Here is a 119,282-nt window from a genome sequence, read left to right as displayed (position 1 = left end):
TGTCTGTGCTATTATGTGGGCAAAATGAATTGCCATTGGAAATAACAGAGAAGGGTCTTTGAATGAAAGATTTGTTTGTTTGTTTGTTTATTAGATTTATTGTCCACTCTTTACCATAACATCCCAGGGGTGGGTTACAACAGCAAAATACACAACTGTAAAATAAATAAAACAGTTACAACCACAAAGCACGGAAAGTGTAAAAACAATTAGAAACAGTTTCATATACAGATTCCAAATACAGAAACAATACAAGCATTTAAATTTAGATCCAATGTTGACAGGAATCCACAGGGACCTTTAACAAGATCTAAAACAGGAAAGAAGATAAAGTCCCGATCAGAGAAGAATGTTGATGGATTATAGTGAAATGGCTAAAATGACCGGAAGGATCAGAAATCAGGAAGACCTAAATTTTAATAAGGAATGGGGAAAAATTATAACATCTTAAAGACCATTGTAAACAGTTGAAACTGTTAGTAGGATTGGAACATCACTTGTAGTTTAATGGTGAATTTTGGATACAATGGAGAGATAAAAGATTTGGATTATTATGAAAGATGCAGGAGAAAATGATTAATAATAGGACCCACAAAGGGGAGGAGGGAAGAAATTCCATGGAATCTTGTTTTTATGTTGTGTGTTGGATATGTGACTGTAAAATTTCAATCTGAATACACACACACACACAGTGGTACCTCGGGTTAAGTACTTAATTCATTCCGGAGGTCCGTACTTAACTTGAAACTGTTCTTAACCTGAAGCACCACTTTAGCTAATGGGGCCTCCTGCTGCTGCCGCACCGCAGGAGCACAATTTCTGTTCTCACCCTGAAGCAAAGTTCTTAACCTGAAGCACTATTTCTGGGTTAGCAGAGTCTGTAACCTGAAGCGTATGTAATCTGAAGCGTATGTAACCTGAGGTACCACTGTATATACCGTATTTTTCGCTCTATAACACGCACCCGACCATAACACGCACATAGTTTTTAGAGGAGGAAAATCCGTAGGCACGCCACCCGTAGGCATTTCCTCCATAACACGCACAGACATTTCCCCTTACTTTCTAGGAGGAAAAAAGTGAATGTTATGGTGCAAAAAATACGGTATATACCAGGGACTTTCAGGTTCCGATAATGGCCCCACTGAGAAAGCCACCAAGCGACACAGTCCAAATAATGACCTTTTAACAGAGAACTACACTAAAACACCCCACCATGAGGGGAGCAAAAGGGGAACCTGAGACGCAATATGAAACAAACCAACAACATGCAGCCCACGAACGACATAGCACACAGTCAAGAAAGCCAAAATGGCGATGAGCAAGGAGAAGGTGGAAATAAATAAAACCACTACGACCTCACAAAGCGAGTGAGCAGACAATACCATCCCAGACAGACCTGAAGGAACGCAAACAGAGAGTAACAGAAGCAGTGGCGTAGCGTGGGTTGTCAGCACCTGGGGCAAGGCGAGTAATTTGCGCCCCCTAACCCGTGGATTGCGCCCCCTAACCCGTGAAGCTGCCACCTTCTTCTTGCTGCTGCCTGGGCTGGGCTGGTTTGGTTCTCTCCTGCACTCAGCGCTGTGCTGGGCGGCCGCTGCACTGTCCCTCCCCCAGATAGTCCCTCGCTCTCTCTCCGCACCACACCGCATGCCTGGCACCCCCCCCTCCACAGTGGGCGGCGACCCGGAGGCTCGGATTGGATTCACACAGCCAGCAATGCAGTGAGAGAGAGTGAGTGAGCCAGGTAGGGGCAGAGAGCTGCGAGTGCGAGCGCGCCCCCCAGATGTTGCGCCCGGTGCGGCCCGCCCCCCTAAACCCCCCATGCTATGCCACTGAACAGAAGCTATCTGTTGCTCCCCTGCTGGACTTGCTGCACCAAGCTGGGAAGGACTTAAAGACCTTGTTGGAGGAACAGGTCAAGGCTGAGACTCTTACTGGCCCCCTGGAGAAGAGGAAGCAGATACAGTGGTACCTCGGGTTAAGAACTTAATTTGTTCTGAGGGTCCGTTCTTAACCTGAAACTGTTCTTAAGCCAAAGCACCACTTTAGCTAATGGGGCCTCCAGCTGCTGCTGCTGCACCGCCAGAGCACGATTTCTGTTCTCATCCTGAAGCAAAGTTCTTAACCTAAGGTACTATTTCTGGGTTAGTGGAGTCTGTAACCTGAAGCATATGTAACCTGAAGCGTATGTAACCTGAGGTACCATTGTACTGACGCTGAAAATCTATGTTGTGAAATTATAGCAATAGTTTGAACACTTCCGAAATCTATTCCACGACAAGGAGTACTTATTTTCATACCACCACAACAAAAAAACTCATGGATAATAATAATAATAATAAGCCGAAGCCGGGCTCAGGGCGGCTAACAACAATAAAACAGTACAACAGTACAACACAACACAACACAACACTCTAAAATCATTGGGATAATGTGTCCAATGTTTCTGTTGCGCTAAGGATCCTTCTTACATCCTGCAGCAAAGATCTTAACCCGAGGCACTATTTCCGGGCTAGCGGAGTCTGTAACCTGAAGCGTCTGTAACCCAAGGTACCACTGCACAAGAGAAACAAATTAACCCCTGCCAGAAGGAAAACAAAACACACAGAAGAAACAAACTAGCAGGCCTTGAAAATTGCAACAGACATTGCAACATCTGTTGCATCTTTGTATACTCTTTTAAAAAATTATTTTTATTTGATTTTACAAATATACATTTATAGCAATCCAAATGCATAACCATTCTCAATTCCAACCTGATAATTTCCACCTGTCTATTGGGATTGGTAGGGAAGGAAATTAAAAAGAAAGATTAAAGCCTCTTTCTGCATGCCACGAGGGCTGCAAGAAGTATGTTGGCTCAGAACTGGAAAACAGATGTAATACCAACTATTATGGATTTGCAGGCTAAAATGATGAATTATGCAGAAGTGGCTAGAAACTCGGCAGAGCCAGATTTTAAGTTGTCTGAATTAATTTTACGATGCATTTTAATTAATTGATGTCTGTTTTTATGCGTATTGTGTTGTTTTTACGATGTTAGCCACTCTGAGCTCGGTCTTGGCCAGGGAGGACGGGATATATCATTTATCATCATCATCATCGTCGTCATATATAGAGATTACTTTGAATCTCGAGACTTCTCCCCATCTCCTCCATGGGTCCTATTGTCAACATTTACAGCTGCATGTTATTCCATAATCTATATTTTGTATCCATGCATATTATCCGTAGTATTTGTTACATTACAAGTGAGATTAGAATCCTGCTAATGCTTGCAGTGGTCTCTTAAATAAATTATAATTTCCCCCCATTTTTTTCTTGAAGTTTTCGTCTTCTTGGTTCCTGAGCTTTCCAGTCAGCTTTGCCATTTCGGCATAGTCCAACAGCTTGGTTTGCCATTCCTCTCTGGTAGCGACTCTTTCTTCTTTCCATCTCTGGGCTAGTAGCATCTGAGCGGCTGTTCTCACGTACATAAAAAGCCTTTTCTGCTCCTTTGGAATGTCGGTACCTATTATTCCTAATAGAGAAGCTTCTGGGGGTTTTTTTAATCAAAAGTTATTTTAAACATTTTTTTCTCATTTCATTATATAGCATCTCCCAGAAAGCTTTTATTACCTTACATGACCACCACATATGATAAAAGGTATCTTCTTTTTAAAAAAAAACATTTCCAGCAGGTATTTGCACTTGTTCTATACATTTTTGCTAACTTACTAGGAGTCAAAAACTAGGAGTCACTGGTACATCATTTTCCTTTAATTTTCCTTCACTGTACAAGCGTCTTTGTATACTCAGCTGGAAGCTGCACAGAATGGCTGGAGCAGCCCAGTCAGAAGGGTGGGGTACAATAAACAAATAGATAAAATTATTATCTTTCACAACTTTTCTGGAAGGGACGCGGGTGGCACTGTGATCTAAACCACTGAGCCTAGGACTTGCCGATTGGAAGGTTGGCAGTTCGAATCCCCACAACGGGGCGAGCTCCCATTGCTCGGTCCCAGCTCCTGCCAACCTAGCAGTTTGAAAGGATGTCAAAGTGCAAGTAGATTAATAGGTACCACTCCGGTGGGAAGGTAATCGGCATTTCCATGCGCTGCTCTGGTTTCGCCAGAAGTGGCTTAGTCATGCTGGCCACATGACCCAGAAAACTGTCTGCGGACAAACGTCAGCTCCCTCAGCCAGTAAAGCGAGATGAGTGCCACAACCCCAGAGTCGTTCGTGACTGGACTTAACTGTCAGGGGTCCATTACCTTTACCTTAAGTGGTGATAGGGGTTTCAGCAAGCTACCTTGTGTAATGGCCGAAAACTCTGTTCCCAGACCGGACACTCAACGTGGAAGACCTGGAAAGGGGGCACACAAGATTCTGAGACCCATGCCAAAAGCTGGAATCCCTCCTTCCCTGTGGGACATCATTGCCTGCTTTCCCCGCAACAGGAAAAAAGAAAAGAAATCTGAAACAGACTCAAAAATTTAACATCTCTGCATCATGTGGGCAACCCGATTATGGTCTTATAGGATCTTTCACAGGAGTCCTTGAACCAGGGGAAAAATAATCTGTGTCCTTGCACCTCAAGTCTGCAACAAGCAGGAATAAAATACAGTGGTACCTCGGGTTAAGTACTTAATTCGTTCCGGAGGTCCGTACTTAACCTGGAACTGTTCTTAACCTGAAGCACCACTTTAGCTAATGGGGTCTCCCGCTGCTGCCACGTCGCCGGAGCACAATTTCTGTTCTCATCCTGAAGCAAAGTTCTTAACCTGAAGCACTATTTCTGGGTTAGCAGAGTCTGTAACCTGAAGCGTATGTAACCCGAGGTACCACTGTACTGAAGGGGCCTCCCCCTCAGCCTCATTGTAAAGAAGCAAAACAATGGGTGCACATGGAGACATATGTCATTGGGAGCATCTCTATCACAACTTGTAGCAGGTGCTACAAAACTGAAACTCAGCCAAAAACAGCTTAGTTATTCAGGACTGCACCCCTGATGTTTGTCATTTGTTCAGCATGACTATGATTGTATATTATGTTGATTTAGCTTCCTGTATGATTTATACAGTATCAACAAGAACAAAAATCTATTGAAGATGTACATAAGGCCTTCAAGAATTTGGGGAAATCGTTGATGCACAGTGGAAAGAAAGATATACTGACGCTGAAAATCTGTGTTGTGAAATTATAGCAATAGCTTGAACACTTCCGAAATCTATTCCAGGACAAGGAGTACTTCTTTTCATAACACCACAACAACAAAAAACTCCTGGATAATGTGCCCAATGTTTCTGTTGCTCTAAGGATTCTTCTCACACTTACGGGGAAACCACACACAGTGGGGAATGAACACAGTTTATCAAAGCTCAGACTTGTAAAAATATAGGCTCAACGGCGTTGCAAAAGAGCCCAGTTGGCTTGGCAACAATATCAATGGAAGATGCCAACTTGGCCTCCAGGAATCTGAGACAGAATTTGCAAAGGAAAAGGCATGCAAAGTGAGGTTCTGGTGTACTTGAAATCAAAATCTTCTGTATTTGAAAAAAAGTACTGTCCTCAAAGACTGTTAGCAACGCGGGTGTGTGGTGTGCAAGCAATTAGTCGAGGGCGCAAATAGCCAGGCACCAGCAGTGCGCAAACCTTAGAAAACATCTGTTTCTACGGGATCTTTTCCAATTCTGGCCAACAGGTTGAGAAGAAACCGAAGATGTGAGTGATGGCGACCGTTGTCTGGCCTCCAGGGGGCTTTGTGCTCACTTATTCCGGGAGAGCCTCGCCCTGATTTTGCCCCCGGGGCATAGAAGCGCTTTATAAACAACAAGCCCTGCCAGCGCATGTGAGGAGAAGGCGGTGTCTCGCCCCAAATATGCCCGCGCCCGCCCTTCCTCCTCTCTCTGCCCCGACCTGACCCTCCCTGCGAAAAATGGAAAGGAATCGGGAGGAGCCGAGAGGAGAGTAGCGCGCCAGACCGGGGAGTGCGCGCTCCTCGGCTAAACAAGACCATCCCTCTCCTCTCCCAAACTGAGGGAGGGGGGCGGCCTGTGCGCTCCACCATCTTCCCGTTTGGAGATCTCCAAGCAGAGCCATGGAGGAGTTCTGGTAAGTCCGAGCAGCCGAGCTGTGGGGCATGGGATTTGTGCAGGCAGGATGGCGGAAACTGGGGTGTTTGTGTGTGTGGATGCCAGCTGCCTCGGTGCCGCTTCTTTGCCTGGCGCTGCGTTGCCAGGATCCTGCAAGAAAGCGTAAAAATCTGACGCGCGCCAGGCGAAACACTGGGAAGAAGGCAAGACACGTGTTGCTGCTAAACTACGCGAAGACGGCAAGGCACGTGTTGCCATAGGAGCCAGCTCCGAGGGGCCGAGGTCACTTCAGCCTCTTCAATCAAATATATGAGCCCCCCCCGCGCCCCGGCCAAGTTGCTGGGCACTGCCTTTCAAATGGTGTGTGTGGCATAGGAGCCAACTCCGAGGGGCGGAGGGGGGGTTCTTCGCCGCCCCATAAAAGTTGATGGGCATTGCCATTCAAAGGCTGAGTGTCCACCACATCCTGTAATCGATTATGCAGGGCGGGGTTTACCTGCCCCCCTCCCAATTTTGATTCAATTCGACACCCCTACGTGTCGTCTTCCAAACCCCACCGCGAACCGGCTGCTGTTTAGGCGCGACCCTGCACGTGTCAAATTAAGCCCCACTAAGGCCAGTAGAATTTACTCCCAGGAAAAATGGGTAGTGCATCACTGCAAAGCTGTTCTTGGTGGTGCTGAGAAGGCTCCGGTTACTTGTCTGGAATTTGTTTTTATTCTTGGCTTTTTTTGAATCTCTTTGAAACTTAATCTTTGATGGAAACAGCAAAGGATGGGGCGCCACGGAGAGCGTCCACCCTTTTCTCAGAGCCGGGGTGGGTTGGGGGCTAGCCAGGTTTTTATGCCCTGGTGAAGCCTCGGAAGGGCACCATTGAGGCTCCCAGCCTTTGTGTGTACCCAAATGCCTATGGGTTTTTTGTTTTTTTTGCCAAACTGGGTTTTTGACCCCGGGTGGAAATGAGCCTCCGTTCTCCCCTGCTAGCTCTGTTTGCCCTTCCCCAATTGCTTTTCTCTCCCGAACGAAATCTATTTATAGAAACGTGTGCACATATATGGGGATTTATGGAAAATATATTTCTCTCTCACTCTCCTTCTGTTTAACATGGGGATATATAGGGAAGAGGTAAGGGAAAGGGAGATCTTTAGGTAAGGAACTTTTGTCATTTGGCCAGAAAGGAAACATCTTAGCAGCCTAATTCTGTGTAGTTACTTCTGTAATTCCACCAGTCAACAGTGCTTTCCAAAGGAAACCACAAGGGCCCCCTGTTCTATCCCGCCAAGAATTTTCAGTCTGAACACAGAAGAATCAAGAGGAAGGAGAGGCAGAAATAAGCAGGAGAGAAGCATGGAAACTCATGGGGCTAAGATTTGTAGCTCTTTTCCTCACAAACTTAAGGCAGGAGAAATCTGATGTCAATCTGTTTTCAATTCTGTCAAGTGAATGAAAATTACCGTATTTTTCGCTCTATAAGATGCACCAGACCACAAGACGCACCCAGTTTTTGGAGGAGGAAAACAAGAAAAGAAATATTCTGAATCTCAGAAGCCAGAACAGCAAGAGGGATCGCTGCGCAGTGAAAGCAGCAATCCCTCTTGCTGTTCTGGCTTCTGGGATAGCTGCGCAGCCTGCATTCGCTCCATAAGACGCACACACATTTCCCCTTGCTTTTTAGGAGGGAAAAAGTGAGTCTTATAGAGCAAAAAATACGGTATGTTTTAAAGGTCACGCTGGTAGTGGGTTGAGTCCATTATGTTTTGTCCTAAGCTGCTGCTGCTGCTGCTGCTGCTTCTTCTTCTTCTTCTTCTTTCTTCTTTCTTCTTTCTTCTTTCTTCTTCTTCTTCGGCAATGTACATTGGGTACATAGGTTTCTGGGTGGGAGTTGATCATGGTGAGGGTTTGCTAAGCGTGCCTTCCTCTTAGCATGTTACTCCTTTCCATCCTGAGTTTGAGCGTCTTCAAAGCCCATGACACTTTTGGTAAAGGTTGTTATCCAATTGGAGTGCTTGCAGGCCAGGGTTCCCCAGTCGTCAGTGTTTATACTATATTTTAAAATATTTACCTTGAGAAAGATTTTTAACCTCTTTTGTTGACCACCAGCATGACGCTTTCCATTTTTAAAGTTCGTAATAGAGTAGTTGGGACGCGGGTGGCGCTGTGGGTTAAACCACAGAACCTAGGACTTGCCTATCAGAAGGTCAGCAGTTCAAATCCCTGCGACGGGGTGAGCTCCCGTTGCTCGGTCCCTTCTCCTGCCAACCTAGCAGTTTGAAAGTACGTCAAAGTGCAAATAGATAAATAGGTACTGCTCCGGTGGGAAGGTAAATGGCGTTTCTGTGTGTTGCTCTGGTTTGGCCAGAAACTAATTGGCAGTCAGTGGATTTGGCCAGGATCGGTGTAATATGCTCAAACCATCTTGCCCTGGTGAGCAACCTGGCCATCAAATTCTGCACCAGCTGAAGTTTCCGAACCATCTTCAGAGGCAAGCCTATGTATAACATGTAATGTAAGCTAGAGATTACCAGAACATAGACAACAGAAGTTAGGCTATCCCTGACCAGATAGGGACACAACTGGGCCACCAGGCAAAGCTGATGGAAGGAACACTGTGTCATTGAGGGCACCTGAGCCTCAAGTGATAGCAAAGGATCTAGAACAGCCTTTCTCAACCTGTGGGTCCCCAGATGTTGTTGAACCACAACTCCCATCACCCATAGCTAGCAAGGCCAGAGCTCAGGCATGATGGGAGTTGTAGTCCAACAACATCTGGGACCCACAGGTTGAGAACTGCTGATCTAGAAGTACCGCCAAGCTACAGACCTGCTCCTTCAGAGTGAGTGTAACTCCATCAAGAACAGGCAAACTCCCATCCATCTAATCTAGGGAATCACTCACTAATCGTGCCTTAGCCCTATCTGGATTGTATTAAGTACAGTCATACCTCGGGTTACATACGTTTCAGGTTACATATGCTTCAGGATAAAGACTGTGCTAACCCACAGGTTAAGAACCTAGGGTTAAGAACTCAGGTACATCGGGTGGCGCGGGTGGCGCTGTGGGTAAAACCTCAGCGCCTAGGATTTGCCGATCGCATGGTCAGCGGTTCGAATCCCCGCGGCAGGGTGCACTCCCGTCATTCGGTCCCAGCGCCTGCCAACCTAGCAGTTCGAAAGCACCTCCGGGTGCAAGTAGATAAATAGGGACCGCTTACCAGCGGGAAGGTAAACGGCATTTCCGTGTGCTGCTCTGGTGCCAGTTCACCGGAGCAGCTTTGTCACGCTGGCCATATGACCCGGAAGTGTCTGCGGACAGCGCTGGCTCCCGGCCTCTAGAGTGAGATGAGCGCACAACCCTAGAGTCTGTCAAGACTGGCCCGTACGGGCAGGGGTACCTTTACCTTACCTCGGGTTAAGAACTTTGCTGTAGGATGAGAACAGAAATCGTGCTGCGGCAGCAGGAGGCCCCATTAGCTAAAGTGGCGCTTCAGGTTAAGAACAGTTTCAGGTTAAGAACGGACCTCCGGAACAAATTAAGTATTTAACCCGAGGTATCACTGTACAGTCATACCTCGGGATAAACACGCTTCAGGTTGAACGCTTTCGGGTTTTGCTCTGCAGCGACCGGGAAGTAATGGAGTGTGTTACTTCCGGGTTTAGCCACTCGCGCATGCGCAGATGGTCAAAATGACATAATGCGCAGAAGCGACGAAACAAGACCCACACACGTGCAGACGTGCTGTCGCGTCTTACGTTCTGTTCGGGATGTGAACGGGGCTCTGGAATGGATCCTGTTCACATCCCGAGGTACCACTGTAGTGGGTGGACATAGCAGAGAACTTCAATACCTAACAGACTGAGCTTCAGTTTGTTGACTCTCATCTAGTCAAAGTTATTGAGGGAAGACAACGGTCTACCACTGCCATCACCTGCAGAAGAAGAACTGTGTGTCATCAGCATATTGCTGATTGCTGTTTAGTCGTTTAGTCGTGTCTGACTCTTCGTGACTCCATGGACCAGAGCATGCCAGAGCACTCCTGTCTTCCGTTGCCTCCCACAGTTTGGTCAAACTCATGCTGGTAGATTCGAGAACACTGTCCATGCTGATAATGTATTCCAAAACCCCACTCAGCAGTTTCATGTAGATGTTATGGGGGTTTTCAACCAGTGTGCCATGGCACCCTGGGATGTCTTGAGTGATGGTCAGGGGTGCCGCAGGCAACACTGATCTCTGTCCCTCAACCTTCTCTCCATCCTTTGATGCCCTCTCGCGTCTCTGCCTCTCAAAGGTTTGCGTGGCTGTTTGTTGCAGCAGCCCTGGCCATAAACTCCCCAGGCAAGTGGTACCTCTAGGGCTGGCCATGGGGTGCTGGTTTCCAGGAGTTGAGGTGGCTTCAGAATAAGCAAGCAAGTGGGTGAGGAAGCCCAGCCAGCCAGCCAGCCAGCTAGCCAGCCAGTGTGGTGTAGTGGTTAAGAGTGGTAGACTCGTAATCTGGTGAACCGGGTTCACATCTCCGCTCCTTCACATGCAGCTGCTGGGTGACCTTGGGCCAGTCACACTTCTCTGAAGTCTCTCAGCTTCACTCACCTCACAGAGTGTTTGTTGTGGGGGAGAGGAGATTGTAAGCCGCTTTGAGACTCCTTCGGGTAGTGTTAAAGCGGGATATCAAATCCAAACTCTTCTTCCGCCTCCAGCCCTTGCTTTTGGGAAAGGACAGACAAGAGGCCAGACAGCCAGTAAGGCAGGTGTTGTGCTGGCCTTTCTTGCGCTTGCTATGTGTAAGGCCTGCCTGGGAGTTGAGTGCTCAGTGCTGAAGGGGAGACTTTCTGCTATGCAAGCCCGGCGGTGCCTGCTGCCACACCTGCTGCCTCCCAAGGTAAGGTGCTGGCCTCATGTTCACCTTTGGCCAGTCTCTGTTGGGCCACTAAGGCTGGTGGGGACATCCTCTCCGCAGGCCCCTGTGGGGCAGTGTGAGGAGGCGCCTCTCTTTGGGGCAGGGGGGGCAGCACAGAGACCAGGGATGGCAGCAGCAGCTGCCCAGAGGACTCCCAAGGAGAGGGGAGAGGAGGCTGAGGGAACACTCCACAAGGGAGGGTGTTTGAAAAAGGGCGAGAGGCTGCCAGCTCTGCTGGCAAGGGGTGACATAATTGGGCTCCTGAGCCCCACAGGGGTGCCACAGAAGGAATGTACTTGGTTAAGGGAACCGTGGACTCAAAAACATTGAAAGCCTCAATTAAGCCTTGAGGAACTCCACACTGAAGGCTCCATGGGGCCAAAAAGTACTCCCCAAGCATCACTTGCTGGATACAGCCATCCAAGTTGTACAGTGGTACCTCAGGTTAAGTACTTAATTCGTTCCGGAGGTCCGTACTTAACCTGAAACTGTTCTTAACCTGAAGCACCACTTTAGCTAATGGGGCCTCCTGCTGCCGCCGCGCCTTCGGAGCACAATTTCTGTTCTCATCCTGAAGCAAAGTTCTTAACCTGAAGCACTATTTATGGGTTAGCGGAGTCTGTAACCTGAAGCGCATGTAACCTGAAGCGTATGTAACCTGAGGTACCACTGTACTTGAATCGCCACAAATGTCTAGCTGCCATTTTGGGGCAAGACAGCTCTAAAGTCTTATTTTCCAAAGGATGGACTGATTGTGACTGATTCTCAGTTAAACATCTGGCTAGTTCAGATGACAACCTTGAGCCAGGTTAAGAACCTTGAGAACTTAAAGAAGAAAAGTCATTTTATCGACTAAAAGTGCTGCAGACCTATAGGTGTTTTTTTTAAAGCAAATAGCTTATACGATGGGCTACCCTAGACCATCAACAACCTTAGAAAATGAGTGCCTGCAGGAAGGGGCTGGTCTCACAACTGCATTAGATACTGTTGAATGTGAAATGTGGTTTCCAGGTTTTCAGAGAGTTTTTTCCCCTGAGACAGGTCTAGGAGAAAGCTTTTCTGATTCAGCCTGGGGCTCCCATTGGACCGCTGCACCACACAAGACAATCTCAGCCTCAGTGAGCAAAGCCTGTCTTAAACTAATTTACCACTAGCACTCACTCCAGTAAAATTAACCCATCCCAATCACCTGAGTGCAGGAAGGGATGCTCAGAATGAGAATGAACCACATGTGATGGTTTTGCCCTGTTTCTCTAGCTTTGATCTTATTTCTAAAATACAGTTCCCGCCGTACTCTGAAGGCTTGCGGATAGCCGCCTGAAGCCTGGAGAGTGAGAGGGGTCGGTGCACACCGATCCCTCTTGCTCTCCAGGCTTCACTTCGCTGGAGAGGCGCTGCACAGTTTTCCCTCTCTGCGCAGAGCCCCTTCAGCGAAGCGGGAGGAGAAATGGAAGGGGCTCCGTTTCTCCTGCCACTTCGCTAAAGGGGTGCTGAGCAGAGAGTGGGAGAATTTTTTTTCCTGTTCTCCCCCTCTAAAACAAGGTGCGTCCTATGGTCCGGTGCGTCCTATAGAGCGAAAAATACAGTATGTAACCAGATCATCCTGTAAGCAGCTCCTTTTGGTCTTCCTTGCCCCCAAACTCCTTCTTGGAAATCTCATTAGTTTCCTCTTGGCTGCAGGCAGCAAAAGGTCCTCTGTTTTTCTTTTATTGAAAATTGGCACAAGCAAGTTTGACATCTCAGTTTCATGGAAAAATTAACGCACGATATGTGGAAAATACATCTAATAGATTTAGACATGATATGGTTTTCATTCCTAACTTTCATAACTTTTGAGAATTCACAACCTCCCACCACCCACCCTGGATTTTGGAAGGAGCTGTATTAGATAGTTGTTTTTACATTTGGCTTGATTTTAATGCTCGTCAATTGTTTCCAGTCATGTATTTTAACAATTACACATTAGAGCTCTGAAACTGTGTGTTTTGTTACGGTTCTCCATTGTGCTGCAATTTGCAAAACAGAACAAAAAGTGAGCAATGGTGGGATAAGCTCCCCTGCATGTTCTTTTAAGTAAATTAGTTGAGAAAACCAGTCTGGTTCCCGCCTCTTATAAACAGTATTTCTAGCTACATCAGGATCTCATACTAATTCAAAATAAAGTTCCTTTGTGCTAAATACGTGCATTGGGTTGCTGCCCAAAGTTGCGAGTTTTTCATTTTATATTGCGTACAATGACAGTAGTGAATGCCTGATTCCAGTTCTGGATTGATAACAGTTCTTGGTGGGTTTTCTTACCTCAACACAGCGTAGTGCCAGTGAGAGATTTCCTCCCATTAACAATAGCAGGAAGTCAGTTCTGACTGGGGTCATGCCAGTCGTGTAGACTTCCTCATTTGGCAGACTTCCTCCATCTGCCTCCAGTCGCCTCCTGCTACAGCAGCTACCTACAGGAAAAGTCACCACGCAGGACCAAATATCAGTTCTGGTTTCCCCCTCCATGTTCCTGAAGTAAGCGCCAAAATAGCCCACTCAGTATGCCTGAGAATCTAGAACAGAGGTTGCGTGTCGAGGTCCGCAAGCCACCCCAAATAAACTCACACTTCACACATCAATTTTTGTTTAAGGTTTTTAGCATGATTTTGGCCACAACTTTATTTAAATACACACATGTGAGTGGTTGCTTAGGCATTGGTTATGACTATCTGTCCTTGCCCCAGGGACAGAACTGACTTCTGGATTCCAGCGGAAGCCAGTTAGGTAAAACAATATTGGGGAGAAATGAAGCTGGGCATCAGACCCTCACTTCTCACCCACATGCTCCCGGGGGCTTGCACGGCCCAAGCCTGATGTCAGGGACTTGGACGAAAGAATGGCAAGCCCCTGGATTCCTTTAACGGAATTCCCTTGCAGCACCACCATTGGAGGGGTAGGCACTTACCCCTCCACCAACGAATTTTAACCAATGCCTAACTGCATACTTTCTTGGGCTCCATGATCACTGCAGATGGTGACAGCAGTCACAAAATTAAAAGACGCCTGCTCCTTGGGAGAAAGGCGATGGCAAACCTAGACAGCGTCTTAAAAAGCAGAGACATCACCTTGCCAACAAAGGTCCGTATAGTTAAAGCCATGGTTTTCCCAGTAGTGATATATGGAAGTGAGAGCTGGACCATCAAGAAGGCTGTGCGCCGAAGAATTGATGCTTTTGAATTATGGTGCTGGAGGAGACTCTTGAGAGTCCCATGGACTGCAAGAAGATCAAACGTATCCATTCTTAAGGAAATCAGCCCTGGGTGCACACTGGAAGGACAGATCCTGAAGCTGAGGCTCCAAGACTTTGGCCACCTCATGAGAAGAGAAGACTCCCTGGAAAAGACCCTGATGTTGGGAAAGATGGAGTGCACAAGGAGAAGGGAACGACAGAGGACAAGATGGTTGGACAGCATTCTTGAAGCTACAAACATGAGTCTGACCAGACTGCGGGAGGCAGTGGAAGATAGGAGTGCCTGGCGTGCTCTGGTCCATGGGGTCACAAAGAGTCGGACACGACTAAACAACTAAACGACAACAACAACTGCCAAGCTTACAAGTTGTGACGATTTGCTACGCAGTAGGCAAAAACCAAATGGCACCAGCCAATCAGCCAAATGGACAAAGTTCCTACCAGGCCCCTGCCCCAACGGCAGACGACCCCATGACAGGCATAGCAAGGTCAAAGCAAAGAATGCCCCCAATTCAGGGAGGGTGGGCGGGTGATCCGCTGCATGAAGCCCAAGAGGATGCCCAAGGCTACGTGTCCAGTATTTAAAACCTTTGACCCCTCCTTCAAATTGGCAACATCAAAATCTCCCCAGAGACTCGAATTATCCAATCACTGCCTGTGGCCATCCAAATGTATCCGCCTAGCAACAGTGGGGGGGTCTCCTGGCCCCCACCGCAACATGGCATGGTCGGCCAATTGGTGCCAAAGAAGGATAGAACTTTCTTTATGTACGCTACAGCAGCAGCAAGAATACTCATCGCAAAGCATTGGAAGACACAAGACCTACCCACCTTGGAAGAATGGCAGGTGCAAGTAATGGACTATATGGAATTGGCGGAAATGACTGGCAGAATCCGAGACCAGGGAGAAGAGTTGGTGGAAGAAGATTGGAAGAAATTTAAAATCTATCTACAGAAACACTGTAAAATTTTTGAATGTTAATGACGTTGAAATGAAATGAAGTGGTTCTAGTAATAAGGTAAAATAAGAATATGCAAGAATGGATTGATATTAGACGAAAATTTGAAGCTATAATATGTGAGGATAAATAATTAAGGGTAAATTAAGAGGGTATGAATTCGCTGAACCAATTTTTAAATGGAATACAAAAAAGGGAGGTGTGAGGAAGTCAGGAAAATAAGTAAATGAACGGTAATAAATTAAAAAGAGGGATTTTCTTTTTTCTTTTTCTTTCTATGTTAAATTTTGGTTTTTGTATTTTTCTTGTGTTTTTTGTTTATCGTCCTGTAACTTTTTTCTTGTTAAAAATTTAATAAAATATCATTTTTAAAAAATAAAAATAAAATAAAACTTTGACCCCTCCTTCAAATTGGCAACATCAAAATCTCCCCAGAGACTCGAATTATCCAATCACTGCCTGTGGCCATCCAAACGTATCCGCTGAGCAACAGTGGGGGGGCCTGCTGGCCCCCCCGCAACAAGTGCTCTCTGTTAGGGAGAACATGTTTTCCCAAACTTTTTCAGGTCCCCATCTCCTTGGTTCCAAAATCTCATCTCCACTGCCCTGTATCCCATAATAAGCATTGTTCAGAACATGACCCACTAAGAAAGAGAGATAAAATTCAAAACAGCAACAATTAGATGCATGTTAATTCAAAATCCCATTAAAACTATCTATCAGTCATGGCGGAAATGACTGGCAGAATCCGAGACCAGGGAGAAGAGTTGGTGGAAGAAGATTGGAAGAAATTTAAAATCTATTTACAGAAACATTGTAAAATTTTTGAAAGTTGATAACGTTGAAATGAAATGAAGTGGTTCTAGTAATAAGGTAAAATAAGAATATGCAAGAATGGATTGATATTAGACGAAAATTTGAAGCTATAATATGTGAGGAAAAATAATTAAGGATAAATTAAGAGGGTATGAATTCGCTGAACCAATTTTTAAATGGAATACAAAAAAGGGAGGTGTGAGGAAGTCAGGAAAATAAGTTAATGAACGGTGAGAAATTAAAAAGAGGGATTTTTATTTTTTATTTTTCTTTCTATGTTAAATTTAAATTTTTGTATTTTTGTGTTTTTGTATTTTTCTTGTGTTTTTTGTTTATTGTCTTGTAACTTTTTTCTTGTTAAAAACTTAATAAAATATCATTAAAAAACAACAACTATCTATCAGTCAACAATGAGACTTCCGGGTTTCAGCACACACACACACACAAGAGACTTCCAATCTCAGGGTTGTGGGTTCGAGTTCCAGCACCAGACAAAATATTCCAGCATTGTAGGGGGTTGGACTGGATGACCCCTGTGGTCCCTTTAAACTCTACAGTTCTATGTTTCTATGAAAACCGATGAACTTGATCTGGTGGTGCCAGCTTTTCAGTCACTTATTGTGCTGGTCCCGAGGGTTAACCATGCAGCGAGGTCCGAGTCCAGTCCGAGTTCAAGGGTGCGGTATGGAGGCTGTCTGTCAAAGCTGAAGCAGGGTCCAAGGCGGGGAGTCGGGTGAGGTCAGGAACACTGGCAGAGAAGTAGGACAGGGTGCCGGCAGGAACAGGCTACCAACAACGTTGCTCCCGAACCTGGGACTGGGGCTGGCCGGCTTTTATCTGCCCCAAGGCATAGGGCAGCCCCAGTCCACAGGTGACTCGCCTCTCCTGGCCTGGAGGCGAGCCCTCCTCCTGCAGGAACTTAGTTCCCTCCGCCTCTCTGCCCTGAGCCTCTGCAGCTCAGGAGAGGCTGGAGGGTTACCGGACCCAGAGGCAACCTCAGCTTCCCCTGACGGGGCTGAGAGTGGAGCACCTGCAGGCAATGGGCCCTCCATCACCTCAGGAGCCAGAGCAGACTCAGCTGATGCCTGCACCTGAGGATCCAGCACAGGTGAGGACCCTTCAGGCTCAGGCTCCAGCCCTGGCTCAGCTGGTTCTGGAGGTGGGGACTCCTGTGCAGGCTGGGATTCTTCAGGTTCAGCCTCTGAGTCCGAATCCCAGGCCATCACACTTATGCCTCCAGTACCTCACTGCCCTCCTGCCTCTAAGCACTCCCCACTAGGCAATCCCACTGCCCCCCCCCCCAGGGCTCAGTACTTCCCACCTTGGGAACCACTGGCCTAGAAGCATATGTGGCACTGCCAGATCTCTTTGAGGACATCCGTGTTGGTCCCCATAGAGACACTCCGACATGGAATAACAACATTGCAACAATGGAGTTTGTTTTTTAATATTTATATTTAATGTAGATATATATAATCCCCAGCCCTGGATTTCAAAGAGTTCTTATTTGATTTCAAACAGGCAGGACGCCAGGAGGATGAACAGCTGAGTCCACTTGTTTTTGCCTGTCTGATACAGTATTGACTGAGACACTAAGAGCCAAGAGAGTTCAAATCTGAAAATAAAGGAAGCTAAGCCAGCAGGAAGGTGCAAAAAGACACACAGGGCCACAGAGACAACCTTTTCAAAGCTAGTGTTTGCTTGTACACAGTGGGTTGGCCTGTGTGGTGATTATTAGTCATCACCACCCAGGGTTAGCAAATAAGGCTAACAAATAAGGGTAAGCAAATAAGGCATAGCATCTAATTTCAGCAAAGCACGTGATGAGATTTCCCACAATATCCATGGTAAAAATGTGGGCTGGTCAATGTTACTGTTAGGTGGCTCAGAAATAAAAAAGCTTTTGTGTGTGGTGCTGTGGTCTAAACCACGGGGCCTCTTGGGCTTGCCGATCAGAAGGTCGGTGGTTTGAACCCCCACGATGGGGTGAGCTTCCATTGCTCTGTCCCAGCTCCTGCCAACCTAGCAGTCCGAAAGCACACCAGTGCAAGTAGATAAATAGGTACCACTGCGGTGGGAAGGTAAAACGGCGTTTCCATGCGCTCTGGTTTCTGTCACGGTGTTCCGTTGTGCCAGAAGTGGTTTAGTCATGCTGGCCACATGACCCAGAAAGCTGTCTGTGGACAAATGCTGACTCCCTTGGCCTGAAAGAGAGATGAGTGCCACAACCTCATAGTTGCCTTTGACTGGATTTAACCATTCAGGGATCCTTTACCTTTTTACCTTTATTACCTTAGGTGGACCCACAACCCCAATGAGGGAGGCCTTGCCAGTGGCGTAGCGTGGGGGGTGCAGGGGGGGCCGGCCGCACCGGGCGCAACATCTGGGGGTTAGGGTTAGGGGGCGCAAATCCATGGGTTAGGGGGTGCAAATTACTTGCCTTGCCCCGGGTGCTGACAACTTATCAGATTTGAAGATAACACAGTGGTGCGAGGGACAAGATACAATCAATCAAACACATACACACACACACACACATTTCCGAATTTTTACAAATTAACTTCAAATTAAATAGTTACATTATTTCATATATTGACTTTCCACTCCCACCTCCACAGTTATTTAATTCAAACTCTTTTCTACTGCACTATATATATAAAATTCTCGTCTATTATCAAAACCCCTCTAATACAATTACTTTATCATTTTTCTTCTGTTGCTGCTATCTCGAATCCTGTCTGCGATTTCATTTGTAGTTCTTTCCCAAATGGTCCAACAAAAGGTCTCCGTTCTTCTGTAAAAAGTTCGTCATTTTGATCTCTTAACATTGCTGTCAACTTTGCGTAGTCCATAACTTTTTAAAGCCATTCCTCCTTCGTTGGAATCGTCTCTTCTTTCATAGAGTTCTGGAATCAGTATTGGCTTGAAAGGCTGGAGCACTAGGCCAAAAGAGAACAAGGTGGGACTCAACAGAGAGAAAAGCAAAGTCCTGGATTTTGACACACACACACATACACACAAGCACAAGCATAAGTCTAAGATGGGGAAAATAGGGCTTGGCAGCAGCAGATATGAAATGGTGAATTAGTGGATCACAAGCTGAACATAAGCCAACAGTGTGCTAATAATGCTAATGCAGTTTTTGGCTGCTTGTCAAGCTGCATATGTACTATGGCACCTGGGAGGCACATTTTAAGGATGACATTGATCAATGTCTAGGAGATGTCAGGCTTTTGGGAAGGGAATCCCCCCCTCGGTGGCAGTAATTAAGCAGATCAAATGAAAGGAGCATTCTTACCAGTTAGTTTCTTTAATAATCACAGCGAGAGACAAAAGAAGAAGAGAAGAGGAGTTTGGATTTGATATCCCGCTTTATCACTACCCGAAGGAGTCTCAAAGCGGCTAACATTCTCCTTTCCCTCCCCCCCCCCACAACAAACACTCTGTGAGGTGAGGGAGGCTGAGAGACTTCAGAGAAGTGTGACTAGCCCAAGGTCACCCAGCAGCTGCATGTGGAGGAGCGGGGAAGTGAACCCAGTTCCCCAGATTATGAGTCCACCGCTCTTAACCACTACACCACACTGGCTCCTAACAAATGCATATCTCTCTAGAAACGGCGTTGCTCCCAGTAAAGGCTCACCCCCTCCCTCCCCATTTATCTATGTCACTCCCACGTCGGGTAATCCGAATTTGTTACTGCTGAGCTCTCTGTTCTATCACTCTCAAAGCCTGTCTAGTCTTAGGCGAAGGGGGGTCAGGAATGCTGTCTAAGGACACTGAATCTGCCAGCTGTCTCTCTCCTGGTGTTTCCACTTCTAGCTGTTCCTCTCCCAGTATTTCCCAGCTTTTCCCCTCTGGACTATGCCCCTCTGCAAACCACTGTTCTAAGTCAATACTGGCCTCCTGCCCTTGGGGAGAAGGGGCGGCAGCGGCTCCCATCATTCCTCCTCAGTCCAGCCCCTGACAGGAGAGGAACTAGAATGGTGAGGTGTATGAAAACATTGGGAGAACGTTCCTTACTGTGAAGCAGACTGCCTGGGGAAGGTGATGAGCTCTTCGCTAGAGTTTTAAAGGCAGAGGCTGGGTCACTGTCTGTCATAGATATCGTCATCACAGATCCTGTGTTGTAGATCCTACATTAACAAAGGGGTTGCAATAGGTGATCTCCAAGATCCCTTCCAATACTATGATTCTATGAGATGAGGAGATGCAGCTCATCTTGGTAGAATTCATCAGGTGGGGAAGGAAGAAGCATAAGTTGCATCAGCTTCACCCGGTTCACACATTACAGCATTTTAAGGCAGCATTTGCAAGTGGCCAAATGAAAAGGAGTATAAGGCTATTGTATGCACAGGTGGATGGAGAGGTAGGAAAGTAATAATTTATTTGTGTAGCTATATATACCTGTGTCAAACAAAGCAAAAAGGACCATTCAGAACTTTTTTTAATTACTTTTTTATTCAAAATTATTTCCCCCTTTTTCCTCCCTCCCCCTCCCTCCCTCCACAGAACCCACCCACCCCCACCCTCAGTTCCAGTCTCTGATTTCTCTAAAAATGCTGTTTTCTGCATGTTACACAGTTGTATAGATCCTCAAACTATTTAAGTAATAATTATCAACAAAAGGTTTGTGAATGTTTATTCAAAACCAGCCAAGGAGTCCAGTTCGCTTTGTTGCATCTTCAAATACTTTGTAAAGGGTTCCCATTCATCTTTAAAGTCACAGTTATCCTTGCCCCGTAGCTTGTATGTCAGTTTTGCCAGTTCTGCATAGACCATTCAGAACTGAGCCACAAATTTAGCTCTTGACTTCTTGGCAGTGCAGATAAATATGCAAAGGAGCATCTTTTTCATTATCAAACAGCAAGAAACATACAAACTCACCAGGTATAACAGATTTCTTCTTGCAGCTAAAGTTGGGACAAATGTTTTACACAGGGATCTTTATAAAATGGACATTGAGTAATATAATGGTCAATATCAGCTGTGACAGCTTTGCAAAATACGTAAAGACAAGACACTGTTCCACGGGTAATTTCTTATAACGGCCATCTGAAAAGGCAGAGAGCATGACATTAAGTCTTAATTCTGCAAAAGGGTTTCTACGTGGAGCTGAGGTTGTTAGATCCAGATATGAGACACAGGGAATTTTAGCAGCTGTCGTTTCATGTCACTGTGACATGACAAGTCTGCACATACTGGCATGTCGTCTACGTGTCTATGAAAAGTACACAAGCCCTGTCCTCGTTTGCATATAACTTCATTTATGTCCTGGCTGAATTGTCAACATTCATCATGGTCTGGAAGATGTCAGGAGCAGACATTTCCTGGGTCATGGGCATGGGAGTCCAGGTTGGGTGCTTATGAGTCCATCTTGTAGGATGCTGGCTCTCAACCCCATAGGGAGCAGCAGCAGAGATACCATCTACCACCGGGCCTGAAGATCTTGACTATGAGAAGCAGGAACCAGGCATTTCTTTCCCCTAATGGCCCCCCGCTGCCAGAGCACCTTTAACAGGCCATGTGACTTTGCCTTTTCAAGAAAACTGCATACCCTCCAACATTCTGCTGAAGAAAATTGGGATGTGAGTCTTTTGGTGCTGTGTTCGCGTGGGAGTCAGCCGACACTTGCAAGAGTGCTGCAAAACACACACTTCTTCTTTGGCAATCACTTGTAGCCAAGTAAGATTGTCTTCCATGAACATAGTTTTAACAGTGAGTCTGTAAGTGACTGTGGAGGCCAATTCTGGATCCACACGTCCTTCCACATTGGGGACGTAGGTTTCTGGGCGGGAGCTGATCACGGTGTGGATTTGCCAAACGTGCCTTCCTCTTAGCATGTTTCTCCCTTTCTTCCTGAGTTTGAGCATCTTCAAAGCCCATGACACCTTTGGTAAAGGCTGTTCTCCAATTGGAGCGCTCGCAGGCCAAGATTCCACAATTGTTGGTGTTTATACTATGTTTTTTTAGATTTGCCTTGAGAGAGACTTTAAACCTCCTTTGTTGACCACCAGCATGGCGCTTTCCATTTTTAAGTTTGGAATAGAATAGTTGCTTTGGAAGATGATAATCAGGCATCCGAGCAACATGGCCAGTCCAACCAAGTAGATGTTGAAGAATCCTTGCTTCGACACTGGAGGAACACACACCTGAGCAGGGGCCTGGAGGAACAGTTCCCTCTTTGCCACTGCTCAATGATCCTGCTCCTGATCAATGAGTCAGTTGGGAAAATCACCCCCTTGCAGCCAATTGAGAAACAGCTGAGCTATGGCAAAGAGAGCTCAGCAGTGCTTTTGGGAATCGCGTTTCAGGGTGCTCCCGGGTCATTGAGGTGGTGGCTCCTGATTAAACCAGCTTCCCTGACCCTCCTTTTTCCTAATGGGAAAGGCAAGGGAAGTCTTTTAAGTTGCTCCAGGGATTTTTGGAAGGAGGCGTAGGTGGAAAGTCTCACGACCCGCTTCTGATGATTCCCGAGTGCTGCAATGTACGCTGAGCACTCTGGAAGGCAAGCGGCAATCTCTGTCAATCGCTTCCTCCCTTGTGGTGGAGGGTGTGTGTTGCAGTTGTGTATCTGAAGGGCTGATTTGACACAACTGGGTGGGCCTGAGCCAGCCTTCGGGCTGCCAGTTCCCCACCTCTGCTCCAGAGAAGTAATTCCCAACACTTGTGCCAATGCTAGCATGCTTGTTGTTGTTTAGTCATTTAGTTGTGTCCGACTCTTCGTGACCCCCTGGACCAGAGCATGCCAGGCACTTCTGTCTTCCACTGCCTTCTGCAGTTTGGTCAAACTCATGCTGGTAGCTTCGAGAACACTACCCAACCATCTCATCCTCTGTCGTCCCCTTCTCCTTTTGCCCTCCATCTTTCCCAACATCAGGGTCTTTTCCAGGGAGTCTTCTCTTCTCATGAGGTGGCCAAAGTATTGGAGCCTCAGCTTCACGATCTGTCCTTCCAGTGAGCACTCAGGGCTGATTTCCTTCAGAATGGAGAGACTTGATCTTCTTGCAGTCCATGGGACTCTCAAGAGTCTCCTCCAGCACCATAATTCAAAAGCATCAATTCTTCGGCGATCAGCCTTCTTTATGGTCCAGCTCTCACTTCCATACAAGGGAACTAAGTGTCTGCTGTGGGAAAGAAATGCAGAAGAGACTGCCCACTGCTTTGCTTTCACCTGTGCTGTGGTCAAAATATTCTGACTCATCTTTGTGTGGTTTAAACATGTCGCTTCTTTCCTCATGCAGAGAAGCACTAGAATTCCCTATCCCTCAGAGGATGGTGCCCTCCATATTTCTGTTTGAGCTGATATGGGCATATTTAGAAGAGTGACACATGTAGGAGCATAGTGGGGCGAGGGGTGGTACTCTGAAGGTGAGAAATTTTTATTCATATACATCCCCAAATTAAATGCTTTTGATTGTAAGCATTGGCATGCTTCCAGTTTTATTTTATTTTTTATTATATTTTAAAAAAATGTATATTGGCTATCAAACTTTGGGGGATATGGCTGTAGACATTGCCAGCATATAGAAGACCAGAGTTTTGCAAGCAGGCTTAAGATGCTGAACTCTGTGTATCATCTAACATATCTGCTATTTACCATTGTGTTTCTTGTACAGGAGAACAGGTTTCCTAAATGATTCTTCTGAAGATATGGACAACTCAAATTCCTCTTGTGAGGATTCAGTAGAAACGGAGGCATTTATACATTTGTCTCTTCCTCCAGCAGTAAGTAGGCCAGTTATCGTACCTTCTTCTGACTGATGAAATACAGAGCTACTCTCCTTCCTCAGATACTGAGGCTGCCATTAGATAGGAAGGAGTGTGGCTGTGTATAATACTGAAAAATGCACAAAATGGAATACTGATCTCATATATTACTCTTGGGTTCTGCACTGGGCACTAACGTGCACACGCAGACATAATTACTTTGGCATTGGTACCCTTGCTTAATTTGGGGAATTTGGCAGAGGCTGATCTTAAGTGCGCTTGCTGCAGAGAGCCAGAACTAAAAACATAGGGAGAGCTTTGCAGTATAAAGTGCTTACAACCCACCTACTCTCAGCTCCTGGAAGCATCATAGTGCAGGGGCCTGTCAGGAGTGAACATGAACCACTGGGACCAAATTGGATGGGAAACAGCCTTACTAGAAAAGCTAACTGTCAGGGAACTGCCATCGGCTCAGGAGGGAAAGGGGAAAAGCCGGATGGATTACAGAGAGCCCCCAAAGATCACGGGAAGCAGCTCCTCCTCAGCGGAGGAGAGTAACCACGCCTCCAGTGGAGAGGAGCTTCAGGGCTTGGAGGAGGCGAGGCGGTGCCAGGACACCTTGCCTGGGCAAAGCGGGGAGGAGAGAGGTCCTCCGTTACCCACGTCCTCCTTGCGCAGTAAGCTTTCGCGCCGAGAGGGGAGGCGCAGACTGGGCGTCAAGAAACTACTTTGCTGGGGAAGGTTTAAGGACCGCCCACTCACAGATTCTGCCAGTGAGTGAGCCAGCCACGGGAGAGTGGTGCTCTGCACAGATAAAGTTTATTTTGGCATCAAAAGCAAGGCTTCGCAGCCGAGCACGGGGGCATTTGCCTGCTTGCTCTCGAGCAACCCCTTGGAACCGTAACACTAACTAACAAACTGAAAGCAACACGGGGACAAATACTGTATTGGCCTGAATATAAGCCGCACCTTTAAAATTTGGGGGGAGGGGGAGAAAAAAGTCAATACCCGAATATAAGCTGCTCCCTTAAATTTCTGCAGCCACTCACATCCATTCCATTTTATTGTATGTCTGTTTCAGCAGCGATATCATAAAAGCCAATTTTTGTAAGGTTGCGAATTTAAGCCGCACTTTAATTTTTTTTTGGGGGGGGGGAATGAGGCTTATATTCAGGCCAATACTGTAAAAGAGGACGCCTTCACCCCAGTGTGGCTCCCTTTTATTACACACACAGCCCAACAAGACAACAACAAGAACCCACCGGCAGCGTACGAATCAATATGGCTAACTTGACCCAACAGTCACACAATTCCAAGACATGGATGGGAAAATTCACCAGGAACATCCTGACTTGTTTTAATTAACTGACAGGTTAACTGAGCTGATAGGTTGAGCATCCATCTTTAGGGATAATAACTCAATTGTAATTCTTTATTAGTTTCTCAAAGATCAAAGGATGCCTTCACTCCCTCAAAACTGTTCTTCTGTATCGGCAGGTCTTCATCATTATAGTGCTGTCCTGTCTTGAAAAAAGAATAAAAAGATGTTGTATAGATGAAAAAATTCCTCTACATGGACACTGTGGGATTATGGCGTAAGTTGAAGAATAACTTTCCTCCTGTGGCTACAAGTGTTTTCTGAAAAAGACAAACACAGTGGTGCCTCACAAGACAAAATTAATCCGTTCTGCGAGTCTCTTCGTCTAGCGGTTTTTTCGTCTTGCGAAGCAAGCCCATTGACGGCTTAGCGGATTAGCGCTATTAGCGCTATTAGCGGCTTTTAGCGGCTTTTAGCGGCTTTTAGCGGCTTTTAGCGGCTTTTAGCGGCTTAGCGGATAAGCGGACAAGCGGCTTAGCGGCTTAGAAAAAGGGGGGGAAAGGAAAAATAGCAGCAGGAACTCGCAAGACATTTTCGTCTTGCGAAGCAAGCCCATAGGAAATTCGTTTTGCGAAGCACCTCCAAAACGGAAAACCCTTTCGTCTAGCCGGTTTTCCGTCTTGCGGGGCACCACTGTACACCAGTGCAACAAATGCCATTCCTTCATGAAAGCAGGTCGCCTTTCTGAATCTGTCTTGCAGGAGGCATAAATTCAAGTATTTACCGTATTTTTCGCTCCATAAGACGCACTTTTTTCTTCCTAAAAAGTAAGGGGAAATGTCTGTGTGTCTTATGGAGCGAATGTGTGGTCCCTGGAGCCGAATTGCCCAGGGGCAAAAAGCAGATCATGCTTTTTTTTTTTTTTTGAAAGAGGGAAGTGGGTGTTGAAACAAAGCCGCTGATCGTTTGCCGATCGGGGAGAGAGATAAGAGACGCTAGAGATAAAGGAGGCTGCCTGGGAGTGGGGAGGTAAAGACAGCGAACTTGCAAAGGGGGGAAACAGGAAGACTAAAGCAATAAGGAGAGAAATTAGAAGAAAAGGAGGAGCAAAAAACTGCTCCAGCTAAGGAAAAGACACTAAGGCAAACAAGAGGGAAGGGAGTGTTGAAAGGAAACAGCTGATCAGTGGGATCGGAAGAGAGATGAGGGATGCTAGTGGAGGCTGCCTGGGAGGGGGGAAGTAAAAGCTCATGGATCCTCAGGATTTTTACATTGGGTCACCCCAAATTCACCCCAAATTCACCATCAGATCACATAGCATGTCCATGGCTATAGCCTGCACCAAAAAAATCATGCACCCACTGTTGCCTGGGGCCGCAATGGTGCAAAAACGTGGTTACAAAGCACGGATCCACATGGATCCTCAGGATTTTTGCATTGGGCTACCCCAAACTCACCATCAGATCACATGTCTGTGGACACAGCATACATCCACTGTTTCGTTCAGAATATTTTTTTCTTGTTTTCCTGCTCTAAAAACTAGGTGCATCTTATGGACCGAAAAATACGGTACACCTGGGATAAAAAAGAGGATAAATTACTCCTCTTGTATTGGGCAAGGAAGATCTTCCATGTTGGCACTAGATGGAGCTTTTCATAGGTCACAACCACAACATACATTTAAAGCTCTCTCCAAATCAGGCAATACTTTTATGTATTAGGCCCAACCAAACTGTCACAAGATGGTGAACTGAACAGTCCCTGTTTGTTATTTTTCTCTAAGCTGAAATTGATGGGTGGTTGATTTCACACCTACGTTTTTTGACTCTTCGAAAGCGGGAGCTGCAGCACATAAGGTTTCAGCTCTGTAATGGCTTCCCAGTTGCTTCCCAGAATCCTAAGATTTATTTCTTTTCTTCTTCTTTCCACACCTCACAGACCCTTTGATATCCTTGCTTTCAGCAACCGATGGTCACTTGGATTTGCATTTGGAATTATTGCTGATAAAGTGATGTACCTGTTTACCTCAGACCACTTCATTTCGTTATTTCCGAGGTGGGCTAAAGGTAAAACACGTGGGAAAGAAGCAACAGGGAGGCCTGGGGATGGAACAATACCACGAGCCTCTGACGTTTTTCAGTTTATCCATACTAATCTGCTCATTGCCCTGATACTAGCCAGAACCTGAGCTTTTGGGCTCATCTGTGAGTTCAGTTTTGTATTCAGGATTCTGATCTCTGTCTTGCATTTGTTAACATAAGTGGAATAAAGAGGGAAGATCGGAAGGTGAGGTGAGGTGAGGTGTTTTTAACTTCCCTTGCATATGCCAAATTCTTCTTGCTGATGTCTTCCTTCCACCAAGATCATTTTTCTTTCCTGCTGATCTCTCTTCCAGGTTTAGAGCTCTGTTTATTGGGACTAGGGATCTTAAAAAATAATTGGGGGGGGGGGAATTGGCTGTGTGGAAGAGTTAAGCACTCTCTTTCCTACCTGCTGATTTCCTTCTGCAAATGCTGCCTCAGCTCAGCTCCACTGACAATTCAAGTGGAATGTAGGGACTGGGAATGCCATATTTCCCTTGTAAGCTCTAGTCTTCTCCCAAACTCGGGTCCCCAGATAATGTTGGACACAATTTCAGGGACCTTGCGCCCTTTGCCAGCACCTAGTGTCAGGAACGTGGCTCAACCGAGTGGAGGGGAAGAGTCAGACTCAGAAATTGAGCCAAGTGAGAGAGAAGCCGGCTCTGCAGATGAAAGCTAGCTGACAGAGCCAGGAAGGGGGAGCTCCACCCCCTTTCACAAAGAAGTCACAGACATTAGCTCTCAGGTGGGGGGAGAGCTAGTCAGAGGGTTGCTAGGCAACCAGCAGAGAGGCAGAGGACGGAGAGTGTGTCTAGTGGAAGTGGGGAGGGGGAAGTCCAACCTCTCAGTCCCCGTTCTCAGAGACCGGACAACAGAAGGGCAAGAGGGGAAGGGCGGGAATCTGGCGTCCTTCCTGCTGTGAGAGGGGTGGGGATTCAGACTGACCAACTTCTTCAATGAGAGCAGGCTAGAAGCCGTGCTCTGGATGTGTTTTTTGTAAATAAAAGTACCATAAAACTGCCAGGGAGTCATTAATTCTTATTAAGGCTTGCTTGCCTGTCTGCAATCATTACACTGCCGAGCGGGCACTTATGGGTGCAGAGTGGGAAGTGCAGAGGGTGATGATCACCCCCCAATGCTTACCTGCCCCCGTGGCCGATGGGCTTGTGTGTCAGGCGGGGGCAGGGTGTAATGGGTGATCTTCACCCTTGGTTCTTTCGAACCCCTGCCACTGTCAGGGCATGATGTGGATCTCGGTGTGTGTGTGTGTGCCTGGTTCGCCCCCCTGATTGTGCACCCTGGGCAACGCCCCCCCGGTACCACCTACGCTACACCACAGGTCAGTTCCCATTATCCCTACCCACTGCTCTATGCTAGTTGGAGCTGATGGAAGTTGGAGACGGCTGGATAAAAAAACGCAGAAAAAGCCCTGCTGAATAAGGTCAATCACCTGTTTAATGATCACAGCAGGGCTGGCCCACCTATGAGGAAGTCCAAGAGGTGCTGCCCCTGCAGGTGCCCTGCTCACCTCACTAGCAGCAAAGAAGCAGTGGTGGTGTCAGCAGTGGTAGCTCCTGATGAAATCTCATGAGAACTGGCTGAAATTTCACCAAACTTTCTATTAAGGTTTATTAAGGGTGGTGCTGTGGTCTAAACCACTGAGCCTAGGGCTTGCTGATCGAAAGGTTGGCGTTTTGAATCCCCGCGATGGGGTGAGCTCCCCTTGTTCGGTCCCAGTTCCTGCCAACCTAGCAGTTCGAAAGCACATCAAAGTGCAAGTAGATAAATAGGTACCGCTCTGTTGGGAAGGTAAACGGCGTTTCCGTGCGCTGCTCTGGTTCGTCAGAAGCTTTGTCATGCTGGCCACATGACCTGGAAGCTGTATGGCGGCTCCCTCGGCCAGTAAAGCAAGATGAGCGCCGCAACCCTGGAGTCGTTCGCGACTGGACTTAACGGTCGGGGGTCCCTTTACCTTTTATAGAGAAAAGTACAAAACCTAATATATTGTCCCTTTTATGTCCAAACTGAGACTTGGATTGAGATGCAATAAAAACATAAAAAGGGGTGGGGAGAGAAAGGAATACAGAAAAAGAAAGAAAGAAAGAAAGAAAGAAAGAAAGAGGTTAAAAGAGAAAGATAGACCAATAAGCTGTGTTAAAGATTGGAAACCTCTCATAGACTTTTTGCTTGAAAAATAAAAACAAATAATGTTATTTGGATTTGAGGATTCAAGGTCATGTTGGTTTATAGAAAGTGGCTTTGTTGTGTGTTATTGGACTGGACAAAGTGAATTTTTATATAACAGATAGATGAAGAATCGGAAGTTCTTTACTTTCTGGATCTTATTGTTCTAAATGTCATAGAAATCCCTTGAAACCTCGCCAGATATCGTTTGCTCCGTGAGAGCTCTCAAGAGCTCACCGGAACTCACTGTCTTCATATTTCAGGCATCTCAAGGCCAAGTCTGACTCCTAAGACACAGTAAATGCATCAGACTCCCATTCACAGCCATCCTAAATATACCTCCAACCTAGCAACTGTGAGAATACATCCTTGAAAGTGGGCCAACTTTTACCAGTGATTAGGGTACCCCCCCAAGTGACCGAGAGCAGCTGTGAGAAATGCTAGACCTCCATTTGGAGTAACTATGGTTTCTAAAACGACCCTATCTTTCTGCAGTTTTTGTGGTTCTACTCCATGCCGTCGAAGTGGGCATCTCTATGTACCCCTTCTTTGCCTGCCTTTCAACAAGTTACACGATTACCGGAGCTACACTGGGATTCCTTTACACTGCAGCTTGGTGAGCAGAGCCTTTAATAATAATAATAATAATAATAATAATAATAATAATAATAATAATATTTTATTTATACCCCACCCTCCCCAGCCAAGGCCGGGCTCAGAGCGGCTTACAAGCAATAATAAAAACAAGATGAATGATTACAACTTAAAAACAAAAATAAAATACAACATTAAAATAATGGAACATTAAAATATTAAAATGTAGCCTCATCGCAGGAGGAGAAGGAAAAGAAAAAAGAAACAGAGGGAGGGAATCAAATTGGCTCCAAGCCAAAGGCCAGGCGGAACAACTCTGTCTTACAGGCCCTGCAGAAAGAAATCCGATCCTGCAGGGCCCTGGTCTCATGAGGCAAAGCGTTCCACCAGGCCAGAGCCAATGTTGAAAAGGCCCTGGCTCTGGTCGAAGCCAATCTAACTTCCTTAGGGCCTGGGATCACTAGGGTGTTGTTATTTATGGACCTTGAGGCTCTCCGTGGGGGATACCAGGAGAGGCGGTCCCGTAGGTACGATATACTTGTCTGAGCGCTATTGCTGGGGGTGTTGGGGCAAGAGACAACATGCCATTAGAGAACCTGATGAAGGGCATTTGTGGAAGCTTGCGACGACCATTGCTAGAGAGCAAATAGATTTAAATGATCCAGGGTTCCTAATATTGTCTAGATCAGGGATAGCCATCATGCTGCACTCTAGACATTGTTGGATTCAACTCCCATCAACTGCATCCACCATGGGTCAATGGTCGGGAATGGTAGGGTAAACAAAGCTCATTTTGCAACCAACTTGTTCAGCTGGTTATAGAATCATAGGATTATGGAACTGCAGAGTTGGAAGGGACCATGCGGTCATCTAGTCCAACCCCCTTCCAATGCAGGAATCTTTTGCCCAACGTGGGGCTCGCACCCACAACCCTGAGATTAAGAGTCTCATGCTCTGCCATCTGCTTACGACTTTACTTTTTGTATATTAATTTTGTCAGTAACGCTGCCTCCCATTTCCCCCCCTCAACCAGTCTGTTCTGGCTGGGGAGTTTTATTCAGTCCCTAATTTTGTGACTTTCGCGTTGCTGGTGAAGACCTTCCTTGTAAAACATAGACAGTATATTGTATTTTTCGCTCTATAAGACACACTTTCCCCCCCTTCAAAAATTAAGGGGAAATGTGTGTGCGTCTTATGGAGCGAATGCAGGCTCCTTGGCTTCAGCGATAGCAACGCGAAGCCTCCGAAGCGCAGAGGGAGAGCTCCCCCCGTGCTCCTTGGCTTCGCGTTGCTTTCGCTGAAGCCGCCTGAAGCCCCCGGAGCGCAGTGGGAACTTCCGCTGTGCTCTGGGGGCTTCAGGCAGCTATCCGCACGCCTTCAGAGCATAGCAGGAGTTCCCGCTGCACTATAAAGGCTTGCGGATAGCCGCCTGGAGAGTGAGAGGGGTCGGTGCACACCGATCCCACTTGCTCCCCAGGCTTCGCTTCGCTGGAGAGGCGCTGCACAGTTTTCCCTCTCTGCACAGCGCCCCTTCAGTGAAGCGGGAGGAGAAATGGAATGGGCTCCATTTCTCCTGCCTCTTCGCTAAAGGGGCGCTGAGCAGAGAGGGGGAGGAACAGCCATTTTAGATCTGGTCCTAACCAATGTTGATGACCTGGTTAGTGGGGTAGAAGTGGAAGGATCATTAGGCGTGAGTGATCATGCTCTTCTGAAGTTTACTATACAGCGGAAAGGAGCAGCCAAGCATACTAGGACTCAATTTCTTGACTTTATGAAAGCCGACTTCATAAAACTTAGGGAAGTGCTGGGTGAGATCCCATGGACAGTAATACTAAAAGGAAAGGGAGTTCATGATGGCTTGGAGTTTGTTAAGAGGGAGATAGTAAAAGCACAACTTCAGGCAATACCAATGAGACGGAAACATGGAAGGTGCCTAAAGAAGCCAGGATGGCTACCTAAAGAACTTTTAACTGAGTTAAGATTAAAAAAGGATGTGTACAAAAAATGGAAAAGGGGGGAAACCACCAAAGAGGAATTCAAACAAATAGCCAGCACGTGTAGACACAAAGTCAGAAAAGCTAAAGCACAGAATGAACTCAGGCTTGCTAGAGAGGTTAAAAGCAACAAAAAAGGCTTTTGTGGGTATGTTTGTAGCAAAAGGAAGAACAAAGAAACAGTGGAGTCACTCAGAGGAGAAGATGGTGAAATGCAAACAGGGCACAGAGAAAGGGCTGAACTCCTCAATGCCTTCTTTGCCTCAGTCTTCTCCGATAAAGAAAACAATGCCCGACCTGAAGAATTTGGAGCAAATGATTCAGCAGAGGAAACACAGCCCAGAATAACTTAGTACAAGAATACTTGGCTAGTTTAGATGTATTCAAGTCTCCAGGGCCAGATGAGCTGCATCCAAGAGTATTAAAAGAACTGGCAGATGCGATCTCAGAACCACTGGCAGTCATCTTTGAGAATTCCTGGAGAACAGGCGAAGTCCCGGCAGACTGGAGGAGGGCAAATGTTGTCCCTATTTTCAAAAAGGGGAAAAGAGAGGACCCAAATAATTACAGCCCAGTCAGTCTGACATCAATACCAGGGAAGATTCTGGAGCAGATCATTAAGCAAACAGTCTGTGAGCACCTAGAAAGGAATGCTGTGATCACCAATAGTCAGCATGGATATCTGAAAAATAAGTCATGTCAGACTAACCTGATCTCATTTTTTGACAGAATTACAAGCCTGGTAGATGAAGGGAACGCAGTGGATGTAGCCTACCTTGATTTCAGCAAGGCATTTGACAAGGTGCCCCATGATATTCTTGTAAAGAAGCTGGTAAAATGCGGACTTGACTATGCTACCACTCAGTGGATTTGTAACTGGCTGACTGACCGAACCCAAAGGGTGCTCATCAATGGTTCCTCTTCATCCTGGAGAAGAGTGACTAGTGGGGTGCCACAGGGTTCTGTCTTGGGCCCGGTCTTATTTAACATCTTTATCAACGACTTGGATGATGGACTCAAGGGCATCCTGATCAAATTTGCAGATGACACCAAACTGGGAGGGGTGGCTAACACCCCAGAGGACAGGACCACACTTCAAAATGACCTTGACAGATTAGAGAACTGGGCCAAAACAAACAAGATGAATTTTAACAGGGAGAAATGTAAAGTATTGCACTTGGGCAAAAAAAATGAGAGGCACAAATACAAGATGGGTGACACCTGGCTTGAAAGCAGTACATGTGAAAAGGATCTAGGAGTCTTGGTTGACCACAAACTTGACATGAGCCAACAGTGTGATGCGGCAGCTAAAAAAGCCAATGCAATTCTGGGCTGCATCAATAGGAGTATAGCATCTAGATCAAGGGAAGTAATAGTGCCACTGTATTCTGCTCTGGTCAGACCTCACCTGGAGTACTGTGTCCAGTTCTGGGCACCACAGTTCAAGAAGGACACTGACAAACTGGAACGTGTCCAGAGGAGGGCAACCAAAATGGTCAAAGGCCTGGAAACGATGCCTTATGAGGAACGGCTAAGGGAGCTGGGCATGTTTAGCCTGGAGAAGAGGAGGTTAAGGGGTGATATGATAGCCATGTTCAAATATATAAAAGGATGTCACATAGAGGAGGGAGAAAGGTTGTTTTCTGCTGCTCCAGAGAAGCGGACACGGAGCAATGGATCCAAACAAAAAGAAAGAAGATCCCACCTAAACATTAGGAAGAAATTCCTGACAGTAAGAGCTGTTCGACAGTGGAATTTGCTGCCAAGGAGTGTGGTGGAGTTTCCTTCTTTGGAGGTCTTTAAGCAAAGGCTTGACAACCATATGTCAGGAGTGCTCTGATGGTGTTTCCTGCTTGGCAGGGGGTTGGACTCGATGGCCCTTGTGGTCTCTTCCAACTCTATGATTCTATGAGAATTCCCCCCCCCCCGTTCTCCCCCTCCTATGTGTGTCCTATAGAGCAAAAAATATGGTACTTTCTGTATGGATGGAGGGCCCATGCAAATCCAATATGAGGAATGTGGTAGATGGGAGTTTGCCTCAGAAGTTTTGCTGAACAAACAGTACATATATTTTGACTACAGACAGCATCTTAGGATCCCTGTAACTCCAGTGTTATTTTTTTAAAAGGATGTTCATCTCGGTGGTAGACTATTTCTTGTGCCCTGACGACAACGTAAGTGCTCATCTCTCTTATCTGTCTACCTGCTGGGGCTAGAGCCTAAATGGGGGAGCCTCCTCTGCAATGGCCAGCATGATGCTGTGGAACTTCTATCCCAAAATCAGCATAGCTGAAGTGTTGGTGCTGACCTTTAAAGCCCAGTATACCTGAAGGAGCATCTCCACCCCCATTGTTCAGACTGAGGTCCAGCTCCAAGGGCCTTCTGGTGGTTCCCTCACTGTGAGAAGTGATGCTCCAGAGAACCAGGCAGAGGGCCTTCTCGGTAGTGGCACCCACTCTGTGGAACACCCTCCCACCAGATGTCAAGGAAATAAACAACTATCTGACTTTTAGAAGACATCTGAAGGCAGCTCTGTTTAGGGAAGTTTTTAATGTTTGAGCTTTTATTATATTTTTATATTTTGCTGTTATTACCTGGATGGGAATTGGTCAGGACAAGACATCAGTGAGGCTGGGGCTGCACAGGTGTATCAGTAGAGTCCTGCTGGGGCAGCTGTAGAGCCCTCACCTTGCCACTCCCCCACCCAGATCAGCTTAGTGACACTGCTGTATTGGGAGGCCATCTCTGCCTTAGCATCTGTGTACATGGCCTTACGGCCTACAGAGGAAAGCTGTGGTAGAAATCTAAGGCCTGTGAAAGAACCACCACTGTGTGTGAGAGAACAAGCGCCATGGATGATTCCTTCAGTCCAGAAATTAGATGCCTCCAAAACTTTTGGGAAGGAAGAAGAATGGAGACACGAGTCAGGTCCTCAGAACCATGGACAGGGCACAAGAAAGCAGGGCCAAAACTAGAGGGCTTTCAACAGAGGACACCCTGCCCTGAAGTCACCGAGAAGGAATGGAAATGCTTATGGCCCTCAGAGTTTTCTCAGGCTTCCCTGGAGCTACCAGGGAGCTTTTGCATGCAAGCCATGCGGCTTTGCTGCTGAACTGCAGCCCTGCCTGAAAAGAATTCAGAAATCAAGGCCCATGTCTGCCCTCTTGGCAGTAGATGAAGCACAAAATCCAGTAAGCCTGGGACTGTTGATTCCTAGACTGAAGATACTTGACAAAAGACTTAGCTGTTGGTTTAGAAAGGATAAAGGGACCCCTGACCATTAGGTTCAGTCATGACCAACTCTGGGGTTGTGGCACTCATCTCATTTTATTGGCCAAGGGAGCTGGCGTACAGCTTCCAGGTCATGTGGCCAGCATGACTAAGCCGCTTCTGGCGAACCAGAGCAGCGCACGGAAACGCCATTTACCTTCCTGTCGGAGTGGTACCTATTTATCTACTTGCACTTTGACGTGCTTTTGAACTGCTAGGTTGGCAGGAGCAGGGACCGAGCAACGGGAGCTTACCCCGTCACGGGGGTTTGAACTGCCGACCTTCTGATCGGCAAGTCCTAGGCTCTGTGGTTTAACCCACAGCGCCACCCACGTCCCTTTTTTATATAGGATACATGGCTGTGAAATAGGCAGAAGGGGGCATGGTTTGATTTGGGACTGGCTCACTGTACAGGACCTACAAGGGTCATCTACAGTGTGTTCTGCTTGTCAGGGTTCCAGCCCTGCTTTCTTCTAGTACACGCCACTCCATTTCTGCTCCTCCTGACCTCATGGCTACTGAAAATATGCAGTTCGTATTGGGCCTGGTGGGTTGCCCCCTTAAAACGTCCTCCATAGCAACTTACTCTTCTGCAAGCATTGTGGCTTTCCTGTGCACCCTCCTATCTCCTCCTTCTTTCTCCCTAATACCAATTTGGCAATAATAATAATAATAATAATAATAATAATAATAATAATAATAATTTATTTGTACCCAGCCCATCTGGCGGGGTTTCCCCAGCCACTCTGGACGACTTCCAACAAAGACCAAAAATACACTAAAATGTCACACATTAAAAACTACCCTGAACAGGGCTGCCTTCAGATGTCTTCTGAATGTTAGGTAGTTGTTTATCTCTTTGACATCTGATGGGAGGGTGTTCCACAGGGCAGGTGCCACTACCGAGAAGGCCCTCTGCCTGGTTCCCTGTAACTTGGCTCCTTGCAGCGAGGGAACCGCCCGAAGGCCCTCGGCGCTGGACTTCAGTGTCCGGGCAGAACGATGGAGGTGGAGACACTTCTTCAGGTATACTGGACCAAAGCCGTTTAGGGCTTTAAAGGTCAGCACCAACACTTTGAATTGTGCTCAGAAACGTACTCGGTTGTGCTCGGAATTGGTAGATGCCGTGAGCAGGAGATAGTTAGCGGTGTTAGTGCGTGTGATGTGTGGCTGTGTCAAGGGTGAATGCTGATTGGTTGCTGTCGGTGAGCGTTGAGACTATTGGTTGCTTCTGAGTCACGTGCGATAGGTAGCGTATGTCATGCAGTTCCCCCTAAAAGCCAAACAATTATTGGCACCCCCCTGAAAAAGGTCAACAACTCTGGGCAACCTCCCCTCATTATCTTTCAGTATATTTATTTGTATGTGCGCATGCAGACAATCATTATTATCCCACTTTAAGTTTCCGCGTTGGCACTTTGTGATAAATTAGTGGGTTTTTGGTTGCGGTTTGGGCACTTGATTTCTAAAAGGTTTGCCACCACTGCCTTAGGGGCTAGGGCCCGGGTCTCAGGAGGTTTTAGTCTCTCACCGAAGGATTCACTAACAAGGGTAGGGTTACAGATATGGTGCAGGTGAAACAAACTAAGCCCATACTCAACCCCTCTATGTGTGTGTGTGTGTGTGTGTGTGTGTGTGTGTGTGTGTGTGTATGGATGTGGGTGGCGCTGTGGGTTAAACCACAGAGCCTAGGACTTGCCGATCAGAAGGTCGGCGGTTTGAATCGCTGCGAGGGAGTGAGCTCCCGTTGTTTGGTCCCTGCTCCTGCCAACCTAGCAGTTTAAAAGCACAAAGTGCAAGTAGATAAATAGGTTTACCTCCGGCGGGAAGGTAAACAGTATTTCCGTGTGCTGCTCTGGTTCGCCAGAAGCGGCTTAGTCATGCTGGCCACATGACCCGGAAGCTGTCTGCGGACAAACGTCGGCTCCCTCAGCCAATAAAGCGACACACACACACACACACACACACACACACACAGGCTCCAGTATTTAGGAAATCAACCCAAATGGCAGAGTGCATTGATCTTAGTTATGATCTTGATTCTGCCCTTCAGGACAAGACAGGCTTAATAACTTAAGCTGAGCTTTCAGGGTATATGACAGGTGGTGTAATGTTTGCCTTTGGTAATTCTGCTTTTTTTTTTTTTTTGCCTAGTATTTGGGTGAATATGACAACCTCATAAAGGGCTGGCCTTCTTTGCTGTGCTATCTTTTCCTTCTAGGCCAATTTGTTCGCATTTTTGTGAAAGCCATAATAGTCCGTTGTCGGCGTGACTCCGTAAATGTGAGTATTTTGTGATAATCACATTTTCCTATTGTAATTATTTTGAAAACAAAAACATTTCTCCTGCCTTCTGAATTCTGTACATTGCTGAAAATGGCAGTTAACTGTGCCATGAAATAAGTACAGCTCTATCAATGCTTTACATTTTTCATTTGCTTATTTTGACCATTCTCTGTTTAAATTCAGCATTATTAGTACAATGGTAACTCGGGTTACATGACCCGGAAGTTGTACGCTGGCTCCCTCGGCCAATAAAGCGAGATGAGCGCCGCAACCCCAGAGTCGGTCACGACTGGACCTAATGGTCAGGGGTCCCTTTACCTTTACCTAACTCGGGTTACAGACGCTTCAGGTTACAGATACTTTGGGTTACAAACTCCGTTAACCAGGAAGTGGTTGCTCCAGGTTAAGAACTTTGCCCCAGGATAAGAACGGAAATCACGTGCTAGCGGCAGCAGGAGGCCCCATTAGCGAAAGCTCGCCTCAGGTTAAGAACAGTTTCAGGTTAAGAACGGACCTCTGGAACGAATTAAGTTCTTAACCCAAGGTACTACTGTATTATTATTGACATTTGTTAGTAGTTTTTTTTGTCTATTTTACAAAGAAGGCCTCAAAAGTGACTTAACAAGATAGAACACAACACCTAAAAAAAACACAACAGTAAACAAGAAAACTAAAACAATGTATAATATAAAATACCAAAAATGCTCATCCAATAACATCATAATAATACAGCCGTGCCTTGGAAGTCGAATGGAATCCATTCCTGAAGTCTGTTTGACTTCCAAAAGGTTTGAAAACCAAAGCACGGCTTCCGATTGGCTGCAGGAAGGTCCTGCAGCCAATCGGAAACCACGGAAGCAAAACAGTGTTCAAAAACCGGAATTGTCACTTCCGGGTTTTGATCATTCAGGACCCAAAACGTTCGAGAACTAGGCTATTCAACTTCCAAGGTATGACTGTAATGACAAATCCTAGCTCCACCCCAATAGATGAGCATCATCATGGAGGCCAGCTTAGTCCCCAAAGGCCTGAGTGAATAAAAAGATCTTAGCTTAGCAATGGATAATGATGGTCGCAGGCATGCTTCCTTGTAGAGAACATTCCTCAGATGGGGTGCCTTGGTCCTTGTGTCACAACCCTCTGCACCTCCCTCCAATGAAGCACACAGAGAATGGCCTCTGATGAAGATTACTGTGTTGGACCCATCTGGACTGTTTTTTAGGAGCAAAACTGTAACGTTCCAAATATTTTGGGAAGACTTGTCAGTCAGCTCTTGAAATCCTCTGTCACCAACCCAACCTCTCCAGTCGTAAAGCCCTCTGTGGTCTCTTAGTTCTCCACAGACTTCCTAATTACACGGCAAACTAAAACGGCTGTTGACAAACCACCATTTTGTAGCTATCGCTTACAAAGAGGTGGATCCATTTGTTGCTTCCTTGTTTGCAAAGTGTGGAATCCTGATGAATCCTCATTTGGCTGGCTTTTGCTTCTTTTGGGCCAGATTCTTGGGCTCTGAGCAAGAAAACACCCGAGGCATATTGCAGTGCCTGCTCTGTTCCTGCACAACAAGCCGGGGTGGGATGTGCCCTATGTGCTTGCCCTGTGGACATAGGATGTCCTCACATAGTTTGGCCCCCCCCGCAAAGTAAACACAGATTAACACATCAAATAAATAGGCTTAAACATTCCTATGTATGTATTACAAGTATGGAGACCATTGGTGGGGTGTAGGTGGGTTCCCACGAGGCAAGACGTAATGATAACAGCAAGAACCTTTATTGAACTAACAGAACTGGACAACAGGGGCAAAGCAACTGCTTATACAGTGGTACCTCTGGTTACGAACTTAATTCGTTCCGGAGGTCCGTTCTTAACCTGAAACCATTCTTAACCTGAGGTACCACTTTAGCTAATGGGGTGTTATGTAGTGAAGTTTCACCCTGGGCCAGCAGGGGGATACTGTGTATAGTTTTCACTCAGGTCTGTAGATAGTTTTCCCTCAGGTCCGCGTCAGTTATTTTAGGCGGGAACTCTGGGCTGTTGTTGTTACAATGTTGAAAGCCGGCTGCCTATAAAAGCAGGCCGGCTGAGCTGTTTGCAGTCAGTTCTATTCCAGCTTACGAAATAAAGAGCTATTTGGAGAAATCGCTGGTCGTCAGCTATGTCAACCCACAACTTAACACGGGGCCTCCTGCTTCCACCGCACCGCCAGCATGCGATTTCTGTTCTCAACCTGAGGTAAACTTCTTAACCCGAGGTACTACTTCTGGGTTAATGGAGTCTGTAACCTGAAGTGTTTGTAACCCAAGGTGTTTGTAACCCGAGGTACCACTGTATACATTTCTGAAGGTTTGGGCCACTCCCACCGTGATTGGCTGTCTAAACTTACAAGCTGCGTCAGAGTTTAAGGGCCAATGGCAGAGGCCCAAATCCTGAAATGTTCTGTGATTGGATATCGTGCATCGAATCAGAACACAGGAGCTCAGAATCCTTAGTCCACACTCAAGCTCAGGCAAACAAAGACCACTGAATACATAACAATTGGTATTGCTAAATTACAATACCCATAAGCCCCAGCGAACATGGCCACTGGCTAAGGATGGTGGCTAAGGATTAGCAACATTTGGTGGGCCAGAGCTCTGGCACACCTGCTGTATTGGATTCAGCCCAAGAATAGCACATCTGTAATTACAGAATCCCGCAACTCTTAAATGAAATTCTTGGAATCATACATAACTCTTTCCTTCTGCTTCCTACCCAGGAGGAGACTTCTTTTGTGGAAACGCATCAGATACTGTATGTCCAGCAATTGCTGAGGAAACCGCTACCGGAGTGAGGAATCGTTCTGTTTTGGGGTCATTTCCCCTTTTGAACTAAAGAAAAATGTTCATGCCAGACTTGATGATAATCCCCATCTGAGCAAACTCTCTCTCCAGCTGGGAGGAGTGATCAAACTCCTTCAAAAATTAAGAAGTTGAGTGAAGGAGCTGCCATGGCTTTTCAATAACGGGCCAGTTCCACATGCTCTGAAGAAGCAATGCAGGAAAAGCTTGGGAGAAACAAGCTCAAACCTATTGTTTCCCCGTGCCACTCTCACTGTCCGTCATTCTCAGATTTATGTTTGCTGACTTACGGCTACCCTTATATCTGCCACCTACCATATTTTTCGCCCCATAGGGCGCACTGGCCCATAGGGCGCACCTAGTTTTTTGGGGGGGAAATAAAGAAAAAAAAAATATTTCCCCCCCAGGCGTGGGGCTGGGGCGGGGGAAGCCCGAGCTTCCCCCAACCCCAGCCCTAGAACAGGCTGCTATCCGCAAGCCCAAACCCTGGGGCGTGCTGAGCTCAGCGCGCCCCAGGCTTCTGGGTGCAGGCGAAGTTGCGCAGCTCTCCCATGGCTTGCGGATAGCTTCCTGAAGCCTGGAGAGCAAGAGGGGTCAGTGCGCACCGACCCCTCTCACTCTCCAGGCTTCAGCGAAAGCCTGCATTCGTCCCATAGGACGCACACACATTTCCCCTTCATTTTTGGAGGGGAAAAAGTGCGTCCTATAGGGCGAAAAATACGGTACCTATACAGGAGACACCAGTAAGGCCCAGATCACACCCTGAAAAAATATATGGATGAGAGTCTTCCTCTGGGCATTTGAACTTTTGCCAAGTGTCAGGGACTGGACAGAGGAGGAATGGTGGAGACTGCCTCCCCATCTTGACCCTTCCAGGGAGGAGGGAGAGGAAGACAGTTCAGAATTACAACAGGGGTTTGAGGGAAGTTACAGCTCAGAAGCAGATGAGGGGGAAAGTTGGGAAATAATGGGACAGGAGGAGGAGGAGGAGGAAGAGCAAAGAGCTCAAAAGCAGAGGACACATAGCAGCACGTATAGAAGTGACCAATGAAGAGGTGGGAGAGACAGGGGGTGGAGAGTCACTCGGGACAATGCCATTATTCAAGAGGCTGGGTTCTATAGCCTCTCTCTGTAAATATTGAATAAAAAGAGGACGGTAAGAAACTGTGCTGATCCCGTGGGTTACCCGAGATGCGAGGTCCAAGTCCGGTCCGTGGTCAAAGGTGCAATGTGGAGGCAGTCCGTAGTAGGTGAAGCTGGGTGCAGGGCAGGGAGTCGGGTGAAGTCAGGAACAGGCATGCAAGCAGGGAGCCCGGGCGGGGCGGGAGCTCAGGCAGGAAAGCAGGACAGGGTTCAGGCAGGAACTAGCAACCAACAATGTTGCTCCCGCAACCTGGGACTGGGGCTGGCTGGCTTTTATCTGCCCCGAGGCATAGGGCGGCCCCGATCCTCTGGTGCCTCGCCTCTCCTGGCTTGGAGGCGAGCCCTCCTCCTGCGAGAACTTAGTTCCCTCTGCCTCTCTGCCCTGAGCCTCTGCAGCTCAGGAGAGGCTGGAGGGTTACCGGACCCAGAGGCAACCTCAGCTTCCTCTGATGGGGCTGAGAGTGGAGCACCTGCAGGCAATGGGTCCTCCATCACCTCAGGGGTCAGAGCAGCTTCAGCTGATGCCTGCACCTGAGGATCCAGCACAGGTGAGGACCCTTCAGGTTCATGCCCCAGCCCTGGCTCAGCTGGTTCTGGAGGCGGGGAACCCTGTGCAGGCTGGGATTCCTCAGGTTCAGCATCCGAGTCTGAATCCCAGGCCATCACACCAACATTCCCTTGTCTTTGTACATTCCTGGCAACCAGCCGGGAGTTGCTGAGTAAGCCTCCTGACACCAAGAGAGGAAAGGGACTCCCACTAGCAGTCAGAACATTCTGCAAGGCAGAGGAGGCTGATCATCCTTTTGCCTTTCCTAAGTCATCACTCATTTCATACAATACAGTGGTGCCTCGCAAGAGGAAATTAATCCGTTCCGTGAGGCTCTTCATCTAGCGGTTTTTTCGTCTTGCGAAGCAAGCCCATTGACAGCTTAGCGGATTAGCGCTATTAGCGGTTTAGAGGCTTTTAGCGGATCCGCTGATAAGCAGCTTAGCGGCTTAGGAAAAGGGGGGGAAAGGGGGGAAAAAACTGCGGGAACTCGCAAGATTTTTTTGTCTTGCGAAGCAAGCCCATAGGGAAATTTGTTTTGCGAAGCGCCTCCAAAACGGAAAACCCTTTCGTCTAGTGGGTTTTCCGTTATGCGAGGCGTTCGTCTTGCGGGGCACCACTGTATATATTCAGTAAGGATTTGTCAGCAGGGTGGCTGTGTGCCTCTGGCCTCTTGCAGTGATCATGTACCAGACAGAGAGAGGGGTTTGGGGAGTAAAGCAACAATACTTCAAATACATTATGCAAACCGGGGCTGGGGGTGGCGATAGACAACAAGGAAAGCCTCTTTCCCCTCACTGAGGAGTGTCCTTTTAGTAACTGCTTGTTGGTAAAGTACACTGCTACCTGCTTCCATATCAGTATGAGCTAGCATGCATGTTTTCTTCTTGGCTCCATGGAAAACAAATACAGTGGTCCCTCGGTTTTCGAACGTAATCCATTCCGGAATACTGTTCGACTTCCAAAATGTTCGAAAACCAAAGCTGCTACTTCTGGAAGCATTTACTTCTGGAAAACTCAATACGGAAGCCGCGTGGCACATCCGAAAAGCGTTCGAAAACTGAAGCAGTTACTTCCGGGTTTTCGGTGTTTGAAAACCGAAACGTTTGACTTCTGAGACGTTCGAAAACCGAGGTACCACTGTACGTACAACCATTTTGTTTGCCGTGAGTAATAAACCACACATTTCCCTTACTCTTCCCACCAACAGTCTTGCCAGACTACTGATTTCTGCAGTAAGTTTACCAAATTCCAACAAGCAGCAGTGTTGTTGTCAGGGTGTGTGTGTGTGTGTGTGTGTGTGTGCTCACCTCTGCTCCTCCTCACTGGCCACACCTGCATTTTGTGTACTAACAGGCCAACTCAGAAATCCTGGATTAGGAGGAAGATGTATCAATGGGACCCTTACTTTCGATTCCCAAGCAGAATGATTGCCACTACTGTCCTTCTCTTTGTCTCCCTCTATACAGTAAGTAAAGGAGCTGCATGACCTCATTCCCTGAGCTGGCAAAGCGTAGCTGCTTCTGTTAAATTCTTCAGTAGCTGTGCTAGAGCCTAGACTCCATGTGTTGGAGACCAGATTAAATTATGAATGTCTGCAGGGCCGGATTTAGGTTTGATGAGGCCCTAAGCTACTGAAGGTAATGGGGCCCTTTATATGTCCAGCTGTCTTTTGTCTACAACAAATTGTCACTGTTTTTTGTGCTGAATATATGCTATATGGTAATTTATGGACCTAATAGGTATCTAAAGCCATTTGCACACAAAAAAATAGGAGCCTACAGAGCCTACACAGCACAAAACACTGTTGCTGTATGTAGGTTTTATTTTATTTGGCTTTTTAAATCTTATATTCTGGAAATGTGCATCCAGGTTTTTTTCCCTTTAAATTTTTGAGGCCCTAATCTATAGTTTGTTTAAGGGGGAGCAGGTGGCACTGTGGGTTAAACCACAGAGTCTAGGACTTGCCGATCAGAAGGTCAGTGGTTCAAATCCCCGTGATGGGGTAAGCTCCCATTGCTCAGTCCCTGCTCCTGCCAACCTAGCAGTTCGAAAGCATGTCAAACTGCAAGTAGATAAATAGTTTCTGTGCACTGCTCTGGTTCGCCAGAAGGGGCTTAGTCATGCTGGCCACCAGATTAAATTATGAATGTCTGCAGGGCAGACCACAGAGTCTAGGACTTGCCGATCAGAAGGTTGGCGGTTCGAATTCCCGCCACGGAGTGAGCTCCCGTTGCTCGGTCCCTGCTCCTGCCAACCTAGCAGTTTGAAAGCATGTCAAAGTGCAAGTAGATAAATAGGTACCACTGCGGCGGGAAGGTAAACGGCGTTTCCGTGCGCTGCTCTGGTTTCGCCAGAAGCGGCTTAGTCATGCTGGCCACATGACCTGGAAGCTGTACGCCGGCTCTCTCGGCCAATAAAGAGAAATGAACGCCGCAACCCCAGAGTCAGCCACGACTGGACCTAATGGTCCGGGGTCCTTTTAAGCTATAGCTTGTTTAGCTTATACATAAATCTGGCACTGAAACTACGGGTGGTAGTGTGGATGTGCCTGGTGCCAGTCTTTTTTAAAAAATAAAGTTGATTGGCATAAACACATAAAGAATACAATAAAAATGATGGCTATTGTGAATAAAAATAAAAGTGAAAGTAGAAAAATTAAAACTTAATTAATTAAAAATTAAAAAAGAGTCAGAGATGGGCTAATCCCCCCCTCAAGAAACTACTGAAAAGACACTGCTGTATTCAATTGTTGTGTATGAGAAGAAAAGTAAAAGGTAAAGGGACCCCTGACCATTAGGTCCAGTCGCGGACGACTCTGGGGTTGCGCGCTCATCTCGCTTTATTGGCCGAGGGAGCTGGCGTACAGCTTCTGGGTCATTGTTTTAATAGTTCCTTTTCCTTTCCTTCTCAAGTCAGTTGAGAAACATTAAATCACAGTCCTAGGCTGGATCTAGACACATCAAAAAATGTTTCAGGAAAACGTGTTGTAAAGCTCATAATGGAAAATCACTTTGCTGGAGGATGCCATCTGGTGTCAGTGTTATAACACATTTAAAACACCTTTCCCCCCTATTTTCTTTACTAATGTAGCTGAGTCCCTAGTGACATTAATTGTACAAGTTAAAGACCACCCTATATCTTCCTTTATATCATTCAGCAGAGAGACATAATGATTTCTGAATAGTTTCTTGGTCCTTTGTCATTTCTAGGTACCTTGGAAGTTGAACGGAATCCGTTCTGGCAGTCCATTTGACTTCCAAAACGTTCAGGAACCAAAACATGGCTTCTGATTGGCTGCAGGAAGTTCCTGCAGCCAATCGGAAGCTGCGGAATCCCTGTCGGATGTTTGGCTTCCAAAGAATGTTCACAAACCAGAACACTCACTTCCGGGGTTGCGGCGTTCAGGAGCCAAAACGTACAACTCACAAGGCGTTCCAGATGCAAGTTATGACTGTATATTAATAACTACCAGTAGTTACAGTGGTGCCTCGGGTTACAGATGCTTCAGGTTACAGACGCTTCAGGTTACAGACTCCGCTAACCCAGAAATAGTACCTCGGGTTAAGAACTTTGCTTCAGGATTAGAACAGAAATCGTGCAGCAGTGGCAGCAGGAGGCCCCATTAGCTAAAGTGGTACCTCAGGTTAAGAACAGTTTCAGGTTAAGAATGGACCTCCAGAACGAATTAAGTTCTTAACCTGAGGTACAACTGTATAATATGTTGTTTTATCCTATCATTTTTCTTTTGAGATAGCCACTGTTTTTGTCTTCATCTTCTGTGTATCCTCCAGTTTGTTGTAGGTGAATTTATTGTATCCAAGATTTTTCTCGACATGCTAAAAAATCTTAAAATATTGCTAGACCAGTGGCTTCAGTCTTCTCTTGGCAAATTAGAGGAAATCATGGCCATTTCCAAGTATTTTGGAGAATTCAATACCGTTGCAGAAGGTAGGGGGAAAGTTTTGCATCTTAAATCTAACTATTGTATTATTTGGAGGAGGACCTGCTGGGGCTAGATGGACAAGAGGGTATTATATGAATCAGAATAATCTTTATTTGCATCTAGCCATAACAACCACTAGCCATAACAACAAAACAAAACAAAACAAAACAAAACAAAACAAAACAAAACAAAACAAAACAAAACAAAACAAAACAAAACAAAACAAAACAAAACAAAAAACGTACTGAAGATAGAGGTGAAAACTTAACTATACAAAATACCGTATTTTTCGCTCTATAAGGCGCACCAGACCACAAGACGCACCTAGTTTTTGGAGGAGAAAAGCAAGAAAAAATATATTCTGAATCTCAGAAGCCAGAATAGCAAGAGGGATTGCTGCGCAGCGAAAGCAGCAATCCCTCTTGCTGTTCTGGCTTCTGAGATAGCTGCACAGCCTGCATTCGCTCCATAAGTCGCACACACATTTCCCCTTACTTTTTAGGAGGGAAAAAGTGAGTCTTATAGAGCAAAAAATACGGTACATTTTGGAGGTTTCAATCAATAACCAAATAATAGATCTTATTCTAATTGACCCTGCTAAAAACCTTGCAGTTTTTGCTGTCGCCTGATCATCTTGATAAAAGAAAGGTCACAGTAGCAATGGTTGAGCGAGCTAGCATGGACAGTAGTAGAGGGGTAGTAACCTCAGCCATGATTTGGCTCATGGGTCTGAGTTTCTCATCTCTGCTCATGAGCATCGTGGTGCTCTGCTCTGAGAGGGCTGTTCCATGTTCAGAAGTTCAGGTTTCTTCTCTGAATGTTGACAAACCCTAGCATGGCCAGATCTCAATGTAAATTTTTTTCATGTGGTGTATCCATTTTAAGTTTTGCCCTTCCAAATCTACCCAGAGCAATTCACAAGGGAAGAACCAAGCAGAGTTTTAAAGCAAGGATACATGTTTATCCCTATACGATTAAAAGGCAGATGTTGTAGCACATCAGAGTTTCAGTACAGTACAGATGTTTAGAAGATCAGTGATAAGCACATGTTTTGCATTGTTTGTTTTTAAACTGAAAGTGCTTCTGGCATGGCTAAGTCAGTTCATATTTTCCATTGTGTTCAAAGACAGAATATTGTATGGATTGTGTCTTTTTGCTTATTTCACAGGTGTTTGGATTTGCACAACTGCTACTTCCTCTGTCATGAGTGTTGCTTACGTACTGTTAATGTTAGCCTGCTACAGGTATGGATAAGCTGTGGATATCCTAGGGCAAAAATAATACTGGCAATTGCCTTATCAGGATTTGGGAACGTCCACTGGGCTTGCCCACTTGCACAGACATTCCCTCTTCCCTTTCAGGTTTGATGATAACTGTGGTTAGCATGGTTTTCATATGGGCATTTTCGCCGGCGACAAACCACAGTTGACAGTGTGGGGTAATAGTGAGCTTGCTATACTGTGGTCTGGGCAAACTGTGGTTAACGAAAATGCCAATGGAGACATAATACTAACTGAAGTCATCTGTGGCACTGCTGGATCAGCTCTCAGTGAAACTGGGTGTTTTCTGCAACCCTGTGGGCCAAGACCCTTGCTAGATCCACAAATGGAGAATGCTTTTTCATGTGGTCTTCCCGTGAAACTGCTCCCTGACAAAGCAGCAGTAATAATAATAATAATAATAATAATAATAATAATAATAATAATAATTTATTTATACCCTGCCCATCTGGCTGGGTTTCCCCAGCCACTCTGGGCGCCTCCCAATCAAGTGTTAAAAATAGCAAGACAAGTGTTTAAAAAAGCAAGACTTCGTGGTACAGTCATACCTTGGGATGAATATGCTTCAGCTTAAATATTTTTGGGTTACGCTCCGCTCAGGTTTCGCTGCTCGCGCATGTGCTCAAAATCATGTCACGTGCATGCGCGCAAGCGGGGAAACGCGACCCGTGCACACGCAGACGCGCAGTCACATCTTACGTTCGCTTCAGGATGCGAACGGGGCTCTGGAACGGGTCACGTTCGCATCCAGATGTACCACTGTACTGTCATAAACTGATGAAGTTGGAGGGAAACTGTGGAAGGTTTCTATATGCAACAATAAATAACTTTTTTTAAGGTGAACTTAAACTGATTACTCCTGGGGAGTGTGCAACTGAGCTTCTCTTGTGGTGGTGGCGTAGATGCCAACTCCCTGGGGTCCTAAGTGCCCGAGCACCCACAAAATTGCCCATGAAGGGGCTAGGCACCCACAAATTTTGGTGCCAGCGGCATGCACGCTGCATGGCACCCTTGGCCCCGGGCACCCACGGTTGCGGGGGCAAGTTGGCACTTCTGGCTGGTGGTGGCAACACACAAATTTCCTTCTTCTGTGTGATAGATTCTTAGGGAAGAAGTAGCCAATGTGGTGCTTACAGATGCCGTGGGACTACAATTCCCATCAGTCTAAACCAGCATGTCCAATGGTCAGGGATGATGGGTATTGTAGTCTAGCAATATCAGGAGGGCACCACGCTGCTCCTGATTTTAGGTATCTGGCTACTGATGCTAAAATTGGGCATGCTGGCTGGGGATGATGGGACCTGCCTTTCAAAAGATCCAGATGTCACCTACTAGAGCAATGTCTCCAAACATTTTAAAAAACTCTTTCCTCACTAGAAAACACATAAAGCTGCTGCGGGCAGGCAAGAAGAGCTACTTTCTGACGGAATCGGAATCGGAATCGGAAACTGTGCCATCTACTCAATGTGTGGTGAGTTTTTACTCCTAGCCTCTTATTTTCACCCCTATATAGGAGTTTTCATTGCTATATCTGAAGGAGCATCTCCACCCCCATTATTCAGCCTGGACACTGAGGTCCAGCTCCGAGGGCCTTTTGGCGGTTCCCTCACTGTGAGAAGTGAGGTTTCAGGGAACCAGGCAGAGGGCCTTTTCAGTGGTGGTGCCCACCCTGTGGAATGCCCTCCCATCAGATGTCAAGGAAATAAACTACAGTGGTGCCCCGCGAAACGAACGACTCGCAAGACGGAAAATCCGCTAGACGAAACGGTTTTCCGTTTTGGAGGCGCTTCGCAAAACAAATTTCCCTATGGGGTTGCTTCGCAAGACGAAAAAATCTTGCGTCCCCCCGCGGGTTTTTTCCGCTTTTTCCGCCCTTTTCTTAAGCCGCTAAGCCGCTTATCAGCTATTCCGCTGATAAGCCGCTTAACAGCTGATCGCTGGAAGCCGCTTGACAGCTGTAGCGCTAATCCGCTAAGCTGTCAATGGGCTTGCTTCGCAAGACGAAAAAACCGCTAGACGAAGAGAATCGCGGAACGAATTTTTTCGTCTAGTGAGGCACCACTGTATATGACTTTTAGTAGACATCTGAAGGCAGCTTTGTATTGGGAAATTTTTAATGTTTGATGTTTTACAATTTTAATGTGCTGTAAGCTGCCCAGAGTGGCTGGGGAAACCTAGCCAGATATGCGAGGTATAAATATAATAATAATAATAATAATAATAATAATAATAATAATAATAATAAAACCCCTTAAAAATCCCAGCATGGATGTGGTGGACCTGGACACTCTTTCAGTCAAAAGTGGAGGTGGAGACGCTCCTTCAGGTATAGGGCTTTAAAGATCAGCACCAACACTTGGAACTGTGCTCAGAAACACAATTTATATATTTATATTATTTATATTTTTTGCTTCCAAATTGTGTTTGTGGCATGCCTGCATAAACGAACCGTCCTTTCCTTTTGTCTTTACATCAACAGCTAGCACTGGGAAGATTCACCGCTTACCAAATCGCATACATAATATGGGGTATGTGATAACTTGTCTCTCGGGCCTTTGGCATAAGTTCATAGGGGGCTGGTGTTACCATCCCTCTCCCCCGATTCCACGTTGACAACTTTTATCTTCCATCCAGGTTACCTGATCATGCATCTGATGCAGTTTGTAGCTGGGATGATTCTTGTGTATGTGATTATTTTGCCCATGGTACATGGTGAATGGGCCAAACTTCTGGACAAGTGGGGAACTGTGATGTAAGTGACAGTTTTCAGAAGAATAGCTTTCTTTTCTTAAAAATAATAACGGCTTTTTATAATTTGTAAACGAAAAAAAAGAAAAAGGCTAACTTCTTTTGTTAATGATTACTTTATAGTATATATTACAGTCATACCTCGGAAGTCAAATGCCTTGTGAGTCGAATGTTTTGGCGCCTGAATGCCTCAAACTCGGAAGTGAGTGTTCTGGTTTGCAAATGTTCTTTGTAACCTGAACGTCTGACTTGGGTTCCGTGGGTTCCTGCAGCCAATCAGAAGCCGCAATTTGGTTTTCGAATGTTTTGGAAGTCGAACGGACTTCCAGAACATATTCCGTTCGACTTCTGAGGTACGATTGTATTTTATATAAAGCGCTTGAAGGTTTTAACAGCTAAGCACTGTATAGATTCCACTAAACAAATAAAGATATTTTTTTTAATTCACTGATGAGGGATTGAGGATTGGAGTGATTGTTCTGTGGCATAGGAGCCAGTTCCTAGGGTCTGAGGTCCCTTTGCTCCCCTCCCATAAAATATTTGAGGGAGTTGGGTCCCCCAAAGTTGATGGGCATGTGTTGTGTCTTGTGATCAATTGGGGGGGCATGCAGCAAACCCACTGAAGTTAATGGGCATGCTTATCTTAGGTCAGGCAGGTCCAAAGTCCATCTCAGGGGCCTAATCCAGCCTGCTGGTCAGTTAAATCCGCCCCCTGTGGCAGTTTACTTCCAGGGGTAAAATCCTAAAAAAAACCTCAGCAACTTCAATCCAAAAAAAAAAGGTCAACAACCCTGGCTCTTTGGTTCTCCCTCACAGCCTTTCACTTCATCAGATCTGGCCCTCTTTGAAAAAAGTTTGTACACCACTATCTTAGGTTCATTCATTTCAAGTAGGGAGCTGGTGGGGCTGTGGTCTAAACCACTGAGCCTCTTGGCCTTGCCAATCAGAAGGTCAGCAGTTCGAATCCTCATGATGGAGTGAGCTCCCGTTGCTCTGTCCCAGCTCCTGCCAACCTAGCAGTTCTAAAGCATGCCAGTGCAAGTAGATAAATAGGTACTGCTGTGGTGGGAAGGTAAATGGTGTTTCTGTACGCTCTGGTTTTCATCACGGTGTCCCGTTGTGCCAGAAGCAGTTTAGTCATGCTGGCCACAAGACCTGGAAAGCTATCTGTGGACAAACGCTGGCTCCCTTGGCCTGAAAAGCAACCCCAGAGTCGCCTTTGACTGGACTTAACTGTCCAGGGGGGTCCTTTTACATTCATTTCAGCTGGTCTGAGTAGAACTTACCTGAAAACAACTCTTTATCTCCACTTCCTTGCAGTGGTTATAATATTCTTAAAATAGTTTCATCTTCCTTTTCTGCCTCACAGTCTTTCCTTTGTCCTCGTCATGCTTTTGAGGAGGCTGGAGTTGTTTGCAGGCTCTCGAGTCTTTCTTCAGCCGAAGATTTCACCAAAAGACGATCAGAGACCTCTGGCACTTGACAACAGGTTGGTATCAGGGAGTGAGACTATTCCTGGACTTCAGTTCCTTGAATAAAGGTATTCCATTAGGGCACCTAGGAAAATCACGCAAGATGGGAAGATGGGAAGTCTCCCTCAGAAGGTTGTGGACTTTCCTTCCTTGGAGGGTTTTAATCAGAGATTGGATGGTCATCATGTGTAATGGTGATAAGGGGTTGCTCGTGCGTAAGTTACCGCCACTGCTGGGCCCGGTTGCCTGGTTTAACCTGTCCTGGCTGACAGCCCTTCACTCCGTGGCTGTTCAGTCGCTAGCAGAATCCGCCAGTGGGTGTTTTTTGAACCTCTTCCAGCAAAGAAGTCTCCTCCTACTCTCCCTGCGCGGAAGTCTTCTGCGCAGGGAGGGAGTGGGCAGAGGAGTGCCCGTGCTCTCCTCACTGTTTTCGGGTGAAGAGTCTTGGAGACCCCTCTCCGAATTCCCCATCTGCCCCCCTTCTCTACTGGTGTTGCGCTGATTCCCTTCCCCAGCCGATGAGCTCCCTCTCTCCTTGCTGGCCCCCTCTCTAGCATCGCTTGGGAGCCTTGCCTCCACCTCTGACTCTGATGTCAGTTCCCTGACATCATGGATGCTTTTTTTTTTTTTTTGAGATTCCTGCATTGCAGGGGGTTGGACTAGATGACTCCTGGGTCCATTCTTCCAACTCTACAATTCTATGATTGTATGAGCTATCCCTGCAGCATGTTATATTTATAAAAAGGCCACCACTGATTATCTGTTTCTTCATTCGTTTTTTTTTAATGGTGATGAGACTCTTGCTTTCTCCCTTCCCGCAATCTGAAATGTTCCCTCTGCCACAAGATTCTTCTGAACATGTCGATCAGCTCCAAGTTGCAAATCCTTCGAGTCCCTAAACAAACCTTTTATGACACCGACAGTCCATAGTCTTTTTCAGAACCAGAATTTACCTTTAAACCTGTGTTGCAAAATGGCGCCCACCTTTAATTTTTAAAATCGTATATGACTTTCTGTCTCCTCCCTGTCGTCAGATTTCTTGTCTCTGCTTGTCTTTTCATATTCTGGTCTGCCTATATTCCTTATTAAAAACCAATAAACCAGGCATAATGAACTTAGTGCTCTTCAGATACCGTTGTACTACAATTCCCATCATCTCTGACCATTGACTATGCTGACTGAGGCTGATGGGAGTTGCTAGTCCAATAATGTCTACTTTGACTCCCCCTGCTGCAAACACAGGGAACGACAATGGCGCTGCTTGTGTAATTCAAGTCAAAGTGCTACCCTCTTGTATTCCAAGAGAGGTGATTAATGGGGTGAAATCACTTATGTCTATTTCCCATCATTTACATGCATTTGTATATCTGTATTTTCTTGGAAGCAACAAGCTCTTTCTAACACCTTCTTGAGGTCCAGGGTCAATGCAGTAAAGCTTTTTCAACCATTCAACAAGTATAGTTAGCGCAAATTGAACAACTTTAATCATATAGTGTGAAGAGATTCAGAACTTACAGGGTTAAGAAGTTCTGAGTGACGTCTCACATTCCTGAGGCGTGGCTAGGGTTTCACAGAGGGGAGTGTTTTCTCTGTGTGTCTGTTCTGTTCTTCCGTGCTTCTCACGGTGAAGGAGCAAAATGAGCGCTCTGTCGCCGGGTGATATATGAGTTGTTTATCTACACGATTAAAGACTGAAAGATATACGCACTAACGCCTGAGTGTGTTTGATTCGGTACACACACGCACAGCGACAGTTTCTGCGCTGCGAAAGCTCTGCTACAAGTAGCTGACGGAGGACGGAGAGCAGAGAGGCGCAAGGAAGTGTGCTGGGCTCCAATCCAAAAGCTACGCCAATAGCCACAGGTTATGGAGACGTCACTCAGAACTTCTTAACCCTGTAAGTTCTGAATCTCTTCACACTATATGATTAAAGTTGTTCAATTTGCGCTATATATGACCTCTATTTCCTTAAGCTACGCGCAGGAACAATCACTAAGCATTTCTGAATATTGTAGCAAACTCAGTGCAACTGCATCTGCCTTCAAATTCAGGCTTGGAGAATATTTATGCTTTGGTCTGAGCTATGTTTGCTGTAGTTCGAAAGCAAATACACCTGGTCCTGTCTCCAGTTTTTTTATGTGGGGGGTGACTGTGGAACTGTTCAGCTGAGACATCTCTTCCTTTTCAGGAAAGCCTTTGTAAACTTCAGCTACTTTTTATTCTTCCACTCGGTGGTGGTGGGTATCTTTTCCTGCCTCATGAGAGTGTTACGCAGCACTGTCCTGGGAGCCTTCCTGATTGGACGATTGGACAGGCCAGTGATGCCAAAGGGCTTTGAAGGCTGTGATAAAGGTAAGCACCCCGAGAGAGGGATGCTCTGTATGCTGGGAAGTTCTCAAAACATGGAACTTGGAACATGGAAGTTCTCACCCTGGGCCAGCAGGGGGATACTGTAGATAGTTATGCAAATAAGGGATCGAAAGTGACGTTCAGTGATTGGATAGTTTTAGAAAATTGTTACAGTTACGTTGTACTGGAGCTCTATATAAGCAGGCTGACTGAACCCTTCAGTTCTGTTCTGTTCTGGCCTCTGGATAAGCAAGAGCTGTTTGAAGAATTGCTGTGTCGTCTGATATGTTCACCCACAACTTAACAGAACTGATCTACATTTCCAATGCATCGTGGCTTCATTCTTGTGGGGATGGAAGGGTGAGTTTGGCATTAACAGGTGAATGGTGTTTATTTCACTGTAGCACACAAGTCTTGGGTTGCAATGCTCCTGATCGACCACTACCACTCGAACCCCATCCTTGTCTGCTTCTGCCACATCCTGGATACCAAAATCAGACAGAGGCAATGGCAAAAAGTCAATGGACCCACCGAAAACACGGACATGCGGGAAATAGGTAAACTATCAGAAATGCTGGGAGTCAGTTTAACAAAGTTTATATGTTTGTGTGTCTCTAGCTGTTTGTTTGTTTGTTTGTTTGTTTGTTATACTGCCCTTCACCCAAGGATGACAGGGCAGTTTACAGTACAGTCAAACCTCGGTTTCTGAACGCCTCTGTTATTGTACGTTTCGGCTTCCGAATGCCAAAAACCCGGAAGTAAATGCTCCGGTTTTTGAATGATTTTCGGAAGCTGAATGTGCTACATGGCTTCCATTTTGAGTTTCCCCATTATACTGAGGTGTCAGGGAACTGACATCGGAGCCAGGAGTGGAGGCAGGGCTCCCAAGCGATGCCGGAGAAGGGCCCAGCAGGGAGAGAGGGAACTCATCAACTGGGGAAGGAAATCAGCGTAACACCAGGGATAAAGGGGGGCGGATGGGGGAATCGGAGAGAGGGCTCCAGGACTCTTCGCTGGAGACCAGCGGGGAGAGCACAGGTCCTCCGCTACCCACACCCACCCTGCGCAGAAGACTTCCGCGCAGGGAAAGTAGGCATAGACTTGGCGTCAAAGAACTTCTTTGCTGGAAGAAGTTCAAGAAACGCCTACTGACGGATTCTGCTAGTGACTGAACAGCCACGAAGTGAAGGGCTGTCCAGCCAGAAAAGGTTTAACCAGGCTACCTAGCCAGGATTGGCGGCAACTTACACACGAGCAACCCCATATAACCATTACATGAGGCTTCCGCTTTCAGTTTTCGGTTGTAAACATTTCGGAAGTCGAGCAGCCTTCCAGGGCAGATTACATTCTAAAACCAAGCTTTGACTGTATTAAAAATATGTAACATAGTAACAAGCAAAACAATAACACACACACACACACACACACACACACACACACACACTCCATAGTTTAAAAGGGCATTGATTAATTAGCCAAAGGCCTGGGAGATGAGAATGCTTTTGCCTGACACCTAAAGATATGTTTCGCAAATTGTAACTCTGCAGTTGTGAGGATGGCTCCAAATATCGCTGCCACCAAGGAACTGAAAAAACGTACACATTAAAAACTGTCTGTCCTGGATGTTTTCTAATTCTTAAAAACCCAAGCCCTTCTTCCCAAGAACAGGAAGTTCAGAAACTCAAAATTTGTTCTGGGCTAGCACAGGCCAATGGGACACGGGTGGCGCTGTGGGTTAAACCACAGAGCCTAGGACTTGCTGATCAGAAGATTGGCGGTTCGAATCCCCGCAATGGGGTGAGCTCCCGTTGCTCGGCCCCTGCTCCTGCCAACCTAGCAGTTCGAAAGCACATCAAAGTGCAAGTAGATAAATAGGTAGCGCTCCGGCAGGAAGGTAAACAGCATTTCCGTGCATTGCTCTGGTTTGCCAGAAGCAGCTTAGTCATGCTGGCCACATGATCCGGAAGCTGTACGCCGGCTCCCTTGTACAATAAAGCGAGATGAGCGCCGCAACCCCAGAGTCGGCCATGACTGGACCCAATGGTCAGGGGTCCCTTTACCTTTACCTAGCAAGGGACAAACAAAAAAGACATGTGCCCCACTTATTCTTAGGATTGCCAACGTTTTCATCAGCCCACTGCTCCTGGGCCTTGTAACAGCAGTTGGATGTGAGGACATTATCAGCGTCTGTGCCATGAAAAGCTTCCGCTACTGATTTCTGCTGAGCCGGCCAGTCCCACCCCCCCACCCCCCGGCCAGTTGGCAACACTACATATTCTTTGAAAACTCCATTCACTCACAGCAGCACTGGTCACATTCCATTCTAGGGTTTTGTTTTGTTTTGAAAGTCTCTGCTATCCCAGCTGTACAATTCGCTCTCCAAACATTGAATGTTATAAGTACTGTATGTGATTGAGTTTGACAGGTTGGCTAGTTGGTCCAACCAGGGCCAACCCATCCATGAGGCAGCGGATCCCAATTATTCTTCCCTTGTTCCTGATGTAGATCTCCACTCACCCCTTCTTCCCAGATGGGGAGGGAGGTACCATTTTGTGGTTTGCTTCAGGAGCTGGCCCTAGGTCCAACCTACCTGACACCAATTTCAATTGTCTTTTCTGGTTGTAATGAAGGGCCATTAACATGTTGTTCTCTATATGATCCCAAAAACTCTTTGAGGCATTTTCTCCTCCCTTAAGGGGGGGGGGAGGTTTTTACACCAACCAGAAGGCTTTTTCTTGTTGCTTAGATGTTACAGTGAAAATAGGCCACTCTCAGGAATATCTGGCAGAGATAAAGAGCAAGGTTGAATGGATGTTATTGTAACCCCAGAGGGAGGGAGGCTGGAATAGGAGGAAGGAGGGGCTGGAAATAAAGCTAAATTCTATACCATTTCCCGTAAATCACGTGTTTTCTGGGAAATCAAATGATCATCCGTCCCAGAGGGTATAAAAAAGGCTGGCAAGCCCAGAGAAGGGGGGGGGGGCAGGCAATGAGCATTAGCTTGTCTGTACCATTTTTGTCATGGCAAAATAAATACCGTATTTTTCGCTCTATAACACACTCCAGACCATAACACGGACTTAGTTTTTAGAGGAGGAAAACAAGAAAAGAATATTCTAAACAAAATATTGGATATATGATTTTTGTGGTTCATGCTGTGGCCGCAGACATGTGATCTGACAGTGAGTTTGGAGTAGCCCAATGCAAAAATCCTGAGGATCCATGTGGATCCATGCTTTGTAACCACAGAGGAGGGAAGGAAGGGGAACCATGGATCCTCTGCTCACGACTGCAGCAGATCCCCCCCGCCACCTGCAGGCATTCGCTCCATAACACGCACAGACATTTCCCCTTACTTTCTAGGAGGAAACAAGTGAGTGTTATGGTGCAAAAAATACGGTAATTATTTTACAGCGGTCAATTGACTCTTTGAAAGCGACTTCTGAGTGCTCCAAGGGAAAGGAACAAAAGGAAAGGTCTTTCAGTACAGTCATTAGTCTGCCCCAGGGTGGGTTACGACAATTAGAAGCCTAATTTTTAAAAAGGATTAACATTCAAGAGAATAGGGTTGGTCCCAAGGTATGTATTTCAGGTATCAAAAGGCCAGGGTAAAGAGGTTCGTTTTAAGCCTCTGATGAGAGTGGCTTAAAGAAAGTGCCAGACACACATCTGTGGGAAGGGAATTCTACAACTTTGGGGCTGCTACAGTGAATGCCTACTCCAGGGCTGCCATCCCATAAACAGCTGAGAGTGATGGAACCACCAGGAGGGTCCCCTCCGCTGATTTTGACCTCCATGATGTTCTGGAGGGAAGGAAGTGGTCTTGCAGATATTTGGGGCCTAAGTTACTTTGAGCTTTAAACACTAACATGAGCACCTAGAGTTGTACCTACAGCTGCAAAGCTACAGGGAACCAGGCAGAGGGCCTTCTTGGTAGTGGCGCCCGCCCTGTGGAACGCCCTCCCATCAGATGTCAAAGTGATAAACAACTACCTGACATTCAGAAGACATCTTTTTTTAAAAAATAATATTTATTCAAAATTTTAAAGGATACAAAAAGAAACAAGAGAAAAAAAATATAAAAAAGACAGAAAAAATACAATCATTTAAAAAACAAAAAAACCCCAAATCGAACCTTTACATAGCTTACTTCCTTTACTTATTTCCTTGACCTCCTCATACCTCCCATTTTTGTATTCTAATTCAAATTGTTATTTCAGCAAATCCTTCCAACCTTGTTTTTATCTTAATAATTTGTTTTAATATACTGTAATTTTACGTTCTCTCTTTCATCAATTCATTTTTACTTAATCCTTTATGTCATTTCTGCCAAAACCACATAATTTTCATTCAGAAGACATCTTAAGGCAGCCCTGTTCAGGGAAGTTTTTAATGTGTGACATTTTAGTGTATTTTTGGTCTCTGTGGAAGCCGCCCAGAGTGGCTGGGGAAACCCAGCCAGATGGGCGGGGTACAAATAATAATGGAAGCCTTATAAATAAGGTATAGAGGTTGTGGTGCATGCATGTTGCTGATGTTTGAAAATTTAATTGTCAGTCTTGTTTTTAGCTCCCAGGGTATCAGGCAGAGCCAGGAAAAGATGGCTGTTGCTTTACACGCTTTTGAACAACCCCAGTCTCCTGCAATTCCAGAAGCGAAGACTAGGAACTAATCCAGTGGATTTTCCACAGCCCTGTGCTGTCCCTCCAGGCGATCATTCTACAGACCAATTGGTGCGTTGGGATCAGCATGTTTAATATGTGGACTCTACGTGGACGGTAGAGATGCCGTTCCTGATGATGCAACGACAAAAGCGGCACAAGTTATACTTGCTGAGAGTTGCATTTATTGACAGCTTGTTCCATAGTGCTTTCTAAAAAGATAACCTGTTGTATTTCCACCACATTATGTGTCATGCCTTCCCTCCACATGAATGTCTGGTTTGCCTGACTGCTGCCTGCTATACACAAGCCATTGTCTCTAGGAAGATTTAGGTAATCTCTTTGAAGACCACACAAGCATGCACTTTTTGTGTGTGCTGTCCCTACAATTATTTGACACTTCTCCCCCTGGCTAGACCCGGGGCTGTGCAAAACTGGTAATGGGCCCAGGCTGGACAGAAAATGTAGGCCCCATTTCAAACTGCTCGTGTCATGCATAAAAGGGTAAAGGGACCCCTGACCATTAGGTCCAGTCGTGACCGACTCTGGGGTTGCGGCGCTCATCTCGCTCTATAGGCCATGGGAGCCGGCGTTTGTCCGCAGACAGCTTCCCGGTCATGTGGCCAGCATGACCAAGCCGCATCTGGCGAACCAGAGCAGCACACGGAAACGCCGTTTACCTTCCTGCCGGAGCGGTACCTATTTATCTACTTGCACTTTGATGTGCTTTCGAACTGCTAGGTTGGCAGGAGCTGGGACCAAGGAACGGGAGCTCACCCCGTTGCGGGGATTTGAACCGCCGACCTTCTGATCAGCAAGTCCTGGGCTCTGTGGTTTAACTCACAGCGCCAACAAGTAACAGAACAGAACAAATACTCAAAGTCGGCCTCCTCAGAATCATAGGCCTGTGCCAATTACTCCCCGCCCCAGCTCCTCGTTCTGTTCTGCCCTGCCCTGACCAGACCAGGGGATCTAGAATGAAAGCACATCTGAGGTTGGAAATCAAAGTAGAGTGAGTGACACTGGTTTAATAACAACAAGTTTTTGTTTTTTTCCATGTTGCCAAATTGGAATCCTGAATTTCTAAACCAGTGACTTGAGCTGGTGTGTGCATGATTCCAAAACTGCTTTCAGATGATTTGTTCTCAAGGTTCCTTCATTAGTTCTACTCGCTGAAAGTTTTCTTTAAAAATGTTTGATGTTTTACTATGTTTTTATATGTGTTGTAAGCTGCCCAGAGTGACTGGGGAAATCCAGCCAGATGTGCTGGGTATAAATAATAAAATTATTATTATTATTATTATTATTATTATTATTATTATTATTATTATTATTGAGCAGCTGCTTCCAAAGCTGGTTGTACTGTACACTTACTGGTGTAGCTGAGCCTACATAACGAAAACCTTGCCTTTTCTTGCTGTGTCTTCCATTGAAATTGATTTTGAGTTCATGTTGCTATGTTTACTGCTGACAGGTGGGAAAATAATTTGGGATGTTCCATTAGGACTATCTTAGTCTGCGTTCTCAACGTTGTTGGACTACAGCTCCCATAGCCCTGACCACCAGCCATTCTGGCTGTGGCTGATGGGAAATGGAGTCCAACAACACCTATAGGGGCAGAGTTTCCCCATCCTTCACACCACATGTATGCACTTTTCCAGTGTTTTATTCTTATGTACGGTAGGGGAACTCGTGGTTCTTCATAAGTTGGTGGACCACAGCCAGTGTCAGATTTATGTACAGGCTAAGTAGGCTGAAGCCTAGGGGGCCTCGCCAGCCCTCCCACACCCAAAATTGCAAACCCAATACTTCATGCGAGGGCAGGGCAACTTGGGCCTCTAAACCTAGGGGGCCTTGCAAACATGTCTGCTTCCCTGTGCTGCTGTTTCCCCTCTCCCAAAATTGTAAACCCAAGACTTCATGCGCAACTTGAATTCTTTTTTTCTTTTTTCTTTGGTAGGGCCCCAGTTCACAGCCAAAGTCTGCAAAATCTTATAGATATAAATAAAATCCATCTAGATTGCCCTGGTGTGGGGCCTCCTTAGGTGCGGCCCGTGGGGCCCAATTTGGCCCAATTGCCTTAAGGTCAGCTCTGATGAGACTGTGCAGGGGTTGGATTGACAAGCCCTGCACCTTCTAGGTCCCTGGTCTCACCATTCAGAGTACAGACTCAAGGACTTGTTATGGAAATAAAGGGGGGGGGGAGCACTTATTGGAAATCAGTTTTGTCACCTCTTCACCCCGCAACCCCAAGACAATGAGCCCATCCACCTTTTATTCACAGTCACATAAGCACTACACTACAGTATGGCCATAAACTTGTACATTCAACTGCTGAAATGTACACCCAATATGTAGCAATGCAGATTTATGAATGAATACTGTGTTTTATCAATGGGCTCTGTATTTTGTGAATTACCTAAGAGCCACCAATAGGAAGCTCTGGAATCTGACAGCTAACCAATTGGGTACTACCAAACAGTGACCCCTATTGCTCAAACAGATAACCAGCAGGGATTGCTTCAGCTCAGCCTTTGCACTGTTGACTGAACATTCCCTGCTGTGCAGATAATGGAGAAAGCTCATAAACTGTATCCTGTAAAGGTGGCGTTTCCCCTTGGCATTAACACTCCGGCACAGTTAGCATTGGTATTTACAGTCTTTATTACATATATACAAGAAACAGCTACAGTTCAGAATTACACGTCTGAACCTGTTGAGTCAGATTTGGGGAGTGGCTTCCTACGATTCTCGCGCCAACAAAGTAGGCGTGGGAATTGTGTGAGACGTCTTTGATCCTCACGTTTCATTTCCCTCCTTGTCTGTGCTGCGGCGGGGTGCGCTCCCGCTGCTCAGTCCCAGCGCCTGCCAACCTAGCAGTTCGAAAGCACCTCCGGGTGCAAGTAGATAAATAGGGACCGCTTACCAGCGGGAAGGTAAACAGCGTTTCCGTGTGCGGCTCTGGCTCGCCAGAGCAGCGATGTCACGCTGGCCACGTGACCCGGAAGTGTCTCCGGACAGCGCTGGCCCCTGGCCTCTTGAGTGAGATGGGCGCACAACCCCAGAGTCTGTCAAGACTGGCCCGTACGGGCAGGGGTACCTTTACCTTTTTACCTTTCCTGAGTCTGAGCTTCCTTCCTGAGCCTCTTGGTGGTTGCAGCATCTCTGAACCCCTGTTCCGCCTCTTCTGTCCATTGCTTCTCCAAATCATCCCTGACATCTCCCTTCTGGCATCCTGGTCAACTCAATTACGCTGGAGTAATCCCTGGTGCACCAGAAGCCCAGAATAGCAGCAAATAAAATCCGCTCATACGTCAGCAACTGATAAGACTTGTCAACCAGTTCTTCCAAAGTCTTCCTAAATTATAAAGCTCCAAAATGCAGGCCAAAAAGAGCAGGTCTGGGAAGAGCGAGCCATACAATGGGCATCCCCATTGAAAAGGCCCTGTTCTGTGTAGCTCCTGCCCTGTCATTTGATAGGGTGCCCACTTGCCCTCCTTCTTGACATGGAATGCTCTCTATTGGAGTCTTCAGGTCCAGTACAAAGACCATAAGAAGGGAGAGCAGGGACTTTGAAGTTCCCAACAGCTGTTAATCAAGCAAGCAAGCACACACACAGGTCACCTTTGTCACAGACAAGACGCCTATGTCCTGGCCAGGCCTGCACCCAACCTTGTTTTTGTACAGTCTTGTCTGTAACCAAAATTATATTATCAACATATACAAGCAGAAAAGTTGTTTTGCTTCATTTGCAAGGAATCGTACAAAACAAAGTGGCACTAATAAATAAAAGTGAGTTATGAGATTCAGGTGAGGGTCAGATGCCTTGTCAATCCCAGCAGGTATAAAGCTGCCCAGGCCTCCGGTTGTTAAGAAGGAAGGGGAAACAGGAGTGTTACACATGTTTCCTGCAGCACATATGTTATTGATAGCCATGATATATGGTAATCGTAAGGACTATGGTTTTGCGGCGCTCATCTCTCTTTCAGGCCGAGGGAGCCGGCGTTTGTCCACAGACAGCTTTCCAGGTCATGTAGCCAGCATGACTAAACCGCTTCTGGCGTAACGGGACACCGTGACGGAAACAAGAGTGCACGGAAACACCGTTTACCTTTCCGCCACAGTGGTACCTATTGATTTATTTGCACTGGCATGCTTTCAAACTGTTAGGTTGGCAGGAGCTGGGACAGAGGAACTGGAGCTCACCCCGTTGTGGGGATTCGAACCGCCAACCTTCTGATTGGCAAGCCCAAGAGGCTCGGTGGATTAGACCACAGCTCCACCCTGATCCTATGATATATGGATGCAGATGCAACACCAGTGAATACCTGTCTTGGCAATTTCGGCTGGACATTTTAGGTGTAAAAGGGAAGTGTGCCTCCAATTTGTTTTGGGGTTTGTGGAGAGGGACAATGAAAAAGTGTTGTTGCACCTTAAAGCACTTAAGAAAGCTTTTATGGCATAAACTATCATAGATTAAAATTCCAGATAGACTGAAAAATTAAAACAATTTCAAAGCTTCATTTACACTATCAGTAACCTTGATATCCAGCCAAAATGTCCTTTGCGGCTGCTTAGCGACTGCATATCAGAAAGGATACGTTTGTGTGGACCTTTCTTCCTACACAGGCTAAGAAGCAGGATAGGAGCGAGGTGTGACAATCATGCTGGACCCATGATGCAAGCCGTTTGGATTTTGCTACTTAACACTGGGCCTACATAATGGATCTTCTCATGCATGTGAAGAGGGCAATATGGAGAACAACCTGGATTTTGGCAATGGATAATGCTGCTTTGCGATCTCTGTTGTTGTTTAGTCGTTTAGTCGTGTCCGGCTCTTTGTGACCCCCTGGACCAGAGCACGCCAGGCACTCCTGTCTTCCACTGCCTCCCACAGTTTGGTCAAACTCATGCTGGTAGATTCGAGAACACTGTCCAACCATCTCGTCCTTTGTCGACCTTTGTTGGCAAAGTGATGTCTCTACTTTTTAAGATGCTGTCTAGGTTTGTCATGGCTTTTCTCCCAAGAAGCAGGCGTCTTTTAATTTCGTGGCTGCCGTCACCATCTGCGATCTCTATAAAAGCTTTTATTTCTCTGTTCCAATCCAGAGAAGGCAACACTCCAAAACACATGTCTGTAGCACCGTTTTCTCTTCTGCCTGGCCTTTTCCTTATTTCGGATGTCTAGCCAGGCTCCTTTGCATTTGTGACTATCAGGCTTCATTAACGTGTGACTCCAAAAATCTGGATCCACCCCCCCAAAAAAATCTGACGCAAAAGTTTTGTGTTAGTTTTGTGCCATTTTGTTCTGCAAAACCAACATTTTGTGCCCCCCCCCAAACCAAGTACAGTCGTACTTTGGTTCCCAAACTTAATCCATTCCGCAAGTGTGTTCCAAAACCTAAGCATTCCAAAAGTAATGCAAAATGGATTAATCTGTTCCAGACTTTTAAAAATCCCTAAACCAGCAATTTAACATGAGTTTTACTATCTAACGAGACCATTGATCCATAAAATGAAAGCAATAAACAGTGTACTGTACAGTGGTACCTCGGGTTACATACGCTTCAGGTTACATGCGCTTCAGGTTCCAGACTCTGCTAACCAGAAATAGTACCTCGGGTTAAGAACTTTGCTTCAGGGTGAGAACAGAAATCGCACGGCAGTGGCGTGGCAGCAGCAGGAAGCCCCATTAGCTAAAGTGGTGCTTCAGGTTAAGAACAGTTCAGCTTAAGAACGGACCTCCGGAATGAATTAAGTACGTAACCAGAGGTACCACTGTACTATAAAATAAATAAAACAGTATTGTAGATAAAAATTAAAATATTTTTTTTTTCTTACCTGCACTGATGATAGTCATTGTTTGAATGGGGGGCTTTTATCCATTTCTGCTATCACACAATCAATCAGTAGCTGAACTGAGTTCCACACAGTCACAAGCCACATTCATATGTCAGTCCCATAAAACAAAGAACAAGTCACAGTCAAAAAAATGAAAAAGCCGTACAAACAACACACACACAAAATTAGCAAAAACAAAAGCTCCAAATATCACCTCTGTGTTGCATGGGTGCTCCGGACTCAACAGCTGACAGACTCAACAGGAAGCCTCTGATTAGCAGTGGGGGACTCAATTTACAAACGGAACACGCTCAACAGGAAGCGGAACATGTTCCGCTTCCAAGGCAAAGTTCACAAACCAAAACACCTGCTTCCGGGTTTGCAGTGTTCTATTTCCAAGTTGTTCATAAACTAAGCTGTTCTAAAACCAAGCTACCACTGTATTGACAAGCAAATCGGGGTCCCAAGTTAATGCCCCAAATTCCAAACTTGTCCCAGAGTTTTGTGGTAGTTCCGTGCCACAAACTCCATGTTTTGTGCTGCCCCACCAATTGAGAAATTGATACTCAAACCGGGGTCACAAGTAAAGGGCCCCAATCTCAATCTCGTCCTACTGACTCCGAACCAATGCCAAAGTGGTGCACTGGTTTTGTGCCATTTTGTGCCACAAACCAGACTTTCTGTACAGTCCCCCAAACTGAGCATCTGAAACTCAAACTGGGGGCCATAGAGATACCCCCAAACTCAACCTTGTCCGATTACCAACGTGGAGTGTTATTTGGTGCCATTTTGTGTGACATATCCTGCTTTCCACACTGCCCCCAAACTCTCTTGTATTGACACACAGAGCTTGTCTTGACACACAAAATCATGTCATGACATGATTGTCCTGTCCTGTCATGACGCACAAGGCATGTCATGACAAAAGGCACACCATGTATGTCATGACATGCCTTGTCTATCATGACATGGTGGGCATGTAAAATGACATGCCTTGTATGTCATGATATGACCTTCACTGTTGTGCATTGTCATTTTGTTGACACTGTTCAATTGGGCTGCGTGATCACCTCTGTTAATTGCTGCAATGGTGTCAGTAATTCAGGAAACTTCTCAACAGGCAGGCTGCAGGATATGCAACATTTTCTTTATGCTTGTATGAAGTAAATATTTAACCCGATGTTTGCTTTCTGTCCGTGGCAAGCTCAGTGGGTGTCGCAAACTGACACAGGCTTCCCTTCGGAATCCCAGGGAAAATCCCAGGGAAAACTGCACTGCAGAGTTCCTGCTGGAAGAGAAGGATGGCAGAGAGAAACACACCTGGATCCCTGGCACTTGAATAGTTGTGCTTAGATGTGCTTCTGGAATTGAGTGCAGAATTGCTCAGCATGGCTGCTGAGGCATGGTAAGTTTGAGCACGGAAGTATTAGCTTGGGGTGCATTGTCCTGCCCTTAGTAATTCTGGGTTCTAGATAACTCCAATATTGAATCAACCGCAACCCATGAGAAGACAGAGCTATGCATTCCCAAATAAGAATAGGATCCTTTGCCTCATGGTTGCCTGTTAATGCTGCTAACGGAGAAATCTGAGGGCTCCTTTGGACAAAAAACAAGGACACCAGCCAGGAATACCAGAGCAAAACAGCAGCCAGTAGGCTTGGTCTTCACTGAAGACTGTGGCAATAGGACTCCCACCTGCCACAAGGTGGAACAAGATGGAAGCCCCGAAGAAAAGAGAACCCAAACTTTTATTAACTGCTAATCCCCATGTTAGGGACGCGGGTGGCGCTGTAGATTAAACCAGGGAGCCGGCGTACAGCTTCCGGGTCATGGAGCCAGCATGATTAAGCCAGAGCAAACCAGAGCAGCGCACGGAAACGCCATTTACCTTCCCGCTGGAAAGATACCTATTTATCTACTTGCACTTTGACGTGCTTTTGAACTGCTAGGTTGGCAGGAGCAGGGACCGAGCAACGGGAGCTCACCCCGTTGCGAGGATTTGAACCACCGACCTTCTGATCGGCAAGTCCTAGGCTCTGTGGTTTAACCCACAGCACCACCCGTGTCCCTCTTCTTATTTACATTCTTCCAAATCTGTCTCCTGGTTTGTTGGGGGCGGCGGCAGCAGCATCAAATTGTGTGGTTCGTTGGGGGAAAGAACTGTGCACTTTTGGGGGTGGTTTGCTTGTTTGCTGGTGACACACAATTTCTTCCCTTGAAATCTCCTACCTTGTAACTGTGGGGCTGCATGGTCTTTGATGGGTTATTCTTCTTATGGGACCACCTGTATGCCCCGCGGAGGACCTTAAGGTCCACAAACGACAACACCTTGGAGGTCCCAAGCCGCAAGGTGGTTAGATTGGTCTCAACTAGGGCCAGGTCCTTTTCAGTACTGGCCCCGACTTGGTGGAACACTCTGTCACAAGAGACTAGGGCCCTGCGGGACTTGACATCTTTCTGCAGGGCCTGCAAGACAGAGCCTTTGGTTTGGACTCAGTCTGACCTTTATGTTTCCCTCTCCTTATGGTTTTGATCTATGGGCTACTAATAAAATGAGGCTACATTTTAAATTATATTTTGACCTGTATTTTAAATTGGCTTTTTTAAATTGTAATTTTACTGGTGTTAGCCGCCCTGAGCCTGGCTCTGGCCAGGGAGGGTGGGATATAAATAAATTATTATTATTATTATTATTATTATTATTATTATTATTATTATTATTATATCATAATATCAAGTTGAAATGGCTCTGGTTGGTTTACAGAGCTTTGAAGAGGGTTCTGACTGGAGAAAACAAAAAGTACCAGGTTCCTCTGAACACTGTCAATAAGATTAGCGGTTCATTATCTTGACCTTTGCTTGTCTCTCAATGGCACTTTGCAGATATTTAACTTCAAGGAATGTTTTCTCCTGTCAGTAGAAGCAGAAAGAGAGAGAGAATCAGAAACGGCTGTTTATTGCAGAAAGGGGAAACATGAAAACAGTCTGTTTCTTCATATATACATAAAAAGGCAAAGCTGTCATTGTGCAGCCTCTCTCTCCCCCCCCCCCCCCGATTTGTAGTGCTGCATCACAATCCTGGATTTGCATGAAGTCAGGAGAGGGGAGGAAAAGTGAAGGTAGGTTGCACAACTGCAGTGAGGAGGGAGAGAAGCTGAGAGAAAAGCAGTGTTTTCCAACAACAGCAGTCTTAAGTTGTGGGTCGAACATATCAGACGACACAGCGATTCTTCCAAAGCAGCTCTTTATTTGTAAGCTGGAACTGAACTGAACTGAGGAGCTCAGTCAGCCTGCTTGTATAGCGCTCCAGAACAATCGCAACTGTTGCAACGTTCTAAACTATCCAATCACTGAACGTCACTTTCGATCCTTCATTTGCATGACTTATCTACAGTATCCCCCTCCTGGCCCAGGGTGAGAACTTCAGTACATAACAAGCAGAGGTTTGAGTTAAGAAGGGATGGAGAAATACTGAGGGGGTGTGGAAGTTTGAATACAGTGAGACAGGAGTTGGGAAAGGCCCTGTTATGTCAGCATTTTGGTGTTAGCTCCTGTGTTGTACCCATCTGTGCTATTTTTCCTTGTTAAATGAAAACCAAAACCCCTCAGTGTCCCTCAATCCCTTGAAATAAAAAAATTAAGGTCTTATTTGTTGTTGTTCAGTCGTGTCCAACTCTTCGTGACCCCCTGGACCAGAGCAAGCCAGGCACTCCTGTCTTCCACTGCCTCCCGCAGTTTGGTCAAACTCATGCTGGTAGCTTCAAGAACACTGCCCAACCATCTTGCCCTCTGTCGTCTCCTTCTCCTTGTGCCCTCCATCTTTCCCAACATCAGGGTCTTTTCCAGGGAGTCTTCTCTTCTCATGAGGTGGCCAAAGTCTTGGAGCCTCCGCTCATGATCCGTCCTTCCAGTGAGCACTCAGGGCTGATTTCCTGAAGAATGGAGAGGTTTGATCTTCTTGCAGTCCATGGGACTCTCAAGAGTCTCCTCCATCACCATAATTCAAAAGCATCAATTCTTCGGCGATCAGCCTTTTTTATGGTCCAGCTCTCACTTCCATACATCACTACTGGGAAAACCATAGCTTTAACTATATGGACGTTTATATATATAATAAATGTACCAAGCAAACACATACATAATTATATAAACCACATGTCTGAAGCAGCACAGGAAAAACAGCCCTGTAACCATTTTTGACTCCCAAACTGACCAAATGTTTGCTCTGCAAAGTCAAATGGAAAAGCCTCCCCATTGTCTTTTCCTTCACAAATCCTGTCTTAAGGGTATGTCTGTATATGAATAGGGTGAGTCTATGACCTGGCTCAGGAACTAAGTATTTATCATTACAAAAGACTGGCCAGGCTCCCCAGGGTATCCAATCAAGTAAGCATTAACAGGTAACCTGCCAGACAGGAGGTAAACAACCCACTCGGATTTCTGCTGTAGTCCACCCTTCTGCGATGTAGGTATGATGTTTCTGGGGGTGGTCTTGGACTCCAAGGTGGGCAATTTAAAATGTCTATACAAGGGCAGACACACCTGGGTTCTGGGTTCTCCTCCTATTCCTGCGTGTGAAGGGGTCACGCTGTTGCAACAGTTCAACAAAGATCAGGCTTACTAGCTGCTTTGCTTCTCAATATTCTCTGGTAATAATAATAATAATAATAATAATAATAATAATAATAATAATTTATTATTTATACCCCGCCCATCTGGCTGAGTTTTCCCCAGCCACTCTGGGCGGCTCCCAATCAGTGTTAAAAACCGTACAGCATTACATATTAAAAACTTCCCTGAACAGGGCTGCCTTAAGATGTCTTCTGAACGTCAGGTAATTCTTTATCTCTTTGACATCTGATGGGAGGGCGTTCCACAGGGCGGGCGCCGCTACCGAGAAGGCCCTCTGCCTGGTTCCCTGTAGCCTCACTTCTCGCAATGAGGGAACCGCCAGAAGGCCCTCGGCGCTGGATCTCAGAGTCCGGGCTGAACGATGGGGGTGGAGACGCTCCTTCAGGTATACAGGGCCGAGGCCGTTTAGGGCTTTAAAGGTCAGCACCAACACTTTGAATCGTGCTCGGAAACGTACTGGGAGCCAATGCAGATCTCTCAGAACCGGTGTTATGTGGTCCCGGCGGCCACTCCCAGTCACCAGTCTCGCTGCCGCATTCTGGATTAATTGCAGTTTCCGGGTCACCTTCAAAGGTAGCCCCACGTAGAGCGCGTTGCAGTAGTCCAAGCGTGAGATAACTAGAGCATGCACCACTCTGGCGAGACAGTCCGCGGGGAGGTAGGGTCTTAGCCTGCGTACCAGGTGGAGCTGGTAGACAGCTGCCCTGGACACAGAGTTAATCTGCGCCTCCATGGACAGCTGTGAGTCCAAAATGACTCCCAGGCTGCGCACCTGGTCCTTCAGGGGCACAGTTACCCCATTCAGGACCAGGGAATCCTCCACACCTGCCCGCCTCCTGTCCCCCAAAAACAGTACTTCTGTCTTGTTAGGATTCAACCTCAATCTGTTAGCCGCCATTCAACCTCCAACCGCCTCCAGGCACTCACACAGGACCTTCACCGCCTTCACTGGTTCTGATTTAAAGGAGAGGTAGAGCTGGGTGTCATCTGCATACTGATGAACACCCAGTCCAAACCCCCTGATGATCTCTCCCAGCGGCTTCATATAGATATTAAAAAGCATGGGGGAGAGGACAGAACCCTGAGGCACCCCACAAGTGAGAGCCCAGGGGTCTGAACACTCACCCCCCACCACCACTTTCTGGACACGGCCCAGGAGGAAGGAGCGGAACCACTGTATGACAGTGCCCCCAGCTCCCAGCCCCTCTAGACGGTCCAGAAGGATGTTATGGTCGATGGTGTCAAAGGCCGCTGAGAGATCCAGCAGAACTAAGAAACAGCTCTCACCCTTGTCCCTAGCCCGCCGGAGATCATCAACCAGCGCGACCAAGGCAGTTTCAGTCCCATGGTGAGGCCTGAATCCTGATTGGAAGGGATCCAAATGGTCCGTTTCCTCCAGGCGTGCTTGGAGTTGTTCACCAACCACCCGCTCAATCACCTTGCCCAAGAATGGCAGATTTGAGACTGGGTGATAGTTGGCCAAATTGGCCGGGTCTAAAGATGTTTTTTTAAGAAGCGGTTTAATGACCGCCTCTTTCAGCGGGTCTGGGAAGGCTCCCTCACAGAGGGAAGCATTCACCACCCCGCAGAGCCCATCGCCCAGCCCTTCCCGGCTCGCTTTTATCAGCCAGGATGGGCAAGGATCAAGGAGACAGGTGGTCGGTTTCACTCGTCCAAGCAGCCTGTCCACATCCTCGGAGGTAACAGATTGGAATTGATCCCATGTAACAGGACCAGACAGAACTCTAGCACTCTCCCGCCCTGGCCCTGCTCCCACAGTGGAGTCTACCTCCTTCTGAATCTGAGCGATTTTATCTGCAAAAAACTTTGCAAAAGCATTGCAGGAGATCTTGGGGTCCCTACCAGGCCCCGGTGGTACAGGTGGTTCTGATAGATTGCGAACCACCTGAAAAAGTCTCCTGCTGCTGTTTTCTGCAGATGCAATAGAGGCGGCGAAGAAGGCCCTCTTCGCCGTCGCCATTGCCACTTGGTAGGCTCGACGTTGAGCTCTAACCCGTGTCCGGTCTGATTCAGAATGAGTTTTCCGCCACCGGCGCTCTAGCCGTCTCAACGATTGTTTCATCACCCTCAGCTCCGGGGAAAACCACGGGGCTGTCTGGGCTCCATGCAATCGGAGAGGGCGCTTCGGAGCCAGACAGTCAATAGCCCTGGTTAACTCCGCATTCCAGCGTGCCACCAGGGAATCAGCTGAAAGGCCATCAACTTGGGATAAAGCATCCCCTACCACTCTCTGGAAGCCTATTGGATCCATTAAGTGGCGGGGGCGGACCATCCGAATCGGTCCCACCTCCCTGTGGAGGGGAAGGGTTGCGGAGAAGTCCAGTTGCACCAGGAAGTGATCTGACCATGGCACTTCTTTTGTTTCGCTTTTAGTTAATGTCAGATCACCAACATCCGTAGAGGTAAACACCAAGTCTAAGGCATGTCCGTGGCTATGAGTTGGGCCAGACTTATTCAGGGACAGCCCCATGGAGGCCATGCTTTCCACGAAGTCCCGAGCGGCCCCTTGTAAGGTTGTGTCGGCATGGATGTTAAAATCCCCCAGGACAACCAAGCTAGGTGTCTCCAGGAGCATATCCGCCACGACCTGAAGCAGCTCGGGCAGGGAATCCTTGGTGCAGCGGGGAGGTCGGTACACCAGTAGGAATCCTGTACTGCCCCTATTGCTCAACTTCCAGAACATGCACTCAGAAAACTGGGTCTTCCCAATAGGACGCCTGGTGCAGACTAATGACTTCCTAAAAATCACTGCAACCCCCCCTCCCCGCCCACATGACCTGGGTTGCTGTGGGTAAGAGAAACCTGGTGGGCAAGCAGCGGCAAGGACAGGCCCATCTGCTTCATCCAACCAGGTCTCTGTCACACATGCCAGATCAAATCCTCCATCCACAATCAGGTCGTGGATGGCAGTGGTTTTATTAATCATTGACCTGGCATTGCACAGCAACACTTTCAGGTCATGTGGGTTTCCCTTGCTGATTACTGTATCCTTTCGGTCAGGACCAGACCTGGAGGCAGGGATAGTCCTCAAACAACGACTAAACCTGCCTCCTCGGTAATGACATGGTCTGGTCTTAGCATAACTCCTCCTCCTGCCCGTGATCACTGAGATCGGGTGTCCCGATACATCTCCCCCTGTGGAACCTGCCCCACCCAATCTATTGGCTGAGGCCCACTCCCAGGCAGCCATGACCCTTCCCCTTAAAAGGCAAAATACAAACTATATAATAATTTAACAGAATAATAATAATAATAAAACAAAACAGAACAAAACAAAACAAAACAAAGCAAGAAACAATAGCCCTGACTAAATGCTTATCCCACCCCAAGCAAAAATAAAATAATGAAATAATATAATATTATAAAAAACAACAACCACCATTTAAAGTGCTGCAAATTAAAAGCGATTAAAACATTTAAAACCATTGTGTAAATTGCTGCCGGTAGCTGCTCAGGCCTCTTATGCTGTGGCAGTGAGCGCAGGCCCCGCCCCCTAGGCCGGATGGAGTTGGCAGAAAAGGGAGCGGTCTTCCCACACTCACGCAAGCAGTTGGCCTCTGTTCTTATCTGGTTGGCCTCTGTTCTTATCGCTGACCGATGGAGAACCTACAAAGGACTCTATAAAGGCTCTTGTGTCCCCCATAAGAGAATAAGGGCAGATTTTAGTTTATTACAGCCTGCATTACTCAAACCCACACATGCAGATTGGAGACATCTGTGCATTACTTATCTTTTGACAGCCAAGTAGCTTCACCTGCTATTCTCATTTTTTCTATGAAGTCCACACACAATCTACCGTATTTTTCGCTCTATAGGACGCACTTTCCCCCCTCCAAAAATTAAGGGTAAACGTGTGTGCGTCCTATAGAGCGAATGCAGGCTGTGCGGCTAAGCTCAAAGCCAGAACAGGGAGAGGGAGCGCTGCGCAGCGCTCCGTCTCACTGTTCTAGCTTGGGGTTAGCTGCGCAAAGCCTCCGCAGGGCAGCGGGGTGAAGGCACCCTGCTGTTCTGCAGAGGCTTCAAAGGCTGCGCTCCGGGGGCTTCAGGCAGCTATCCGCAAGCCTTTGGAGAGCAGCAGGAATTCCCGCTGCACTCCGAAGGCTTGCGGATAGCCGCCTGAAGCCTGGAGAGTGAGAAGGGTCGGTGCACACCGATCCCTCTTGCTCTCCAGGCTTTGCTTCGCTGCAGAGGCGCTGCACATTTTTCCCTCTCTGCGCAGCGCCCCTTCAGCGAAGCGGGAGGAGAAATGGAAGGGGTTCCGTTTCTCCTGCCGCTTCGCTGAAGGGGCGCTGAGCAGAGAGGGGGAGAATTCCCCCCCCCCGTTCTCCCCCTCCTATGGTCCGGTGCGTCCTATAGAGCGAAAAATACGCTAGATCTATTGCCTATTTGTTGCCCCTGAAGATGGCTTCTCAAGCAATTTCTTTCCAAAAGCATAAGCTCATTGTTCATGGCAGATGTAGCTTAGCCGTTGTCGAGATTTTCTCCAGCTCCAGAGCTTATGAAACGACCTTAAGGGAAATGGAATCTTCATCTAGCTTTCAGATAATTTTTTAATCTTCATTTGTGTTTCTTGAGCAGGCAACTGAAAAATGAAACCTGCACAAGTTCAGTAGACATGGAACTCTTCCTGCATTGTTCACTTCTTCCATCAGTAAGTTGAGTCATCTGGCTGCCAACTCGCAATTGGCTGGTAGTCTATCCCTTGATATGTCTGCATTCATTTTCCCTCCTCTTGTAGATTGTCATCATTGTGGTGCTGTCCTGCCTTGAAAAAAGAGCTAGGAGAAGCCGGCTAGATGAAAAATGGCCTCTTCTCAACAGGAGATGCGGAATGGTCATGTGAGTCTCCCTGAAAGGCACTTTGCTGCGGTAACCGTAAACTGGTCACATGAGACCATTGCCTCAGAGCACCTTTGCCCACTGGTTCACAGCAAAAGGGTTTAGGCTGGAGAAAAAGGAGTGCAGAAAACTTGGCAGAAGAACTGTGTGTGTGTGTGTGTGTGTGTGTGTGTCCTGTATAATTGCTTTATTTCCCACTGGTTAATTCTTTTACCAACACTAGTTGTATTGATAATAATAATAATAATAATAATAATAATAATAATAATTTTATTTATTTATACCCCACCTATCTGCCTGCGTTTCCTCAGCCACTCTGGGTGGCTCCCAACAGAATATTATTAATAATAACAATACAGTGGTACCTCGGGTAACATACGCTTCAGGTTACATATGCTTCAGGTTACACACTCCACTAACCCAGAAATAATGCTTCAGGTTAAGAACTTTGCTTCAGGATAAGAACAGAAATCATGCTCCAATGGCGCAGCAGCAGCAGGAGGCCCCATTAGCTAAAGTGGTGCTTCGGCTTAAGAACAGTTATAGGTTAAGAACGGACCTCCGGAACGAATTAAGTACTTAACCTGAGGTACCACTGTAAAGTGATAAAATATCAAACATTAAAAACTTCCCTAAATAGGACTGCCTTCAGATGTCTTCTAAAAGTCAGATATGTGTTTATTTCTTTGACATCTGATGGGAGGGCATTGCACAGGGTGGGTGCCACTACCAAGAAGGCCCTGTGCAAACCGGAACACTTATTTCTGGGTTTGTGGCTTTCGGAAGGCAAAACGTGCAAGTACAGTCATACCTCAGGGTACAGACACTTCAGGTTGTGTTTTTTCGGTTTACGGACCGCCAAAACCCAGAAGTACCGGAAAGGGTTATGTGATGGTTCTAGGGGTTGCTCGTGAATAGGCCGGTGCAAACACCTGGCTGTATTGCCTGAGTGAACCTTTTCTGTCCGGACAGCCACTCACCCGTGGCTGTCTCAATCGCTGGCAGAATCCGCCGGGGGCGTTTCTTAAACTTCTTCCAGCAAAGAAGCTCTTTGATGCCTAGTCTCCTCCTACTCTCCCTGCGCGGAAGCCTTCTGCGCAAGGAGGGCGTAGGCAGCGGAGGACCCCTACTCTCCCCGCTGGTCCCTGGCAAGGAGTCATGGGACAGCCTCGCCACTTCCTCCATCTGCCCCCCTTCTCCACTGGTGCTACGCCGATTCTCTTCCCCAGAAGATGGGCTGCCTCTCCCCATCCCGGGACACTCTCTGGAATCCCTCTGGATTTTGCTCTTTCCCTCCGGCACTGATGGCAGTTCCCTGACAGGTTACTTCCGGGTTTCAGCAGTTGCGCATGCACAGAAGAATCATGCTTTGCGCATGTGCAGAAGCACTGAATCACAACCCACGCATGTGTAGATGCGCCGCTGCGGGTTGCGAACGCTGTGGGTTGTGAACGTGCAACCCGCACAAATCATGTTTGCAACCCGAGCGTCCATTGTACCAAGGCGTTCGAGAACCAAGGCATGACTGTAAATGAAAATACATTGTAGCTGAAGTAAAGATAACCATGATAATCGTTTGTTATTTTAACCACCCTCAAGAGGCCACCCACCTGCTAGTGGGTTGCTGTTACTTTCCCATGGAGCATGCATGTCTTTTTGTTCACAGACCCTTGGATTTTGCGGGGGCATTCAGCAATCGGTGGTCCCTGGGCTTTGCCTTTGGAGCTACAGCCAACAAAGTCATGATTCTCTTTTCGGAAGACTACCTCCCACTGCCCAGCAAGTTCAGATGGGCAAAAGGTAAGAGGCCCCTGCTGAGAAATGCCAGCCTGCTGCATAAATCAGTTAGGGGTCTTCATCGAGTCCCTGGCGGAGGAAGCTGTGTGTCCCCAAGCTGCTGCCCTTCAGATATGTTGGACCATAGAAGGGGTCAGAAAGGTTTATCATGGATCAGTTGCATGGAGATCCCTCTGTGGGCCGGATCGTGCACACGCATGAGCACGCCTGCCCATAATTTTCAGCGTCTGCGCAGACACGATTTTCAGCGCCGCGGAAGCGAGTCCCTGCACTGCGCAGGTTTAGCGCAGCGCACGAGCAGGCCACTCGGTTCAGGGGTGTCTTGTGGGCCGGTCAAATGACCTTCATGAGTCACTTCTGGCCCATGGGCCTTAGCTTGCTGACCCCTGGATTACAGCTTCCATCTGTGCTCCACCACCAAGCTATGAACCTCCCTAATATGAAATTCTCCAGAGGGTGACAACACAAGGACTGGCCTTTTTTGCAGAATGCCCTCCCCAGCGAGCTTTGGCTGGTGCCTTCATTAGGCAACTTTCTTCTTCTTTGGCAATCACTCGTAGCCGAGTAAGATTGTCTTCCATGAACACAGTCTTAACAGGTGACTGTGTAAGTGACTGTGGAGGCCAATTCCACACATCCTACCACAGTGGGAACATAGGTTTCTGGATAGGAGCTGATCACGGTGTGGATTCAGTGGTGTAGCGTGGGTTGTCAGCACCCGGGGCAAGGGAAGTAATTTGCGCCCCCTAACCCGTGGATTTGCGCCCCCTAACCCTAACCCCCAGATGTTGCACCCGGTGCGGCCGGCCCCCCTGCACCCCCCACGCTACGCCACTGTGTGGATTTGCTAAACATGCCTTCCTCTTAGCACATTTCTCCTTTTCATCCTGAGTTTGAGTGTCTTCAAAGCCCATGACACATTTGGTAAATGCTGTTCTCCAACTGGAGCGCTCGTAGGCCAGTGTTTCCCAGTCGTCAGTGTATATACTACATTTTTTTTAGATTTGCCTTGAGACAGTCTTTAAACCTCTTTTGTTGACCACCAGCAAAAGCCGTGACAGATACAGACAGAGAGATAACACGCTGCAAAGTTTCCCAGTTGTCTGTGTTTACCTTTAGGCAGCAGGCAAACACGTTCCTCTTTAACCAGGCCTTTGGCTGATTGACATCTAATGCCTTTTTAAAATGTATTGTGGAAGGGTGTGTGTGTGGGGGGGATTATTAGGTTGTTCTTGTTCTAATTTTTACTATGTATTTTGTGTTTTTAGGTTGGGATTTTATGTTGTGAATAGCCCAGAGACCTGCGGGTATAGGGCGGTATACATATTTGATAAATGATAAAATAATCATCATTTGTTTACGCCCACTGCAATTTCCTAATATGAGGATCGAACTATCTGTTTTCATCTTCTTACAGCCTTTGTTCTTCTCACTGGTGCCCTGGAAGTGGGCCTTTCCTCCTACCCTTTCTTTGCTTGCCTGTCCACAAATTTCTCGATCGTGGGGGCCACGCTTGGATTCCTTTACACAGGAAGTTGGTGAGCAGCTTGAGATACCGTATTTTTCGCTCCATAAGGTGCACCTGACCATAAGGTGCACCTAGTTTTTAGAGGGGGAAATCAAGAAAAAAAATATATGCCCCCCCAGCCCCAAAGAGCTTCTCGGGGCTGCAGGGGGAAGCCCGGGTCCCCCCCCCCAGTCCCAAAGAGCAAAGCCAGCGGGATCCCGCTCACTGTCCTGGCTTCCTCTTTAGCCGCGTGCAACCTCTCCAGCCAGCAGAGGCTGCGCACGGCTATGGCAATTCCCCCACCTCCCGCAAAAGCCCACAGGAGCTGCACACCCTTTAAGGAGCATGCGGCTCCCACAGGCTTTTCTATGAGGAGGGAGAAGGGACTGATGCAGCCAGTCAGTCCCTTCTCCCTCCTCAGGGAAAAGCCCCAGAAGGGCCCACTTTTTAAAGGGTGCGCGGCTCCTGCAGGCTTTTCTACGAGGAGGGAGAAGGGAAAAGCCCGTAGAAAAGCTAGCAGAAGCCGCGCACCCTTTAAAGGGTGCACAGCTTTTGCGCAAAAGCCCACAGGAGCCGCACACCCTTTAAGAAGAGCGCACCTCCTGCGGGCTTTTCTACGAGGAGGGAGAAGGGACTGACTGGCCACGTCAGTCCCTTCTCCCTCCTGAGGAAAAGCCCGCAAGAGCCGCACAGAGCTTGGGGGCTTTTCCTGCCTGCCTCCCCCCTGCATTCACTCCATAAGACGCACACACATTTCCTCTTACTTTTTAGGAGGGAAAAAGTGAGTCTTATAGAGCGAAAAATACAGTAACTGGCCGGAATGGCACTCGTGGGTGTGATGGGCATGTGGGGAAGCTGGAGGTATTGAGAGAAGCATCATATAATGTTCTGCCTGCGTCCAGGGGGTTAATGCATGGCCAGCGATGCCAATGAAGTGCCCACAGACACATTTGTTTCTCCTGTGGCACCTGTGAATTGCCTCAGTTAATATCTCCTCTAAGATCCACAAAGCACAAGGTTGGGGGAGACCGATACATGCCATCGTATATCTCCTTTTTAATTTTATTTTACAGGTTTGCCATCATAGCCATGAACATTGTGCAGTGCCCACATGGACAAGTGAGTTTCGGGCTAGGCAATAATACCAAGATGTTTGACATCACAAATACTTATCAAGGACATTGTTTTTAGCCTTTTCCAGGAGTTTAGTCATATACTATGAATGAGGGTGCTTACAGAGTACAGATTGTTACCTTTCTCCCCGGCGGGATTCAGTTATATACTGGCAAATTCAGGTTGCACAATCATAGTGTTTTTTATCAGACAAACCAACACCATTGGCCAACTGGGAGGCTTAGTGTGGGCAGAATGCCAGGCATGGTGACACTCTTGTAGCTTCTCATTGGCTCTGTGAGCTGGTAGCCTAACACATTAAAGCACACTCAGTACTTTGTTGAGCAGTTTGTTGAACACTGTTGAAAACAGACCACCATGGGCTGACGGGATAGCATTGTGGTTTTAAGGTCTGAGTGGGGAATATTTGGGACTTTACTTGGGGCATAGTAAAGGTAAAGGGGCCCCTGACCATTAGGTCCAGTCGTGACCGACTCTGGGGTTGCGGTGCTCATCTCGCTTTATTGGCCGAGGGAGCCGGCGTACAGCTTCTGGGTCCTGTGGCCAGCATGACTAAGCCGCTTCTGGCGAACAAGAGCAGCGCACGGAAACACCATTTACCTTCCTGCCAGAGCGGTACCTATTTATCTACTTGCACTTTGATGTGCTTTCAAACTGCTAGGTTGGCAGGAGCTGGGACCGAGCAATGGGAGCTCATCCTGTCGCAGGGATTAGAACCACCAACCTTCTGATCGGCAAGTCCTAGGCTCTGTGGTTTAACCCACAGTGCCACCCGCGTCCCTACTTGGGGCATACAACTGAATATTTGCAGTGCCAACAGATAACCCTTTTAATCCACATTTTTTTCTGCGCAGATCATTGGGGAATATGAAAATATTATTTTTTACTGGCCCTCCTTGCTCTGCCAGGTTTTCCTGCTAGGTAGATTTGTCCATATGTTTGTGAAAGCGTCACGGGACCGACTCCAGCTGCCTCCTCTAAGTGTGAGTATTTCAGCATCAAAGGGAACCCTCCAATTTCTTCCTTTTTATTCTTTACACTTATATAATGAACTCTGGAAGAAGACCAGCATAGTATTCTTAACTGTGCCAGCAGGCTTGTCTTACACATGTACCACTGGTCTTTTTCATTTTTCCTTTGGGAAGAGTAATCTGCTGCCAGTCACTGAAATAATAATAATAATAATAATAATAATAATAATAATAATAATAATGTATTAGGAGTGGATTTGTACTGAACTGTCCGCACACCATTCTGCTTTATTGGTTGTTCTGTGATGTTGCCTCAATGTTACCTCAGTATTGCTGCTTTCACTCCTGCACTACAGAGAAAAAGCAGCAGACGAAAGGTAACCTGGAACATTTCTGATATAAAAATTGGGATTTGATTAGATTCTAGGAGGGAACATCTTTATGAGAGCCAGTGTGGTGTAGTGGTTAAGAGCGGTAGACTCGTAATCTGGGGAACCGGGTTCGCTTCCCTGCTCCTCCACATGCAGCTGCTGGGTGACCTTGGGCTAGTCACATTTCTCTGAAGTCTCTCAGCCCCACTCACCTCACAGAGCGTTTGTTGTGGGGGACGAAAGGAAAGGAGATTGTTAGCCGCTTTGAGACTCCTTAAAGGGAGCGAAAAGCGGGATATCAAATCCAAACTCTTCTTCTCTTCTTTATTAGATATTATCCTTCCTTCCTCATAGTGATTTCACCAGATTGCCATCCCTTTGCAGCGTAAGAGGGAGCTTGGATAGGCTAGTTTTAGCCTTGTAGTACAGTGGTACCTTGGTTCTCAAACTTGATCCGTTCCGGAAGTCCATTCCAAAACCAAAGCGTTCCAAAACCAAGGCGTGCTTTCCCATACAAAGTAATGCAAAACGGATTAATCCAGACTTTTAAAAACAACCCCTAAAACAGCAATTTAACATACTGTCTAATGAGACCTTTGATCCATAAAATGAAAGCAATAAACAGTGTACTGCAGTCACACAATCAACCAATCTGTAGCTGAACAGGGTTCCACACAACAAAAAACAAAACAAAACAAAACAAAAACAAAAACAAAAAACAACAACAAAAAAGCCGCAAAAGCGCAAAATAAATAGCAAAACCAATTGTTTTTAAATTGGATTTTTGTATGTATTTGTGAGCTGGAGTATTGTTTAGGGGCTTTCGGTGGGAGTGTATTGTTTATTAGTGTGTTACGATTGTTGATTATTTTCATTATTATTTATTTATTTTCATTATTATTTTATTTTACTATTTTTATTATGTATTTTATCATGTATTTTGTTTTGATTATTTTAATTACGTATTTTGTGTTTTACATATTGTAACCTTGTGTTGTGAGCCACCCCCAGACGCTATATGCGTATAGGGTGCTATGCAAATTTAATAAACAAGAAAAAAATAATGTTTGTAAAGATGTGATTAGTCTCCAGAAACTTTAGCGTGTTCTTAATTTCAAGGTGTGCTCTCCTTTGGACTCTTTCAGCTGAAAGATGTGCTCCCTGGAATAATGAATACCACAACACACATGTAACAACTGGCTGTAAAGTAACATAACATTATATATAATAAAACTGTAATCTAATCGTCATATCAAAAAATTGCAAAGCACTGTTCCAGATGGCAATAACATATCACATTACTATTAACCTTCTATATGTTTTTATTGTTGTAAAATCCAAGGATAGTCAAGTCTAAAGATTGTCAAGTCCAACGATTACAACTTGCAATGCCATTTCATACTGATATCTTCCTTCTGCATCATCCTATGTCTTAAAAGTGTAACAAACAAACTTGCCTTCTGCATAGTCCTATGTCTTGAGAGTGTAACAAACAGAACTACTTAGTAAGAATCAGGCAGCTGATGATAGACCAGTTCTGAGGATACATCCATGTTTCGCCCATTGGGCTTCTTCTGCGACAAGGTTTCCAGGAGATTTTTCAGTAGGTTTTTTCAGCCGAAATAGTCCACAGGAACGCAGAAGTTGCCAGTCAGTTGCCAGCAATTTAATAAATAAGAAACAATAATTTTGTAAAGATGTGATTAGTCCCCAGACACTGTAAAAAGGTAAAGGGACCCCTGACCATTAGGTCCAGTCGTGGCCGACTCTGGGGTTGCGGCGCTCATCTCGCTTTATTGGCCGAGGGAGCCGGCGTACAGCTTCCGGGTCATGTGGCCAGCATGACTAAGCCGCTTCTGGCGAACCAGAGCAGCGCATGGAAACGCCGTTTACCTTCCCGCCGGAGTGGTACCTATTTATCTACTTGCACTTTGATGTGCTTTCAAACTGCTAGGTTGGCAGGAGCGGGGACTGAGCAACGGGAGCTCACCCCGTCTCAGGGATTCGGACCTTCTAATCGGCAAGGCCTAGGCTCAGTGGTTTAGACCACAGCGCCACCCACGGCACACTTTAGCCTGTTCTTAATTTCAAGGTGTGCTCTCCTTTGGACTCTTTCAGCTGAAAGATGTTCTCCCTGGAATAATGAAGCATCTCTTTTCTTCTCCCTGCAGGAGGAGAAGGCCCCCGTCATGGAACCACACCAGGCTCAATATGTCCAGCAGCTCATGAGGAAGCCTCCACTGATGTGAGCAGGGTCATTCCCTCCCAGGGGCATTTGCCGTTTTAGTCTACAAAATAAAAACAGTGGAATCTGCATCAAGGGTTTTATAAGCTTCAGCTGCCCCTGCTAGGGACAGCCCCTATTTTCAGTCTTCCCCCTTGCCTTTCCTAGGCTAGCTGATACCTTAGGCACCATCCCTGGGCAGGAGAAAATAGCATCTGTTGACCGAGGTCTCTTCCTGGGAACCTATTTCCTGATTTCTTCTCATGGGGTTTATATGACTTTCTGTCAATCAATCATTACCCCACCCTTGTAGTGCCTCTCATCATCATCACACACACACACACACACACACACACACACACAACCCTACCATATTTTTCCGTGTATAACACTAGGTTTCCCCCCTAAAAAATAATGTCAAAAGTTATGGGGTGTCTTATACATGGATAGGGATGCGGGTGGCGCTGTGGGTTAAACCACAGAGCCTAGGACTTGCTGATCAGAAGGTTGGTGGTTCGAATCCCCGTGACGGGGTGAGCTCCCGTTGCTCAGTCCCTGCTCCTGCCCACCTAGCAGTTCGAAAGCACATCAAGTGCAAGTAGATAAATAGATACCGCTCCGGTGGGAAGGTAAATGGCGTTTCCATGTGCTGCTCTGGTTCTCCAGAAGTGGCTTTGTCATGCTGGCCACATGACCCAGAAGCTGTACACCTGCTCCCTCGGCCAGTAAAGCGAGATGAGCGTCGCAACCCCAGAGTTGGTCACGACTGGACCTAATGGTCAGGGGTCCCTTTACCTTTACCTTAGACCACTTTCTGAGAGCGGTCCCATACTGCAGCCCACCTTTCCTTGTCACGTCAGTGCTCTTTACATGTTCTTTCCCACCAACAGGCAGCCTCAGAAATCCTGGATCCGGCGGAATGTGTATGAATGGGACCCTTATTTTCAGTTCCCCAGCAGGATGATCACCATGGCTGTGCTTGCCCTCATCTGCCTCTACATGGTGAATAAAATATTCCCTGTTTCTTTCTGGGTGGGTGGAGAGATGTTTTGGAGTGCAGTAACAACATGGCTTTCCAGAGTAGGTAAGAGCAGCTCAATTTATTGCCTCCCAGTACGTTTCCGAGCACAATTCAAAGTGTTGGTGCTGACCTTTAAAGCCCTAAACGGCCTCGGTCCAGTATACCTGAAGGAGCGTCTCCACCCCCATCGTTCTGCCTGGACACTGAGGTCCAGCGCCGAGGGCCTTCTGGTGGTTCCCTCACTGCGAGAAGCCAAGTTACAGTGAACCAGGCAGAGGGCCTTCTCGGTGGTGGCACCCGCCCTGTGGAACGCCCTCCCACCAGATGTCAAAGCGATAAACAACTACCTGACATTCAGAAGACATCTTAAGGCAGCCCTGTTCAGGGAAGTTTTTAACATGTGATTTTACTGTATTTTTGGTTTCTATGGAAGCCGCCCAGAGTGGCTGGAGAGGCCCAGCCAGATGGGATGGGTATAAATAATAAATTATTATTATTATTATTATTATTATTATTATTATTATTATTATTATTATTATTATTATTACTATTATTATTATTATTATTATTATTGACTTCCAATGGGGCAGATGTGTTAATCTTGTTAATCTCTCTCTCTCTCTCTCTCTCTCTCTCTCTCTCTCTCTCTCTGTGTGTGTGTGTGTGTGTGAGAGAGAGAGAGAGATCCAGCTTCCTCTTTTCAGAGGAACGGTCCTTGGTTCATGGGGATATCTGTAATAATAATAATAATAATAATAATAATAATAATAATAATAATACCCTACCCATCTGGCTGGGTTTCCCCAGCCACTCTGGGTGGCTTCCAACAGAATATTAAAAACACGATAAAACATCAAACATTAAAAACTTCAGATAGTTATTTCCTTGACATCTGATGGGAGGGTGTTCCACAGGGTGGGTGCCACTACCAAAAAGGCCCTTTGCCTGGTTCCCTGTAGCGTCACTTCTCACAGTGAGGGAACTGCCAGAAGGCTCTCAGAGCTGGACCTCAGTGTCCAGGCTGAACAATGGGGGTGGAGACCTTCCTTCAGGTATACTGGGCTGAGGCCATTTAGGGCTTTCAAGGTCAGCACCAACACTTTGAACTGTGCTCAGAAATGTACTGGGAGCCAATGTAGGTCTTTCAGGACTGGTGTTATATGGTCTGGGCGGCCACTCCCAGTCACCAGTCTAGCTGCCGCATTCTGGATTAAGTGTAGTTTCTGGGTCACTTTCAAAGGTAGCCCCATGTAGAGCGTATTGCAATACTCCAAGCGGGAGATAACTAGAGCTTGCACCACTCTGGCAAGACAGTCCGCGGGCAGGTAGGGTCTCAGCCTGTGTACCAGATGGAGCTGGTTGACATCTGCCCTGGACACAGAATCGACCTGTGCTTCCATGGACAGCTGTGAGTCCAGAATGGCATTCAATGAGCATTGATTCTTGAATTGTTCATATTTGGGCTGCAGATCTTTAAAGGGGTTCACTAGTGAAGATTAGCAGCGTGAAATATTGTCTGGGAATAACTGCTGCAAGTTATCTGTTGCTTTTTACCCCTTTCTCTCTTTCAGTTTGTTGTGAATGAGTTTTATGTCTACAAGATGGTCTCACAAGTGCTGAAAGCTCTGAAGTCCACCTTTGATGTGGTTATTGTTTCCAGCAACACAACAGAAGTAGTTGCCCAGGTTGAGCATTTGAAAGACTTTATTGACGTCACAGAAGGTATGGGCACAGTGTGTGACTTATTTTGTATGTGTGTTGACGACAAAATGATGTTGTTGGTTGCATTTCACGAGCTTGTCACATCTGCCGATGCTGACATCAATATCTTAGGCAGCCCATGTCTGCTGTTCGAATATGGATGTTACACGGACTATAATGTACCTTCGATTTAAACTGGGCTCTTTTTCCACAGACAGCGTGGGGAATGCCGATTAGGTGGAAACTCTCAGAGTGATTAAATGCAAACAACGCGTTTCAGTGGTGAGGTGGGAGTGGGGATCAGATCTAGAATTCAGCACCTTCACATACCAATCAGGAGGACCCAAACTATTCTTTGGGGTGACAGTTTTGGGGGGCACTTATCAGATTCTGGATTATCATGGGCAAATTCCTGTCGTCAGGAGATCTCTCAGTCCTATTTTTTCCAATTAGTTTTTTTTAATCAAAGATTTTCTTGTGTTCCAAAACAAACAAATTTATATTTATATTTTGGTACTGTGATCTATGTTTACTGCTGTTGGGTCCTTCCAGTGTCTAGTTACGATGTTTCTTGCTGCCTCTCAGTCCTCTTGAAGTTGGGTTCAGGCTGAGGCTTCTTCCAAGGGCATCACTCAGTATGTGGCTGGAAAAATCTTCATCCCACCCCAAAATACTTTTACTTTACTCTTAGAACACAGGTGGCCCTAGAGTCTAGATGTTTCTTGGACTCCAACTGCCTTCAGCCCCAGCTGTTATGGTACCAAGGGGTTGCTCGAGAGCAAGCAGGCAAATGCCCCCGTGCTCGGCTGTGAAGCCTTGCTTCTGATGCCAAAATAAACTTTCTCTGTGCAGAGCGCCACTCTCCCGTGGCTGGCTCATTCAGTGGCAGAATCCGTGAGTGGGTGGTCCTTAAACCTTCCCCAGCAAAGTAGTTTCTTGACGCCCAATCTGCGCCTCCCCTCTTGGCGTGGAAGCCTACTGTGCAAGGAGGCCGTGGGTAACGGAGGATCTCTCTCCTCCCCACTTTGCCCAGGCAGGGTATCCTGGCACTGCTTCACCTCCTCCAAGCCCTGAAGCTTCTCTCCACTGGAGGCGTGGTTACTGTCCTCCGCTGAGGAGGTGCTGCTTCCCACGATCTTTGGGGGCTCTCTGTAATCCATCCGGCTTTGCCCCTCTCGCCCCTGAGGCGATGGCAGTTCCCTGACACCAGCTGATGTGGCTAATGAGAGAGAGGGAGTCCAGCAACATCTAGAGATACCCAAGCTGGCCACTCTTCCTTTAGAACTAATAGGCTTGCCAGGAGGCAGGAGTCCCTTCCTGCTGAGAAGGCAGCATGAATGACCGCCAGGAATGTGTACGCAGTGGCATAGCGTGGGGGTGCAGGGGGTGCCAGCCGCACCGGGCGCAACATTTGGGGGGCGCGCTCGCAGCTCTCTGCCCCTACCTGGCTCACTCACTCTCTCTCACTGCAGTGCTGGCTGTGCGAATCTGATCCGAGCTGCCGGGTCGCCGCCCACTGTCGAGGGGGTGGGTGCCAGGCGTGCGGTGCAGAGAGAGAGCAAGGGACTACCTGGGGGAGGGACAGTGCAGCGGCCACCCAGCGCAGCGCTAAGCGCGGGAGAGAACCACACCAGACCAGCCCAGGCAGCAGCAAGAAGAAGCTGGCAGCGGCGGCAGGTTAGGGGTTAGGGGCGCAAATTACTTGCCTTGCCCCGGGTTAGGGGGCGCAAATTACTTGCCTTGCCCCGGGTGCTGACAACCCATGCTACGCCGCTGTGTGTACGTGCTGAGAGACACACGCAGGGTATGTGAGCCTGGTAGAGGAGACTGCTTTCATACTCTCTTGCATGTCTTCTGTTTCACCTCCAGTTCGGAAAATTAACTATCTTGCCAAAGGCAAGATGGTTCTTTTAAACGGAGATTCAGAAGCAATACAAAACGCACAAATGAGTGAGAAGATTAAAGATTTTATTCTAAAACAGCAAAGAGGGAATACATACCAAGCAAGCACTTCAATCTGCCACTTGCAAGCCCCCTCGAAGCAGCAAAGCAACTCCCCCAGGCAAGGCTGGATTTAGGTTTGATGAAGCCCTAAGCCACTGAAGGGATGCGGGTGGCACTGTGGGTTAAACCACAGAGCCTAGGGCTTGCCGATCAGAAGGTCAGCAGTTCGAATCCTCAGGACGGGGTGAGCTCCTGTTGCTCGGTCCCTGCTCCTGCCAACCTAGCAGTTCCAAAGCACGTCAAAGTGCAAGTAGATAAATAGGTACCGCTCCGGCGGGAAGGTAAACAGCGTTTCCGTGTGCTGCTCTGGTTCGCCAGAAGTGGCTTTGTCATGCTGGCCTCATGACCAGGAAGCTGTACGCTGGCTTCCTCGGCCAATAAAGCGAGATGAGCACCGCAACCCCAGAGTTCGGCCACAACTGGACCTAATGGTCAGGGGTCCCTTTACCTTTTAAGCTACTGAAGGCAATGGGGCCCTTTATATGTCCAGCTGTCCTTTGTCAACAACAAATTGTAGCTGTTTTTGTGTGTTGAATATATGATATATGGTAATTTATGGACCTAACAGGTATCTAAAGCCATTTGCACTTAACAAATAGGAGCCTATGTTGTAAACAAAAATCTGCCCTTTTTCCCTTATGGGGTATCCAAGAGCCCACATAGAGTCCTTACGTGGGTTCCCTATTGGTAGGAGAAAATAACAGAGGCCAACCAGAGAATATTGAGAAGCAAAGCAGCTAGCCTAATCTTTATTGATCTGTTGCAACAGGGTCCTCACTCACCACACGCAGGAGAGAGGAGGAACCCAGAACAATGGTGTGCAAGCCCTTATATAGACTTTTGAAATTGCCCACTGTAGCTCAAGACCACCCCCCAAAACACCATACATACATCACAGAAAGGGCGATCTACAGTAGAAATCTGAGTGCTTTGTTTACCTCCTGTTTGCCAGGTTACCTGCTTAATGGTCAGGATTTGTCAGGGAACTGCCATCAGGGCCAGAGGGATTTCAGAGAATGTCCCGGGATGCGGAGAGGCAGCCCATCTTCTGGGGAAGGGAATCAGCGTAGCACCAGTGGAGAAGGGGGGCAGATGGGGGAATCGGCGAGGCGGTCCCATGACTCCTCGCCGGGGACCAGCGGGAAGAGTAAGGGTCCTCCGCAGGGAGAGTAGGCGGAGACTAGGGGTCAAAGAGCTTCTTTGCCGGAAGAAGTTCAAGAAACGCCCACTGACAGATTCTGCCAGCGATTGAGACAGCCACAGGCGAGTGGCTGTCCGGACAGAAAAGGTTCACTCAGGGAACCCAGCCAGGTGTGGCGCCGGTTTACGCATGAGCAACCCCTAGAACCATTACAGGATTGGATTGCCTGGGGAGCCTGGCCTGTCTTTTGTAAGGATAAATACTTAGCAATGATAAATACTTAGTTCCTGAGTCAGGTCACAGGCTCAGCCAATTCAAACACAGACATACTCTTAAGACAGGATTTGTGAAGGAAAAGACAATGGGGAGGCTTTTCCATTTTCCTTTGACCTTGCAGAGAAAACATTTGGTCAATTTGGGATGGTTTGGGAATGAGAAATGATTTCAGGTCGGTCTTCCTGTGCTGATCTATGTACGTGCTTGGTTGGTACATTTATTATATATCTAAGACCTTAAAATTTGTATCACACCTACATAACAAAAAACAAAACACTGTTGCTGTATGTAGGTTTTATTTTATTTGTTTTTTATCTTATATTTTGGAAATGTACACCCAGTTTTTCCCCCTTTAATTTTTTTGGGCCCCCCCAAGAGAGTGGGGTCCTAAGCTATAGCTTGTTTAGCTTATACATAAATCTGGCACTGGGACACGGGTGGCGCTGTGGGTTAAACCACAGAGCCTAGGACTTGCCGATCAGAAGGTCGGCGGTTCGAATCCCCGGGACAGGGTGAGCTCCCGTTGCTCGGTCCCTGCTCCTGCCAACCTAGCAGTTCGAAAGCACGTCAAATTGCAAGTAGATAAAAAGGTACCAGCAGGAAGGTAAACGGCGTTTCTGTGCGCTGCTCTGGTTCGCCAGAAGCAGCTTAGTCCTGCTGGCCACATGACCTGGAAGCTGTATGCCGGCTCCCTTAGCCAAAAAAGCGACATGAGCTGCGCAACCCTAGAGTCGGTCACGACTGGACCTGATGGTCAGGGGGCCCTTTACCTTTACCTAAATCTAGCACTGCCCCCAGGTAGCCTCAGTTTGCACGGTCCTGCGGCCGATCAGTCCCTGCATGAGCTTCAAAGAAACTCTACCCATACTGTCTGATTTTATAGATAACCCGTGTAACTTTCCAGAGTGGCTACATGCAGATAATCCATCAGCCGCCCCCTCCCAATGCCTCACTTTCTCAAAACAATGTCCAACATGAAAGAAGGTACCCAGCACTACCCTCCCAAACGGATTAAGGCAGTTGTGGGGGGGGGGGGCTTCGCCTCCTCCCAATCTTCTCAGGACATCAAAGACTGTTCTCCAGTGGCGTAGCGTGGGGGGGCCGGGGGGCTGGCCACACCGGGCACAACATCTGGGGGTTAGGATTAGGGTGCGCAAATCCACAGGTTAGGGGGCGCAATCCACGGATTAGGGGGCACAAATTACTTGCCTTGCCCTGGGTGCTGACAACCCATGCTACGCCACTGCTGTTCTCACACCATCAAAAAACTTAACAAGAGCGAGGGAGGGGGAAGGAACAGAGGCAGGAAGGGCTCTGTGTCAGACCACTAACTCCTCAATACTTTTCGTTTTTCGGATGCATTTCCCATACATTGACTCACAAGTAAAAAGAGGGTGGTGAGAAACGGTTCTGAAGCTTGCCAGCGTGTTGGTACCTTCCATGCTTGTGAAAGCAGAGCAGTTTTGAGGTTGTGTTGACTGAGGATACGACCTCACAGAGAGGATGAGGTCACACAGGTGATGGTTCTTTGTCCCACAGGTGTGTGGCTTTTTACCACCTTCACTGCCTGCCTCACCAGTGTCAGCTACGTGTTCCACATCCTGGCCTGCTACAGGTATGGAGATGCTTTGTGCCTTGTATCTTATTCCGCGAGGATTTCGGGACCCTGGGGGGAGTGGAGGAAAAGAAAGAGCACCTTGTCCAAGCAGATCTAGGCAATCAATTTAAGTCCTGGCAAAGTCAAGTCTAGTCCAAATTGTATTTATATTTTGGGGCACAGCTGACTCTGGCAGCATATAAATAAACTCGACTACACTATTTTCCTAGAAAGCACATGAAACGGTTGTGGGCTGGCCAGAAGCAATTCCTTCCGTTGGTTTTTGTCAGGCTGTCATCTTCTCAAAATGTGGTGAGTTCTCACTTCTCTTCCCCTTCAAGTCTACCCGTAGCAGTAACCTATCTTGCAAATACCCGAATCTCTCCTACGTCACCCAGACGTTGTCTGGAAAGCTCGGCCCTGGCTGCTCATTCCATATTCAGCCCAATTCAAGATGCAAATGTGTTGGTCTATACAGCCCTAAATAGTCTGGGTCCTAGTTATATAATGGAGTACCTCCCCTTGTCCTATCCTGCCTATGAATTGAGATCTGCTGGTGAGTCCCTTTTGGCTGTACCATTGCCTAGTGAAAGCTGGAGGGTCAGAATTCAGAACGGGGTCTTCTCAGTGGTGGCACCCTAATTGTAAAACACTCGTCCTGTAGAGATTAGGCAGGTGCTGACACTGAGGAATGTTTGGTGCCAGGAAAAAAGATGTTTTTGCCCAGTCTTTTGAACTTTAATCTGTTTTAAGATGGCTGTTGTGGCAAATGAAGGAATATGTGGATAGGTTTTTAATTCAATTTTGATGTGCTGATTTTCTGTAGTTGATTTGTTGCTCTGTTACCATTGCATGACGAAGACTGGAATGCAGATCCCATAACTAACCAAACAAATACATACATACATACATACATAAGGTAAAGGTAAAGGGACCCCTGACCATTAGGTCCAGTTGTGGCCGACTCTGGGGTTGCGGTGCTCATCTCGCTTTATTGGCCGAGGGAGCCAGCGTACAGCTTCCGGCTCATGTGGCCAGCATGACTAAGCCGCTTCTGGCGAACCAGAGCAGCGCACGGAAACGCTGTTTACCTTCCCGCCAGAGCAGTACCTATTTATCTACTTGCACTTTGACATGCTTTGGAACTGCTAGGTGGGCAGGAGCTGGGACCGAGCAACGGGAGCTCACCCGTCACGGGGATTTGAACCGCCAACCTTCTGATCGGCAAGTCCTAGGCTCTATGGTTTAACCCACAGCGCCACATACATACATACATACATACATACATACATACATACATACAAAAAATAATGGCATGCTGGGGTCAGTTTCTTGGTCACATGGAATGTTGGGAGAATGAGACAGAATGTTTATGACTGGTCCCAAATGTTAGTCTTTTATCCCTGCTTAGCTTTGGTATCAATGGCTTCAGCAAGGAAGATGGTCTATAGTACAAGTCCCAGTGGAGATTTATATATCAGGCCGTGTGTATATTCTTATTTTCTATTATACATGTGGGAGTTTATTGTATATAAACGTCTCTCCATTTTTATTTATTTTTAACATTAACAGGCCGCAATAGCAAGATACTCTGGTTGGCAAATTGCATACATACTATGGGGTACGTGACTGCCTTTGTTGTGAACTGATGATTGTGTATGCCCCTTTCTTCCCTTGTTAATTGTTCATTTGTGCTTTTACCCTCTAGGGTACCTGATCGTCCACACAGTTCAATGCCTCTTTGGGGTGATGTTCATGTATGGTTTTGTTTTGCCCATCAAGCATGGTCAGGGGATCGAAATGCTTAAAAGTCTGGGAACTGGAATGTAAGTGCCTTGCATTTTTTGTACAGTCTCCTAGGGTACTGACTGAGAAGGAGGTTGTGAGCCAGGACCTTGGTCAGGCAGGCATTCCCTGGGTAGTCTTGGGCGAGTGATGATCTCTCAGTTTTGCCCAGCGCTTCCTACATTCACAAAACATTAATTTTGTTCTCAGGTGCTCCTTGTGCTTTATCAAAGAAAACATAAATAGAAGTGCCCTTTGCAAGCTGTGCTTGTGAACCTGATGACTCTGATTTTTGGGGGTCCAACATTTGGTTTTCAACCTTCTGATCCTCGCAATCCAGACATTTATCATTTCCCCATCTGGCTGAGCTGCTTCTAGGTGGGTGACTCCTAGGTATAGGTAAAGGGACCCCTGACGATTAAGTGCAGTCATGAGCGACTCTGGGGTTGCAACGCTCATCTCGCTTTATTGGCTGAGGGAGCCGGCGTTTGTCTGCAGACAGCTTCCGGGTCCTGTGGCCAGCATGACTAAGCCACTTTAGGCAAACCAGAGCAGCATATGGAAACGCCATTTACCTTCCCGCCGGAGTGGTACCTATTTATCTACTTGCACTTTGACGTGCTTTTGAACTGCTAGGTTGGCAGGAGCAGGGACCGAGCAACAGGAGCTCACCCTGTCACGGGGATTCAAACCGCTGACCTTCTGATCAGCAAGTCCTAGGCTCTGTGGTTTAACCCACAGCACCATCCGCGTCCTTCGGGTGACTCCTACTGCTACCCAAAGACAGAGGTGTACCCTAGGGGTTGCTGAAACTGGCTCCCTCTGGGGGCACAGGCCCGAGAAGGGCATAAATATCAGCTGCCAGACTATGAAGTGTATGGTGCTTATGTTCGTGATGATGTGCTGCTGCTGTCATGGCGAGATCAAACATGGGAGACGCTTCCTATCCTTCTTACACCATGGCACAAAGTTGATTTTTTCAGGGGGTGGGCGGGCTCCAAAACAGCTCCTTGCCAGGGGTACAAAGTGTTATGTACTGAAGTTCTCACCCTGGGCCAGCAGGGGGATACTGTAGATAGTTTTCACTCAGGTCCACATATGCAAATAAGGGATTGAAAGTGACGTTCAGTGATTGGATAGTTACAGAAAATGGTTACTGTTGCGTTCTAGTGGAGCTCTATATAAGCAGTCTGGCTGAACCCTTCAGTTCAGTTCTGTTCTGGCCTGTGAATAAACATGAGCTGTTTGAAGAATCTCTGTGACGTCTGATATGTTCACCCACAATTTAACACAAAGGACCCTATGTGTGCATTTGCCCAAAGATTGCAAGTTACAACAAGTGGAATTGCAATTGACTCTCCCTCCTATTGGGAATACAGTGGTACCTCGGGTTACAGACGCTTCAGGTTACAGACTCCGCTAACCCAGAAATAGTACCTCGGGTTAAGAACTTTGCTTCAGGATGAGAACAGAAATCGTGCTCCGGCGGCACGGTGGCAGCAGGAGGCCCCATTAGCTAAAGTGGTGCTTCAGGTTAAGAACAGTTTCAGGTTAAAAACGGACCTCCAGAACGAATTAAGTTCTTAGCCCAAGGTACCACTGTATTACCGATTTCCTATGTGTACATCCTGGCATTTTCCAGCCACCCCAGTGGGTGTGGCATAGCAGTTTGGTCAAACTCATGATGGTAGCTTCAAGAACATTATCCAACCATCTCGTCCTCTGTCATCCCCTTCTCCTTGTGCCCTCCAACATCAGGGTCTTTTCCAGGAAGTCTTCTCATGAGGTGGCCAAAGTATTGGATTCTCATCTTTAGGATCTGTCTTTCCAGTGAGCACTCTGGGCTGATTTCCTTAAGAATGGATAGGTTTGATCTTCTTGCCGTCTATGGGACTCTCAAGAGTCTACTCCAGCACCATAATTCCAAAGCATCAATTCTTCGGCGATCAGCCTTCTTTATGGTCCAATAGCAGTTGTAGGAGAACCCATTTGCAGCTCAGCACAGATTCCCCTTAATAACCCTTGTAGATCCACGGCGTTTTTTTGACTTTGCTGGTTTTTTAAATCAGTCTTTCAATTATTACTAGCAGTCTGTTGTCTGGGATAGCTGGGAAAGAAATGTACTAATGCATACCTGACCTTGGCATTCAGCTCCTTATATTTGTGTTACAATCTCATAAAATTGTCACTTCTCTCTGCCTTTTCTGCCTCAGTCTCACACTTGCCGTCGTCATAGGGCTCGTACAACTACAGATTGCAACAGCTACTGCCTTCTTTCTTCAGCCGAAGATTTTGCTGTCTGACAAGGAAAAGCCTTTGGCTCTTGATAACAGGTCAGGGCAAGGAAGTTGGGTTGCCAACGGGGTTTGTTTTTTGTCCAGGGGAGGGCTCTTAACATTTTATCCAGCTTGCACAACAGACACATCTACTGGTCCTGCCGATGAGTTTCTGCTTATCATGCAGTTGTTAAAGGCGTTGGAGCCGTGCTAGGAAAAAGCTGGCATTTCTACTTCCCATTGTTTACGTTCATGATAGAAAAATCTGTTGCAGTCGAAGCTGTGCAAGGCAAGAAATGTTTGCTGCCTCTATATGATGGAGGAAAAGTGTAAACACAGTGTTTGCCGGGAGAACATACTAGTCAGGATTCTCGCCAGGACATTGTTTTCTGTCTTGAACAAGAACACAACATCAGCAGCAAAGTCCTGTGACCACCCAGAAATGTTAAATCTGGTGCTAGTAAAGGTAAAGGGACCCCTGACCATTAGGTCCAGTCGTGACCGACTCTGGGGTTGTGGTGCTCATCTCACTTTGTTGGCCGAGGGAGCCGGCGTACAGCTTCCGAATCATGTGGCCAGCATGACTAAGCCGCTTCTGGCAAACCAGAGCAGTGCACAGAAATGCCGTTTATCTTCCCGCCAGAGTGGTACCTATTTATCTACTTGCACTTTGATGTCCTTTCGAACTGCTAGGTTGGCAGGAGCAGGGACCGAGCAACGGGAGCTCACCCCATTGCGGGGATTCGAACCACCGACCTTCTGATCGGCAAGTCCTAGGCCTGTGGTTTAACCCACAGCGCCACCCGCATGCTATCTAGTGGTTATCTAGTGAGCTGCTATCTAGTGGTTAAACTTTATAATGGGTAAAAAAAGTAAAGGACGCCTGGACGGTTAAGTGCAGTCAAAGGCAACTGCGGAGTGTGGCGCTCATCTTGCTTTCAGGCCGAGGGAGTCAGCGTTTGTCCACAGACAGCTTTCCGGGTCATGTGGCCAGCATGACTAAACCACTTCTGGCACAGCAAAACACCTTGATGGAAACCAGAGTGTATGGAAACACCGTTTACCTTCCCGCCAGAGCAGTATCTATATATCTACTTGCACTGGCGTGCTTTCGAACTGCTAGGTTGGCAGGAGCTGGGAGCTCACCCCGTCGCGGGGATTCGAACCTTCGACCAAGAGGCTCATTAGTTTAGAGCACAGCGTCACCCGCGTCCCTTATACTTTATAATAGCGCCATCCTCTCAAGGGAGTTTGCACAAGAGAAGGTCTTGAAAACAAACATGGTGCCACAAGTATGACGTAGTGAATTGGGAAGAACCGAAGGCGAGATGTGAGGGGGTGTCCAATTTTGGCCCCCACACTGGGTGTTGCTGAAATTTGAAAGGCCAAAGTCTGGCCCTGTGTCCAGCTAACCTCCCCTCAGAGCGGAGCAACTGAAAGTAATGGACTATAATGGGCTTACTCTGAGTATGACTAGACTCGGAGCCCAATCCTGTGACTTGCTTTTGATTCCCACATGTACCTTTAGCTGGAAGCCTGAAAGCTAGAAGCAGTTTGATTCATTTTACACTTGATGCTGCCTCCTTGAGTGCGTCCGCTATTGTGACTCTCCTGTGGCGATTTGTCCTTATTTCCAGGAAAGCTTTCCACAATTTCAACTACTTCTTGTTCTTCTACAACGTGGTGCTGGGCCTGGGGGCCTGCCTGTTCCGTCTGCTGTGCAGCATCATCGTGGGAGCCTGGCTGATTGCTCGGATAGACAGGACAATCATGCCCAAAGGCTATGAAGCAGCTGACCTGGGTAAGGCCTGGGCTACGCTCTCTCTCTCTCTCTCTCTCTCTCTCTCTCTCTCTCTCTCTCTCTCCTTCTAGGGCCATAAGGCTGGAAGGTTCTCAAACATCTCTGACTTTCAAAAAAGAAGCAAGTGAGCAAACCCAAAGAGCAAGGGAAAGCCCACAATGAAGGCTGCATGATTTTATCAGCTTAATAGCTAAATTAATCAACTCAAACTTCAGTTGATTAAAAAAATGTTGACTAGGTTTAAGCAGTCAGGCATGCAGGTTAACCTATTGATGGACAGTACCAGTTTTCTGCAACTGTCCCATGGTAACTGCCCTTTAGCTTGTTCACACGTTCTTCTTGTTCACACGTTCGTGGCTTGTTTTTGTATTTATTTATGTTGTGAACTGCCCTGAGATCTATGGATAAAGGGTTTACAAATTCCCATGTGCTCAGCAGGGATGTCCAAATCTCTCAATTTTAGTTTTTATTTTCAGTTTTTCAGTTTTCCCTTCTTAAGTTCATTTTGTGTGTGCGTATAATTTTTATTAAATTTTCTGTTTTACAGTTTAAAATACTCATTTAAACAACCTTAAAATGTCAATGGCTTCCCTTTTTCTCTTTCGATGGTTCATTTTGCCTATCATGAATCCCTGCATATTTCACATAAACTATACCGTTCAGTATTCCATTATTACATCCATCAAAACTTGTTTACACTGTTGAATTTATCTTAGTGCTGCCCACGTTTTCAAGTGTACACAATTCCCCCCCATATATTCAATAAACATTTTCCAATCTTCTTTACATGTATGTTCTTCTTGTTCTCTTATTCTATATGTGAGGTCTGCAAACTGCGCATATTCCATCAGTTTAAGTTGCCAATTTTCTTTAGTTGGGACCTTTTCCATTTTGGGGCTAACAAAACACGGGTCGCAGTAGTGGCATACATAAATAACCTTTTTTGACACAAACTGAATTTCTCCCTCACTATGATTCGACTGCAGGATTCAGGACATGGATAGGAATGCTCTTCATGGACCACAACCACACGAATCCCACCCTCGTCTGTTTTTGCCACCTTCTCGTGGTCCGAACGAGAGAGAGACAACAGCAGAGACCCACCAACTATCTTCATTTCACCAACGCAACAGTAACAGGTAGACTCTAGTTGGCTGCTACAGATTTATACACGTTACAGTAAATATTAGGAATATAGTTGCCGTTTATCCATACTTGCTATTGTTTTAGGATGCCAGTAAGAAGTGTAAGCGGACACAGGTGGCACTGTAGGTTAAACCACAAAGCCTAGGACTTGCCAATCAGAAGGTCGGCGGTTCGAATCCCCGTGACGGGGTGAGCTCCCGATGCTTGGTCCCTGCTCCTGCCAACCTAGCAGTTCGAAAGCTAGCAGTTCAAAGTGCAAGTAGATAAATAGGTACCTCTCCGGCAGGAAGGTAAACGGCATTTCCGTGCGCTGCTCTGGTTTGCCAGAAGCAGCTTAGTCATGATGGCCACATGACCCGGAAGCTGTACGCCGACTCCCTTGGCCAATAAAGCGAGATGAGCGCCGCAACCCCAGAGTCGGTCATGACTGGACCTAATGGTCAGGCGTCCCTTTACCTTTACCTAAGAAGTGTAAGCAAATTCTGACATTTACTAGCAATATCTCAAAACTCCGCAAGTGCCTTAGGATCAAATTTCACCGTCTTTCCTGCTCTCTGCTGGCAGATATGGGCACTGCAGTGATATGGGCCGTCTATGAAATGTTCAGGTTAGGAAATATTGCATTCTCACAAGTGTGGAGACCGGGGTAGGCAACCTAAGGTCCATGGGCCGGATGCGGCCCAATCACCTTCGCAATCTGGCCCACGGACAGTCCGGGAATCAGCGTGTTTTTACATGAGTAGAATGTTGTCAGGACTGCCGCTAGGTCCCAGCTCACAGAGGACCAACGCCCAGTGGATGTTATATACAAAAGTCTTTATTAAAGTTTAGTTTCCATTTCCAAGCTCTGGGCGCGCAGACCCACGTCTGACGCTAGACTGGCTAAGTCCCCTCTGACTCACTGCTCCACCCACACCAGTTTAAGATTCTAGCCCGGCTCCACCTCTTGCGCTGCTCTTTCCTGCGCTGGGTCCTTCTGCCCTCTGGGGTTCCCTCCTTCCTGGACTCCTCTGACGCTGAACCTCCTGAGTCTTGCCCCTCCCTCCGGCGGGCTTTAGGACCTGGCTCCCTTCCCGGGCTCCCCGCTGTGCCGCGCTCCTGTACATTTGAACTTGGCGCGCGCGCCCAGCCGGTGACTTTCCTTCTGACCGTTTCCCCGCTTCCTGATGTGGGTGTTGCCAAACCTGACTCCTCTCCTCCCTCTGGTGGTGAGGACACTGGTCCCGACTCCTGGGACTCCCCCTCCCCACTGCGCTCTGGTGAAGGCGCTGGTCCTGATCTCCAGCTGCTGCTCAGGGACTCCCCGCTGGCCCCTTCCTCCTGGGGCTTCCCCCCTGGACCCCCCTTCGCTCTGGCCACTGGCGCTTCCTTCTGTGAGTCCTCCGATTCGCTAGAGAGGCTTGTGGAATAACTCTGGCCACTGTCACTGCCTGCGCCCCCCTCGTACTCCTCCTCCTCACTCTCCATTTGCTCCCCCTCCTGTGTCTCTCCTTCTGAACCCCTGACAAATGTGTTTATTTATTTAAAATTGCATCTCTGGGTTATTTGTGGGGTATAGGAATTTGTTCATTCCCCCCAAAAAAATATAATCTGGCCCATCCCACCACATGGTCTGAGGGATGGTGGACCAGCCCATGGCTGAAAAAGGTTACTGACGCCTAGTGTAACAGCAGTGTGTGTGTGTTTGTGTGTGTGTGTGGATGCTTGGCTCGTCCCACAGGTGAAGCCAGTATACAGTGGTACCTCGGGTTACATACGCTTCAGGTTACAGACTCCGCTAACCCAGAAATAGTACTTCAGGTTAAGAACTTTGCTTCAGCATGAGAACAGAAATTGGGCTCCGGCGGCGCGGCAGCAGCGGGAGGCCCCATTAGCTAAAGTGGTGCTTCAGGTTAAGAACAGTTTCAGGTTAAGTACGGACCTCCGGAACGAATTAAGTACTTAACCCGAGGTACCACTGTACTGGGTGTTTTTTGAAGTGGCAACCACGTTAATGAAGCTTGTTCCACCTGGTGTCCGTGCCTTGAAGGAGAAAGGATATTAGGCAGCTTATTAGAAATTAAGCACTGATGCCTTGTTTTCTTTTAGATTTCAGGGTTTCCAACAAAGCCAGGACAAGGTGGCTGCTGTCATACACTCTTCTAAATAACCCCAGCCTCTTAGCACTCAGGAAGCCAAAATGAGGGTCCTCTCCTACAAATGCGTTGCTAATTCCCCCCACTACAGATGCAACGGGACTGAAATGAACCTCACGGAGACTGTACTGCCATATTCCTCATATGCAACTTCCTAATACTGCATCAGACAATTGGTTCATCAAGCTGAGTCTATGTACTAAGATTGGCTGCCGGTCTACTTCCAGTTCTGCAACCTGAGACCCTCTTAACTGAAGAGACTCCAGCGATCAAATCTGGGACCTTCTGCTTGCCAAGGAAAAACTGCTATTGAGTTCTAACCATTCATCCCCTGAACTTGAGCTTGCTATTTGAGATGGTCTGGAGACCTGCTAGCCCAGATGTCTTTATGCCTGTATGATGTGGAAGATATCTGAATAGTACCTCATTTGCTGGTTTTCATCATGCTTCCGGCATTTTCCTGCTATTTCATTGGTAGGTCTCCAGTGAAACCCGTCTCTGGGTGATTTTTGGCATAGATGAATCGAACTGCTGGAATTATAGACAAAAGGCCTTTGATATGTCCATCCTTTCCCAGTGGAAAATGTACTACAGCTGCATCTTCAAAATTCACATGGTAGCACTGTGGTCACACTGGTGATGTCACAGCACACACCAGTGAGGTCATAGTTACTGTATCCAGACATCAGAAAGGCCACAGCTCACTAAGCCTGATGCCCATATATGTCTGGAAATCATCCGGTTTCAATTTTTCCTGCTGGTAAAACTTTGTAATTCAAAATGAGGATACAGAAATATTGACAATTTGAACACTGCAAAAACAAAAATACTTTCGCGCAAATAAATACTGCTTGTTTAAATGTGACAGAAACGAGAGAGATGTTATTTCATGAGCAGTAGTTCTAGTGGGACACGGGTGGCACTGTGGGTTAAACCACAGAGCCTAGGGCTTGCCGATCAGAAGGTCGGCGGTTCAAATCCCCACAACGGGGTGAGCTCCCGTTGCTCGGTCCCTGCTCCTGCCAACCTAGCAGTTCGAAAGCACATCAAAGTGCAAGTAGATAAATAGGTACCACTCCAGCGGGAAAGTAAATGGTGTTTCTGTGCTCTGCTCTTGTTCGCCAGAAGTGGCTTAGTCATGCTGGCCATATGATCCAAAAGCTGTATGCCGGCTACCTTGGCCAGTAAAGCGAGATGAGCACCGCAACCCCAGAGTCGTCCGCGACTGGACCTAATGGTCAGGGGTCCCTTTACCTTTACTTTTAGTTGTTCTAGTATGGGGTATGTTTTTGCTGGTGCTCCTCAGCAGGTACCGCAAACACTCAGCTTTATTTTTATTACTTTTTATTTACAAAGGCAAACTTTAGCCTTCCTAGAAAGGGCTTCATATGCCAGCTGCGCCATTTCCTTCATTCGGTGTGGGAATTTTATTTTCAGTATAAACAGGACTCTGTTTTTTAACATTTACACACACCACTTTTAATTTTTCTCCCACGGGTGGAGGTGAGGAAAATGGATAACTGGGACATTCCGGGATCAAATCAGAAACTGGGATGACTTCTGTAACTCTGGGACTGGAAAATTGGACACTTGGAGGGTATGGGACTGAGCTATAAGTTGTATGGAGTTCTGTATAACTTCCCATCTCCCTTTAAGGGGGGGGGGGAGCTAATAATGCTGCAATCAGGCATAGATAGAAAGCAGGTGGGAAGGGGTGGTTAACCCTTTTCCTGCTGCCAGTTTCAACTCCTTGTTTGATGGGAGATATTTACTTGGGAGTAAGCACGCGGGTGGCGCTGTGGGTTAAACCACAGAGCCTAGGACTTGCCAATCAGAAGGTCGGCGGTTCAAATCCCCGCGACGGGGTGAGCTCCTGTTGCTCGGTCCCTGCTCCTGCCAACCTAGCAGTTCAAAAGCACGTCAAAGTGCAAGTAGATAAATAGGTACCCCTGTGGCGGGAAGGTAAACGGCATTTCCGCGCACTGCTCTGGTTTGCCAGAAGCGGCATAGTCATGCTGGCCACATGACCCGGAAGCTGTACGCCGGCTTCCTTGGCCAATAAAGTGAGATGAGCAGCGCAACCCCAGAGTCGGTCACTTTACCTTTAAGCACCAATGAATTTACTTCTGACTAAACAATACATAGAGTTGGGCTGCATGACTGCACATTTACTTGGCAGTAAGTTCCACTGATCTCAGTCTTACTTCTGAGTAAACAGTGCATAGGACTGAGCTTTCCCTTCACCAGTGCCCAATGGATGCAAAGTGTAGTGCGAGATAGTGTCAAATTTCTGAGTCATCAGTTGCCAGGCAGAGAATGACCCACCACAGTGTCAACCCACCCTCTTTCTCAAGAAGAGCCACCGATCTACACAACCCCATATTTGCTGTGGTGGGGTGTTTCTGATTGCTTTCTTGAGCTGTCACTCAAGCGTGGTCTGCCTTTGGATGACATCACCACAGGTATATAAAGAAGAGCTCTGCAGGAGAATGTTTGGAAGGTGGTCTTGGGTATTTTGTGGTAAGTTAACATGTTTGTATGTTGTCTTTTGGAGTCCTTAACTAGTTCTCTGTGTGCTTGGGTGATTCTGCAGCAGGGAAAACCAGGTTGTTGTTGTTTTAATTGAATACATATTTAAGGCTGGCTGCTAAAATGGCATTAATTCAATAGAAGTTAGAATGCCACACCCTGGGGCTGGATGGCTAGGGAAGCAAGCTATAACTAGGGTGTGGCAACCTTTATGTGTACAATATTAAACACTGCATGCAGTTACTAGGTTTAGCCTTGAGGCTGTGCCTCACCACTTTCCATTCATGCCCTCTGCAGCAGTTAACAGGTGACTGTGTTTCCCCCCATGCTATGGAAACCATGTTTGTTAATTCCTGCATTTCAGCCTGCTCATATACAGTGCTGGATTTACATATAAGCTAAACAAGCTGTAGCTTAGGGCCCCACTCTCTTGGGGGCCCCCCAAAAAAAATTTAAAGGAAAAAAACCTAGATGTACATTTCCAGAATATAAGATAAAAAACAAATAAAATAAAACCTACATACAGCAACAGTGTTTTGTGCTGTGTAGGCTCCTATGATGTAAATCATGGACCCCGCCTGCTCGCCTGCTCCCTGAAATATCACTGGTTTGCTCATTTCTATATATAGGGTGCCTACATTCTGCATGTGCAAATGGCTTTAGATACCTATTAGGTCCATAAATTATACATTCAACACAAAAAACAGTGACAATTTGTTGTTGACAAAGGACAGCTGGACGTATAAAGGGCCCCATTACCTTCAGTTACAGATAGGTAGCCGTGTTGGTCTGCCATAGTCAAAACAAAAAAATTCCTTCCAGTAGCACCTTAAAGACCAACTAAGTCAGTTCTTGGTATGAGCTTTCGTGTGCATGCACACTTCTTCAGATACACATTACCTTCAGTAGCTTCTTCAGATACCCATTACCTTCAGTAGCTTAGGGCCTCATCAAACCTAAATCCTGGCCCTGCTCATATAAAGTACAGCTACAGGAGTCAGCTGAAAAGCTGGCAACCTTTCTAGAGACCTATGGGAAGAGAGGAAACGCCACTTGTCACACTTTGCTAGAAGCTCAATACTCCACCCATTTTGCTAGCTTGCCATTTTGCAAGGCTTTAGTTGAGCCCAAATAAAGGCATCGCTCAGCTGTGGGTTTTGGAGCCTCTCCCCACTTCCCGCCTACTCTCTTTTTTCTGGGCCCACATGGCTGCCTATACAGTGGTACCTCTGGTTACGTACTTGATTCGTTCTGGAGGTCCGTTCTTAACCTGAAACTGTGCTTAATCTGAGGCACCAGTTTAGCTAATGGGGCCTCCCGCTGCACGATTTCTGTTCTCATCCTGAAGCAAAGTTCTTAACCCGAGGTACTATTTCTGGGTTAGCGGAGTCTGTAACCTGAAGCGTATGTAACCCGAGGTACCACTGTACTAACTTTTTAAAGGGTCTGTGACAAGCAAATGCATAACGCTACCATGGCCAGGAAGCTTTGAGCGCCACCAGGTGTATACTTAGGGGAACTGCAGCAAATCCTGGGTTTGCCTCTGCTTTATGCAATATGGCATCTTTTAAAAAAATCATAGAATCGGAAGGGACCCCAAGGGTCATCTAGTCCAACAGTCTGAAATGCAGGAATTGAAGGCTCATCCGGGATGTTGGAGGGAATGGAGGGAAGCCAAAATATCTCTGAGCTAGGCTTTACTAACTTTTTTTGCAGGGAAAAAAAAAAAGTTTCAAGTACTCTGTTTGTGCTCATATTCTGAGTAGGTAGTTAATTAAAGCCATCTTGCCTTTAATTTAAAGATGGGATAAAAATGCAATAAACTTGAGCTGGGGAAAAAATATCAAAGCCTAGACGCGCTTTTACTCTCGCAAGATTGAACGTATTGCCCTGGGCTGTATATAAAGGGATTGCACACGAAAAACGCTTATGTCCCTGTGGAGATGGCAGTACCGAATCCGTACTTTATTAAGACTTGAGGAAAGAGATCACCCCACTTTTATTGTCCATTCTGGGTCACCCAACCACTGCGGCAGTGTCCTTTCTCTTGGCGGATCAAGATGAGCAGGTGACAGCAAAGGTTGCAAGGTTTTTAGCTTGGGCAATCAGAATAAGATCCACTGTTGGACTATTGATTCAAAACCCTAAAAAATGTATTTTATATAATTGACTTTTTATTCCTATTCTTGTTTCATTGCTATGGCCGATGGCTGGTGCAAATAAAGATTCATTCATTCATTAAAAATCAAACCCTCCCCAACTCCTGCAGTAAGAAGTTCCAAACACCCCACACTCAGACTAAGTAACAAAGTTGTGGGAAGATCGCAAGGCTACCCAGCTTTGTGCCTTTTGTCTTGAATGGCACCACACAGGCCTTGTCTATGAAAAGCAGCAAAGGTGAATTTAAATTGTGGGTTCTCAGTTACAACCGTGAAAGTGGGGAATCATAGTGCTGGAGAGACCACGAGGGTCATTTAGTCCAACCCGTTGCACTTTTGCCCAACATGGGGCTTGAACCCACAGCCCTGAGATTCAGAGTCTCCTGCTCTACCGACTGAGCTATGAAGACTTCCTTCTCAGTCACAGTGCGCCAGTTGTAGCGTCCTTCGTCCAGCAAAGCCCAAACAATTCTTTTCTCCTACAGAAGATTTGGAGAAAGAGAGTTAAGGGCAGTTAACTCTTCTGGGAATAAAACAAATGGAGCTATTGTAGTTTTTCTTTCTTTTTTAGATTTATTGCATGCTTTATAGGCACTGCTTTATGGGAAATTATTTTACATGGCGTATATCTTTTAATTGCTTTGGGTCTCCCACCCAATACAGCTTATGCGCAATACATTTAAAGCTGCGTTTAAATTTTGGGAGCTGTAGTTTACCTTTCACAGAGCAACAAGTCCCAGCACCCTTAAGAAACCATAGTTTTCAGCAGTGCTTTTTTCTGGGGTGTGTGTGCAGGGGTATGCGTACCCCTAAACATTTTGTGAATCTTTGCACTTTTGTTCATTTACTGTATTTATTTTCCCCAATTTGAACTATAAAATGGTGATTTTCTTGAATCAAAATGAGAGTACCCCAAGCATCTTCTTTAAGAAAAAAACACTGGTTTTCAAGAAATATTTGGAGGAAATGATGTGCTTTGAATATATGGGATGGACACACCCAGTTTAAGAGATGATAGGTAATGTCAGTCTTGGCTGTTCTTTCCAGAGCGACCTAGTTTATGCCATGGCATCGGAAAACAAAGATTTGGCAGCAGCTGCTTCTGACTCCAAGAACAATGAAGACCAGCAGGTGAGTAGTTCTTGGTTATGGTCATTTGATGGGAGAAACCATTGATGCTCCGAGTTGAGCTCCAAAGCAGACATGTCATTCTACAGTACATAGGACACTCCTCCCTCTGCTTTAGGAAGGCTTTTGCCTTCAGTCTGCTGAGTGGAGTAGCAACAGCAACACAGCATAAGTTGTTGCACATCTTAATATTGTAGCTGGGGGGGGGGGGAACTGACTCCTTTTGGAAGGAGTCATTGTCCAGGCCCATAAAATATTATCCAAACTTTACTAGCACAACTCTTTAAAAAAACAGAACATAAGCATTAAAGATACCCCTCTAAATATCCATACAATACCTTGTGCTTTTCAGCGTAGGCTCAGCATCTTAGAAAATATGGAATATAGTCGTACCTTGGTTCTTGAACGCCTTGGGACTCGTATGTTTTGGCTCTTGAACACCGCAAACCTGGAAGTAAGTGTTCCGGTTTGCGAACGTTTTTCGGAAGCTGAATGTCCGATGCAGCTTCAGCTTGAGTGCAGAAAGTTCCTGTAGCCAATTGGAAGCCACACCTTGGTTTTTGAACTGTTTTGGAAGTTGAATGGATTAAGTTCGGGAACCAAGGTACCACTGTAATCCAAACAGACCTATAAACCAAGGTCTCGCTTTAACAGTATCCAATTCCCTGGTGCTGTTTTCCTTGACAGCTTCATTTACATCTTCGGTTCTCTGTTGGGTTCAGAGAAACAATATCAGCCTTTGAAGATGGCAGATTTGCAATTCAACACCTTTGTACCTGATCTAAGGTTACAATAGTTTAGAGCAGGCTTCCTCAAACTCAGCCCTCCAGATGTTTTTGGCCTACAACTCCCATGATCTCTAGCTAGCAGGACCAGTGGTCAGGGATGATGGGAATTGTAGTCTCAATACATCTGGAGGGCCGAGTTTGAGGAAGCCTAGTTTAGAGTATCAACAAATCAACAAATATTCATTAACCCATTGAGGAGTTCAGTGTCCTTTTGAAAACAACTGTGGAAAAACCCCAATGTTAGCCATTTTCCATTTTAGATCTTTATTAATACACATACATCTTTCATTTCTGTGTGAATTAAAGCAATTATACTTAACACAGTTGAGTCAGACAAGAACTGGCTAGATTCTGCCTTACAACAACATTTAGAGGACCAAGGCTTCTTCATTCCTAATCTACAGAGTTTCGTTCTCTTAAACCCATGTATTCCCAATTCCGCTGGTCAGTCACATATCAAGAGAGGGGTTGGTTTCAAATGGAGTCTTTGTTGACTGCCCCCTGGCCTTGGGTTGCTGACACCGGTTGCCTTATCTGCTTCTCGTTCCTTTGCTTCTAGAACTTGGTGAGCAGAATGGCCTCGGTTTCCCTGAGTGCTGCTTGCGAAATGGTCTCCACCACATACTCTTCAATCAAAGAGAACATTCCGGTCTTCAAATCTTTCTGTGATGCGGCCGAGACAGGGATGAGGACAATTGCTTCGGCCACAGTCAGCAGGGTGCAGCCTCTTTTCAGCAAGCCCCAGAGTGAGTAAATGGCCGGCTCTGTGGGATGGGGAGAGAAATTCAATTCTGTTCCCATTTAAAGGCAAACTACCGTAACCATTTTTTGCGTTTTCCGAAACAATGCCTGAACTGAAACACAGCCTTCTTTCAAAATTGCTGTGTATCCAAATTTTGCAGTGCAGCTCCCCAGATGTGTGTCCAAAAGTGTATATTATGTGGTAAAGCATGCATATAAATGCGTATATTAGTGCGAGCGACATCCCAAAATATAGAGAAATTGCTTTGCAACCATGTGTATGTTAGGCAAAAGTAGTAGGAGAAATTTGCCCAGTGATGCTGATGGATTTTTTATGAGAACTTTTTAAAAATAAGATAAAAAACTGATGTGGAAATGTAGGGAATTGATCTTAAGATTTGAAGAAAAATGTGAAACTGCAAAAACCCCAAATGAATCTATTCACCTATCCCTACCCTTTGTGGAGTGTTTTCCAGTGTCTCCATAAGTTCATGGTGGTGGTAGTAAGTTCCACACAGAGAAAAGGAGTGGAAATTAGCTTGCAAAAATCTAATGACCACATGAAATTTTACCTTCTGTTGCAGAACAATATTAAACGGTCAGTGAAACATCACAAAACAAATGTCATTGTCAGTATATATACCACATTTTCCACAGGGAAACTCGTGCTCAAAGCAGTTCACACAAAGATCTAAAACAATAACTGTACATAACATATAAGACGTAATAAGAGCATCTATTGTAGTTGGTGCAACTGTCTAAAATTGCACTGTGCCAACAACAACTATTTATTATCTTTTTTAAAAAAAATATCCAGCAGCAGATGTGCAGAACAGCCGAGATCTGGACAAAGTGGAGGAAAAGGAATTGATAGTTCAAGGACCAGCTGATCAGGTAACCACTGTCCAGACTTCAACTGGTCCCTATTATGAATTTGTCCATCTGATAATGGGGTAGTCCTGATGGCTAGGAGGTTAACAAAAGAACATGAATAGTCTTTGGAGGCTGGAAGACTCTCACTAGGTCATGACCTTCAGCTAGCATAGGAACTAGTGGCTCTCCAGTGGTTGGCTGGGCTACAGATCCCATAATCCCGGTCCATTGGCCATATTGGCTGGGGCTGGTGTGTGCTGGAATTTAGCAGTGTCTGGCAGTGCCTTAGGTTCCCCATCCCTGAGTCAGCAGGAGATATTGTTAAGCAACCTCAAGCTGGAGGAGAAGAGCTGTAAGTTAAGCAGTACTCAATGGAGAGGCTTTAGGCTTCACCTTGCTTCTAGGAATCTGATGTAGACGTCCATCTGTTTCTGCTGGGCTCTGGGTGCCTGATATTTATTTGCAGATGTGCACCGGGACGCGGGTGGTGTTGTGGTCTAAACCACTGAGCTTCTTGGGCTTGTCGATCAGAAGGTCGGCGGTTCGAATCCCCACGACGGGGTGAGCTCCCGTTGCTTGGTCCCAGCTCCTGCCAACCTAGCAGTTCGAAAGCATGCCAAAAGTGCAAGTAGATAAATAGGTACCGCTCTGATGGGAAGGTAAACGGTGTTTCTGTGCGCTGCTTTGGTTCGCCAGAAGCAGCGTAGTCATGCGGGCCACATGACCCAGAAGCTGTACACCGGCTCCCTCAGCCAGTAAAGCGAGATGAGCACCGCAATCCCAGAGTCATCCACGACTGGACTTAACGGTCAGGGGTCCCTTTACCTCTTTACTCGAAGTCTCCTATGTATTCTCTGCCAAAAAATTGAATCCTGTAACACTTTCCCCAAATACCTTCCTGCTCGTATGTAGGACGCGTGCAACATGGTCCATCTTTGAAGGCTTATCTGTGGGTGGCAGACGAATACGGAAAGTTTTAAGAGCTACTTTTGTGAACAAGTTTTGCTACGTTGCCCCGGTGCTGACTGCTTCTCTCCCTCCCTAGGGGAGCCCAGATAAAAAGGAGACGGCGTCATCTACGGAGACAGTTGCAGCAGCAGCGGTTTGCCAAACAGCTGCCGAAACAAAGGACGTGGCCCCTGGGATGCTGGACATGGTTAAAGAAGCTGTCCGAGGGAGCGTTGAGATGACCACGTCTGCGCTAACTAGTGGCATGAACACTGTGATGGGCTCCAGCATAGGCCAGATGGCCTCCAGTGCCGTTGAGGCTGTGATGGGGAAGTCTGAGGAGATGGTGGACCAGTACCTCCCAATGTCTGATGAGGAGCTAGGTCAGTCGACACCTGTCTGTTAGCCGCCTCTACCTGCGCATGAGTGCCCAGTGGTCTGTGCCATGCTCATGCATGTACATCAGTGTTATTTAGTCTCTTCTAAGCACAGTTGAAGGGACGTGGGTGGTGCTGTGGGTTAAACCACAGAGCCTAGGACTTGCCGATCAGAAGGTCGGCGGTTCGAATCCCCGTGACAGGGTGAGCTCCCATTGCTCAGTCCCTGCTCCTGCCAACCTAGCAGTTCAAAAGCACATCAAAGTGCAAGTAGATAAATAGGTACTGCTCCAGCGGGAAGGTAAACGGCGTTTCCGTGCACTGCTCTGGTTTGCCAGAAGCGGCTTAGTCATGCTGGCCACATGACCCGGAAGCTGTACGCCGGCTCCCTCGGCCAATAAAGCGAGATGAGCGCTGCAACCCCAGAGTTGGTCATGACTGGACCTAATGGTCAGGGGTCCCTTTACCATTACCTTTAAGCACAGTTGAAGAGGAACTAGGCTGAAGTAGCCACACAATGTCCACTGCAGTGCAGATTCCTATTGCAAGGTCCCCCACAATCTGAAAACTAAAATTCTCCATCCGTGCAATCCACATTCTGTACTAAAACAGAATTGAGCAAATGTGTGCATTGTTCTGTGACTTTCCTGCTGCTCTACAACTTTCCTTAATTTGTGGGTGGGAGGGCTCTTCGGAAGCCAGAGGGAGGCATGGTAGCAAATGTCAATAGGCCTTGCCTTGGGAGGAAATGGGTAATCAAGCTCATTCTTGTAATCTCAGTCTATCTGAAAAGTTCAGTGTGTGAAGAGGTTTGAGCTAGTTGCTCCTGCTCATACCGCATGGCTCTCACCAGCCTCTCCAGAGTTCCTATACCTAGGAACTTTTACCACTTTGTAAGTAAACTAAGTTTTGCTGCCTGTGCAATTGTTCTAAAGCACCTGAATCTGACCTTTTGAGAATTTGTAAGTAAGCCATTTTTAACTTTCCAAATGTGCGATCTGTCCCTGTGCTGAGGGAAGAGGGAAACTTTGGAAAGAAGCTTTTAATGGGCATATGAACTCGCTTTGAAGGACATATTTTAAAGCTTTAACAGTCCAGATTTATTTAGCTTGCTGCATATTTTGTGACTTTATATCTCTGCTGGGGTTCTCCCACCCAAAAGTACTTGCTCCGAACTTGGATCTTGGAATGCAGGAATTCCAGGATGCATATGTATATTTGCACCAACAATATTTAGGGTGTTCTGCATATTTCCAGGGCTTGCTAAGTTCTAAAGTGTGTAATGCCTTCCTTTCAGCTACTCTTGCAGCTGCTGTGGAGGAGCCAGAGACCTCTTCTTCCATTGAGAAGCAAAGGCAGCAGCGGGGTTACTATGTGCGCCTGGGTTCCCTCTCCAACAGGGTGCGCCAGAGAGCCTACCAGCACACCCTGGGCAAGCTGCGCCAAACCAAGCAGAAGATGCAGGAGACTCTGTCCCAGCTCCAGCAAGCAATGGACTTGGTATAAGCACTTTTCTGGTCTCTGGTAGTGCTTGCTCTAGGTCAACCTTCTCTAACCTCTGCTGTTGCAGATCGCAACTTCCACCAGAGCCACCTGGCATGGCTGCATGATACAGAGGCTGCTAGTTGTGCTGGTTGATGGGAGCTGTAGTCCAAAACAGCCCCAGGTTGACAAAGGCAACTCTGGCTCTCTGGGATTGTTGGTTTTTTTGGAAAAATGTGCTGGGTTCAGTTGCACAATGCACATACCTTTAGCTCAGGGTTGTGAATTCCAGATGTGATGTCCACCAGCTTTGATAACTTAAAAGAGGATATACTTCTGGGGAATATATTTAAATCACTAACTGACCATTGAAGCTGAAGGGGGTGGGTCTGTCTGTTCAGATGTGGTGCCCCTGAACACCATTGTTGTGGGACAAACTGGGTGAAGGGGGGCAACTTTCAGGTCCTGCTCTTGAGCTTTCCAGAAGGAAAATCTACACTGACCTGTTTAACATTAGCGGGTGGCGCTGTGGGTTAAACCTAGGCAAGCCTAGGACTTGCCGATCTGAAGGTCGGCGGTTCGAATCCCCACGACGGGGTGAGCCCCTGTTGCTCAGTCCCTGCTCCTGCCAACCTAGCAGTTCAAAACCATGTCAAAGTGCAAGTAGATAAATAGGTACCGCTCCGGCGGGAAGACTAACGGCGTTTCTGTGTGCTGCTCTGGTTCACCAGAAGTGGCTTAGTCATGCTGGCCACATGACCCGGAAGCTCCCTTGGTCAATAAAGCGAGATGAGTGCCGCAACCCGAGTCAGCCACGACTGGACCTAATGGTCAAGGGTCCCTTTACCTTTACTTAGATATATCATTCTAAAACGTCACAGGGCATACTTGTAAATGGTGTTTCCTGCTTGGCAGGGGGTTGGACTCGATGGCCCTTGTGGTGTCTTCCAACTCTATGATTCTATGATTCTAAAGCGGTTTTCTTACATTGTCCCCCCCCCCCCCCGTCAAAATGCTGCTGGTAGATCAGCAGCACCCTCTGGTGTCACATTTTAATAATGCATTAAGAACATTAAATGCGGTACATCTGATGTCCACCTGCATTACCACCATCCTTCCCTAACCCCTCCTTAATGTTAAAAACCATGTGTGTCAATCCACTTGGGTGTCGGTTGCCTGATCAGCAAGGCACGCCATGTTCTGTTGCCCAACCAGACTGGTTCATTTTATTTGTGTGGCAAAAGTACCTCCCAAAATGTGAGATGTGATTCTCCTTGGGAGAGTCAGTCCTACTGAGCTTCATTTGAGAGACTTTGGATTTGAAGAAGAAGAGTTTGGATTTGATATCCCGCTTTATCACTCCCCTTCAGGAGTCTCAAAGCGGCTAACATTCTCCTTTCCCTTCCTCCCCCACAACAAACACTCTGTGAGGTGAGTGAGGCTGAGAGACTTCAAAGAAGTGTGACCGGCCCAAGGTCACCCAGCAGCTGCATGTGGAGGAGCAGGGAAGCGAACCCGGTTCCCCAGATTACGAGACTACCGCTCTCAACCACTACACCACACTGGCTCCCTTTCTGCTTTTTACTGTTTCGCTTGGAAGTATCTCTCTCTTCTAAATGTTCTTAATGTTCTCGCTGCTAATTTCCTAGATTGCATTTGCCAGACACACAGACCAGAAAGATCAAGGTGGGCAGGAGGAACTGCGGCAGAAGTGGTTGGAGTGGAGTAAGAACCAGTTGAGACAGAGCGATTCCACTGGAGAGAACCCAGCAGAGGTATGTTGTGTTATTGGCTTCCTCAATGCGTTTCCCAGAGAAGGGCCCATCGGGACACAGGATGGCTTGCTCTCGTGACAAAGCTCAGCAGACCATATCTTAGCCCCTGTAAATCATGGTAGCATAGCTGTCAGCTTACAGAATTGAAAATAAGGGACCAGCAGCCTTGGAAATAAGGGATCAGCAGCCAAAATAAGGGATTTTCCAGGCACAGGTATGTTCAGCTTCTGAGCCCCTCCAAGCCAAAGGCAGAAAGCCCAGCCAGCAGCCCAACAAAGCCTTAAGCGGTGGTTCCCACAGCGCAGCAGCCCGGCAAAGGGGATGCAGCAAGGAAAACCACCGTCACCTCTCCGCTGGGAAGTGCTGAGCAAAGATGAGTCCCCAGACAAGGCGGCCAGGCACAAGGCATGCAAGCTCCACCCCCCCAGTCATTCTTAGACTCCTTATTGGGTGAGCAACGCAGCCAAGCAACACAGTTGGAGCCTCCCTCCTCCCTGGCCGGCAGGGAGGGAGGGAGAGGAGCTGCTTCCTTTGAAACATGGGAAATTTAAGGGACATCATCAATAAGGGACAGCAGTGGGACATGGCGCTGGGATAAGGGACTGTCCTGCCGAATAAGGGACAGTTGACAGCTATGTGGTAGCTAAAGGGAGATCAGGATGAATAACAATAGTCTCATATTATTTGGGTTTTGGAGAGCATACCTGAATCACAGGTAGGGCAAGAGCTGCAAAAATAAAACACAAAATTACAATATGGTCTGAATGGAGGATAATCAAACTTTCAGTACCAGTTTTAAATGGAAGGTAAAATTTTTGCTTACTTTATGATTTGTGAGGATGAGCAAACGTAAGTGAAGTTCAGAAAAAGACAAGAATTGAAGACTTCCATTGCAGTGCTTTCACCTCACCAATCTCTGCTCCGTGCCATATCCAAACCCTATTGCCTGATACATCTGCTGAAGGTTTGCCACCCCTGTCCTAACTACAATTAATCCAGAATGTGGCCATATAACACTGGTCCCGAAAGACCTAAATTGGCTCCCAGTATGTTTCTGAGCACAATTCAAAGTGTTGATGCTGACCTTTAAAGCCCTAAATGGCCTCAGCCCAGTATACCTGAAGGAGCGTCTCCACCCCCTTACTCAGCCTGGACACTGACGTCCAGCTCCAAGGGCTTTCTGGCAGTTCCCTCATTGTGAGAAGTGAGGTTACAGGGAACCAGGCAGAAGGCCTTCTCAGGAGTGGCGCCAGCACTGTGGAACGCCCTCCCATCAGATGTCAAGGAAATAAACAACTCTCTATCTTTGAGAAGACATTTGAAGGCATCCCTATTTAGGGAAGTTTTTAATGTTTGATGTTTTATTGTGTTTTTAATATTCTGTTGGGAGCCACCCAGGGCGGCTGGGGAAACTTAGCCAGATGGGCGGGGTATAAATTCTTCTTCCTCTTCCTCTTCCTCTTCCTCTTCCTCCTCCTCCTCCTCCTCCTCCTCCTCCTCCTCCTCCTCTTCTTCTTCTTCTTCTTCTTCTTCTTCTTCTTCTTCTTCTTCTTCTTCTTCTTCGTTGTTTTGTTACTACTACTGTTAAGTTATAGGTGAACATATCAGACGACACAGCAATTTTTCAAACAGCTATTGTTTATTCACAGGCCAGAACAGAACTGAACTTAAGGGTTCAGCCAGCCTGCTTATATAGAGCTCCAGAACAACGTAATTGTAACAGCTTTCTGTAACTATCCAACCACTGAATGTCACTTTTGATCCCTTATTTGCATATGTGGACCTGAACTATCTACAGTATCCCCCTGCTGGCCCAGGGTGAGAACTTCAGTAAATAACAGCTACTACTATTATTATTACTAACACCTCTCTCTTTCTCTCCAGCAGATGGAATCCCAGGCTCTAGGCATGTCCCGCAACATTGCCCAGCAGATTCAGGCTGCCTGCCAGAGCCTCCTGGCCAACATGCAGGGTCTCCCTGCCGCCCTCCAAGAAAAGGTGCAGCAAGCTTACAGCTACATGGAGGAGCTACAGGCTGCTTTTTCCAGTGCCAAGTCATTCCAGGAGCTTCCTAGTGGCCTTTTGATGCAGCGCCAGGAAACAATGGGCAAAATCTGGCAGGCTGGGGACGAGGTCCTGGAGTACGTCATGCAGTCCACTCCCCTGAACTGGATTGTGGGGCCCTTCTCCCCAGAAGAGGCCTCTCCTCCTGAACCTTTGGCCGAATCCCAAGCAGCAGAGGTGCCTCCATCTGTGAAGGAATCGGAGGTAGATGTCCAAAGGATGGAAGTGCCTGGATCCAGTGCTTTGAACGAGCAAGCCTAACCTGCAATCTGCGGCCAAGTTGCTTCCGTTCTTCCCAGAACACAGAGCTCAGCGGTGCTCAATGTTGTTGAGGCGCCTCTTTGTTGCAGAACTTGCTAACTTAAATGTGAAGCAGGCAGTTTTCTTAGCAGCTTGTAGGGGACAAAAACTGTACCTCCGAAACAGTTTAGCCCATCTCCTATGGCAGTGCCAAGCTGACCTCTATAGAGGTTGTTCAGTGCAGTTTTCCAGCAAAGCACCAAACCAATCTCAACAGGGCACAAATGAATGGATGCTACCTGACTAAGGACTGGTTCAGGGTCACTTCTCCTGCTTGCATTAATATCTAGAAAAGGATGCATCTAGACCGGTGTTTCCCAAACTTGGGCCTCCAGCTGTTTTGGGACTACAATTCCCATCATGCCTGACCACTGGTCCTGCTAGCTGGGGGATGATGGGAGTCGTAGTCTGAAAACAGCTGGAGACCCAAGTTTGGGGAACACTGATCTAGGCGTTAACAGCAAGCAGCGGGTTAGCATCTAGTTTCAGCCCAGGACTTCTTTAGCTGGTGTTGACTAGGGCTTCCCTATGCCTCATAGAATTTATGGTGATCTGTTATCTTTCAAGCTTCTTGACCACTGAACAAGAGTAAACACTTCATGTCAAAGATAAAGTAAACCAATTTGCATCTCAAACTGTGGCTCTGGATTTTTTCTTCCCTGTCAGAGAAGTGCTGTGGCACTGCTGATTAAGATCTGGCTTTTGGTACTAGAATATAAGGGATGTGGATAGTGTGTGGTCTAAACCACTTGGACTTGCTGATTGGAAGGTCGGCGGTTTGAATCCCCGCGACGGGGTGAGCTCCCCTTGCTTTGTCCCAGCTCCTGCCAACCTAGCAGCTCAAAAGCACACCAGTGCAAGTAGATAAATAGGTATCACTGCAGTGGGAAGGTAAACGGCGTTTCCATGCGCTCTGGCTTCCGTCATGGTGTCCTGTTGTGCCAGAAGCGGTTTACGCATGCTGACCGCATGACACAGAAATCTGTCTGTGGACAAATGCCGGCTCCCTCAGCCTAAAAGCGATATAAGCGCCGCAACCTCATAGTTGCCTTTGACTGGACTTAACCATCCAGGGGTCCTTTACCTTTACTAGCTTATAAAGATAGCACAGTAGACATGAAATATGCATGCAAATCACTCCACTTCTACATAAAAAGCATACAATGTGACAGACTGTGGCACATTGTTTAAATAGGAATGTATCCACTGGGAAACAAAGGTAGCAACTTTTGCTTACCTTTGGCATGATAAATATGTAATTTAAGTAGAATATTGTCAGGGAACTGACATCGGAGCCAGAGGTGGAGGCAAGGCTCTCAAGCGATGCTGCAGAGGGGCCCAGCAGGGAGAGAGGGAGCTCATCGGCTGGGGAAGGAAATCAGCGTAACACCAGGGATAGAGGAGGGCAGATGGGAGAATCAGCGAGGGGGCTCCAAGACTCTTCGCTGGAGACCAGCGGGGAGAGCACGGGTCCTCCGCTACCCACACCCACCCTGCGCAGAAGACTTCCACGCAGGAAGTAGGATTACCTTCTGTGTCTGCCAGGGCACACTTAAGATTCCTGCGTTTTTTTACCAACCTCATAGATGCCCCGAACACCTTATTGGCTAAACAAGCCTTTGTATCATTACAAAATAACACTACTTGGCATAAAAGCCTATCAGACATTCTATCCAGATACAACCTACCTGAGTTAAATACTCACAAATTGTGGAGCGCTGATAAAGTTCGGGAATGGATCTTTGAAAAAGACGCCTTTATGGACTCCACCAAGATAAAGAACTCTGGGTTTTCCTACTGGCTCCCCCAAGTAAAAGCAGTCAAAATCTGTGCCAACTACTTGGTCGAGATCACTGACCCCACCCTTCGGAGAGCTTTTACTATGGCACGGTTTCAAACATTGCCAACTGCCTACCTGACCGGTAGATACACAAAAACCCCAGTAGAACATCGTCTATGTCCTTGCCTTATGAGAATTAAAGAGGACCTTACACATTATTTCCTCTATTGCCCCATTTATTCGGACTTTAGAGATGCATTGCTGCAAATTATACCCAACTCTATAACCAGTCCTGAAGATAGAGTAAAATTTTTGTTAGTTGATGCAAACCCACGCATTACCCATGTGGTAGCGGTCTTTGTGATGAAGGCCATGAAAGCCAGGGAAAGATTTATGAACGACAATGTAAAGACCCCTCCATCGTCTGTTTGACTCGCTGCTCGTTTTCCCTCCTTTTCTATTTTGTGGGAAGAAGGTTTTGTCGGCATAGTATGTAATGAATTTTAACAATTTTTAACTACTGTAGTGTTGATTTTTGTGCACAGGCATGGTCCTCACAATAAACGAATTTGTTGTTGTTGTTGTTGACTTCCACGCAGGGAAAGTAGGCGTAGACTTGGCGTCAAAGAACTTCTTTGCTGGAAGAAGTTCAAGAAACGCCCACTGACGGATTCTGCTAGCAACTGAACAGCCACAAAGTGAAGGGCTGTCCAGCCAGAGCAGGTTTAACCAGGCTACCTAGCCAGGAGTGGCGGTAACTTGCGCATGAGCAACCCCTTATAACCATTACAAATATGATCCCTTAACCTCAGCTGCCAACAAATATCTGTTTTTTTCTGAAAGCCTAATCAAGAATGTGGTGTTTCCCAGATCTGTGTTGTCTTTCCCAGCACCAGAGAAATGACTTGTAAAAATGACGACTGTCCTCTTACAGAGCTTCAACCTCTATTCTTGGACATGGATATTCTTTGTACATGCACTTTGTCATAAATCTAGAAAACATCCAGTCATACGCAGCAAGGGTGATGGCCGAGCTACTTCCCATCTTTGTAGTTACCATAAAAAACACCAGGGGGCAGTAACGCCCTTTTTGCTCTCATGATGCATACTCAGTCATTTAACAGTTGGTACATTCTCCATGTTAAGTAAAGCCTCTATCAATATTTCACCCCAAAATTCCATTGGACAAAAGCAAGGAATTGCAAGCTAAGGAATGGTTCAGACAATTATCAGTTCTATTTTTGACTGTGGTTGAACTGTCCAAGCCAATACTTTTGTTGTGCATTAATTCAAAATAGCTGCCATATTAGTTTACAGTGCCAAAAAAAGGTGGGGTGAATCTCTTGATTTTTCTGTGCTTTAGAGAACTGTACAGTTGAGGTTGCTAACTTGTTTTTCAACTGGTTTTATATCCTGAGAGCAGCCTGCTGCTGAAATTTAACCCATGAAGCTTTCCCTTACACTGGAGGAAGCTTGCTTTAATTTCTCATTTCCAATATGAAACAGTTCTGATAAAAAAATGATCAGGCCTATGTTCAGTTGAGTTTTTTTTTTTAAAAAAAGGTAAGCTAAGATAGAGTAAACCTGCTGCATCGTCTGGTGTTCTGCACAAGAAGACTCAATGGATTACCTAGATTCCTCTGTTCCAAAACAAACACAATCCAAAATGTTCTGGCATGTCTCTCTAAGCTTGCAAAATGAAGGTTCATACGGCAAACATACAAATATTTGGTATAAGTTATTTGCTCCAGGGGGACGCGGGTGGCGCTGTGGGTAAAACCTCAGCGCCTAGGACTTGCCGATCGCATGGTTGGTGGTTTGAATCCCCGCGGCGGGGTGTGCTCCCGTCGTTCGGTCCCAGCGCCTGCCAACCTAGCAGTTCGAAAGCACCCCCGGGTGCAAGTAGATAAATAGGGACCGCTGACCAGCGGGAAGGTAAATGGCGTTCCGTGTGCTGTGCTGGCTCGCCAGATGCAGCTTGTTACGCTGGCCACGTGACCCGGAAGTGTCTGCGGACAGCGCTGGCTCCCGGCCTCTAGAGTGAGATGAGCGCACAACCCTAGAGTCTGTCAAGACTGGCCCGTACGGGCAGGGGTACCTTTACCTTATTTGCTCCAGTGCCCTGCTGAGAGGGTTTGGACCATTTCCCCTTTCTTCCTGGTGGTTGGCATCCATCTGTCTCGAGAGACAATGGAGTGCGCCTCCAGGGGTGAAGTCAAACCACTTCGATAGCAGCACCAAAGTGACTTTCCTGGGGTGAAAGCCTGGGCAGTGTGTATGGACTGCCCAGGCAACAAGACCCTCCTCTTGGTCTCGCTGATGTGGTCCAAAGGAAAGCAGAGCAAAATGTTTGGCACCAGCTTAGCTGCAGGAGTTGCCGGAAGGAGGCATGCAAGGTAATATCCAGCCATCTTAGGGTTGACTCCTTAGCCTTTTCTCCAGAAGATATCCTGCAGGGCAGATGAGGTTTAGGATCAGAGTTTTCCTTCTCCTAGATGGGCTACCTTCCCAGGTTGAGAAGCCCCATCTGCCCCTCACTTCCTTCCACAGCACGTCCAGAAACCACCTTCTTGACCGTTGGACCCACTATTGGTCTCATCCGGTCAATCTGCCAGAGCCTGTCTTCACATGCAGGGAAAGCCCCTAACTCACTGAGGGGTTGAGACCCATCAGCTACCCTCACCTGGTTTAGCTGGCCAGTTGAAGCCATTCCCAGGGTGTGGCTGCTGTTGCATGTTGACAGCTTCTAGGAGCCACAGGTGAGAGCTGAGTGCACGTTCCCTACAAACTTAACAAGAACTCACTGAAAGCATATGAATCAATACGTAAAAAAGGTAAAGGTAAACGACCCCTGGACAGTCATGTCCAGTCAAGGACGACTATGGGGTTGTGCCGCTCATTTCGCTTTCAGGCCGAGGGAGCCGGTGTTTGTCCACAGACAGCTTTCCGGGTCATGTGGCCGGCATGACTAAACCGCTTCTGGCACAACAGAGCACTGTGATGGAAGCCAGAGCACACGGATACTCCGTTGACCTTCCCACCGCAGCGGTATCTGTTTATCTACTTGCACTGGCATGCTTTTGAACTGCTAGGTTGGCAGGAGCCGGGACAAAGAAATGGGAGCTCACCCCATTGTGTGGATTTGAACCACCAGGCTTCTAATCGGCAAGCCCAAGAGGCTCAGTGGATTAGACCACAGCGCCACCCGTGTCCCATATGAATCAATATGGCTTACTTGACCCAACAATCTCGCCCCTCAATGCAAACAAACCTCACTGCAACAAACCACAGACAACCAACCATACCCTGGCAGCCCTAATCCCTCTCACTACCAAGGAAATGTAGTAAGCGAATAGAAAGGGAACCTACGCAGTTGACACCGACACAAAACCCCACATGTACACTATATAAAAGAATATAAGTTTCACCACCCCCTCCCTGCTTTCTTCTTTCCTGACCTTACACTGAATACTACACTAATGTCTCATATCGAATGTAACTGATCTGTAGAAAAGATGTTGCAACCTGGAAAAAAAAAGATAATGCACGTAATTTGGTAAACCAAGAAAATCTTTAATAAAAATTGTTCTAATATGAAGTTTCTTCTGGCTGCAATAATGCTGAATGGCCACAAGAGGGCACCACAGCGTAACTGATTTTTGGGGAGAAATACACTCAGGAGCATGGCAGGGTTAAGAAACTATGTGGATAGGAGGTGTCAGAGTAA

General features: G+C 46.8%; 3 protein-coding genes across 6 annotated transcripts; all 3 read left to right on the top strand.

Annotated features, from left to right (window-relative positions):
* Window positions 1-5,654: 5,654 nt before the first annotated feature.
* Window positions 5,655-59,691, top strand: LOC310834750 (stimulated by retinoic acid gene 6 protein-like). Of its 3 annotated transcripts, none has more exons than XM_083718974.1 (18): window positions 5,658-6,096; window positions 23,585-23,693; window positions 25,173-25,270; window positions 26,932-27,059; window positions 29,754-29,874; window positions 33,975-34,020; window positions 37,271-37,399; window positions 40,164-40,234; window positions 43,292-43,403; window positions 45,730-45,886; window positions 47,050-47,125; window positions 48,539-48,632; window positions 49,641-49,689; window positions 49,796-49,913; window positions 51,279-51,398; window positions 53,570-53,733; window positions 54,135-54,287; window positions 58,288-59,691. In XM_083718974.1, exons 1-18 carry the CDS (start codon window positions 6,083-6,085, stop codon window positions 58,485-58,487), a joined length of 1,959 nt encoding a protein of 652 aa, XP_083575100.1. In that variant the 5' UTR covers window positions 5,658-6,082; the 3' UTR covers window positions 58,488-59,691. The 3 variants fall into 3 exon arrangements, with proteins under 3 accessions (XP_083575102.1, XP_083575100.1, XP_083575101.1); XM_083718975.1 differs by having other exon boundaries at window positions 5,661-6,096; window positions 58,300-59,691; XM_083718976.1 differs by lacking the exon at window positions 54,135-54,287 and having other exon boundaries at window positions 5,655-6,096; window positions 58,300-59,691.
* A 5,741-nt stretch (window positions 59,692-65,432) lies between these two features.
* Window positions 65,433-99,476, top strand: LOC310834778 (stimulated by retinoic acid gene 6 protein-like). Of its 2 annotated transcripts, none has more exons than XM_083719076.1 (18): window positions 65,433-65,637; window positions 73,464-73,536; window positions 73,624-73,724; window positions 75,391-75,524; window positions 76,939-77,059; window positions 78,102-78,147; window positions 79,017-79,145; window positions 81,676-81,749; window positions 82,619-82,730; window positions 84,321-84,471; window positions 89,411-89,486; window positions 89,699-89,780; window positions 91,041-91,089; window positions 91,177-91,294; window positions 93,467-93,586; window positions 95,167-95,330; window positions 96,317-96,469; window positions 98,839-99,476. In XM_083719076.1, exons 1-18 carry the CDS (start codon window positions 65,621-65,623, stop codon window positions 98,922-98,924), a joined length of 1,806 nt encoding a protein of 601 aa, XP_083575202.1. In that variant the 5' UTR covers window positions 65,433-65,620; the 3' UTR covers window positions 98,925-99,476. The 2 variants fall into 2 exon arrangements, with proteins under 2 accessions (XP_083575202.1, XP_083575201.1); XM_083719075.1 differs by having other exon boundaries at window positions 65,451-65,637; window positions 98,565-99,476.
* A 4,707-nt stretch (window positions 99,477-104,183) lies between these two features.
* LOC310834864 (perilipin-3-like) lies at window positions 104,184-114,400 on the top strand. The gene is made up of 7 exons (XM_083719329.1): window positions 104,184-104,430; window positions 105,775-105,961; window positions 106,774-106,850; window positions 107,875-108,160; window positions 109,452-109,654; window positions 111,286-111,411; window positions 113,296-114,400. Exons 1-7 carry the CDS (start codon window positions 104,311-104,313, stop codon window positions 113,734-113,736), a joined length of 1,440 nt encoding a protein of 479 aa, XP_083575455.1. The 5' UTR covers window positions 104,184-104,310; the 3' UTR covers window positions 113,737-114,400.
* The last annotated feature ends 4,882 nt before the right edge of the window (window positions 114,401-119,282 follow it).

The sequence above is a fragment of the Podarcis gaigeae genome, assembly GCF_964106915.1.
Source record: "Podarcis gaigeae genome assembly, chromosome: 17".
NCBI lineage: Eukaryota > Metazoa > Chordata > Lepidosauria > Squamata > Lacertidae > Podarcis > Podarcis gaigeae.
This window is presented reverse-complemented; position numbering and strand designations above follow the sequence as displayed.

Coding starts and splice junctions, on each gene's coding strand:
- LOC310834864 (XM_083719329.1), top strand. CDS start 104,311: ATGATAGGTAATGTCAGTCTTGGCTGTTCTTTCCAGAGCGACCTAGTT. Junction 104,431..105,774: donor AGAACAATGAAGACCAGCAG/GTGAGTAGTTCT, acceptor CTTTGCTTCTAG/AACTTGGTGAGCAGAATGGC. Junction 108,161..109,451: donor AATGTCTGATGAGGAGCTAG/GTCAGTCGACAC, acceptor CCTTCCTTTCAG/CTACTCTTGCAGCTGCTGTG.
- LOC310834750 (XM_083718974.1), top strand. Junction 40,235..43,291: donor CTGAGGAAACCGCTACCGGA/GTGAGGAATCGT, acceptor GTGTACTAACAG/GCCAACTCAGAAATCCTGGA. Junction 47,126..48,538: donor TTAATGTTAGCCTGCTACAG/GTATGGATAAGC, acceptor TTTCCTCACTAG/AAAACACATAAAGCTGCTGC.
- LOC310834778 (XM_083719075.1), top strand. Junction 73,725..75,390: donor AGGAGATGCGGAATGGTCAT/GTGAGTCTCCCT, acceptor TTTTGTTCACAG/ACCCTTGGATTTTGCGGGGG. Junction 75,525..76,938: donor CAAGTTCAGATGGGCAAAAG/GTAAGAGGCCCC, acceptor ATCTTCTTACAG/CCTTTGTTCTTCTCACTGGT.